General features: G+C 43.0%; 3 protein-coding genes across 13 annotated transcripts; 2 read left to right on the top strand and 1 right to left on the bottom strand.

The window, feature by feature from the left end:
• Positions 1–25632: 25632 nt before the first annotated feature.
• C13H12orf76 (chromosome 13 C12orf76 homolog) lies at positions 25633–30927 on the top strand. Its single transcript, XM_060310808.1, has 2 exons — positions 25633–25816; positions 29666–30927. Exons 1-2 carry the CDS (start codon positions 25684–25686, stop codon positions 29749–29751), a joined length of 219 nt encoding a protein of 72 aa, XP_060166791.1. The 5' UTR covers positions 25633–25683; the 3' UTR covers positions 29752–30927.
• A 1964-nt stretch (positions 30928–32891) lies between these two features.
• ANKRD13A (ankyrin repeat domain 13A) lies at positions 32892–73058 on the bottom strand. The gene is made up of 15 exons (XM_030860575.3): positions 72688–73058; positions 54135–54267; positions 53200–53324; positions 51000–51045; positions 49353–49496; positions 48477–48666; positions 44641–44707; positions 43217–43298; positions 41499–41560; positions 40619–40749; positions 39804–39961; positions 38997–39110; positions 37813–37973; positions 36195–36262; positions 32892–35346 (listed from the first exon to the last, which is right to left on the bottom strand). The coding sequence occupies exons 1-15, from the start codon at positions 72781–72783 to the stop codon at positions 35151–35153; spliced, it is 1773 nt and encodes a 590-aa protein (XP_030716435.1). The 5' UTR covers positions 72784–73058; the 3' UTR covers positions 32892–35150.
• A 3819-nt stretch (positions 73059–76877) lies between these two features.
• GIT2 (GIT ArfGAP 2) lies at positions 76878–123839 on the top strand. 11 transcript variants are annotated; one of them, XM_030860578.2, is made up of 20 exons: positions 76878–77060; positions 81206–81339; positions 82767–82879; positions 83512–83617; positions 85121–85207; positions 85325–85455; positions 87463–87557; positions 94444–94489; positions 95611–95659; positions 98969–99041; positions 99288–99385; positions 100563–100674; positions 103684–103826; positions 105876–106025; positions 109732–109980; positions 111619–111708; positions 115684–115766; positions 116382–116570; positions 120022–120085; positions 120622–123839. In XM_030860578.2, the coding sequence occupies exons 1-20, from the start codon at positions 77009–77011 to the stop codon at positions 120832–120834; spliced, it is 2277 nt and encodes a 758-aa protein (XP_030716438.1). In that variant the 5' UTR covers positions 76878–77008; the 3' UTR covers positions 120835–123839. The 11 variants fall into 11 exon arrangements, with proteins under 11 accessions (XP_030716438.1, XP_030716440.1, XP_030716437.1 ...); XM_030860580.2 differs by having other exon boundaries at positions 95608–95659; positions 105876–105980; XM_030860577.2 differs by having other exon boundaries at positions 95608–95659.
• The last annotated feature ends 341 nt before the right edge of the window (positions 123840–124180 follow it).

The raw sequence follows: 124180 nt of genomic DNA, 5'->3' as shown, positions 1-124180 counted from the left end.
GAAAAGAGGGCACAGAAACCTGGTGGAAATTCAGGCAGAAGAGTTTCTTTGGGGTCACCTGTGGTGTCAGCAAACACCTGCTTGAGATGACTCTTAAAAGACTGGGAATGTGGCCAGGAGACAAAGGGCACAAGACAGGATAAGGCTGAGAAGTGTGAATGTGCCAGGTATGTGCCAGGACTCGGCTGTCAGGTCCACGTTGGCTTGGAGGGCAGGGAGGGGAGAGGTGAGAGCTGTGCCTGGACAGGTGGGCAGGGATTGAAACTCGGAATGCCATTCATTCATTCATTCAACAAACATTTGTTGAGTGCCTGCTATGTGCCACGCAGGTGTCCTGGGGATACAGCAGTGAATAGGCAAAATTCTCGGACTGCAGAGGGCTTACATTCTAATGGTGGAGACAGATAATAAACAGGATAAATAAGTAACATTATAATAATTAAGACGGTGATAAGTCCTAATCAGGAAAATAAAGCAGGGAAAGAGGTTAAAAGGTACTGACTACGTGTGGGGGATGAGAAGTGGCAACGTTTAGGGGTTCAGTCTCAAAAAAGGTGGTTAGGGAAGGTCTGAAAAGGAGACATTTGAGCAAAGACATGAAGACGGCGAAGAGTGAGCTGTATGTATGTCAGAGGGAAGAATGAGAGAAGGTAGGACTTCCCTGGTGGTCCAGTGGGTGAGACTCCACTCTCCCAATGCAGGGGGCCCAGGTTCGATCCCTGATCGGGGAACTAGATCCCACATGCATGCCACAACTAAGAGTCTGTATGCGGCAACTAAGAAGTTCACACACCCCAATGAAAGATCCCGTGTGCCGCAACTAAGACCTGGCTCAGTCAAAAATAAAAAAAATTTTAAAAAATTTAAAAAATAAAAATAAATTAAAAAGGAATGGGAGAAGGAACAGCAAGTGCAAAGGCCCTGTGGCAGCAGTATGCCTGGTGGGATTGAGGAATAGCAGTGTGACTGGAATGGAATGATCAAGGCAGGAGAGTGGGAGGGGATGAGGTTTGAGTACAAGGATAGGGGGTAAATTGTGTAGGATCTTGAAGACCACTAAGACTTTGGCTTTTACTCTGATTGAAATGGGGAGCCACTGGGGAGTTCCAAGCAGAAGAGGGACATGGATGGACTTTCATTTTAAGAGTATCACACTGGCTGTTCGTGGGAAGATTGGATTAAAAGCAGAGGGTGGGGAGTGGAGGTGAGAGCAGAAGCAGGAATTCAGTTAAGAAGCTACTACAACAGTCCAGGCAAGAGATGTGGCGCCTTGGATCAGAATGGTAGCAGTGAAAGGTAGGGAGAAGTGGTATGATTCAATTTTCTTATTATGGAAAATTTCAAACATGAACAAAAGTAGAATAATACAATGAACCTCCACGTACCATCCCCCATCTTCAACAATTATCAACCTGTAGACAGTTTTTTAAATGTTTATTCAGGTCTTCTGCCCATTTTTATTTTTATTGGCCGCCCGGCACGCGGGATCTTAGTTCCCCAACCAGGGATTGAACCCATGCCCCCTGCAGTAGAAGCACAGAGTCCTAACCACTGGACCACCAGGGAAGTCCCAACCTACAGACAATCTTGTTTCAATGATATCTCCATCCACATCTCCCCTCCTGTATTATTTGGAAGTGAATCCCAGACATCATATCATTTCACTGGCTATATTTTGAGTATAAACAGGTCTTGCTAATGGATAGAGTGTGATGTGAGAGAAAAGTTAGAGTCAAGGACCACTCTAAGGCTTTTGGCCTTAGCAACTGGAAGGATGGAATTGTCCTTAACTGAGAAGGAAAGACCGGGCCAGGGCACAGTGTAGCATGAAGGTCGGGAGCTCAGCTTTGGAAGCAAACTTGAGTGTCTAGTGAGATCCAAGTTGGCTAGGGAGTTGCATATTTGAGTCTGGATTTCAGGGACGAAGTCTGGGGTTGAGATACAAATTACCAGCATAGACATATTTAAAGCCATGAGGCTGGATGAGATCACCAAGGGAGTGAGTATAGAGCAAGACAAGAAAAGGACCAACGACTGGGTCCTGAAACACTTAATAGTATTAAGTGATTGGGGAGAGGCAAGCATCCGGCAAACAAGACTGAGAAGGAGTAGCCAGGGAGGTGGAAGAAAAATCAGGAGTGTGTTTTGATAGCCAAGTGGAAACATTGTTCTAGGAAAGAGAAAGTGATCCACTAGGTCACATATCAGGTGAATCTGCGCTGACTTTGTCCTGAGGGCAGGTGGCAAATCAGAGGAGCGACCAGAGGTGAAATGACCATTCTGGAAAGACCGGTCTGGCTACTTCTGTGGGGAGGATGGATTGCAGGGGGCAGGGGTAGATATGTAGGGAGAGGTGTCAGGACACTGTACAGTGATCCAGGTGAGAGGGAAGGTGACCCGGACTGAGCTGGAGAAGGGATGGGATTCTAGGTCTACCTTGGGGGAAGGGTGAACAGGAGTTGGTGACTATAGGTATGAGGTGAGGGAAAAGACAGGATGACTATCAGCTCTCCGGCTTGGGTACCTGGGCAATGGATGGAGGGTACTATTAACAAAGGGAGGAAGACACAAGGAGGAGTGGGAAGTGGGGAGGTCTAGAAGGGTAGCCGCTTAAGCCAGAGAGCTTAAAAAAGTTGTCCACATTGCCTAATGCTTCCGATAAGTTCAGGAATATAGGTCTGAGAGGCACTCAAGAGGCTACTGGTGATCATTGCGGGTGAAATGTAAGGGACAGCTGGGAGCAGAAGCCAGATCTTAGGTGCGGGGTTGAAGAGTAAGTTGGGTGAGGAGGATGGAGACCAGGAGTGTAGATAACACTTTCAAGAACTTTGTCGTGAAAGGGAGGAGAGAGACCAGGTGTTAGCTGAGGAAGTGGTGGGGTGGAGGGTGTTTGTTGTCTTAAATACCATTTGGGGGAAAAAAAAAAAAACCCTCAATCATGACACGTTTCAACTTAAACTTTCCAACTGGCTAACCCCAAACGGAAAGAATCGTATTTTTAATTACATAAATTCTAAAAGTCTCCATATTTTCAAAGTTTGGTAGTGCCTGGTCCTTAAACAGTCCTATATTATAACAGTTTAAAGAGCAGTGGCAATTTCGCAAACCAAAGTCAACAATAAAGTGAGATTCCAAACATTTGTCCTATGTTTATAATGACAGATAATGAGCTGCAAGGCAATATAAAAGTTATTCAGGGCTTCCCTGGTGGCGCAGTGGTTGAGAGTCCGCCTGCCGATGCAGGGGACACGAGTTCGTGCCCCGGTCTGGGAAGATCCCACATGCCGCGGAGCGGCTAGGCCCGCGAGCCATGGCCGCTGAGCCTGCGCGTCTGGAGCCTGTGCTCCGCAACGGGAGAGGCCACAACAGTGAGAGGTCCGCATACCACAAAAAAAAATTAAATAAATAAATAAACTACTGAAAGAAAAGAACTATCAACTCAGAATACTGATGTAGCCAAGATATCCTTAAAGATTGAAGGCAAAACAAAAATGAAAATAAAACAAAGGCTGATGAAGATGAAAGAAGACAAAAGAGTTAATTATCAGGTAGCTAGATAAAAAATGATGGGAAAAGAACTTCTTCAGGCTGAAGTGAAATGACACAAGAGTTCCTAAAGTTGGAACATCTTCATGAAGAAAGAAAGAGCCACAGAAGGGGTAGCATCTGGATAAATGAGATAGCTTAGTTTTCTCCTCTTAAATTCTTTTACTATAAGTATGAATTTTGAAGGAAAAAATTATACCACAATCTCAGAAGGTGAAGTTCAATTCATGCTGAGGTATTAATATGACAACTATAACATAAAGAACAAAGGGTAAGGAAATCTATATTGCTGTAAGACTTCTGTAATACATTTTACATTCGTCAAAGCAAAAACTGCACCCAAGGACTTCCCTGGTGGCTCAGTGGTTAAGAATCTGCCTGCTAGTGCAGGGGACACGGGTTCAAGCCCTGGTCCGGGAAGATCCCACATGCCGCAGAGCAACTAAGCCCGTGCGCCACAACTATAGAGCCCGCATCTCCCAACTGCTGAAGCCCACGTCCCTAGAAGCCTGTGCTCTGCAAGGATAGAAGCCACTGTGGTGAGAAGCCCGCGTACTGCAAGGAAGAGTAGCCCCTGCTCTCCACAACTAGAAAAAGCCCAGGCACAGCAATGAAGAATCAGTGCAGCCAAAAATAAATAAGTTAATTAATTAATCTAAAAAATTGCACCCAAAAAAGTTAAATAGGGAAGGAAGATGATATTGAAGACTACAGTAATAAGGGAGAAAGGTCAGGACTCAGTCTGGGCTCAGCTTCACTGAAACAAAAGGCAGGAGAGTTTCTCAGTGCTGAGGTGGGGTTGATCTATGGGGTGCTTCCAGAGCATTGAGTTATTCCTGAGTTTGCAATTGTTTTTCTCTGTGATTAGGACATCTCTGTGTGCTATTTTGTACCCATCAAAGTTAGGCTCCTACTCTCCAACAGAGACTGGGAAATATATATGGTAGAATGAACGTAAAAGTCAAATGTAACCACTGTTTCTCAATGTTGGCATTTTATGTGTTTTGTACTTGCTTTCATTTGAAGTTTGGAAATGTTTGAAGATACACAAGAATAATGATAAGTGTGGTCTTTACTTCTCAGGAAATCACAAATAATTCATATATAATCTTAATATTTCCCCTTCTCATTGTTGTACCACAACTCATATCAGTTTCCTTCATTTTATTCTTTGTATGATGTACAGTCAAGTTTGCTTGCTACAGTTTCATGATTTTTTAAAACTCTGCACTTGTTTATTATTGCAGTTTTTAAAAGTCCATCCCACGGTAAAATCTCTAGGTACAAAGAAACCCCACATGTGTTTTAAAGATAAACTCATCTTTAGCAAAAAATAATCAGATTTTTAAAAATGAGGATCAGAGGAGACAATAAATAGAAACTAATTGGCCAAAATGGGTACTTTCTAAATCAGAAAACCTTGGCATTTATATATTCTGAAAGTGCTGACTTGAAACAAATAGACTACCCCCAAGCGGCAAGGGAAGGAGAATGCTTTTATAGAGGGGACAAAGAAGTTGGGAGGGCTCTAGTCAAGAGTTCACAGCTTTTCACTGGCTGAGTCTTGCCAGGAAAGAAGAGGAGTCTTTCTTCTTCCTGTTGGGCTCTGCGATGGTCACAGGGCAAGACAGCTCCCCCTCTGGTCTCCCAGCTCTATGTAATTGAGGTTTCCCTTTATTAATTTTTTACACCATGGTCAAGCTTTGAAAACAAGCCTTGTCTTCTCTAGGCGTCTTTGATGAATTAAACAATGGACAAAGTAACGCACAGTACGTCTGTCTGGGTTATAAAATAAATATGAGTAGATAAATACCACCCATTTAATGAATGAATAAAATTACATTATTAATTCACAAATTTTTTTTCAGCTTAAAACAATAGCCAATTTTTATAGATTATTTATTTATCTTTTATACAGCAGGTTCCTATTAGTTATCTATTTTATACATATTAGTGTATATATGCCAATCCCAGTCTCCCAGTTCATCCCAGCAGCACCACCACCATCCCCCCACCCCCCCTCCCGCTTCCCCCTTGGTGTCCATACGTTTGTTCTCTACATCTGTATCTCTATTTCTGCCCTGCAAACCGGTTCATCAGAGCCATTTTTCTAGATTCCACATATATGCGTTAATATACGATATTTGTTTTTCTCTTTCACAATAGCCATTTATTATCACACAGTTCTGTAAGTCAGAAGTCTGTTCTGGCTAACCTGGGTTCCTTACTCAGGGTCTGGCGGTATGAGGCCAGCTGAGTTCTTTTATTGCTTTAGATGACACCTAGAGGGCCAGGAGAGTGTGGGGAGGATGAAAATCAGGAGAAAATATAAAGGAAGTCAGATTGATTTCAAATTATTACATACAATTGTCTGTCAATCCAACGGTAATTGTTTGTTGTCTACTTTTTGCTGGATATCTTCGTATTTCATATCCAACATCAAGGCCACAGACTCAGCTTTCTACTAAGTTTGTCTCATTAAAGAATTTTTAAGACCATACCAATCCAAATAAAAATGGTAACATATTCTATTAGAAATGTTTATAAATTATCGTGGGAGAGCAATATAAAGCAATATTTTGTCTTGGGACAAAAGGAACGGTTCCTAGAAGAAGGAACAGCTGATCCAGGCATTGGGTGCGGCGGAGTTCTGCCATGTCACTCAGGGTGAAAGGAAAGGTCTCCAGGAAGAAGGAAGGCTGAACATTTACCTATGAATTTAAACTGCTGTAATTTTTTTTTTTTTTTTTGCGGTACGTGGCCCTCCCACTGCTGTGGCCTCTCCCGCCGCGGAGCACAGGCTCCGGACGCGCAGGCTCAGCGGCCATGGCTCACGGGCCTAGCCGCATGCGGGATCTTCCCGGACCAGGGCACGAACCCGTGTCCCCTGCATCGGCAGGCGGACTCCCAACCACTGTGCCACCAGGGAGGCCCTAAACTGCTGTAATTTTTAATAATCTTGCGAGGAGCAGATTGTCAGGATATCCTATTTATCAAGAGACAGAAATGTCTACAAAACTGAGTCGTCACAGGTTCAGATGGGTCCTTGCTTTCTGGTGAGCATTTCAGAAAGTAGAATCTAGGAGGCAGGAAACCTGGATCAGAGCAGGGAAGAGCCAAATCCTTTCATAGACTTCGACATAGCGGAACCTAGCGGGTAGCTGGGAGATGGCTGGAGTCTTTTATGATTACCTCATTAATCAAATGTTAAGTATATCTGCAACTGTCACTCAAGAACTAAAGCCTCTCCAGGCTTTTTATATTTGAAGGGAAAAAGCCAAAATATGTGGGAAAAAAATTTTCATACTTATTCATTTTTGCTGCACCGGGTCTTAGCTGCGGCACGTGGGATCTTCAGTTGAGGCACAAAGGCGTCTTAGTTGCGGCATGCACGCGGGATCTAGTTCCCCCACCAGGGATCAAACCTGGGCCCCCTGAATTGGGAGCATGGTGTCTTAACCATTGGACCACCAGGGAAGTCCCTGTGGGAAAATGTTTAAAAACAACAACAAAGTCTCAGATTTCGTTGAGGGTTCGGTAGCAAGGATATTTTTTAAACGTACAATTTAGGACCTTTCCATATTTTGAATCTCAAAAACATCTAAAATGAGTCATGATTTTTGATCCACCTACATTTTGAAATTTCACTGTGCGGTAAAACACGATAACAGTAATAACAGATTTCTTCTTTCTAGTTATTCATTGGCAATAAAATGAAAGTGGCTAGTCTATCTCACAGGATGGGAATTAAGCACGGCCAAATCCCATCTCACCTTCCCTTCTTACTACATGATTCCTTAGTAAATAGGTTGTGTGTCCATCAACCTGGACCCACATATTCTAAATAGTTGAGGTAAAGCCAGTGAGAGTTTAATCAGGTATTAGTGAGGGGTGAATATTAATCAGTAAAGCTGAGGGTTTTAGGTCTTAAGAAAATATTAGTGAAATTAAAATGAGTTTTACCTACCATTGAGTAGAGATTAAGCATGAATTTTTTACTAATATACATACATATGCACATATATACATGGAGTAATATTAATGAAATTAAATGTAAAGGTCTGATTTTATCTAAAAGCCAAGAAAAAATTATAACTGTTGGCCATAGGCAATGTTCTTGAGATCTATAAATACTCAAATACAAAATTTCTGAAAATGCAATTCATTTTGAAATTTTGGTTCAATGTTGAATAAAAACATTTGTGGTGACCTCTTAGTCATTAGTAAATCATATTTCTGCCAGAATTAAATCAAAATATGATCAGATTAAAGAGGTGAGGCCTGTTGTGAATAGGGTGGGAAGAGGATGCTTCAATATAAAAAAGCCCCTTGTAGGTGACTCTCACTCCAGAACTGAGTCACTTTAAGGAGAATCTAGTAGAGGAGAGGTGAGTCTAATCTTACGTAATTTCTTTTTTACCTCTCAGTTTTCTACAAAAGGCAAATATGACAGCCAAATTTTGGGGAATGGAGTAATTTTTTTTTTTTTTTCGGCTGCACTGCATGGCACGTGGATCTTAGTTCCCCAAACAGGGATTGAACCTGTGCCCTTGGCAGTGAAAGTGCGGAGTCCTAACCACTGGACAGCCAGGGGAGTCCCTGGAGTAATTTATTAATACAGTAAGTGTTGCCGAGGCCAGCTCAATCCCAGACCTAGTGTGTACACTTAGGGACCCTTGGGCCCTCTGCTCCAGGAGCTGTAGGCAGGACTAGGTTTCAACACCCAGGCTGGAGAGATGATTCTCTTTTTCCTTAATCAGATCCTGGATGGAGTCCTCTACCACATGGTGAATCGAGTTTCCCCCATTGACTGATGCAACCTCTCACCTGCTGCTGGGGACCTGAGCCACAGCCGAGTCGGACCAGCTGGCGGGAGTTGGAGGATCTCTGAGTCTAGACCAGGATGTCCAGTAGAATGTAACCCACATATCTAATTATAAATTTTCTAGTAGCCACATTAAATAAAATAAAAGGAAACAAGTCAAAATAATTTTAGTCAGCAAAATGTTATCACTTCAACAGGTATTTACACTGACGACACATTGTTTAAAAGATTTCAATGAGATAGTTGAAATTTGCTTTTTCTTATTCCGTCTTCAGAATCCATTGTGCATTTTTACACTCAGAGCACATCTCAGTTCAAATAAGCCAAATTTCAACCTGTGGTTGGCGACTACAGTACTGGACAACCCATGTCTAGTCCATTCACTAACTCAAGTCAAAGCTAAATGATGGATTGAGTCTTTCTTTCCTTTCCTTTTTTTTTCTTTAATGTAATGCATCTCTCCATCAATGCACTTAACTTTTTTTAAAAAATAAATTCATTTATTTATTTTTGGCTGCGTTGGGTCTTCGTTGCTGCACGTGGGCTTTCTTTCTTGCGGAGAGCGGGGGCTACTCTTGGTTGTAGTGCGCGGGCCTCTCACTGCCATGGCTTCTCTCATTGCGGAGCACGGGCTCTAGGCGCGCAGGCTTCTATAGTTGTGGCATGCTGGCTCAGTAGAGGTGGCTCACAGGATCTAGAGCGCAGGCTCAGTAGTTGTGGCGCATGGGCTTAGTTGCTCCGGGGCATGTGGGACCTTCCCTGACCAGGGCTCCAACCCGCGTCCCCTTCATTGGCAGGTGAATTCTTCACTACTGTGCCACCAGGGAAGTCCCTGGATTGAGTCTTTCATTCTAACTAGCACTCCAAATACCAGAAGTTCTGGGGCAAAGGTCAGTTATATTTATATTTATACTTATATTTACATTTTATGTCATTACCTAGCACAATGGATGGCACATATTAGGAACCTGATGTATCTATACAAGTAAAAAGGATAGAGCCCCAAGCACTAATGGTCATTCAACTCATGGAAACTCTAACAACTTGCTCATTTTTCCACAGAAAGTGACTATGGCTAAACATTTTAAAGAAGCAAGTAGATGTCTCATCTGCCTAGGTTATCTTGAAAAACCTACGTACCTAAAACACAGATATGTCTGCTGCCTCTGGTGCATCAATTCAACAGAGGAAGCCCCATTGAAAGTGTTCATTGTGCCCGTTCTGCTCTGTGCTCACTGAGAAGAATGAGACCAAGACAAATGGTCAGTTGAGGAACCTGGCGAGAGCCCCACCTGAGTAATGTTCCACAGTTTAACCCAAGGATGCTAAAGCTCCAAGGTGAGGCATCTGTCCTAACTACTCCTCCCCATGGAGGACCCAGGAAAAAGCAACTCTGCTAAGGTCTCCATTAAATATGGGCATTATTTGAATTCTGGCGCCTAAATTTTTATCCCCTAAACAATGGTGTTTCTCACTGCGTATGAATTAGAACCACCTGGAGATTTTTAAGAGGATATAGTATTTAGGTCATGCCTTGATCTGTGTTGTTCAATAGGGTAGGCACTGGTGGCCACTGAGCACTCAAAACAGGGGTAGTGCCATAGAGAAATGATAATATTTTGGAATATACTGAGTTTAACACATATTTTATTGAAGTCGTTTTTGTATAAGTTTACAAGAATCTTTAAAATTACACGTGACTCATGTTCTATTTCTATTGAGAAGCACTGCTTTAACTATGGCTTCTCAAACTTGAATGTGCATTTAATTACCTGGGGTCTTCTTAAAATGCAGATTCTGTTTCTATAGGGCTGGACTAGCCTGAGAATCTGCATGCTGACATGAGCCCAGGATGATACCTCTGGTTCCTGACCACACGTGAAGAGTAGCAAAACCGCCACTGTCTGAATCTGCAATGTTTCTCAGTCCCCAGGTGATTCTAACCCACGCTGGGTGTGGGCAACCACTGTGATGGATGAATGTATGTTTGGTAAATACCCCAGTCCACAATATCAGTTGTGAGAAAAATGAATTGTTGATTTTCTAAGTGAGTTTACTCTTTGCTCCATGCAAACTTGTATTGGGGATAGCAAAACCGGTCCCAGACATTTTGTCCTTGACAACCCACAGTCTATTAGACATGTCCCAGCATCTTCCACTGAGCCAATCATCAGAGAGCCTAACAAAGTGAGTGGCACTGTTCCAGACAACAGGGGCACTTCTGAAGCTTCCTGTGCCTCCACCCACAGTCTTGTTAGAATAAGCAGTTCTGCTCCAGACTCTGATAATTAGGGCTAGCTGGAGATGCTGGCAGTCCAGAAAGCCATTCTTCTCCAGTTTCCCTTCTCCTCTGAGCAAGTTCTAGTTCTAATTTGCCATCGAGGTCCAAAGGCATCCCTACTCATGCCCAAGGAAATCTCTGACTGGCTGGGAAAGATGCCTCTTGCTCTGTCTTGACGTTGGCCAAGATAACCCACTGTCTCAGGACTCCTAACATTACCCATTCATTGGTTGTAACACTAGGAAAATGAAAACCTGGAATTTAGTCAGCAAGATGAAATGAGAAAGGGAATTGTAAAGAAAAAAAAGTTTATAATTTCAATATTATTCTGCAATAAATAAAATTACTTTTCCTTGATACAGAATAGATGCGATGTCTATCTTTTGTTATGATCTAGACTAACATATATTAAAGAGCAAACACAGCTATGGTGTCTGCTTTCATGAATCTAACACATTAAAGAGAGGACACATCTTTAATCAGTGGACCACAGAACAATATAAAAACTCCTACTATCAATATTAGGCCCATGTTTCTAGACACATAGGATAATTAGACCAACTCAGGTAAGCAAAGGAAATTCCCCCCAAGAAAAGTTCTGATTAGGGAATAAAAGCTGATTTTTTTTTTTTTTTTTTTTTTTTTTTGCGGTACGCGGGCCTCTCACTGTTGTGGCCTCTCCCGTTGCGGAGCACAGGCTCCGGACGCGCAGGCTCAGCGGCCATGGCTCACGGGCCCAGCCGCTCCGCGGCATGTGGGATCTTCCCGGACCGGGGCACGAACCCGTGTCCCCTGCATCAGCAGGCGGACTGTCAACCACTGCACCACCAGGGAAGCCCTCTATAGCTTTTTTCAAAAACTTTTTTTTAACTTTTTATTTTATAGTGGAGTATAGCCGATTAACAATGTTGTGATAGTTTCAGGTGCACAGCAAAGTGACTCAACCATACATATACATGTATCCATTTTCCCCCAGACGCCCCTTCCATCCAGCCTGCCACGTAACATTGAGCAGATTTCCCTGTGCTATATGGCAGGTCCTTGCTGGTTATCCGTTTTAAATATAGCAGCGTGTGCATGTTGATCCCAAATTCCCTAACCATCCCTCCATCCCACCCTTCCCTCCATAACGGTAAGCTCATTCTCTAAGTCTTCGAGTCTGTTTCTGTTTTGTAAATAAGTTCATTTGTGTGAACATAGGGCTCTTGGGCACTTGAAACGTGTCTAGTGTGATGAAGGAACAAATGCTTAATTTGATTTAATTTAATTAATTTAAATATGAACAGGTACATCTGGCTGGTGGCTACCAGACTGGGCAGTGCAGCTCTAGAATCCAAAGAGGGGGAAGATGTGACCACCTGTCCCCTGCTTGCTCCTTGCAGAGTAGTTTACTAGCCTTTCCACCGCTGATCTGACCAGTGACATCTTTCAGTCTAGCAGTTTCATCTTTTTGTTTTGTAGGGAAAAATACTGATGCCTACAGGACTATCAAATTCTATTAAAATACAATCTATTCCACACAAGATTCATGATCCAAAAGGAAACCCAAACCCTACTTTGTCTCATTTTATATTGACTTGAAACAACTCCCTTGACTTGTTAAGGCTTCGGAAGAAACCCAGACCCTATTTCCTCTGGCAGGTTGGACAGGGACGTGAGTGGCGAAGTTCCTATCCCACTGCTGAGTTCCTCTTTCCCCACCTCGCAACGCATAACCTCCCCTTCATCCTCCCAGGAAGGGAGCTCCTGACGCTCGGTCCCTGAAGGAGATCTCTGTCCAGTGTTTCATGCCCAGAACACAGAAACTAGGCCTGGCATTAGCGACGGTTCTGACTTTCCACACGACAATGGCACTTGCTACTCTTGGCAACATTTTCTGAAGCAAAATATGAGATCTCAGTTGGTGAAAGTTGGGCTGAATCTCTTCCTGGAGGCTCCCTTCTCAGATTCCTTCAGAACCGGGAGTGACATGTGGGTTCCCCCCGGGGCTCCAGCAAAAGGAAGGAACCCTGCCCCAGCACCATAGCCGAGATGGGGGAGGTTTAATGCTGAGACCGCCTGTAATCTAAAGGTTTGGGGGAAGAAGGGAAGAAGCAGGAATGAAGCATCATTGGGGGAAATATCCATTTAATACTAAAGTATCTGAGGGATCAAGGGCTGGGGTTACTGCATCTCAGGTCCAGCGAGCATCCCACACAAAGAGGCTTAGGAACAAGGATTAAAATCATAATTGATGCCAAACTCAAAGGAGAATTTCAGTCTCTCCCAGGCAGCAGACGTGTGGGAGAAAGTGCAGAGGCTCTGGATCAAAGGCTCCAGACTGCCTCACCCAGTTGCCCACCCATGGGCTGTGCGACCCCCCATAATTCACCCACCTTCTCCAGCCTCTGTTTTCTCTTCTGTGAAATAAGGACAATGATGGCTGCTTTTCATTCACCACCAATCAAACTGCCTGAAGACACTATAAAGGGCTCGACGGAGGTGAGAATTATTAATAGAAGTTGTTATTGACTCAATCACAGTGATTCTGAAACACACTTTTGTCCACTTGGAACCCTATGAACATTTGCCTCGCTGGTGATGGGATTTTTCCCCTGAGCTTATTGAGGTATTCCTGCCATACAAGAACTGCACACATTTTAAGTGTACAATTTGATACATTTTGAAACAGATATAATCACATGAAACAGTAGCGATGGGATTTTTCATTTAGAAGCTGACACTGGCAGTTGCCTTGCTGGAGGCAATCTAGGGAAACACACACACAGACACACACATGTGCACATGCACACTCAGAATCACACCACCCAGATCACACAGACAACAGCCCACTGCTATGCACACAACCTGTCACCACTTAAAGGCAATGAAACTGCTTCTTGAAAAACGGCCACGGTTCTTTGCCTGGGAAATCAGCTTCTTTCATCACATCCTCAGCCCTTGTTCCCAGCAGGAATTCAGAATCAGGGTGGCTCTCCAGATGAAAGCCAGCAAACAAAGCCCACCTTCCTTATCATCAGCATTTTTTCCCCAAGCAAATGATTGATTCCAGAGTACGTACCATTTTCAGTTACCCCTGAGGCCATCTGCAATTACAGAAAAGAAAACACTATGAGTATCAGATCACGCTGTGTGTTGTTGACATGGATCTTTTATCCAATCAGTGACTTTAGAAAAACAGATGGGAAACTGTCCAGTCAAATGTCCCAAAAGATACTATAGGAGACACTGGTGAAAATGGCACAAGCTTTTCCTGCACCATGAATCTTTCAAGTGCATATTGGTTGCCCCTTGCAAAATTCTTAATCCACTGAGGAAACATCTTTTTTTTTCTTTTTTTTTGGCTGTGTCCGGTCTTCGTTGCTGCACCCTGTATCTTTGCTGAGGCATGAGGGATTTTTCACTGTGGCACGCAGGCTCTTCTAGTTGAGGCGTGCAAGCTCAGTAGTTGTGGCACACAGGCTTAGTTGCCCCACGGCATGGGGGATCCTAGCTCCCTGACCAGGGGACCAGGGATCGAACCTGTGTCCCCTGCTTTGGAAGGCAGATTCTTTACCACTGGACCACCAGGGAAGTCCCCTGAGGAAACATTTCTGATGAAGAAAGGTCCCTGCGTGACCTATAAGCTGATGCGGCATTTCTGAATGGCTTCTTAAATCAGGGGTCACTGGGGAGAGACTCAACGCTCCCCGACAAGGCAACTATAAATCCCACCTTTAATGCACATGGTCAGATTTTCATATGTGAATTCAACCGAATTAAAAAAGAAAGAAAGAAACCAAGAAAGCAGCACTTCTATCTCAGACGAAGAAGGGTGAGCTTACCTTGGCATTAAATGGACTCTCTTCCTCTGCCCTGTCCCTGGGCAGCTCCTCCACCAGGCCCTCGGGGAGAGCTGGAAGGACGCAGAGTGACTGTCAGTCATTGGTGATGCTGTTCAGGAATCACTCAGGGAGGTTTGCTTGATGTGGACCCAGGGCCAGAGTGTACGGCAGCGACTGGTTAACAAGCAAGGACTGGGCATTAAGGGCCACCCTCCTTGGTGGATGAAGGAAGGCAAAGGAGAGGAGCAGGAAAGAAATGAGAAGCAGGGTCCAGGCTAATAACAAAGCCATATACTGAGTTCTTATTTGTCGCTGTTCCAGGGTATGAAGCTCACACCATCTGACACCTGCAGAACTTGCGGTGATAATATTATTGAATACACTAAAATACCCCTGATTCTTATATGCTTGGGGCCAGAGGCTGGGGAGTGACCCCAGCACTGACAGATGCCGACCTGCATCGTCTACATGGAGCCTCACACCTCTCAGAAGCTGTGGACTGACCAGGAGCGCCAGGCTCCTGATGTGCGTTCACACTCAGGACTCCGCCCAAGCCGGCTGTTAAATGCATCTAGAGTGCCCTGGGCTCCGTGCCCACTGAGAACACCTCCTGATGGTGGGCAGTGTTTGGGACCCCGTAGATGTACACGGATGCTGCGAAGCTCCTGCCCTGAGACGAACGACCCCGTGGCTGAGTGACAAGTGCAGGTCAGCGGTGTAGAGCACCAGCCACATGCCCGGGCTCCCACGTTGGCTCTTCCATGTAGGAGCTCCTGAGCTTGGGTCAATCGTCTCTGCACCTCAGTTTCTCTCCCAGGGGAGTGGAGATAGTAAGCCAATGCCCAGGCACAGCTGTGGGGAGGGTTGAACGAGACAATGTACATAAAGTGCGCAGTGGTGTTAGGACTTTCTTTGAGAAAGGTGACGCTTGTGATTGTGATGTGTTAAGTGGGACATATCTACTGGGGAAACACATATTTTTAACGGTACGTATTGCCTACACAATCACAATCACATCACACAGACCCACACACAGACAACCCTAAAGCCCCATGGGCACTGACCCACACCACCTCAAGGGAACAGAGCTGCTCCCAGGGGCTGCAGACCATGGCCATAGTTCTCTACCTGGAAACTCGGTCCTTACCCCACACCCATAATCCTCATCCCAGCAGGAAGCTGGAAATAGGGTGACTTTCTAGACTAAAACCAGCAAGAAAGCCCCACCTCCCTTTTCTTCTAGATTTTTCCTCAGCAAGTGAGTGATTCTAAAATATGTACCCTTGGGCTTCCCTGGTGGCGCAGTGATTAAGAATCCACCTGCCAATGCAGGGGACACGGGTTCGAGCCCTGGTCCGGGAAGATCCCACATGCCACAGAGCAACTAAACCCATGTGCCACAACTACTGAGCCTGCGCTCTAGAGCCCGTGAGCCACAATTACTGAGCCCACGTGCCACAACTACTGAAGCCCATTGGCCTAGAGCCTGTGCTCCGCAACAAGAGAAGCCACCGCAATGAGAAGCCCGCACACCGCAACAAAGAGTAGCCCCTGCTCGCTCCAACTAAAGAAAGCCCACGCGCAGCAACAAAGACCCAACACAGCCAAAAGTTAATTAATTAATTAATTAATTAAAAAACAACAACAACAAAAAAATGTACCCTTTTTACTGGTTCTTGAGGCCAACTGCAAATACAGAAAAGACGACGCTATGAGGGTCAGATCATGCTGTATACTGCCTGCATAGTTCTTTTGTTCTCTTGGTGAGTCTAGAAAACCAAATGGGAAACAGCAGTTGACTCAAGGGAAACCAAAGCAAAACAGACCAAACCTCCTCACGCCAAAAGGCACCGGCTTTTCCTGGAGAACATGTCACTAAAGTCCATTTTAGTTGGCAATTACGTAATTCTTGTCCAAGGGGGAGAAATTGCTGCTGGTGGAAATGCTTGCTACCACAGAGTTCTGTAATTGACGCTACCATCTTTGAATGCCCTCCTGAATCACATGTCAGTTGGTGAAAGACTCCTAAGTGACACTCTCCCCAGCATGGAAACTGTATATACCATCTATAATCTTCATTGTCAGATTTTAATACATGAATTCAATGGAACGTGAAATAAATGAACAAAGCAACGTAATGATCTCAGACAAAATCAAGCAACCCTACCTTCGTGTTAGATAGGGTTTCTTCCTCTGCTCTGTCATGAGGGAGCTCCTCCAATAGGCCCTCAGGGAGGTTTGGCTGACTTGGGCAAGGAGACAGGCTGCATGGATGTGGTTGGTAAACAAGCATGGACAGAGCTGCCGCAGGGCCACCTGCCTGGTGGACAAAGGAAGGCAAAGGAGAGGAGCAGAGAAGATGGGAAAGACACAGCCCTTGGCTTTTCAGCAGAAGGAAACCTGTATCACTGTGAAATATTCAATTTACAAAACTATATGCTATCATTCATGACAGAGTCCCATCACTCATCCTGCCCGTTTTGAAGTCCAGTTAAATTACTGCTACATTTTTAACATCTTCCAAAAACCATTTCAGCCTCCATGGATCACATATGCTATTACCACATTTATCATCTGTTGTATAGAATTTTGCAAGTGATGAAAAGCAAACATTTATTGGGGGACTGGATTTAATTCCAGACAAAATATTCTATTATATTCATTCACTAACATTTTGTCATAAATACAATCAGTTATAGAAGTTTTGAAAATACTGACATCCTACTATTTAAAAATGGCCACAAATAATAGATGATATTTTTGCTTCCAGTCTTCCTGTTCTGTACCATTTGTGTATTCATTGGTTAGTGGCTGTCCATACTCATACTAGTCAGACAATTGTGAGAGAGTTTACTAATGAGTTCATCCTCCAACATGACCCCACGGCAGGCAGCAATACCAGCATTCCTAGATCAGCTTGTGGGAGCTACAATGGGCAATAAGAACCTTGCGCTCTAAATGCTGAGGATCTGTGTTCTGATTGTGGATTACTGCTTTCTGTAATGGAGGTGCAGACATAAAGGCAGGCCACTATTGTTTCAAACCCCACCAGTTGAGTGGCTTCCAGGGTATTTAAGAGAAAGCATCTTTTTTTTTTTCCTCTCTTTCATTTTTTCCTTTCCCTTTTTGTGGGAGCCAGATATTTAAAGATTAGGATATTCAAAAGTAATCGTATGTATGGGAGAATTTAGAAAGTGACTGCACATCCCCAGAGAAAGACACAGCCTCAGAAAAGACCTGAGAAAACCTTAAGCTTATACCACAGAGTGATTCCAGCACAGAAACACCCTATAACAATTAAAACACACACACACACACAAAACAGCCAACACTGAGGAAGAGAAAGAATCAGATTTCCATAGATACCACATTATAAGATTCAAATATCCAGTATTCAACAAAGAAAGTACAAGGCATAAGAAGAAACAAGAAAGTTTTTTTCTTGTTTTTGCGGTACGCGGGCCTCTCACTGTTGCGGCCACTCCCGTTGCGGAGCACAGGCTCCGGACGCGCAGGCTCAGTGGCCATGGCTCACGGGCCTAGCCTCTCCGTGGCATGTGGGATCTTCCCGGACCGGGGCACGAACCTGTGTCCCCTGCATCGGCAGGCGGACTCTCAACCACTGCGCCACTAGGGAATCCCAACAAGAAAGTATTTGTCTAAAAAAAAACCCGACAAAAAACATCCTCAAGGAATACAATATGGCAGATTTACTACAAACTATCTTGAGATATTAAAAAAGCTGAACGGAGACATGGGCAAAGTCAGGAAATTGATTATGCAATTAAACTAGATATCACAGCAAAAAATATAGTAGGAAAATCCCGAAATACTTGTAGATTGAACAATACACTTCTAAATAAAACATGGGTCATAAAAAGTCTCAAGGGGCTTCCCTGGTGGTGCAGTGGTTGAGAAACTGCCTGCCAATGCAAGGGACACGGGTTCGAGCCCTGGTCTGGGAGGATCCCACATGCCGCGGAGCAACTGGGCCCGTGAGCCACAAACTACTGAGCCTGCTTGTCTGGAGCCTGCGCTCCGCAACAGGAGAGGCCGCGACAGTGAGAGGCCCGCGCACCGCGATGAAGAGTGGCCCTTGCTCGCCGCAACTAGAGAAAGCCCTCGCACAGAAACGAAGACCTGACACACACCCCCCCCCAAAAAAACAAAAAGTCTCAAGAGAAAATTGTAAAATATTTTGAACCAAATTAAATGCAAATACAGTTTGTCAAAATGTATGGAAACACTGCCCTAAGAGGGAAATTTATAGAATTAAATGCAACATAATGGAAAATAAGATATAAAATTAATCATTAAGCTTCCATCTTAGAAAGCTAAACAAAGACATATAAAGTGAGCAAAGAAATAATAAAAATTATTGCAAAAATCACTGAAATTGAAAACAAAAAATCAAAAGAGAATATCAATGAAACCAAAGCTGGCTCTTTGCAAAGAACAATAAAATTCATGAACCTCTAGCTGGGCTGTCCATAAAATTTTTAAAAAAAGAAAAAAGAAGACACAAATTACTAATATGAGAAATGAAAGAGGGAGTGATCATTACTGAGCCTACGGACATTTAAAGGTTAACAAAGGAATATTTTGAACAACTCTATGCCCACAAATTTGGCAGCTTAAATGAACTGAACTAATTCCTTGAAAGACATAAACTACCAAAACCCACACAAGGAGAAATAGATAATCTGAATAGACCTATTTCTACCAAAGAAATTAAATCAATAATGAGTTATCTCCCCAAAATAAGAAAACACCAGGCCCTGATGATTTCACTGGTGAATTCTACCAAATTCTTACAAAGCAAACCATGCTTTTACTATATATTCCAGAAATCACGCTCTTAGGTATTAATCCAGTTAAGCTGAAAAATTATGTGCACACAAAAACCTGCACGGGACATTTTATGGCAGCTTTATTCATGACTGCTAAATCAAGATACCTTCAATGGGCGGATAGGTTTTTTATTTTAAATAATTTTGATACAACCATGCAATGAGTTATTATCCAATAATTTTAAAGAGAGAAGAAGAGCTATCAAGCCGTGGAAAAACATGGAAGAAACTTAATTGTATATTACAAAGTGAAAGAAGTCAGTCTGAAAAATCTACATGCTCTGTGATTCCGACTATTCTGGAAAAGGCAAAAATATAGAGACAGTATTGGAAAGGGAAGAGGGATTAATAGCTGAAACACAGGGGCAGTGAGACTATTCTGTATGACACTGTAGTGGTGAATAAAGACATTATGCATTTGTCAAAAACTATAGAAACATATAACACAAAGAGTAAACCTTAATGTAAACTATGGACTTTAGTTAATAATAATATATCAATACTGGTTCATTAATAGTAACAGATATACCACACTAATGTAAGATGTTGATAATAGGAGAAACTGGGGTGGGGGATGGGAGTATATGAGAATTTTCTCTATCATCTGCTCATTTTCTATGTTAATCTAAAACTGTCCTAAATACTAAAATCTATTAATTAAAAAAATCTGAAAAAAAAATCTGGCTGCACTGTTCCTTGGAAAGACCTACTTCTGCTAATGTTCAGCAATCAGCTAATACCCAAACATTAGCTAAGACCTTGTTTACTATTAAATGTAAACCAAACCTGAGTTGTAAATGCATCTTTACTTCTCTGGTCATAGCACAAATTACTGACTTAGTATATCTAAATTTTCACACATGGGAAAAAAGAAAAGAATATGGCTTAGCATTTCTATACTTTTCTCTTACATATAGTACACTGAATAAACTTCAATCATTATTCTTCAATCTACTTAATGACTTAATTTCCAAAGTACCTTCAATTGACTCATTTGTAGGGTGCACTTTGGGGTATGGCAGGATGCCCATTTTTCTGACCCACTTCTGGGGGTGAGGTGCATATCTTCTTGAATGAGGATCAAATTTTCTTTTTGTATCCATCAGGCCAGATTCTGGGAAATGCATTCACAACAAAGAGAGCAGCTGACACCTTGCTAGCAGAAGAGCACAGGAAAATTAGTGATAACTTATTCACAGTTCAAATTTTGATCCCATTATTCACCAGCTGCCTAGCAGAGCCTCCTGAATCAAAGTTGGGCTTTAGGAAGATCTTGCAGTTTGGCGTGCACTTAAAACACCCAAGAGACAGACTGCATGGGCAAATACCTTTATTTAGATGGGGCAATATAGGAAGGCAGCACAGTATAGACTGAGAGCATGGGTGCTGGTGCCTGATCATCTGTGTTCAAATCCCACTAGAAGCTGCATGAACCTAGGAAGATTATGTACCCTTCTGTGTCTGAGTTCTCTGCACTGTCCTTAAATAGAACCTATAGCATCATAGTATGAGGCGTGAAATGATTAAATACAAGGAAAGATTAAGAAAGAGTACTTCAGAAATCCTCTTTAAGTGTTTGATCATTAAATGTCTGGAAGAATAAGTTAGAATCTAGGTAGGGCTGCCTCCAGAGAGAGGACTTGGATGGCTATAGGACAGGGAAGGGTGGATGTTTACTTTTCATCCTTTACGTGGGAAGGGCACTTTACAGCTCATGGAGAATATCTGTTATCATCTCCTGTGATCCCCAGGTCAGCCCTGTGGAATGGGCAGTGCAGGAGCTGTAAAACCCACATTCTGTAGTTCACAGTACTGAAATTTAGAGATTTTAAGTGCCTCGTCCAGTCACATGATGTACAATGGAATTGGGACAGGAATGTAGTTGGTTCCTTGAGAACAGAGATCCCTGAACCCCTAAGACTTCTAGATTTCGCCCTATATACAAATCAAGGGCTCCTCTCCCTTTTTCCAAAATACCCTGCTCCAGGGTTTCTGTGGGAGAGAGTTGATGCCCTGGAAGAGATCCTGAGCTACAAGAAGGGCTTAAACCCTGATCCAGCCTCCTGCCTCTAAGTTTCAACTCCTGACCCCAAACATGGCAGATTCCTCCAAACAGAGCCCCTCAGAAGGACAAGGGGAAGTATTACAACCATGTGTCCATCCTCCCCCAGCATCTTCCCACTGTCAGCTGTCTCACATTGAGCCTTCCTGATGACCAGTGTGGACTACCCTGAATGACCAGTGGTCTGTTTGGCCCCCAAGCTGGCTCGGAACTCAGGACATTCCAAACCAACTGTCACATGACAGCTCTGCCAAGAATTAACTTCCTTTCAACGGACCAATCCTGGATGAGCAGTTCATGTGACTTAACTGGGAAAGTGGGCATCTAGGCTGGTGCATTGGTAATTTAATGAATTGAGTCTGTGACCCTCAGTGTTTCACTGACTATTGATGTGAGCAACTCTCTGAGCAGCCTGGCTGGGGAGGGGCCCCGGCTGCACTGGCTCTGAGTGCACACCTTTTCTGCTCATCCTTCCTCACCAGAATCCAGGCCCTACAAGCTTCTCATCGTCCCTAGATCCTGCAGTAGCAGAGGACAGGCTCCCATCTCCTCCTAAAGGGACCCCTCCATAGCCCCATCCTAGAGATCCTACCCCAGGACTTTCTCTGAGGATGACCCAGGCCCTCCTAACCTCGGTCACCAAATGTTCATTCCACTAACCTGATGGCGTGATTGTCTCTTCTCTCCACTCTCCCAGGAAGCATCCAAACACCCAGTGATCCTTATGGAAATCCTGCCATGAAATCCCAGTTTTCTTTCCTTTCTAAAAATCTCTGAATCTAGGCTGCTAATAATTGGTATTGGATTTTGGCATCACCATTCAGAAGAGTTTGGCCTGTAATTCCCCTTTCCTGCAATGTCTATTGCTAAGATGGTATCAAAATTCTCCTGATCTGATAAAAACAGTATGGGTGTGGTTCCTCTAAATCTCTTCTCTGGAAGATTGTGTTCAAGACTGGCATTATTCCTATCTTAAATATTCGGAAGAATTCAAAGGAAGACACCAGGGCCAGAAGTTTGCTTTGTGAGAAAAATATTCTCGGTATTTTTTTTATTTGATGGCTGCTTTACATATTATATAGTGCACAGATATTAAGTATACAACTTGATGACTTCTTAGAAACATAAATGTGTGTACTGCCAACATCCAAATCAATATAAAGAATTTCTGAAACACCTAGACAGCATTGTTTTTGCTATTTCCCAGTCAGCAACCCCCCAAAGGAACCCAATGTTCTGACTATGACCACTATACTTTATATTTCTCTGCTTTCAACATCAAATAAATGGAAACACAAGTATGAACACCTTTGTATCTGGCTGAATATTATGTCTGAATAGTACTGGAATTCATCGATGTTGTTATGAGAAGCAAGAATTTATTCTGAATTGCTGTCTCAGTATATAACATTGTACGTATAAGCACAATAAGTTTACTTCCTCTACGTCTTACATACCCTGTGTCGTTTCTCATGGTGGTTACTCAGAATGATGCAGGATGAATGATTCTGTACAGGCCTCCAGGTGGACATAAGCGTGTCTCCTTCATGTGTCTGAGGGAGAGAAGCCAGTCAAAAAACATATATAACATATCATATGATTCCATTTATATGAAATGTCCAGATTGGGCAAATCCATAGACACAGAACATAGAATAATGGTTGCCTGGAGCTAGGGGGAGAGGAGAATGTTTCCTGTTGATTGAAAGTGTTTAGTGACATGGGCTTCCCTGGTGGCACAGTGGTTAAGAATCCACCTGCCAATGCAGGGGACACGGGTTCAAGGCCTGGTCTGGGAAGATCCTACATGCCGCATAGCAACTAAGCCCGCGCCCCGCAACTACTGAAGCCCGCAACTCCTGAAGCCCTCAACTACTGAAGCCCGCGTGCCTAGAGCCCATGCTCTGCAACAAGAGAAGCCACCACAACGAGAAGCCCGGCAGCACAACAAAGAGCAGCCCCTGCTCTCTGCAACTAGAGAAAGCTCACGCACAGCAACGAAGACCCAACGCAGCCAAAAAAAAAAATTAAAATAAATTTATTTTTTAAAAAAGTGTTTAGTCCCAGATTCCAAATGGTTTACTAGTTTTAGGAGTTAGTTCCTGAGTCTTAACACTAACTTTGGAAGGTCATTTATGTTCCTTTACACAGAAATCCCCCTGGCCAGGGACATAGTTCTCTGGAATAGAATTGTGACTCAGTGTCATCAAACAAACAAAAATAGATGCAACTTTCAAAGTGCTTGAAGTAGATGTACTCAAAATGACGGAGGGCAAAAGTTGCCAAGTCGATGGTTTTAAAATTAGAATGTTGATGAAGCTAAATTTCACCTTGTCTCAGGACACAGGAGGATAAACATGATTCTGTTTGAGGAAAATGAAAAAGGCAACCTTGATTAACAATAAAAAGGAAAAATGGTACAGGAGAGGACAGCTGCTTCCCTGCTCTAAATGTAGGTGAAAATATACATTTTGCAGCTGTATTTTAAACATATAAGTTTCTTGGAAGCCAGTCTCTTGTCCTTATTTGACACTCTACTTCTCCTGGGGTTTTAACATTTTGAAAATGCAATCTCAAGTGCCCAAGTAAGAAAAATGGTCTAAAAGGACATGAAGGTCATATGTGGAATTCCTGTTTCATGTCAACATGCACTGAAATGAATTAAGGACATGAGAGGGAGGGGGTGAGAGCAAAGATGGCTGGGTCCTACTTTAGCTGAAAGGACAGGTCAACAATTGAGACAGTCACTCTCTTTGCTAAAATAGTTGGGATACTTCTTGTTCAACTCAGGTTTCTGCAGGTCTACCAGGTCAGGATCCTTTGGGGTGAAAATCACAGCCACCTGACTCAACAAAGAAACTAAAGCAAAAAAAGAAAGGAAGGAGGGAAGGAAGGAAGGAAGGGAAGAAGGAAGAAAGAAGAAAGAAACTTACTGGGTCAAGTGACTGCAAAGTCTAGCCCAGGTGTCTGGGGCTAGATGCTCAGTGTCATCAGACTTCATTTCCATCTCTGCAATCATCTCAGAGCTCCTTTCTTGTGTGTTGGTTTCATCGTCTCAGCGAATGGTAAAATACGCAGAACAATACCTAGGTCAACAATACCTTGACCCAGGTATTATTCTGTGCAGCATTGGGCCAAACACTTAACTAAGCTGTTTCCTCATTTATTCAGCCAACATTCATGGAACATAATATGCTACTCTTCCAGGCTATGAAACAACAGTGCACAAGAACAAATCTCTGCCCTCATGGACCTTACATTCTAGGATGATAGCAGGTACCCAGTGCCAACTAAAAATTGTCTCTCGCCATCTGCCTCTACGAGGATGACGTCACTAGCCACTGCAGTCACTGACCTTCAACACACCCTGAAAGGAGTTCAGGGAAGAGATCAGGAATGTGGCACTCTGTGCTCTGGGAAAAACTGGCAGAACAGGCCTTCAGGTAGTTAGATCTTTTTCAGGAGAAGGCTTTATGAGCCCAATTTCTTGCATCTTAAATCTAGGAAAGCACTAAAATCATTGACAGAGACATCTGTTCCTCGTGACTGGCAGCAACCTTCTGCCAAAACGTGTGCTTGATTGCACCTATCCCCCTTCACTAAAATCATATATATAGCAAACTGCCCCCCCACCTCTTCAGAGCAGGTCCTCATTTTGCCACAAATAAAACTTAACTCACAACTCTCACCTTGTGATTTCTTTTTTCTCCAGTCAACATCACAAAATAACAAAATGTAGGTTAAATGTATAGGGTAAATGGGGAGAAGTTAAGAGGGGATGAAAGAGGCAAAAGAGTAGGGAGTGTATATATCGAGGGAGTGGAAGGGCTGCAATTTCAGCAAAAGATGTCCAGGTAAACACTCCCTGAGAAGGTGGCATTTGTAAGATAGGAATACAGTGTCTATTTCTCAGGCCTGTGGTGGAGATTTAGTAAGAAAATACACGGATTTGTAAAATACCTTCGATAGGTCCAAAATGGACGTAAGAAACCTCTCTGGAAAGAGGCCCGCCTAGAACTCTATGAAAGAGGGAAACTTTGGTCGGGGCGGAACTGGGATCGAGGGGACGTTGCCGCGACGGAACGGTGATCCCCCTGAAAATTGGCCCGGGCGGAAACGTTGGTCCTGGAGGAACGTGGATCCGGGAGGAAGCTTGGTGAGGGCCGAACTCTGGCCGGGACGTACAGTTACCCTGGCAACGACGCGCGCCCGGTGCGACGGAAGGCGGTGCGCGAGAGGTAACCGGGGCGGGGCTTCCGGCGGAAGTGGGTAGCTCTCCACTGCTCGGTAGGCAAGATGTTGCATCCAGGTTGGCGGTGGCTTTGCCTCGGACTGTGCAGCCTCCTGCTGGGACAGGCGGAGGCCCCGAGCCCCGTGGAGCCGCCGGAGCGGAGCCGGCCGTATGCGGTGCTGCGTGGGCAGAACCTGGGTGAGCGGCCGTGGGCGGGCGGGCGGCGGGGTCGGGTCTGCGCTTTTGCAGTTCCAGGCAGCCGGAGCTTCGCACGCGCGGGTGGACGGCGGGGGCCGTGTGGGGGCAGGCGGTGCAGGTGCGACCCTCTCTCTCCGAAGGCCTGGGACAGAGGCCTGAGCTGCGGTTCAGCGGAAGGCCTGGTCCTCGGTGGGCTTGATACATGCTGGTTGCATGAATGACCCGGGTCACAATCTGGGTCCCCTCCTCTGTGGCTGTGTGGGCCCAAGCTAGGCAATACGGCGCATGATATGTACCCCATCCCTTCTTCTTTTCTAATGGAACTAATAGTCATAGTCATGATGATAACTGGCATTTGTTGAGCATTTCCTATATACCGTGTTGTACTAAGCACTTTGCGTACGTGAGTTTATTTCAGCCTCACAGTAAGTTAATCAGAAAGGTACGGTTTTCAGCCCTGTTTACAGGTAAGGGAAGTGAAACTCAGAGGTGAAGTTCTTTGTCCAAGGTTACACAGCTAGGAAGTGGTGGAGGCCAGTAGGAGAACCTAAGTTTTGTGGGGCTTGAAACATACCTTTTGGGAGGATGTTATCAGCATGCACATATATATACACACATACATACGTACATATGGGCGTACATGGCTTTGGAAGGGGCCCTGGAGCTTAAAGCTTGGCAAACTTCACAATAACTCTGAATCTTGTTCTGCCCAAATCCTTTCTTTGCGCTGAACGTCATTGGTATGTCTGTATATCTGCAAAGCTGCTACATAGTATTGTTTCTGGATTACCTTGACTCTCCATGAACTCATTGTCATGTATTGACCACTTAACTGTGTCCGTAGCACTCTGCTAAGTGGTTTCCATACATTATCCTACTTAATCCTTCAGAACAGGATTTCTCAACCTAGGTACTACTGACATATTGGACCAGATGATTCTTTGTTAGGGGGTGGGGAACATACTATTGTGAGCACACACTGTTCTGAGCACTGTAAGATGTTTAGCAGCGTCCCCAGCCTTTACCCACTAGATGCCAGTAGCACACCCCACTCCCGGTCCAGATAATCAAAATGTCTCTCGACATTTGCCAAATGGATTTTGCCACTGGGGCAAAATCCCGCTGGTTGAGAACAGTACTATTCAAAGTGTGGTGGCAGAGCAGTGAAGTCTGCAAACTATTTGTTATCTGCAAAGAGATGTCTTACAGCATTTGAGATTGTTTAGAAATTTAACGGTTTGACATTGTTGCAACATCCAAGCAACTTGAAACCACTTCTAGGTCCCTAACCCGGAATGCTTTCTAGGTAGAGGGAGCTGCTGATTAGTCATACACAGTAGGGCTAGGTAGTGGCCTGGGACAGACTAAAAGTTACAAAAACTAGTCCTTTACCACAGCTTTGTTTGAGAAACACTGCCCTAGACCATTCTGTGCAGTGGGTATTTTTATCTCCATTTTTAAAGAAGAGGAAACAGACACAGAGAGACTGTAACTTCTGTAAGGTCACGTAGCCTGTAAGTGTAGACAGGAACCCAGACAGTCTAACCCCAAACCCTGCGTTCTTGACCACTGTGCTGCACTGCCTGTCTTGGTGGTAATAATGGCTTTCATTTATCATGTGCTTATTATCTGTCCGGCACTGGGTTGAGCGCTTTTCATAAAAAATATGAAAAAATTTTTGAGCTCTAAAATGAGATTTATTTGAATAAGATACAGTTGACAGATAAAACAGTAATGATGTGGATATGCTTTTCTAATTTTCCAATATTTTGGTTGGTTGACAAACAAATGTCACAGAAGTATTCCAAATAAGAGTTGGAACTGCCAGGAATATTGTAGAAAAAATGTTCACATCCAGTGAAAAGCTGGATCAAGTGTCTTTTGGGACCCTTCCAAGGCTAAGATTTTCGGATTCTTTTAGAATATGCTGGCCACTTTAATTATTATACTTAAAACAATAGATTCCATGTGACAGTGTTAACTCAATCTTTAAAAAAAATGCAGTATTAGAGTAGTTCCAAAACGCTACAAAAACATTTCACTTGAAATTCATTATTTTAATGACATTGATATTTAGGCCTTGTGAGATGGGTTTCATTTGCCCCATGTTATAGGGTAGAGAATGAGGCTCGAAAAGGGGAAGTGACCATAAGGAAGGACCTAAGTAGTCTTAACGGTTCTGCGAGGGCCTGCCATTCAGGCAACTAAAGGGAGGGAGAAAAGATAATGATGAAGAGTGGGAGATCAAGGCCCAAAAGTATAGCTATTCCAGTGGATATCGTGTACCTAACAACTCTTGGTTTTAAGCTCATTTTTTGTATTTTTTAAGAAGACTTCCATTCTCCAATTCTAGTCCCCTGCATTCCTGCTTTGGAGGTTTTTGTTTTTGTTTTGTTTTTTTAGAGCCTTTCCAAAACGCAAAAAAATTGGTTTAAATGGAATAAGACAGCTTTAGGTCCAATTGTAGTCAGAGCCTTAGAAACTCATGGAATTCTGAACTTTAAAAATTAGGGCAGGGGCTTCCCTCGTGGCACAGTGGTTGAGAGTCCGCCTGCCGATGCAGGGGACACGGGTTCGTGCCCTGGTCCAGGAAGATCCCACATGCCGCGGAGTGGCTGGGCCCATGGGCCATGGTCACTGAGCCTGTGCGTCCGGGGCCTGTGCTCCGCAACAGGAGAGGCCACAACAGTGAGAGGCCCTCGTACTGAAAAAAAAAATTAGGGCAGGGACTTCCCTGGTGGCACAGTGGGTGAGAATCCACATGCCAGTGCAGGGGACACGGGTTCAATCCCTGGTCTGGGAAGATCCCACATGCCATGGAGCAACTAATTAAAATAAATAAGTTTGTTTAAAAAAAAAATTAGGGCAGGTATTTAGGTAAAAAGGGCTATTTTGAGATATGACATCTAACTCATGTAAGTCATAGATTTTGTTTAACAGAGACCTTTTTTTAAAATTTATTTTTTGCTCCATCGGGTCTTCGTTGCTGCGTGCAGGTTTTCTCTAGTTGTGGCGGGCAGGGGCTACTCTTCATTTCGGTGTGTGGGCTTCTTATCGTGGTGGCTTCTCTTGTTGAGGAGCACAGGCTCTAGGCACGTGTGCTTCAGTAGTTGCAGCACATAGGCTCAGTAGTTGTGGCATGCAGGCCCTAGAGTGCACTGGCTTAGTTGCCTTGTGGCACATGAGATCTTAGTTCCCTGACCGGGGATCGAACTCGCGTCCCCTGCATTGGAAGGCGGATTCTTAACCACTGGACCACCAGGGAAGTCCCAGAGGGATCTTATTTCCCGACTAAATCAGATCATGTCATTCTTTGCCTACAACCCTGTCTTTAAACTTAGAATAAAATCCATGTTTCCTTCATGGTCTACAAGGCTCTGCATGAACTGGCTCCAGCCTTCCTCTCTGGCTTCATTCCCCGCCTTTCTTCCTTCACTCCTTCCTCACAGCCACACTCGCCTCCTTCCTGTTCATTGACTTTCTGGCTTGTTCTGGCCTCAGGTGCTTTCATTAGCTGATCCTTGGGCATGCAGATCGCCACATGGCCGGCTCCTTCCTCCCATTAAGGCCCCAGTTTGTCTGTCCCCTCCTCACTTGCTTCCTCCATCACCACTCCCAGCACTCTCACATTACTGTCTTCCTCACGGCACTTAAAAGCTGTGTGAAATGCTGTCATTTACGTTCTCTCCTCACGTGCATGGCGACACCCCCAGAGAGGGTCTGTCATGGCTGCTTCCCCCACACCTGGCACAGTGCCTGGCACCAAGTGGCATTTGGCAAATCGTTGTAAGTGGACAACTTACAGAACCTGAAGCTGCCGTTAGGAGGTAACCTGTTTTCCTTTTGCAGTGTTGATGGGAACTATTTTCAGCATCCTGCTGGTGACCGTGATCCTTATGGCATTTTGCGTCTACAAGCCGATTCGGCGCCGGTGATGGCCAAGCCAGCCCTCCCACGAGCCTTTGGGAGCAGAATAAGTCGTGTTGCACATGGGTCAGTGGAGAAGGTGGAATCAGAACTTAACTGCTTGGAAACGATCATCGGTCTGGACAGTTGGTAAATGCTGAATGATTTAGAAAAAACATCTAGCCATTACCTTATCCTAACACTGTAATGCAAGTATTTGGCCACTTGAGCCTGCTTCTCAGTGTTTCTTTTTATATCTGGCTGTACCTGTTGAAAGTAAGACCTGAAGCTCCAAGGTTCAGTGTAAAGTTGGAGTGTTCACGAGAAAGAAAACATGACTTTGTGAGTGATGTAAAATCCACACTGGAAAGGAATAATCATTAATGCTTGAAAATATTAAGAAGAGTAAGACTTAACATGTAGACATTCCCTGCTTAAGAACCATTTGGTCACAATGGGTTAAGAATCCCAAATGTTTTTAATTATCCCGAGTTGGCCTAGATGCCCCGTTTGCAAAGCAGTGTCAGCTGTGGGGAACACAGGCCGCCACTCCTCACTCTGCACGGAGCTCTGCACTCAGACGCCCCCACTGAAGTTGGGGTCACACCAGCTAGGCCTGTGACCACGGGCACCCTTGGGCTGGGAGGCACTGGGGGGGGCTGGAAGTGTTAGCACTTGGCCTATCTGAAAAAGAATTGGTCCCATTCAAACACGTTGATCTCCTTGTCCTGCACTTAAAGTCTTCCCAGCCCTTGGCCTAGAAGTCAGGGCAGCTTTTCTGATTCGGAATCTAAAAGAGACTCAGCAGGACCTCTTTTCCGCCCTGGGTGGGGAGGGGCTACAGAAGTATGTGTTCACTGTGGCGGGTGGGTGTGTGTTTACACAGTTTAATTTCAACTTTGAAAATGCTGCTATTCACTTGCACTGTTGGTGAACTGGAATTTTCCCCCATGGAAATACTTTCGTACATACAGTATTTATTTTATTTTAAGGGTGCTGGGTTTAACTTTGTTGTTAAATTAAAATGCTTGTTTGTGCTCCATTCAAGCACAGCACTGATTTTGTTTTTAACAACCAGCACTTAATGTGAAATAACTGATGTGGGATACAGTAACTGACTTAAGGATTTTGTTTGTAACCCTAACACTGAGTCACTGAAACGTGCTTTTGAGCAAAATGTCCATTAAAACTAAAGTAAAATCTTATGTGCTGTTTTATTCCTAGTAATTATTTTCCAAGCATTTAAAATGCAGGTAGGGGTGTGTGTGCGCGTGTGCACACACTTGAATCTGATTTAATCTCTTGAGGCACTGTGAAGTGGAATTTTAAATTAATATGTGAAATAACACTACTGCCCCAAGGCAAGCTATTGATTATTTCAGAAAACTGACTGTAAGTAATCTCTCAGGCTGGGCCAGGGGCCAGAAGACCTGGATTCTTGTCCCAGCTCCAGTTATAAACAGGCTTAACTTCTCTAGAGCTTCAGTTTTCTCATCTGTGAAACAGTGATATACACACTCTATCTTTATTATAGTGAGGATCAAATGATGTGAAAAGTAACACAGATGGAGGTGGGGTCACCACAGTTGGCCTGTGCCTTGGAAGCCCGTGGTTATTAACCGGAGGGAGGAGTGACTGGGATTCTGAGACTCTGGCATGGACAGAGTTAAGTCCCAGGAGCCCACATCCCCGCCTCATCTGGGATGCCATGTTTTGATATCATCTGCCTAAAAACTTACTGCCATTTTTAGAATTTTAAAAAGAAACGGTAAAAACTTGTCAGGCCCATAAACCTTGTGACCTGCCGTTTGCCCAGTAATCACCAGCCAGGTAACTGGATCATGTTCAGTTTTCTGAAACAATAGTTATTCCACATACAGATCCAAAACCCAGCCTGCATCATCATCCCAGTGTTACTGTCTGTTAAGTATGAGATTTCAGTCAAAAGTAGGACAAAGAATAACCTTTGTAGAAAAAAGCTTATTTCAGAGAAATGAGTAAAGATGACAACATCAATTCCAGGAGCGAGAGAGCAATAAACTGAAAACTTTTATGCACCAGAGGTTGACCAATTGCTATTTTCAAGTGGAATTATTCTCCTGATCTTCATCTTCAGGAGTGCAGAGGGGCAGTGGCTGAACCCTAGTTTTCCTAAACTGAACTGTAACAAGTCCCCTAACACATTCGACTAATTTACACCAATCATAAAAACAAGTTATTTTAGCAAACACTATCTTAACTTTCTTTAAAGTTGAGATTAAGAAGTCTGCAGGTGCTGCTTGAGAGTAGGGGCTTGGAGTCTTATTAGTGGATTACAGTTTTTCCCACAGGATCTCAATCTTATAGCCACACTCATTTCTAGACATGGGCCTAGCTTGGACTTTGAAATCCATCATTCACGGCACTGCAGCCATTTGAAGTTGCTGTAGTCCAACTCATCATCTTTGATGTCATCTGCGTTCAGGAGGAAACTGGGACCAAGCTGGTGGTTATGGTCTCTTTCCTGTCATTATTTAGAGCAGACTTTGCCCTGACACCTCTCATCCAGCGTGGTGTGATGAGCTTGTTTGTGTATCTTAGGAACTTTGTTACCCAGTCAGCCCACCACATCCGTGGATTCACCCAACCACAGATTAAAAATATTTGGGGAAAAAAACATTCCAGAAGGTTCTGAAAAGCAAAACTTGAATTTGCCTCACACCAGCAACTATTTACATTAGCATTTACATTGTATTTATATCTATTTATATAATTTACATTGTATCACGTATGTGATCTAGAGATGATTTGAAATGTTCAGGAGGATACAGTAAGTTATATGCAAATACCATGACACTTTATAAGGGACTTGAACATCCACAGGGTTTTGGTATCCATGGGGCATCCCAGAAACACGCCCCTGCAGACAGTGAGGGAGGACTGTACTTAATTCCCAGCACTGTCTTATGTGTGGAAGTTGCTCCATGAAAGTTTACTGCTGGTAATGGTCCACCCAAGCTTTAATAAACCCTGAAGATAAAGTTAGAAACTATTAGTTTAATGAAATAAGCCATAAGTATGGCTTGTTTTGACCTAAGAAGAGTAACAGTTTTCACAATGCTCAAAATATTGCTTATTTCCCGCCCACCCCACCCCACCCCAAAAAGCAAAGCAGATCCTTCACAACTTCTGGAAATACCAAGGCCTCATTTCCGGAACCCAAACATTTTTTACTGGTCACTGCCTTTTTTGTTTTATTACCAACATATTCAGGTGTACGGCAAGTCCAGGAGGCTGAATCATCACCTGAACTTCCAAGAAAGGAGACAGCAGATTTACTGAGATTAGAGAGATCTAATGTTGGCTTGGCTTCCAGCACTCCACAAGAGACAGTCCCTCTCCAGGGCTGCAGAGGTACTCAGAGCGGCCCAATGCTGGCTTTGGAGTTTCCATTTGAAAGGACTAGCGTGCGGGCCGTGTGGACCGTGTGACTTGGGCAGGACGCTGAGAGGACTGTGCCACCTTTGTCACGCACGAGCGAGGACTGGGAGGAATTCTAATGTTCCAGTAACATACATAACAGGAAGGGACTAGAAAAATGTGAAGAGAAAAAAAGACTCAAAGGCTGTCTAGAATATTGTACGAGCACCCTCTAAGGAAGCAGTCTTTATTTGTATTTTAAGAGTGAACACATATCGAAAACTGCTGTGACAGTGACACAAAGTTCAGTCCCTTGTTAACTGACCTCCTGGGGAGAAAGTCAAAGACATGGGGAAGCAGAACAATGGAATGCAAACAGAGATTACCTCTGTTCACCTTAGTGAGTAAACGATGGGGCCTAACTGCAGCCATTCCCAAGACGTATCTTGGCTCAAGGTAAACGCCAAGTAAACAAAATGCTAACTGTGTATCTGAAACAAACATGATGCTGCATATACTGGCCTCGTGTGCAGAGAAGGAATTTTGGTCAGACCATGAAAAGAAAGGCAGATGGTCATATGGAATCAAAAGCACAATTCTTTGGGAACGTTTCATTGGCAACGCTAACTGTATATACAGCCGTTAAATGGAACGGTAGTTCCTGTTTCCCTTCCCGTCCCCAAAGCAGCGCAACAGACAGGAAATGGACGCAAAACAGAGGAGGAGGATATTGTTACTAGGTGATTTCAGTGCAGCCTGTAGGAATGAATCCATGGGCCGGGCTGGAGTGAGGGTGCCCTCGGCCGTATTCCCCAGGTTCTCTATGTTGTGCGGTGGTTATTTACAGAAGGGTTAGACAAAATAGTTAACTACTAAGGGTATCCAAAAAAGGCCTGAGAAAATCTGGTTAAAATGTATAACCTTGTATTGCTACTGATGGGAGTAGTCGTTTTTATATCTTTTAAAAATAATAAAAAGATTCTGTTAAAAAATATATTCATCCAGAAAGATGTTGATTTGAACTCTAAAAAGTAACGTAGAATCATCATTTTCCCTTTTGAACACAGAGCCACTGAGTTCCGTTTGTAGCTCCCTTTCTAGTTTCAAGCCCACCCCTTCCTCTCAGGTGCGCCCAGGGCACGTAGTGAGGTCTTCCTAGGCCTCTGCATGGAGACCCTTCACCAGAGGCGGCCTGGAACACACCCCTGGTTTGGTGATCCTTTGGTCAGCCTGCCCACTTCAGTAACAAGCCTCGGGCTCTACTAGCGGCTCCTCCAGGGCCAGGATTAGCTGCCTTGGATTTAGCCTGGAGGATCCTGCTCTCAAAGGAACTGCCTTTACAAATTCAAATCAGATCCCTCAAAGTGGAGTGAGGTGGTTTGAAACCATTAGTAATTTTTAAGGCTAAGGCAACATCTGTTGGCATCTGTATATCTTAATTTGATGCAAATAGTTAACCCTAAAGTAAAATAGATCCTGTACTTATCTCCTCTCTAGCTGGGTATGGAAGGAGTGGAATAAGGTGGGGACGGAGTAGAACAGTGACAGAGCCCTAGAAACCCTGTAGAAAGGTAAAATAGAAAAGCAGAAGGGCACAAATGATCCATTTCTTTGGTGAACTGTACAGAAGTGTCTCCCAAGTTCTCATACACCACACTCTGCAAAGGCTGCTGCTCTCGTATATAAAAGCACCCTGACTCCGCAAGAACTTGTTTTGTTATCACTCCTTGATAAAAATTAATGTACAAACCTGCGGGGTGGGATTGGGGATTGGGTTTTTATCTAAAGCTGGTAGTAAAAACGTGACCTGCAAGCCAGTACAGCTATGGAAAGTGAGGACGCACTCCTCCCCTCAAGCCTGGAGATGGGGCCGCTGGCCGCCAGTCCGTTCACCAGGGAGCGTCGCGGGTGGCCCCGGGGGGCCCTGGCCCCGCACCTCTGTGGAAAGCAGGGTCCGATGCTGCATCGTGTGAGGCGCAGTCCCTGGGCCCGCGTGCGGACAGAGCCTCTGAGTGGGAGGCAGGAAGGACTACTTCTCGGTGAGCGACAGCTGTAAGACCTGCTGCAGCTCCGCCTCCTCCTCCCGCAGCCGCAGCTCGTGCTCCTCCAGCTCTTTGGCGGAGAGCTCCATGGCCAGCTGCAGGTCGCTGTCAAAACGGCTGGTCTCACGGGAGGCGCCGGGGCACAGGCCTTCAGAGTCGGAGGGGAGGCTCTCCTGGACAGCCCTGCGTGAGAACGACATGGGGCAGAGAAACTGTTTTAACATCGTCATCGTGGCAGCAGCAGCAGCAGCAGCAGCCATATTTCTTAACTGCGGACCCAGTGTGCGCCGAGCCCGGCGCTTCCTGTCCCCTCTTGTACATGATGCCATCGATCCCATGTAACTCTGGGGGTGCAGGTGCTGGATGCAGGTACATACCTGCCCGAGATCACCCAGCCACTAAGTGATGGGGCTAGGAATTGAACCTGGATCAATTTTAAAGCAAAACCCAACTTCAACAGGTTTTCATATGTGCCCAGACTACAGGAAAATGCTTTGTAAAATGAATCTTTCCAGCTTAACCCCTTTTAAAACGGATAATCTGGGAATTCCCTGGCGGTCCAGTGGTTAGGACTCCAAGCTTTCATTGCTGAGGGCACAAGTTCGATCCTTGGTCTGGGAAGTAAGATCCCACAAGCCACATGGTGCAGCCAAAAAAAAAAATAATAATAATCTAATCATCTCTGTAGCCCTTCCCCAAAGTGGCACCATCCTTAACACTGTATAAACTTCCCACTGACGGCAGCTAGACCCTCTGTGATCATACGTTCTTCGCAGAAGATCAGACCGATCAGAAAACATTTACTGGGTGCCTTTCTGCCCACGGCAATGGTTAGTGAACTGGTCAGCAATTCTATCACCAGTTCCTGGAAGCTCAGCCCCCGAGAGTTCAGAGCTCCTTTTATGAGGAATTGCCCCAAGAGGAAGCAAGAGAGCTGACATGGTATCAAGTCTCTCTTGCCAGGCCCACTGCCGAGTGTCCTAAGCGCCTGTGCCAACCTCGGGTCAATCATCAAGAGTCACATCAGTCACCTCTCATCCTGGGCGTCACAGGTATGTGCCTGGCCAGTCCCTCCACTAGAAGCTGGTCCTGAAAGCTCCTAGGAAAGACATGTGACAGACACGAATACCCCTTAGAAGGAATAAACTGTTGTACTGATAACAAAAGGAAAGCAGCAAGAACAAGATTAAGAATATTTACAAGTCCATTATCCACAAAGCTGTGTGAAAAATTAATAGAGACTGGGGTTATCTCTAAAATGACACCCAAATGTCAGATAGTATATGGTCCACTACCTTGCTTGATTTGATATCAAGTATGAGAAGGTGGTAGCTGTCAATCTATTAAAAACAACTCAACCTCAGGCCAAGTTTCAATGAACAAAGCAGCTAATTCTTCTAGAGCAAGACTGGAATACATAACTCATTATTTGTCGTCTTTGGCTACTCCTCTTCTCAAAACTTATGGCTGACAAGGTTTAAGTAGCTATTGGGGGAAAAAATAAGCTCACTTATAACAGGAAAAGGAAACGCATACTGGATTGACAGTGATGGCTAGGACAGGGAAGCCTCTCTCAAGGGGAACATGCCAGCCCTGGGGTCTGGCCCTTGGCCCAGCAGCCTCAGAAAACAGAACGGCTCTAAGAACGGGTCCATGGGAGGCGGGGCTCATGTTACCCAAGCTGAGACTGCAGAAAAAACCAGGATGCCAAAAACCGCAGCTGGGGGGACACTGGAGTGTGGGTACCATTCTCAAAGCTTAGCGGCCCCATGACGGCAGGCGCTGGGGCTGCTTCATCAAAGAACTCCCAGCATCTGGCACAGAGTCTGGCACAAAGCAGGCACTGTGCAAACATCTGCCGAATGAACGATGGAAGGACAGAAGAAACCAATGAACAAACAAATGGACAACAGGAGCCCAGGACCACACCAAAGGGCAGTGGAGGGAGAAGCAGATCCCACTCTAGTAGAGCAGGAAGCCACAGAGGGAGGGGACGGAGGAGTTACTATCCTCAAGCCCTGGACGGTCCCAGGAAGGTGAGGCCTTGAGGAAGAACCACATAGGAAGACAAGAGGCAACTGTTCTCAGGCTGGTCTGTTCTCTCCTTAGTGCTCAAGCGTCTGGGATTATGCCCCTTACCACAGAATGAAACATCTGAGTGAAAAACAATTTTAACAATGAATCAACCATCCTTTTCATAACACTCTTATTGAGCAACCACAACGCAATGACTGGTCTTCATTGGGGAGGAAGTTGGGATTAAAATCCACATACCTTTGTATGAGACTACTGACACACAGATAACATTCTAGGGAAAATATGATGGCGTAAACTAGCAAGAATTTACTGTTTCACCACTGAGAAGTTATATAGCACGCTCCGAAAGATAGAAGATTATTAGCTACATCAGTGAGTGTAAGGAAAAGACAAGTCTGTCAGGCTCTATCCTGTGAATGATGCTGACTGGGGCTATGCAGATGGTCTCATAAGCTTTTATAAAAGACCAGGTACATAAAATATAAAATAACCCATGTAAATACCATGAATATGCCAAACTTGTCATTTAGAGTAAGTCTGTCAGGTTAGCCAAAGACTGAGGCCAAACTGAGGCCAAGCTTCCAAGCCCACCATTTATTCTGATAAATGCACCTGGCTTCTTCTGGACTCCAGTAAGCTCTGCTGGATGGCAAACTGCATTATCTCGTAATCTTCATCCTGCAAATACACATTTCTGCCGTTGTCTTGAACGTGGTAAGATTCAGGAATTTCAAACACAGATTGATCAACCTCAAAGTTTGTGAGAGTGGAAGCTGAAACACAAAAGGTGACAGTACAGTGCCTGAGTTAGTAAAATAAATTTCCACTTCAACTTTTTATAAAACTTTTTTTTAATTAAAAAAATGAAAAATTAAAATGATTAAAATCAAGGTTGGCTACTATGTAAGAGAGATTTCAAGGAAGAATAATCTTGACAGAGAAAAGTACTGGAATACTGTTTTTTTCTTTTTGCCTTCACTTTTTTTTAGTAATAAAATGCATAGTCACACAAAAAATATACAGAAGACTGTAAAATGAAAAGTGAAGATCTCTCTCCCTACACCCTGTCTCCTATTTCCAAATTCCAGAGGTAACCAGTGTTTACTTGTGGGTCCTTTGAGGAATGTGATGTGTATATATCACACAATCACACCAATGTGGTTTTTTTTCCTTTTTCATTATGAAATATAGTAAATATATGAAAGAAGATGTAAGATATCTGTAACTTAAAATAAAAATGATAATAATAAAACAAAGGCCTGTATATCCCTCAACTGGCCTAAGACACAGAACACTATTTTACCACAATAAAAATTAAAAAAAAAAATTCAATTACATTTCGATATACTAGCAATGAGTAACTGGAAAATAAAATTAAGAAATAAGTCCATTTACAATAGCATCCAAAATCTGAATTGGACTGATGGCAGAGGAGCCTGAGGAAATTTTGGGGGGTGATGGAAATGTTCTGTATCTTGCTGTGGTAGGGGTTACGTGGGTGTATACATTTGCCAAAAGGCATTGAACCGTTACATTTAAAATGGGAGTATTTTATTACATACACGTTACACCTCAATAAAGTTGTTTTTTAAGAACAGGCTGTCTTTTTAATTCGAGTGGGGTCATACATATTCTGCAAACTTTTTTTCACTTAATTGAAACTAAATCTAAAATTTTCTTTCATTCAAGACAGAGATCTACTCATAAGATACTCTAATTTCAAACTGAATAATTACTATAATGACTAAATGTATGAGTTTTTTTTTAATCACATAATCCAACTTTTTTTTTTTTACCTGAATCAGATGGGGTCCCTTCCACATTTTGAGATACAGTTTCTTCAGCAGTGCTACAGCCATTAACATTTCCAAATGTAATCCGTGCATTTAAGACATGAAACAAGGGAATTTCTAATAAAATAAAAGCTTTTATAAATAAACTTTACTGAGAAGAATAACAGCCAGCATTTACTGAGCGCTTACTATGCTGGTACCATGCCAAGTACTTTTTATAAGTATGATTTCATTTAATCATCATAACAACCCTTCCCAATATACAGATGGGAAAACTGAGATTCAGAGAGGTTAAGCGACTTCTCCTAGATCACAGTAAGTTATCGAGCCAGGATTCAAGTGGATACAGGAGCCAGGATACAACTATCCAAAATGTAAATTCCTCACAAGTAATATGTATTATATGTGGTATCATGCAGACTAATTCAAGCCCAGAAACATATTAACGTATCAAAGGATCTTAGTGTCAATTGTCTTCCTCAAATAATAAGTTTAATTTGAAGTTTCACTTAAGTAAGGTTTCATATTAAAACAATGAATGTGTCACGTTTTTATGCCTTTTTCATGTCAGCACCATCTGTAAATAGAACTGATGGCTGGGGAGGGATCTCCTAATGTTAATATGCAAAATGAACTAAGAATCATGACACTTCTTTAAACCAAATTAAACTAGAGGATAACTCTGCCCTCCTCCGTTAAGTCTACTGTCTGCTTCTTTTGCCTCAGATGCTCCAATTCCCTGAAGCACACTCTGTCTCCCGCAAAAACGGGCAGAACCTATGGGCGCTCCTGTGGTTTATTGAACGGTACCTATTTTGACAGGAAATCCAGGTGGGAATTCCAGTTTGATGAAGTCTCTCAGTCGGGCAAAATGTGCGCTAGTTCGGGCCATCAGGTCAATGATGGGGATGACCTGCTCCACGAGAGACAGAGGAAACTCCTCACACATCCACAGCATTGCTTTAAACCTGCCGGATTGGATGAGAAAAGACTGAGGCCATCTCCCTCAGACAGGGAGACTGCATTACTTCTACGCAGTGGGCTAGACAACGTCAGCTTCCTTATGCCCCACGCCCCAGCCTTCCCAGTCATCTTACCTCCCCTACGTCTGAGCTGGGAAGGGATTAGAGCCACAAAGGACTCGCATCACCCTGTCATTGGGCAAGCAGGGGAAATGACCTGCGCTACAGCCTTAATCGATAGCAAGCAGGAAGAATTGGTAGCTGGTGGAAACCATTTCATTTGATCAGCTGAAGCTTGTTGACAGTTAAAAAAAATAAATAAGGAATTCTTATATCCAATCTATATTCTATTTGGAGAAGGTCGAATAATAAGATGGGCAATCGACTGTTACCTTTCATCAGATAAAGTAATTTTTGTTATTTTGGGCTTTTTTTTGTTTTTTTTTTTGCAGGATGTAGGACCTTATTTCCCAGACCAGGGATCAAACCTGTGCCCCCTGCAGTGGAAGGGTCTTAACCACAGGACCGCCAGGGAAGTTCCAGTAATGTGAAATTATTTTTAAAGGAAGGGAACAGAGGAAGGACCGAACATGACACTAGAAAACAGCACGACTTCTGAAACAATCAAGAATCCGTTGACAACGGCTGCTGAGTCTCTCTTACTTTTGTGTTCTAATCGTCAGCTCTTTCGGCCTTCCGATGTCTCTGTCCTTCAGATCAAACTCTTCGTTGAAGTACTCATCAGGCGTGATGGCTGTGGGGTTGTTGGCGGTGGCACACTCTGTGGTGAGGTCCTGCCGAGCCAGAACTCAGGGGAGTCAGAAATGCCAAATGATGCTGACAAGTGGAGGCCTAGGGCACCTAGCCTTTGAGGTGGACATGTTAACCAGCTACAGAGCAGGAAGTTCTAGTCATTAACTTTTTTTTATTAAGTTAACTGCACAGAACAAAAAAATTGACAAACAGATTACCAAACTACATGACCAAGTCTAATGGATTTCTCCATTTCAAATCATTTCTCCACTCTCCTTTTATCTCCTGATTATAGAAAGGAAAAAGAGAGACAGACAGACATATCTGAAAGCACATGGGATCTGGAAGATTTGGAGTTCAGGTTCCAGCTCTGTCCTTCTTTAGCCTGGGACGCTGGAAAGGTAATTTCATTTTTCTGACCCGCAGTGACCTCCACGGCAGCAATTTCATATGGTTATTGTGAGGACTGAGAAAGGAAGTGTTCGTTCAGGTGCTCTATTAAAATATAAAGTCCTGAATCCTTTTTTCAGTTCCATTTTACAGAGAGGGCCTAGTTTAAAACAGGAGAGAAAGCACCTGATTTCTATAATCACTACCTGCCTCTAAAATCTTTATTTTCAAAGACTCACTCATCTTATTCTCTTCCAAAAGAATATCTCAGATTCCAGATGGGGAGTACTTTTTAGCCTGTTCAAATCAAGTGGTCTGCTCAGGATTCAGTAAATGCCACCACAAGCAGAGAAAAGTCATCTCCTGTTAAACCGTGCTGGAAGCTCACACTTCGACTTACCCCTTGAGCACCAAATTGGTGTTCCACAGTCCCCAGCAAAGACTCCAGTGGGTTCCTGTCCGCTACAGAGGAGGGAAAAGTTGAATGTCGAATATTATACCTTAATTATGATTATAGAAGAAGATTCTCATCCTACCTTCATGTTTCTCCATCATGCATTAGGAAATCCATCTATGGACAGGCCAATAAAATCATCCCCAATAGCTATCAGCTAATTTATCCTTTTTTGTTTTTGTTTTTTAAAAAAACACTTATTTATTTATTTATGGCTGCACTGAGTCTTTGTTGCTGCGTGCAGGCTTTCTCTAGTTGTGGTGAGCGGGGGCTCCTCTTCATTGCAGTGCACGGGCTTCTCATTGGGGTGGCTTCTCTTGTGGTGGAGCTCGGGCTCTAGGCACATAGGCTTCAGTAGTTGTGGCATCCTGGCTCAGTAGTTGTGGCTCGCAGGCTTTAGAGCACAGGCTCAGTAGTTGTAGCACACAGGCTTAGTTCCTCCGCGGCATGTGGGATCTTCCCAGACCAGGGATCAAACCCGTGTCCCCTGCATTGGCAGGCAGATTCTTAATCACTGCGCCACCAGGGAAGCCCCTAACTTACTTTTTCTAGGACACTTTTTATTAGGATCTCTAAGCTAGATGAACAATAGTTATAAGAATTCAATCAGAATAGTAGAGAAAGTTTGGATTTAGGAACGAGCCAGATCTGGATTCTAACTGCACCTTGGCTGGTCGGAGGCCTCAGCTTCCTTACCTGTCAAACTGGACTAATGGGAACGGTAGGGGAGGTGTGAGTTAACAATGGCCACACGCTCACCGCACGCTGCAAGCCCCAGTCTCAAGGTTTACGTGTAATAGCTCATCTGATCCTCCCGATGACTCTAAGGCAGGTCTGGTAGCACTCATTTCACTGCTGAGGAGACCAAGGCACAGCAGGTAGGTACTTCACACGGCCCTGAACCGGCCTCGCGCCAGCTGGGATATGGCAGCCATGTATTGGCTATGTTTTGGCTCAGAGCCCAAGTTCTGTCCAAATCTTTCATCGTGATAGTTTGGACTAAATCACTCATTCCAGTGATAAATATTCTCCAATATACTTATCTACTTTTTCAACCGAATCCAACAATTGTCCTGCATAACACATAAACAAGCCCTGTGAATGGCTTTAATTACAGCTGGAGCCAACCACAGGCGAGGACCTCCAAGAATGAGTCAGACTAAGGAAAATTTTATAAAAAGGAAATTTGGATTTGCATGACCTAATCACATTAACCCCCAAATTTAACAGAGGCAACAAAGACTTCCTCTAGGCTAAAAAAAAAAAAGGGGGGGGAGAAGGGGGACTTCCTTGGTGGCGCAGTGGTTAAGAATCCACCTGCCAATGCAGGGGACACGGGTTTGAGCCCTGGTCCGGGAAGATCCCACATGCCGCGGAGCAACTAAGCCCGTGCGCCACAACTACTGAGCCTGCACTCTAGAGCCCGCGAGCCACAGCTACTGAGCCCATGTGCCACAACTACTGAAGCCCGTGCGCCTAGAGCCCGTGCTCTGCAACAAGAGAAGCCACTGCAATGAGAAGCCCGCGCGCAGCAATGAAGAGTAGCCCCTGCTCACTGCAACTAGAGAAAGCCCGCACACAGCGACAAAGACCCAACGCAGCCAAATAAATAAGTAAAATAAATAAATTTATTTTTAAAAGAAAGAGAGAAGGGAAGAGATTACCTTTATATCTCTTTTTTTCTTCCTCAGTCAGATGTTCTGTCCGTATTTTGGTTATCACACTCACATTGTTCACTGTATAGACCTTGAGAGATGTGTGTGAAAGGAAACAGTGACACGGGGAATCAAAACTCAACAAATAAGCATAGCAAGAGCAAGAATGCTGAAGCCAAAACAAAACAAAACCCAGCAAAATAAAAATGAGAAATGGTTAACATTCATCAGAACCCTTCAGAGAAAATACACAGCTACCAACTTAGAAATGCATCAGCAGTTACTTTGCATCTCTGACATTTTTAATTACCCCTGAGTAGTTAAGAGTGACAGGCTGCACTTTCCAACTTGCCCTTCTTGTTGCTAAACACTCTCAAAGAAGGTCCTGCAATTTAGGCCTCCCAGCTGGATTTCTACTAAGGGGCCCAAACCTGCATTGTGTACTTGGACTGATTTGCGGTTATCTTATACTCAGACCGACTTAGACAGCCATCGGACAGAAGGAAAAAGGAAGGAACACAAGGTTCTCTACACTGGTAAGATTGAGAGAAAACCAGCAAGCCACTATTTAAAAGGTATCCCGTATATTGACCTCAAATTATTTTAACTGCCAGGGTCAATGCTCTGTTTTCAAGGTTGATTGAAGAATACTGGGGTCTGGAAAATCAAACATCACAGTTCACAAAGAATTAACTGTATGCCAAAACGTGGATTCCCAACGTCTAAAGATTCAGGAAACACACCCAGCACTGGAAGGACTATTTCTAAGTGCATCTCACTGAGCATGATGTAAGCTTTCTTTGCTCACTCAGAGGTCACCGGAGGACCCTGCAGCTGCTGGCAGCACCGTCGTGAGCCATCAATCCCCGCTGCACTGCAGGGCTAACGAGAGGCCAGGAAACAGCTTTCCAGCTGACACAGTGCCAGATGACTCGAGCAACTGTCATCTCCACTATGACAACTATCTTCTAAATTCACTGACATCAGGTAAGTGGGCTGGAAGCCTACTGGTTACAATTAGGCTGACTAAAAATATTGGCAGAGTCATAAAAGCTACTTTACAATATATATTTTTTAAACCCACTCAGGTGATTAAAATAAGATGAACAAGCAGGTTAAATCTAGTCCTTTCTTTTTCTTTTCTTTTTTTTTAAAGAATTAAAGGAATTGTCACTCCCACCAGGACAACTGGTACCTGGACTCATTTCTCTACAACATAGTTTCTCTTTGCCATAACTAGAGACCTCCTTGGGACATGCTATTCCATTTTCTGAAAGTCAAATAAGATAAATCCAAGGAAGAGACACATTAGACAGAACTTATTCCCCAGAGCACCTCCATGGCACAGATGCATGACAAAATCTGAACAGACTCCTCATTTGCATAGAAGCTAAATAGCTATGTTAAATCTTATTTTAAGAGTTTCCTTTTACCTTTGCTTCGTAACCATTAACAACTTCTGCTTTATCTGTCCTCCAGCCCCAGAATCCGGATTTAGTTCTGATAAAAAGTGAACACCACAAATTTCCACATGTACAATATGCCATTCAGATTTATCCCTGCAGCCTTTATAGGTTTCTTCCCCCAGCTTAAGTTAGTGAAGGACACTTGGAAATTAGGGTCCTACTGTCCACAGAAGGATGTTATTAACAACAGATGGCTCAAGCATCTCCCACCCCCTCCCACAGTTATTAATCAATTTGCCTCACCCCCGGCAAGAGAAAGCCTCCATTCTTGGCTTCTTTACGAAAGCTGCCAGCAGAGGCAACAAAGGTGGTGACATTTATTGGACAGCTGTCCCCAAGAAGTGAGTGCAGATGACCAGCGTCCAAGGGCTCGCCACTCTGGGCCAGAGCATTCATCTGAGTCATCCCAGCCGTGGGCACCGATAGAGTCAGTGGCTCTATCCCCATAAGCAGCAGTATCTCAATCCAGGAATTCTTAGAACAGTGAGGCACAGACCATCCTGCTCCTGGAGAACATGGGTGAGGCAGGAACTCATCACTGTGGAGAGCTGCTTGCAGAAGCCATTAGTGCCTGTGGAAAGGCTTGGGAGTTCGCGCGCGATATCAGGTTTGGTGCAGCGGGGGAAAAGAATATCAAAAGCAGTTTTTCAGCCCAGCCGTTGAGTCCAGCTCTGTGGAACTGCTTTTAAAGCAGCCCAGCACTTCAGCAGCAGCTGTAGCATTGGTAAAGTGCCCAAACACCCAGTTACTCAACTCAATATACTCCTGGAAAAAAAATGCATTTAGGAGCCAAATGCGGCCAAGAGGCTCTGATTCTTTTTCAAAGCAGCTCACCCTGGGAAATGCTCCCACTCCCGGGGGAGCCCTGCCCAGACTGCCCCTTTGTCTAGGACGTCACATCCCAGCTCCGCTGTGAATGCTGCACTTGGGCCTGTGTCGGGCAACTGCCTGCCTCCTGCTCCGACCCCAGGGTGAAGCAGGACACTGCGCAGGAAGCTCCAGAACGGTGGCCGGGAGGCGGTTATCTAAATGTTGTGTTTCCAAACAGTTTGCTTTTCTTCTAATGAGATTTGGTAAATGCAATTAGTCCAGACAGGGTATGCGGAGTTTTATGTGTGCATTACAGTCCATCAGAGAAAGGAGGGACCAGAGCTTACTTTACTATTCGTTACCCACAGTTAGCACAACATGACCGATGGAGGGAAAGAGAGGACGCCTAAAAGGATGATACCACATGCTAGCTATCTCCAATTTACATTCCAGAAACAAATTTAGGGACCGCACCTGCCTCATTAATGAAACTTAGTCCCCTTTTAGTCGGCGATCAATGAAAATCAAGATATTCCTTTGGGTGAACAGTTCAATCCTCAGTTCCTATCTTTCACTAAGCACTTGGTATCTTGGCACAGGAAATCATCGCTGTCTGGCACTCGGACTGAAGGATGACTAGGTCTGCTCCACTTCGTCCTTCGTGGATGCTGAGAAATCAGAGCCGCACTTTCTCCCTGGGAGCTGCCACACTCCTCACTCAGCCACACCTGCTCTACCTGCAATCCTGGCTGCTCCATTTCCTTCCCCACATCCACTCTCTGACAGCTTAGTTATTAAACTCAACATCTACATCCTATTTTAAAACCAAGATTCTAATAAATCCTTGGCTCCTTGATTAACTGTACATGCAGAGGCATCTGATAATGATAGGAGAAAACCCAGCTTCCTCTTTTGCCATTTTCACCTCTGCCCGTCTCCACTGAGACCACCATGCCAAAGGCCACTCAGCACATGCTGGGACTCGGAGGCTGCCACACAATGTGGAGAAAGGCTCTGAGGGTGGCAGGGAATGCTCTGTTTAAGGTGGGCAGAGCAGAACCTTTCAGAGGAGAGACAAATCCAAACTGCAACCAGAGGGTATATATCCGCAGGCCCAAAATTCACTCGGGCAAAAGTATTACTTTGCAAACATCAAGCTCAGAGTAAGATTAGGAGAAAGAAAGGGGTGAAGAAGACTGTCATAACAGGCCCACATCTTCCAAATTTAATCAGCTGAACACTAGCTCACACCTCGGGTAAGAACCAGGCAAGCACACTTTTTCTAGCAGCAAACCTCAGCCTCAAGAGGGGCCCAAGCCCTTGCTTGAACCACGAGAAGCTCACTAAGCACCTATTCCATTCCAAGCACCACCGAAACCAGCAGGTGCCTTCTAGAAATTCTCCCTCAGCAACTCTCTGATGCTTGCAAAATGAGGGTTAGCCGGAACCATCTGAAAACCCCGGGACCACAGGAATACAAAATGTAACTCAGTACAAATGGAAGGGGGGCTGTCTACCCTCCGCTGGGTAACAGCCAGTAACCATCACATTCTCTGTAAATTACACTTCAGAGCAAACAATGACGCTACAACTCTGCTGCTAAACTAGGGGGAACAGTGGCTCCTCTCATGACATCTGAGATTTCATCTCGAGATTCACTCCTTTTTTCTTTTCGGCTGAGGAAAACAGGAACCTGAAGATGAAGCCGCTTGCTCAGAGCTGCACAGTTAGCAGCCCTGCCGATGGTGCCAGGTTCCTCCAGCCCTCGGCTCCCCCGTCTTCCAGCTTTATGAGCAGAGCCCTAGGCTGGCGTGCCCTCCCGGCCTGCAGAGGCAAATGCTGAAGCCTGGAGATGTTTTCCCAAGACCCTTCCAGGTAAAGCCACGGTCAGTCCCTAAACCTTGCTGTCCCTGGAAGACAGCGGCTGTCACCTGGTGAGGCCGGTGCGAGGAGGCTGGCGACAGGGGACTGACCCTGCCTCAGGGGGTGTCACTCCCAAAGCAGCAGCATACCTGGCATTTTCTCTTCTGCTACCAACAAATACCCTAATTCCACAGCTTGATCTAAATTAGGGGAAAGGGGCACTTAAACCTTATGTTTGATTAAACCGAAGACTCTCAGTTTTATTAATAAATTTTATACTGGAAACAAAGAAGAAAAGGAAAAGAGAGAACGGTCAGTATATTCATTAAGAGAAAAGAAAGCCTAAATCCAGAAGAATAGTGTCCATGTCAGCTCAGGCTACGTCCGCTGCTTTGGTTTACAGAGAGCTGGATGTGACATCCTAGGCAAACACTCAGGGCTCTCACAGAATCCCTCAGTTCGGTGTGTTCTACGGTAGAAGCACTCAGGCCAACAGCTATGACAGCCTCCACCCCCTTACAAAGGCCCCCCCGCCTCGGCTCTGCCCACAGGCAGAGGCCCAGAAATGGTGTTCCCACCCGGGTTAACCGAGGCACAGACCTCCCCAGAGGTTTCTCCACATAAAGTCTGGAATAAAACTGAAACCCCTCCAGACTCTTGCTCTGAACTATTAGGCCTCATGGGGAAGCAGGAGGTTGATGAGGGGGAGAACCACATTGAATTGTATGATAAGTGTGTATTTGACTGACTAATATCAGTATAACCACACTCAGTACTGGACCCATTCTACCTCGGAAACTCAAAGCTCCATGATTTGGGACTAGGGAGTCTTGTGGATTGCCAAACACAGAAATAAAATTCAAGTAAAATCCATCAGAAAAAGGGCCCGTAAAAGAACATGAAGACATTTCTCCAAGACTTAACCAATGTGCCATAAAAATGATACATGGTGGAGGATGTCAGCTGTGGTTTGTTTGGTTAGAGCAGAGATCAACTTTAAAACCCACTAGTGTTTCTTACACCATATTAGAAAAATCCCAATCCACCCATACTTTCCAATTAATATATACGTGGCACTAAAGATAGCAGTAAAGGGATTAGATGTGAAAATGCAGAACCTAAATCCATACCTTTCAAAAGCAATGTTTTTAGTATCAAGGCTGGTGTTAATGACTGGGCTTGTGAGCCGCCTCTCAACCTCCCTGCCTTTTGGCTTCATCAAGTCCAGAGTGAGGCGCTCCATTTCCTGGGAAAGGTCAAAGTGTTCGGTGGTGACCACTTTGTCATCGTGGTTGACTTCCATTAACTCTGCCCAGTTGTCTGCTCATGGAAAGAAGGGCGTAACTAAGCACAGCGCAAGTAAGATGCAAAACCCAAGAAGCTTTGTATGTTAAACTGCATCATCTTTCACACACACCCCATCCCCCCCCACCCCCTGGTGCTATCTGATAAAACCTAAAGACTATTGATTATCGATTACCTACTTGCCCAGGAATGATCTGGCCAACTTTCCATAACTCAGAGGAGGCTCTGGGCCATCTTCCCCAAAGATGCAGACTTTTTAAATAACTTGTATTTTTTGTTAGCAACACATTTCATCTGTGTACTACTTCTTTAAGTATATGATTACCTAATTAATATAAATTATTTATGCACAACACTGGGTTAGCCACACCATTTCTCACCCTCATTAGGGGACCATGCCTGATTATGGAGGCAATATAAAGAGATACAAGACAGAGTCTTGCACTCAGAGGTTTAGGAACATCATATGTCAAGAGGGTAACAGTGTTGGGTGGTAAATGATATGTGCAAGAGAACTATCCAGATAAGAAATAAGATACAGGAATTGAGAGTTGAATAACTAATAAGAATAACGGCAACAACGACAAAACATGCCCCAGAGACAGGCACGGAAAAGGCACATAAATGTGAATACATTTTGATGGTTAAAAAATCACTCAGAACTTAGGAAGAGCAGTGATTACTAAAACAGAACCACTCACCTTCTCCCTTAAAGATAAAACTCCGCCTCCCTCTTATCCAGCTCATGTTCTCAAATCCCAGCAACGTGATATCCACACGCAGTTTGGCACCACTTTTCCAAATGCGACAGACATCATTCGGGCATATTCTGGAAACCAAGGGCACTGGAGAAGAGAAGTGTACTACTGAGAAAAGCCCGAGGGCCAAGCAGAACAGCCAGGCCCCAGAAATCAAGATTCTGACTTCAATGAAAGGACAGGAGTGGCAAGATGGCGTCGGTCATACAGAACTGGGCTCGACTCCCACACTTACAATACAAGGAGTCATTCTTAAAAAATAAAAATGGACTTTCTGTTCTACAGCTGTTTATAAAACTGCAGATCTATGTCTTGTCCAGAGAAAACGCTAAATCAATTTCCCAAGAGTATTCTCAATCCCGAATGAACCCCTCTCACTGACTACCATCAGGGCTAGAGTGCATCCATCTGGCTGTCCTTATCCACATATGCTCCTCTCGCCATCTGGCTGAGGCCCCCCTATACTGTCAGGCCCACCATTCAAGATATCAAATGTCTAAAAGATGCTGCTTTTTTAACAAAAACTGAGATCAGAGTGGTTATTTGCATTAAAAAGAACTCAGTTTCATAGAAGAAGCTGAAGTTCTGTTCTTTCATATACTTTTTACTTCATTTAAATGTTTTATTACAAATATGACTTCTTGCCTGAAAGGGAAGTCTGGAAGTGAAAACAGCTGAAAATCTGGGAGTTAGAAACTGTCATTAACTGATCTACAAGAAACAGAAGTAGAACATCTAGGAAAATTACTGTCAGTCAATTTGCCTTACATAAGATTTTGGAGAAATACATCCATTTCGTTAAAAACAAGCTATTCCAATATTCATCTCATCTTCTTCCTTAGAAAAACAAGTTTAGGACTTCCCTGGTGGCGCATTGGTTAAGGATCCGCCTGCCAATGCAGGGGACACGGGTTCGAGCCCTGGTCCGGGAAGATCCCACATGCTGCAGAGCAACTAAGCCTGTGCACCACAACTACTGAGCCTGTGCTCTAGAGCCCACGAGCCACAACTACTGAAGCCCGCGTGCCTAGAGTCCATGCTCCACAACAAGAAAAGCCACCACAATGAGAAGCCCGCGCACCACAACGAAGAGTAGCCCCCGCTCGCCGCAACTAGAGAAAGCCCGTGCGCAGCAACGAAGACCCAACGCAGCCAAAAATAAATAAATAATTAATTTTTTTAAAAAAGAAAAGAGAAACAAGTTTAAAAGGATCGCGTTGAACTCCACAAGGAAATGAGTAACTGATTTATGATAAACCTTACTAAAATTTTAGCCATTTAAAGTGAGATATTAAAAAACGAATAATATAGATAAATGTCAGCGATAACTGATAAAAGGAAGAGACAAAATTGTCTATATATTGTACTGATGAATGCTTGGGAGAAAAAGTCTTATGCACGTGGTAAAAGTGTGGAAGGAACACACCTAAAGCATCAACAACAGTTGTGTTTATGTGGGACTGTGGGTGACTGTCTTCCCTCACTCTCATCTATTCATTTTCTAGATTAAAAAAAATACATGTAACTTTTATAAAAAGTTATATAAGCCTATATTCAAGCTAAATAAATTTCAAGCCCACAGCCACTCACCCCAGCTGGTGAATTCCCACTTCATCTGCACATAGAAATCCGGAGCCTGAAGGACAAAGGTTTAAAATAAATTACCCCTTACAGCGGAAACTAACACAACACTGTAAATCAACTATACTCCAATTAAAATTAATTTTTAAAAAATAAAATAAAAAATAAAATAAATTACCCTTGGTACTATTAACTAAACACAAACACAGTAAGGTTTACTAGGGGTGTTTAAAAGGGAGAGCGAGAAAGAACAGAGAAGAAGAAACATAAATCGCAAACCCATCACACTAAATCCTTATTTTATGTTCAGGCTGTTATTTTATCTCAATATAAAATATGTCTAGACAGTTAATAAAGTTAACTGCAAGTGACAAGGTTGGAGGGAGATAAAGTCAAAGTTGATTTAGGGGCTCAACCGTGTTCCTAACAGTAATGGCCCATGAGCCAGGAGGATGGGCTCAAGCACCACCACACGATATGGGTCACAGGCTGGTCTAAGCAGAGAAGAGGGAGCATGGACCCCATCTGTTCTACGGGGAACTTGACTGTGAAAGGCTTTGTGTGCTGGGAAGTGCTTGGTGTTTATCGGACCACTCTGAAACCAAGAGGCTGCAAGACATCACTGCCCCCAGAAAGTTGAGTTTTCCCTCCAGTTAACAGAAGAGTTTCACCCCACTTTCCTCTTAAAGTTTTAGGATTTGGCTTTTTGAGGTTTCACACCGCCACAGCGGGCCTGCTTAGGATGATTTTCTGACCCACCATGAATTCCTACAGAAGGTTCTTGGAGAGCTACTTAAGAAATCCAACAGTTAGCATGAAGGAAGAAAAATGCCAGAAATTCCAGGTGTTTTTCTGCTCAAGAAAAACCAGATTCCAATGATGGGTGAAGACACTCCGAGGGGCAATGGATAAGAAATGTGGACACGTAACAAGGAGACACTGTTGAAAGACAAGCCGTCATGCACGGCCTCTGGTGCCACCAAGCACCATGTTATTTGTGGGCTGTCTATAACCTCCAGCAGAGAATACCACTCAGTGCAGTTCACTGCTGTGGATCAATATAGGTAAAAAACAGAAAGTCTTTTATACTGAATTTTTTAAGTGTGGGTGACTCCATGTTAAATAAGTCATTTTCTGCTTTGTCAAATGGACAAATGATGTTTTTAGTTCCTCCTACAGTGAGTTAGATAAGAAAACAAATCTATGTGATCTTTATGCACTCAAACACACATCTATTTTACAAACAATGGATACAACAATTTCATACTTCATGGACAGTTTTCTTGTAGTATGTGTAAAACGAATGTCTTAGGCAGGATTTAGCTTGTGTCACAGAAATTTTTTTTAAGAAGAGTGCTCAGATAACAAGCAGTGATTGTCTCACAGCAAAGTTATTCCTTTTCTCAACAGAATTGTTAATTTTTCTCAAGAAATGTGGAAAGTCGATTTATCTAGCAATATCTTTGGAAATACTTGGGGAGCTCACTTCTGTGTTTAAACTGAGAATAAACAACATGAAAATTGAACCGCTGGTACTTTCTCGTCTCCTGCTGCCTCGGGAATATTGCATATGGTTGACCAATAAGACAGTTATTGCAAGTGACAAAGGTTATCTGAAGAATGGTAACCACCATCCAAAACAATCCAAGAGCCTAGAAGTAAAGTCTTTTAAGAAAATTCTCTGTCACAGAGCCCATACATCACTCACAAGAGAGAGAAACTGCCCCAAAGCCAGTAACTATAAATAAATTAAGGGAATGGATTAGAAGTCACAAAATACAAATGGCTAGAAGTGACAGGGGTGTCAAGAAGAGCTGCACACAGACTTCTGAGCCTCAACAGGCCCTGAAAATCCCCATATAGTCACAATGTTCATTACAATTTCCCCAAGATGACCTGAGCTCGGGATGCTACTTGTAAGAAAACAGGCAGCTAGACAAATTAATTGCTTGATGTCCATTTGTCTTTAGTTCTAATTTTTAAATAACACTTAAAAGAGTAAGTCTTAATGACCCGGAAACGTAATTTGTGAAAGACTTCATACGTTTAACAAGTTGGAAAAGCAAGGAATAATGCATTTGGTATTCAATACATCGTATTCACGACTCATAAAACTCTTTAGGAAGACACACAAGGATGTCAAACTGTGTCCGCAGCTGCTGTGTCAGCATTTAACTCCAATGATGGCACTGTCAATTTTTATGGCTACCTCGAGAATTTTCTGGAGCAGCTCGGGAACTCCCTCGAGGGCCATGGATGTGTTGTGGAAGTCCCGATGCTGAAGGACTGTGTACACCATCTCGGGATCACCAGTGCTCACAGCCTCGTGCAAAACTGGAAGGCAAAAAAGTGAAATTTGACCCCCCTGAATTCTCACACTTTCTGACAAATTCCAAAGCCACTATGAAAAATATCTATCTGGATCAAAGGCCAACATTCTCTTCAAAGTGGGACCCAGGCTGCAGCCCCCCCTGATCTTTATGACCATGACTACTTACTTCTAGCCCTTACCTGACTGAGAAGAGAAGAGAACATAGCACTCTTAGCCTCTTGAGCAAACCCTACCATCGTTCCCTTTCCCCCCTTTCTTACCACTGGCTCTGAAATACTGACAGTGTCTTCAGAGCTGGCTTTCACTGTGTGATCACATAACTGTGGAGATGGGCAGGTAGGGTTTGTGTTGTGTATATCCTTGCTCAGTCAACTCAAAATTACTCTGAGAGTAATTTTGAGAGTATGAGAGTGTGCAAAACAAGTGAAGTGCCAGGATTTCACTGGAAAATACTACTACTTTCAGCTATAATTTTTTTGATTTTGTCTATCCTCATGGACTCGCTAGAGTTACCACCACATTCCTCAGGGGAAATCCGGCCTCCACACTCATGTCTGATGCACATAGAGCTGCTTTCTGGATAAGGAGTCACCCTCTACCCAGGGCTCTTGGCCCAGGACATAATTCGGACCACTGTGCTGCAGACGAGCCAGCAGCATCCGAGGCTCTCATCTTCTTGCCCAGCCCCAAGTTCCAAGAGAGAAAGAGTCTTAAGATAAAGATGACTTGGGACAATAAGGACTGAAACTGGCCTTTATTCAGAAAGAGAAAACAAAATGAAAGGCTTTAAATTATTTTACAAGTATACTTGCCTGTCCATCCCTCGCGATTTTCTTTTGTAACGTCTGCTTTATGTCGGAGCAAGACTCTAGCAGATTCCAAATGTCCCAAAGAAACAGCAAGATGCAATAAGGTTCGACCTCGCGGATCCAGAGCCTCCACATTCTGTAAAGTAAACACTGGCATTTATATAATTGGATATATTACATAAAAACGTGGAAAGAAGTTTGAGAGATAATATTCAGTATAAAAATTTAAAATAGGAGGGTCGGGGCTTCCCTGGTGGCGCAGTTGTTGAGAGTCCGCCTGCCGATGCAGGGGATATGGGTTCGTGCGCCGGTCCGGGAAGATCCCACGTGCCGCAGAGCGGCTGGGCCCGTAAGCCATGGCCGCTGGGCCTGCGCGTCCGGAGCCTGTCCGCAACGGGAGAGGCCACAACAGGGAGAGGCCCGCGTACCGCAAAAAAATAAATAAATAAAAATAAATAAATAAATAAAATAGGAGGGTCTGGGAGAACCCTGTTGACATAGCATCACACAGAAGGGATTTGGTGTGTTCACAGTGGTGGCAGAAGAATCTCTCTGACACATCTGGGCCAAAAAGCAACCTCAGGCTACTGAAACAGGACTCCCCATTCTCCTGCAAAAGTAAGCCCAGGAGGCTTGAGACAGTAGCCTCAATGTGCTGTGGATGGTAAATGTCATTTAATCCTAAGACAGTTCGGAATTAAATATGAGAAAGATGAAATACACCAAATCCACAGTATTCATCTTTGTGTTAACTTTAGTAGTATTCTGTGTAATATGGCATTTTCAATGTTTGTAAGATTTAGATAATGTATTAGAGAATCTGACAAATTAGCCTGTGATTCTAATGTAAGATATACCATTGAATAATTGATTTTGGACTCGTATTAGAGATTTTTACTAGTGTGCAAATAATATTAAAAAAGAGGAGGACTGGTTCAAGATAGCGGAGTAGAAGGACGTGCGCTCACTCCCTCTTGCGAGAGCACCGGAATCACAACTAACTGCTGAACAATCATCGACAGGAAGACACTGGAACTCACCAAAATAGATACCCCACATCCAAAGACAAAGGAGAAGCCACAATGAGATGGTAAGAGGGGCACAATCACAATAAAATCAAATCCCATAACTGCTGGGGGGGGTGACTCACAAACTGGAGAACACTTATACCACAGAAGTCCACCCACTGGAGTGAAGGTTCTGAGCCCCATGTCAGGCTTCCCAATCTGGGGGTCTGGCAACGGGAGGAGGAATTCCTAGAGAATCAGACTTTGAAGGCTAGTGGGATTTGACTGCAGGACTTCAACAGGACTGGAGGAAACAGAGACTCCACTCTTGGAGGGCACATACAAAGTAGTGTGAGCAGTGGGACCTAGAGGAAGGAGCACTGACCCCATAGGAGACTAAATCAGACCTACCTGCTAGTGTTGGAGGGTCTCCTGCAGAGGCGGGACAGAGGTGGCTGTGGCTCACCATGGGGACAAGGACACTGGCAGCAAAAGTTCTGGGAAGTACTCCTTGGCGTGAGCCCTCCCAGAGTCCACCATTAGCCCCAGCAAAGAGCCCAGTAGGCTCCAGTGCTGGGTTGCCTCAGGCCAAACAACCAACAGGAGGGAACTCAGCCCCACCCATCAGCAGACAAGCAGATTAAAGTTTTACTGAGCTCTGCCCACAAGGGCAACAACCAGCTCCACCCACCACCAGTCCCTCTGATCTGGAAGCTTGTACAAGCCTCTTAGATAGCCTCATCCACCAGAGGGCAGACAGCAGAAGCAAGAAGAACTACAATTCTGCAGCCTGTGGAAGGAAAACCACATTCACAGAAAGACAGACAAAATGAAAAGGCAGAGGACTTTGTACCATATGAAGGAACAAGATAAAACCCCAGAAAAACAACTAAATGAAGTGGAGATAGGCAACCTTCCAGAGAAAGAACTCAGAATAATGATAGTGAAGATGATCCAGGACCTTGGAAAAAGAATGGAGGCAAAGATCGAGAAGATGCAAGAAATGTTTAACAAAGACCTAGAAGAATTAAAGAACAAACACTAAAGAACAAACAAACAGAGATGAACAATCCAATAACTGAAATGAAAAATACGCCAGAAGGAATCAATAGCAGAATAAATGAGGCAGAAGAACGGATAAGTGACCTGGAAGACAGAATGGTGGAATTCACTGCCGCAGAACAGAATGAAGAAAAAAGATTGAAAAGAAATGAAGACAGCCTAAGAGACCTCTGGGACAACATTAAATGCAACAACATTCACATTATAGGGGTCCCAGGAGGAGAAGTGAGAGAGAAAGGACCCGAGAAAATATTTGAAGAGATTATAGTCGAAAACTTCCCTAACATGGGAGAGGAAATAGCCACCCAAGTCCAGGAAGCGCGGAGAGTCCCATAAAGGATAAACCCAAGGAGAGACACGCTGAGACACATAGTAATCAAATTGACAAAAATTAAAGACAAAGAAAATTATTGAAAGCAACAAGGGAAAAATGACAAATAACAAACAAGGGAACTCCCATAAGGTTAACAGCTGATTTCTCAGCAGAAACGCTACAAGCCAGAAGGGAGTGGCATGATATATTTAAAGTGATGAAAGGGAAGAACCTACAACCAAGATTACTCTAGCCGGCAAGGATCTCATTCAGATTCAACAGAGAAATCAAAAGCCTTACAGACAAGCAAAAGCTAAGAGAATTCAGCACCACCAAACCAGCTCTACAGCAAATGCTAAAGGAACTTCTCTAAGTGGGAAACATAAGAAAGGAAAAGGACCTACAAAAACAAACCAAAACAATTCAGAAAATGGTAACAGGAATATACAAATTGATAATTACCTTAAACGTGAATGGATTAAATGCTCCAACCAAAAGACACAGGCTTACTGAATGGATACAAAAACAAGACCCACATATATGCTGTCTACAAGAGACCCACTTCAGACCTAGGGACACATACAGACTGAAAGTGAGAGGATGGAAAAACATATTCCATGCAAATGGAAATCAAAAGAAAGCTGGAGTAGCAATACTCGTATCAGATAAAATAAGACTTTAAAATAAAGAATGTTACAAGAGACAAGGAAGGACACTACATAATGATCAGGGATCAATCCAAGAAGATATAACAATTATAAATATATATGCACCCAACACAGGAGCACCTCAATACATCAGGCAACTAACAGCTATAAAAGAGGAAACTGACAGTAACACAATAATAGTGGGGAACTTTAACACCTCACTTACACCAATGGACAGATCATACAGACAGAAAATTAATAAAGAAACACAAGCTTTAAATGACACAACAGACCAGATAGATTTAATTGATATTTATAGGAAATTCCACCCCAAAACAACAAATTACACTTTCTTCTCAAGTGCGCACAGAACATTCTCCAGGATCACATTTCGGGTCACAAATCAAGCCTCGGTAAATTTAAGAAAATTGAAAGCATATCAAGCATCTTTTCCGACCACAATGCTATGAGATTAAAATCCATCACAGGGAAAAAAATGTAAAAAACACAAACACATGGAGGCTAAACAATACATTACTAAATAACCAAGAGATCACTGAAGAAATCAAAGAGGAAATAAAAAAATACCTAGAGACAAATTACAACAAAAACACCATGATCCAAAACCTGTGGGATGCAACAAAAGCAGTTCTAAGAGGGAAGTTTATAGCAATACAAGCCTACCTGAAGAAACAAGAAAAATCTCAAATAACAATCTAAACTTACACCTAAAGGAACTAGAGAAAGAAGAACAAACAAAACCCAAAGTTAGCAGAAGGAAAGAAATCATAAAGATCACAGCAGAAATAAATGAAATACAAAGAAAACAACAGCAAATATCAATAAAACTAAAAGCTGGTTCTTTGAGAAGATAAACAAAATTGATAAACCTTTAGCCAGGTTCATCAAGAAAAAGAGGGAGAGAACTCATATCAATAAAGTAAGAAATGAAAAAGGAGAAGTTACAACAGACACTGCAGAAATACAAAAGATCATGAGAGATTACTACAAGCAACTCTATGCCAATAAAATGGACAACCTGGAAGAAATGGACAAATTCTTAGAAAGGTATAACCTTCCAAGACTGAACCAGGAAGAAACAGAAAATATGAACAGACCAATCACAAGGAATGAAATTGAAACTGTGATCAAAAATCTTCCAACAAACAAAAGTCCAGGACCAGATGGCTTCACAGGTGAATTCTGTCAAACATTTAGAGACTAGTTAACACCCATCCTTCTCAAACTCTTCCAAAAAACTGCAGAGGAAGGAACACTCCCAAACCCATTCTATGAGGCCACCATCACCCTGATACCAAAACCAAAGATACTACAAAAAAAGAAAATTACAGACCAATATCACTGATGAACATAGATGCAAAAATCCTCAACAAAATACTAGCAAACAAAATCCAACAACACATTAAAAGGATCATACACAATGATCAAGTGGGATTTATCCCAGGGATACAAGGATTCTTCAATATATGCAAATCAATCAATGTGACACACCATATTAACAAAGTGAAGAAGAAAAACCATATGATCATCTCTCTAGATGCAGAAAAAGCTTTCCCCAAAATTCAGTACCCATTTATGATAAAAACTCTCCAGAAAGTGGGCATAGAGGGAACCTACCTCAACATAATAAAGGCCATATACGACAAACCCACAGTAAACATCATTCTCAATGGTGAAAAACTGAAAGCATTTCCTCTAAGATCAGGAACAAGACAAGGATGTCCACTCTCACCACTATTATTCAACATAGTTTGGGAAATCCTAGCCATGGCAATCAGAGAAGAAAAAGAAACAAAAGGAATACAAATTGGAAAAGAAGAAGTAAAACTGTCACTGTTTGCAGATGACATGATACTATACATAGAGAATCATAAAGATGCAACCAGAAAACTACTAGGCTAATCAATGAATTTGGTAAAGTTGCAGGATACAAAATTAATGCACAGAAATCTCTTTCATTCCTATATACTAACAATGAAAGGTCAGAAAGAGAAATTAAGGAAACAATCCCATTCACCATTGCAACAAAAAGACTAAAATACCTAGGAATAGGGCTTCCCTGGTGGTGCAGTGGTTGAGAGTCCACCTGCCGATGCAGGGGACACGGGTTTGTGCCCCGGTCCGGGAAGACCCCACATGCCGCGGAGCGGCTGGGCCCATGAGCCATGGCCGCTGAGCCTGCGCGTCCGGAGCCTGTGCTCCATAACAGGAGATGCCACAACAGTGAGAGGCCCGCGTACTGCAAAAAAAAAAAAAAAAACCTAGGAATAAACCTACCTAAGGAGGTAAAAGACCTGTACTCAGGGCTTCCCTGGTGGCACAGTGATTAAGAATCCACCTCCCAATGCAGGGGACACAGGTTGAAACCCTGGTCCGGGAAGATCCCACATGCTGCAGAGCAACTAAGCCCGTACGCCACAGCTACTAAGCCTGCACTCTAGAGCCTGCGTGCCACAACTACTGAGCCCGCATGCCACAACTACTGAAGCCCACACGCCTAGAGCCCATGCTCCGCAACAAGAGAAGCCGCCACAATGAGAAGCCTGCACACCACAATGAAGAGTAGCCCCTGCTCGATGCAACTAAAGAAAGCCCACGCGCAGCAATGAAGACCCAACGCAGCCATAAATAAATAAATAAGAAAATCTTTACTCAGAAAACTATAAAACACTGATGAAAGAAATCACAGATGACACAAACAGATGGAGAGATATACCACGTTCTTGGATTGCAAGAATCAATATTGTGAAAATGACTAAACTACCCAAAGCAATCTACAGATTCAATGCAATCCCTATCAAATTACCAGTGGCATTTTTTACAGAGCTAGAACAAAAAATCTTAAAATTTGTATAGAGACACAAAAGACCCCGAATAGCCAAAGCAGTCTTGATGGAAAAAAATGGAGCTGGAGGAATCAGACTCCCTGACCTCAGACTATACTACAAAGCTACAGTAATCAAGACAATATGGTACTGGCACAAAAACAGAAATACAGATCAATGGAACAGGATAGAAAGCCGAGATAAACCCACGCACCTATGGTCAACTAATCTATGACAAAGGAGACAAGGATATACAATGGAGAAAAGACAGTCTCTTCAGTAAGTGGTGCTGGGAAAACTAGACAGCTACATGTAAAAGAATGAAATTAGAACACTCCCTAACACCATACACAAAAATAAACACAAAATCCATACACAAAATGGATTAGAGACCTAAATGTAAGACCAGACACTATAAAACTCTTAGAGGAAAACATAGGAAGAACACTCTTTGACATAAATCACAGCAAGGTTTTTTTTGATTCACCTCCTAGAGTAATGGAAATAAAAACAAAAATAAACAAATGGGACCTAACGAAATTTAAAAGCTTTTGCAAAGCAAAGGAAACTACAAACAAGACAAAAAGACAACTCTCAAAATGGGAGAAAATATTTGCCAATGAATCAACAAAGGATTAATTTCCAAAATATATAAACAGCTCATGCAGCTCAATATTAAAAAAAATAAACAACCCAATCAAAAATGGGCAAGGGAAGCTTCCTTGGTGGCCCAGTGGTTAAGAATGTGCCTGCCAATGCAGGGGACACAGGTTCAAGCCCTGGTCCAGGAAGATCCCATATGCCATGGCGTAACTAAGCCCACGCACCACAACTACTGAGCCTGTGCTCCAGAGCCAGTGAGCCACGACTCCTGAAGCCTGGGCACCCGGAGCCCGTGCTCTGCAACAAGAGAAGCCACCGTAATGAGAAGCCTGTACACTGCAACGAAGAGTAGCCCCCGCTCACTGCAACTAGAGAAAGACTGCACACAGCAACAAAGACCCAACGCAGCCAAAAATAAATAAATAAAGTAAATAATAATTAGGGAAAAAAATGGGCAGAAGAGCAAAATAGACATCTCTCCAAAGAAGACATACAGATGGTCAAGAAGCACGTGAAAAGCTGCTCAACATCACTAATTATTAGAGAAATGCAAATCAAAACTACAATGAGGTATCACCTCACACCAGTTAGAATGGGCATCATCAGAAAATCTAAAAACAACAAATGCTGGGGTGGGTGTGGAGAAAAGGGATCCCTCTTGCACTGTTGGTGGAAATGTAAATTGATACAGCCACTATGGAGAACAGTACGGAGGTTCCTTAAAAAACTAAAAATAGAATTACCATATGACCCAGCAATCCCACTACTGGGCATATACCCAGAGAAAACCATAATTCAAAAAGACACATGCACGCCAATGTTCACTGCAGCACTATTTACAATAACCAGGTCATGGCAGCAACCTAAATGCCCATCAACAAAGGAATGAATAAAGAAGATGTGGTACATATATACAATAGAATATTACTCAGCCATAAAAAGGAACGAAACTGGGTCATTTGTAGAGACATGGATGGATCTAGAGACTGTCATACAGAGTGAAGTAAGTCAGAAAGAGAAAAACAAATATCGTATATTAACGCATATATGTGGAACCTAGAAGAATGGTACAGATGAACCAGTTTGCAGGGCAGAAATAGTGACACAGATGTAGAGAACAAACGTATGGACACCAAGGAGAGAAAATGGCAGGGGGATGGTGGTGGTGGTGGGATGAGTTGGGAGATTGGGACTGCCATATATACACTAATATGTATAAAATAGATAATAATAACCTGCTATATGAAAAAATAAATAAACTTCAAAAAAATTTAAAAATAGTATTTGCACATCATGACAGCACTATATGGGAAAATGAATGCTTGCAAGTGCAAGACTGAAACATGACTCTGGGAGCTATACATAAAGATGACAGTTACTAAGTTCCTTTTTCTATAAAGTTAAGTGCCTCATAAACGCTGGCTATAGGCCTCAGATCACTGAACACAACCTTAAGCACGAATGGCACTGAACACAACAGCACTCAAATTAAGTCTAAATAAGGCTAAGGGCTTTCATGGAAATGCAACCACCCTATGATGCGGAACATGGGGGATTTCTCCAGCACATCTCAGCATTCAAGTCAAGAACAGGAAGTGCAGGATTTTAATCAAAACCGAAAGTACAGGGCTTCCCTGGTGGTGCAGTGGTTGAGAGTCCGCCTGCCGATGCAGGGGACACGGGTTCGTGCCCTGGTCCGGGAAGATCCCACATGCCGCGGCGTGGCTGGGCCCGTGAGCCATGGCCGCTGAGTCTGCGCGTCCGGAGCCTGTGCTCCGCAACGGGAGAGGCCACAACAGTGAGAGGCCCGCGTACCGCAAAAAAAAAAAAAAAAAAAAAAAAAAAAACCGAAAGTACAAAAGATAATTTGAGTTAGAATAAAATTACATTCTCTAGCTGGATTCCCACCAAAACACCACTCTCACTATTGCGTGTTGAGTGCCCTGAAGTAGCAGCACCCACGGGTTCCACAGACAACCAGCATGATCCACCAGGCATGTGTGTGGACATATTTGCAGATAAATGTCCATTTGGCTTTGACTCTTCATTCCTATTTTGGCCCTCCTCCCGGCACCTGCGCTGGGTCTCCAGAGCTCAGTCTGAACAACTGGGTGCTGCCTTCCAAAGACGGCTCTGGATGTTCTTCCAAGGACACAAGAAACTGCCATGGGGCTTTTGGAATATAAAAAGTTTTACGTGCCATGATACTGCTGAGAAAATGTGCTTTATGTTGATTTGAGATGCTAGTTGTTGTGCAGCCTCCAGAGATATCCAGAACAAGCCACTATCAGCCACAGGAAAGGAAGGTAAGCCGGACTGTGGGTAAGCAGCTACTATCCAACAGCTACTGAGCTTCCCTGTTTTGCTAATTGTATCGTGGCTATTGTGGAGTGAAGACAGGAACTGCTACTGAGGAAAAATAGAAGTGGTCGAAGACATTCTGCTAAGTGAACATGCGTCCTCCTGGACCAACCCCAGGCCTCAGCGTTCTCTCAGGTGCTGAAATGCCAACAAGTATCCTGGAACGGGGCCCACACCACCTCCTGGGAGTCCCTGACTTTTCCCAAGGGGATGGCCTGTCTATCTCACCAAAGCGTCCAAAGGGCAGGATCCGAGTCTCCTATTTCTTAGCTTCTGCCACCGTAGACTCTAATTTGCATTAAATCATCGTTCTTTAAAAAAAGTAATATGGCTTTAAACTATTAACTAAGCTGAAGTTTATTAGGAAAGAAATAATTAGCAAATTCATTATTTTCTGTCATGTCTCTTACAGATACTGTTTTCTTTTTCTTTTTTTTTTTTTTTTTTTTGCGGTACGCGGGCCTCTCACTGTTGTGGCCTCTCCCGCTGCGGAGCACAGGCTCCGGACGCGCAGGCTCAGCAGCCATGGCTCACGGGCCCAGCCGCTCCGCGGCATGTGGGATCTTCCCGGACCGGGGCATGAACCTGTGTCCCTGGCATCGTTAGGCGGACTCTCAACCACTGCGCCACCAGGGAAGCCCCAGATACTGTTTTCTTACTCAACAAGTTCAATGTACTACATGAAAGGTGCTAGGGTTAGCATACTGCCCGACACAGGAGATGCTTAACAATATTTACCACACAAAAGGGGAAACTCTACTTACTTTAATTCATACCCCAGAACAAAACTAACATCTCAGACTAAGCTCCTGGGCAACCATTAAGATACCATGTATAAAATGAAAGCCAAATATATTTTGTTGACATTTTTCTGTTTTGGACCACAGGGAAAACTGTATGTCGGAGCCACATAGCTGCACACTTTGCATGGCTAACTGTTCAGAGCCTCCTGTGCCTCTCCTCATTTGAAAGGAGAGAAGGAAGGAAGAATAATATAATATATTACGGTGACAGTGTGATTTAAAACAATGGATGAATAACAATTAGAGTGGAAAAAAAGGATAGAAAATCAATAGAGAAAAATCAACAAAACCAAAAGTTGGCTCTTGGAAAATATCAACAAAATTGACAAAATTTCAGCTAGACTGACGAAGGAAAAAAAAGAGAGAGAAGACTAAAGTTACCAAAATCAGGAATGTAAAAGAGGATATTACTAACATCTCTACAGAAATTAGAAGTATTGTAAATGAATGCTATGAACAACCGTATGCCAACAAATTAGAATTTAGATGAAATGCACGTACTCCTAGACAGCCACAAACTAGCAAAACTGACTTAGGAAAAAATAGAAAACCTGAAAAAAATTTATAACAAGAAAAGAGATTGAATCAGTAATTTTAAAACTTCCCAGGATAAAAACCTCAGGCCTAGATGGCTTCACTGGTGAATTCTACCAAACGTTCAATAAATTAATACCAATTCTTCACAAACCCAAAAAAACAGAAGAGGAAGGAAAACTTCCCAATTCATTTTATAAGCCCAGTATTACCCTGATGATGAACACGTCACCAAAAAGAAAACCACAGACCAGTATCTCTTGTGAATACAGGTACAAAAATCCTCAACAATATTCTAGCAAAGTAAATTCAGCAACATATAAAAAGGGCTATTGTACACCATGACCAAGTGAGTTTACCCCACAAATGCCAAGGGTGGCTTAACATCTGACAATCAATTAATGTAACACAGCATATCAATAGAATAAAATAAAATAAAAAACACATGACCATCTCGATAAATGCATGCTGTGGTCTGAAGGCGAAGTGTCCACCCAAACTTTGTATGTTGAAATCTTAACCTCTAAAGATGATGGTATTAGGAAGTGGGGCCTTTGGGAAGTGCTTAGATCATGAGAGTGAAGCCCTCATGAACGGAATTAGTGCCTTTATAAAAGAGGCTCCAGAGAGCTTCCTAACCACCTTCTACCATGTTAGGACACAGTGAGAATGCACCTGCTATGAACCAGGAGGAGAGCCCTCAGCAGCCACCACACCAAACCTGCTGGCACCATGATCTTGGACTTCAAGGCTCCAGAACTATAAGAAATAAATTTCTATTGTTTATAAACTATCCACTCTATGATATTTGTTACCGCAGCTCAAATGGACTAAGACAATGCAGAAAAAGCATTTCACAAAATCCCACACCCCTTCATGATAAAAAAACACTCAACAAACTAGGAATGGAAGGGAACTTCCTCAAACAGCATCCGCCTGTGAAAACCCCACAGCTAATATCATATTTAATGGTGAAGGACTGGATGCTTTCCTCCTAAGATAGGAACAAGACAAGAATGTTCTCTTTCATCACTTCTATTCAGCATTGTACTAGAGGTTCTAACCAAGGCAATAAGGCAAGAAAAATAAATAAAAGGCATCCAGGTTGGAAAGGAAGACATAAAACTATCTCTACTCACAGACAACATGATCTCATATATAGAAAATCCTAAGAAATCTACTTAAAAACTATTAGAACTAATGATTTCTGCAAGGCTGCAGGATACGAGAGCAATACAGAAAAATCAATTGTATATCTATACACTCGTAGCAACTCAAAAATGAAACTTTAAAAATTCCTTTTACAGGGCTTTCCTGGTGGTGCAGTGGTTAAGAATCCGCCTGCCAATGCAGGAGACACGGGTTCGAGCCTTCATCCGGGAAGATCCCACATGCCGCAGAGCAACTAACCCAGTGGGCCACAACTACTGAGCCTGCGCGCTTAGAGCCCATGCTCTGCAACAAGAGAAGCCACTGCAAAAAAAAAAAAAAAAAAAAAAAAAGAGAAGCCACTGCAATGAGAAGCCTGCACACTGCAACAAAGAGTAGCCCCCGCTCGCTGCAACTAGAGAAAGACTGCATGCAGCAACGAAGACCAAATGCAGCCAAAAATGAATGAATGAATTAATTACTTTTTTTAAAATTCCTTTTACAACAGCATTGAAAAGAATAAAACATTTGGGAATAAGCAAAAAAAGAAGTATAAACCTTATACTCTGAAAACCATAAAGCATTGTTGAAAGAAATTAAGATCTAAATAAATGGAAAAGCATCCCATGTTCATGGTTCAGAAGACTTAATATTTTAACATGTCAAAACTCCCTAAACTGAGCTACAGAGTCAATGCAATCTCTATCAAAATTCCAGCTGACTTTCTGCAGAAACGAACAAGCTTATACTAAGATTCATAGGAAATGCAAGGAACCCAGAATAGCCAAAACCATCTTGAAACAAAGAGTAAAATTTGAGGATTCACACTTCCCAATTTCAAAACTTACTACACAAAGCTACAGCAATCAAGACAGTGTGGTACTGGCAAAAGGACAGACATATAAATCAATGGAATACAATCTAGAGTCCAGAAATAAACTTATACATTTATGGTCAATTGATTTTCAACAAGCGCACCAAAATAACTCAATGGGGAAAGAATAATCTTTTCAACAAATGGTACTTGAACAACTAGATATCCACATGCAAAAGAATGAAGTACTGTATATACCATATGCAAAAATTAGCTCAAAGTTGATCAAAAACCTAAATGTAAGAGCTAAAACACTAAAACTCTTAGGAGAAAACATAGGATTATATCTTTGTGAACTTGCGTTAACCAAAACCTTCTCAGATACAACACCAAATGCATAAGAGACAAAAGAAAATGCAGATAAACTACACTCCATCTAAACTGAAAACTGCTGTACTTCAAATGACATAAAGAAAGTAAAAAGACAACCTAAAGAATGGAAGAAAATATTTGCAAGTCATATGCTTAATAAGAGGCTAGTATCCGGAAAATATGAAGAACTCTAACTACTCAAGACTAAAAAGACAAATAATCCAGTTTTAAAATGGGCAAAGGATTTAAATAGACATTTCTTCAAAGAAGATATGCCAATGCCCAATAAGCACATGAAAGATGCTCAACATAACTAATCATTAGGGTAATGCAACACAAGACCACAAAGTGATAATACCTCACCCCCATTAGGATAGCTACAATCAAAAAGACAGACAATAACAAGTGTTGACAAGGATGTGGAGAAACTAGAAGCCTCATACACTGCTGGTGGGAATGTAAAATGGTGCAGTCAATTTGAAAAAGAGTTGGCAGTTCCTCCAAAAGTTAAACATAGAATTACTATAAGACCCAGCAATTCCACTTGCAGGTGTTTACCCAAAAAAAATAAAAACATACAACCACAGAAAAACTTGCACACAGATATGCATAGCAGCATTATTCATAATGGCCGAAAGGTGGGAAAAAACAAATGTCCATCAACTGGCAAATGAATAAACAAAATGTACTCTATACATACAATGGAATATTATTCAGCCATTAAAAGGAATGAAGTACTAATACCTCCACAACATGGATGAACCTTGAAAACATCATGTTAGGTTAAAGAAGCCAAACACAAAAGGCCACATATTGTATGACTGCATTTACATGAAATGTCCAGAATAAGCAAATCTGTACAGATAGCAAGCAGCTTAATGGTTGTCTGGGGCTGAAGGTGTTGGCGGGAAATAGGAAATGACAGCTAATGGGTGTGGGGTTTCCTTTTGGGGTGATGAAAATGTTCTGGAATGTGATAGTGGTGACAGTCACACAACTCTGAATATACTAAAAAACAGTGAATAATATACTTTAATGAGTGAATTGCATAAGTGAATTATATCTCAATAAAGATGTTTGAAAACCAACATATGTGTTTTATGTAACATAAAACTAATCTATCTACTCTCTATCTATATGCTGTTTGACGAGTTGCTTAATTTCTCTTGAGCTTCAGTTTGCTCCCTTGTAAAACAGGATTAAAAAAAAAACAATAAAACCCCACCTACCTTACAAAGTTCTTACAAGGGCAAAGGCACAAGCCTAACCCACACAGAAAGCACTTCGAAGAGCCAGCACTTATTATCATACACCTACATTACATAGTTTCATACAAGCCGTCACTTTCTCCCTAAAAGGGATTTGTTCAAATTTCCTTACAGTTAATAGTGGAGCTTAGGGTCTTCAACTAATGACGTTAGTTTAGTGAGCAAGAGCTTTCAGAATTTAACTGGAATTCACTGTCGAAGTTGACCATGCAAGTTTTTCCTTTAAGTTTCTTCAGTCATGAGCCGTACCAAATTAAAAATCCCCTCCCTCTTAACTATCATCGTGCCCCAAAAGAAGAAAAGGAATGAGATTTCTACACGTCTCCTTATGTGATAATGTAAGCCCACTGACTTTTCTTGTCCAAGCCCTCTTTGCCTGCCCGCTGTTCTCCAGCCGCAGTCAAGGCGCAGCTGAGTGCGGGCTGCAGAGCCAGACAACTGGGCCCACTTCCGGACCCCTCACTAGCCTTGGGTGGATTACTCAACCCCTCTGAGCCTTGGTCCCTAGCGCACAGCCAGAGCTTCAGAAACTCTCACAGGGGCCTCCTGGGGAGGCCTCAGGTAAGAGGCTGCTAAGCAGCCCTCCATTCGCTTGAGAGAGTCAACCACCCTCATTCCTGTGCACTCTCAGACCGCCTTGGTCCTCTGCAGCTATGGCCTGAGCTGGTTCTCCCACTCCGAGTCAGGGGTCGGGGTCAGGAAGCCATACAAGCCTGGTTCCTAAGGTGAGCCTGAGCCTCTGAGGGCTGAGGAGGAGCAGCTGAGAGGAGGCTCCAGGCTCTTCCCCTTGGATGCAAGGCTCTGGCTCACAGGGGGCCTCTAGCCAACAGGCACTGGCTAGAACGTGTGCCCAGTGGCCTCACCCAGCCTAGCCCCTGGCTGGGATGAGAACCCCGGGGTGGTTCCCTGGTCAGGCTCCGGGCACTGCAGCTGCGTAGAACATCCTCTTCCTCTTGCCCAGATTTTGTGCTTTCACTGCTGGCTCCCTAACAGGGGGCTGGCCCTGGAGTCAGGCATCATCTGCCACCCTCCACTCCACTCGATCCCAGGGCTTTCTCTCCCCTGCTAAGGTGCACTGACTGACCTTTGCATTTGTCCCTGTAAATTTTCCTTCATTCTTCCAGCATCAGCAGGAAGGCCAAAAGATGTTTAACAGACCTCTCTGGCTAAGTGACAAATGACATAACCATAACACAAATCATTTCAACTGCACCAATCAACTTCAAGGCCCCGCTGAATATTAAAGGCAGTAGAGCTGATGGGTTAAGAGGCACTTAATAAAGTGCCTCTGCTGAGTAAACGTTGAAAGCGTGAAACAATCTCATCACTGGCAAAGTTACACAAGCAGTGAACTCCAGCTATTAGCAAGACGGTGGCACTGGGGCTGACTCACTCACACTCAGAAACACGTGCTTATCCTCTTCATCTGGATAAACTTGATTCTTTCTGTGCCACTGTTCCTAGAACAAAATAAAATTCTTATAGCTACCAGTGTGCCTGCTTCATGTCTCACTCGTGGGATGGAAGGAATGAAGGAACGGACAGCAGAAAATTACGGGCAAACAAAGCCTCAAGTGAAACAGCTGGTTTTATTGCTGGGGTGATAAGAATTTTTTTGTTTTTAATTATGCAACCAATACGTGTTCTTTGTAGAAAAACTGGAACATACATAAAAGAAGCCACATTCCCAGGATGATTATAATGATAGCAGCAGCAAGTATGGTAAATGTACTGCTCCCATTTACTAAGTGCCTTTGCTTTCTGATCTGTTCTCTGCTTCATTCTCCAGAATCCTGAAATGGAGGCACTTTCAATGAAAGAAGTAAAGCGGAAGGGTTAAGAATACAGGACTAAGCAGACTGTGACTTTCTGGGTTGACATCCTAGTTCAACTACTGGGTAAGCAGGTGACTGGACCTCTCCACCTCCGTTTCCTCATCTGTGAAATAGGAATCACAATAGCACTCACCCCAGGGGACTGATGTGAGAATTAAATCTAAAACTTCACATAAAACATTCCAGCACGGTGCCTGGCAAAACAGCAAAATACCGTGTTTTGACAGGTGATGAACCGATTCGGCAAGGGTAAATTAGGCACCCAAGCTCACAACCTAACCTGCGATAGCACTGGCCATTAACCTAACTGCCTCCAAGGCACAGGTGTAGGCAACTGTTTTGTAATTAACAGAGGATCTTGATAAATATGAAAGCAGCAAAATATTCCCTGCCTTGTACTTTAATGACATCAATTATCAACTTCTTGACCCTGAAGCAGTTACATAATTTGCAGGACCCAGAGAAAAATCAAAATGCAAGGCCCCTTAATCAAAAAAAAAAATTTAGAACTTCAAGACGATAACTGCAGAGCATTAAACCAAGCACGAGGGACTTCCCTGCCTGGTCCAGTGGTTAAGTGGTCCAGTGGTTAAGACTCCACGCTTCCACTGCAGGGGGCACGGGTTCGATCCCTGGTCGGAGAACTAAGATCCCGCATGCCGCACAGCACAGCCAAAAAAAAAAAAAAAAACCACCAAGCACCAGCCACTTCTGAGCACAAGGCCCTGTGCAACTGCCAGGTCGCACACCCTTGAAGCCAGCCCCGTGTCCACCCCTTCAACGGCCAAGTTTCAGGATCGAAACTGGATTGCGTGCTCACGACAATCAAGCTTCCACGGTCAAGATGTTCTTTCTGAATACACTTCAACTATCCCTTCCCCAGAGAAAACAGGATCCTGTGGAATGATCTACAGTGATAACCAATAACAAAGCCAAAACCAAATAATTAGCAAAGATGAATATTCTCTCCTGACCTCCTTGCCAGTCAAAGGCATTAAGGATCAATTTACTCCGGGACAACCTGCTGCAAACTTATAATTCTCTAATCGCGAATGTCCTTAACGTTTTTCAAGGTAAGAGGCACAGCGAACTTTCGATGAACATGTCTATCACAGCTTGCAGGAAAAAGAAATAATTCAACCATGCCACACTGTAGATTATAAACCAAGACTTGGTCTTATCGAACAAGTTTTTCTATAAAGAAAGACTGCACTTCATTTAAACTCTTTTCCTCACTCCAATGAACAGAAAGCCTGCTGCTTTCAGAAATCAGTATTGAACGTGTGTGTGGTTTAAGGACAATGATGACCCTCTCTATCGAATAGGATTTTAGTTTTGTGACTTTCCTTGTACTTTATCTCAATATTTCGTAAGAAGCTGGGCGGCCCCGATACCGAGGAAGTGCAGAAGCAAAACGCAGCAGAACTAAAAACAAGACTGTCCGGTCATTTTTAAAGTGTCCAAGGTGAGACTGAAATCTGAGAGCAAAATCATGGAGGATTCTCTCTGAGCCACGTTTACTAAGAGAAAGGGAATTAAATCTTCAGGTATACCGCAATGCCTAATGGTGAATCATCTACTCTGGGGGCATGATCTAATTAACAGCAATGACGCTTACAACGAAAGTTTATTCTGTCGGGATAGAGAATTTAAATGAAAAAAGAGCAACTTTTGACTTCCAGTGGGTGCTCAACAGACTTAAAAAGGAGACGTCAAGGTACAAGAACACACTTAGCAGTAACCATTCATCACATGGGGGGATGCTGACCTTGCTCAATTTTTGCCAACCATAAGAAAACCAATGCCCCTTTTCCTCTAAAATTTCTTGACAATTACAGCATCAAATTGGAGCCATTCAAACACCAGAACTTTAGCACACTGGATAAAATGAAGTCAACCAGAACAATTATACCAAATAATTACAAATCCTCATCCTAACTGCTAAGTCTGTTAGTTTGTAACTTGAGGATACCAATACCTCCCAGAATTGCTGGGATGCCTTTAAGGCAGGGTTTCTCAAGCAAAATGCTACTGACATTTTGGGACAGATAAATCTTAGTTGGGGAGGGGGGTGTCTTACGCATTTGTGCATTATAGGATATTGAGCAGCTTCCCTGGCCTCTACCCATTAGATTCCAGTAACACCCACTCCCCACTTGTAACAACCAAAAATGTCCCCATTAATTACTTGATGTGTGGGATGAGGGATGAAATCACTTCCAACTGAGAACCACTGCTTATACAGATGGGAATAAATAAAAGGTAAGGAATCAAAGCACTTTAAAACAGAAAGTGATTTTAAGGATGCTGTGCACCAGTGATTCTCAAACTTGACCTATTGATAATAGTCAAGTACAAGATTTGCCCACAGGGGTATCAACACCCTCATTCTACAAATAAGTGGACGTGGGCCAGAAAAGGAAAATGCCTTGCCCAAGGTCACAGGGCAAGTTAGAACCTGGACTCCAAACCCAACCAAGCCCTTCCTTACAAAACGTATGGGTGGGGTGAGAGGTGTGTGTTGCTCATACATTTTGGGGAGAGGCAGGCCTAATTGGTTAAGACGGTGCGCTCTGGAGCCAGCTGGCCAGAGTTAAAAATCCTGATTTGGTATTTATTAGGTGAGGGACCTTGTGTAAGGCACATAACCTCTGAGAGCCTCAGTTTCCTTCTCTGTCAAATTTAACGATAGTACCTACCTCCTAGGGTTGCTGGAAAGGCTGAGAAAGATAACATATATAAAACCTCGACACAGGGCCTGGAACACATTAAACACTCAATACATGTTGTTGTTATTATTATTATTATTGTCCCACGACTGCAGAGTGGAAGGGGTCTGCGGGGCCCCGAGGGCAGAGGACTGGAGATGGGCTCAGGGAGGCGATGCGACCCCCGACTCCCCCCTCCTCTCGCCGGGGGCGGACCCCCGCCTCGCCCCTCACCTGGCCCTGCAGCTCCTTCTCCAGCTGCCGGTAGTCGTTGTTCCAGACCAGGACGTGTAAAGGGAAGTGGCCGCTAGCGTCGCAGGCAGAGGACATGGCGAGGAGGCCGCAGCCGGGCCCTCACCGCCCGCTTGCCAAATCTCAGCACCGGCAGGGTCTCCGGCGCCCGCCCGCCCGCCCGCCCGGCGGCCGGCGAGCGAGAGAACCAGGGGAGCGAGCAAGGGGCGCGGTACGAGGCAAGGGGGACTAGCTAGCCAGGTGAGGGGCACGCGCGAGAGGTCGGCGGTCGCGGGCCGGGTCGGGGACGGGGTCGGCCGCGCCCACCCCGCGCCCCGCCGCGCTCCCGCCTGCGCTGACAGCTCCCGAACCGACTTCTGCGGGCAGAACTGCCCCAAACAGGGAAGTGCGGGGAGCGAACCACCGCGCGCCGTGGCGGGGGGAAGAAGAGGACAACCACCTGGTCCGGGGTCCGCCTAACCCCACCCACCTGAAGTCCACATCTGGAAACACAGTAATGTCCAAAACAGAGTTAAAACTCTCTTCTTTAGCCCAGAATCTCTACATGGAAAACTCGGTCTACCCTTAATCACCCCTTTTCCCCCTGCTCCAGCTTTCTCATATGGTTCGGTCCACAACTGGGCCTATTCCACCGGCTCTGTGGTCACGGGGTTGACAACAGGCGCCTGGACCAAACCATTCTAGTTACTGACTCCCTAGCCTTTTTGGACCTGGGCATATGCTTCCACGATTGGTCAGGAGCCATTTTGGAAGTGGGCAGCACCAAACAATTTTCAAGGGGGAATTATAAACTCTGGAGAAGTGGCATTAAATAGTTGCACAATAAGAGGATGGTTCTATCTCAGGATTTCTCAACTTCGGCACATTTTGAACCACGTAATTTTTTTTTTTTTTTTTGCTATTCTGGTAGCTCTGATTCTTTTTAATTTATTTATTTTTTACTTTTATTTATTTTGATTTTTTATACAATTTTAAAAAGTTGCTTTCCGGGGCTTCCCTGGTGGCACAGTGGTTAAGAATCCACCTGCCAATGCAGAGGACACGAGTTCAATACCTGGTCTGGGAAGATCCCACATGCCGCGGAGCAACTAAGCCCGTGTGCCACAACTACTGAGCCTGTGCTCTAGAGCCCGCGAGCCACAACTACTGAGCCCTCGTGCCACAACTACTGAAGCCCGCACGCCTAGAGCCCGTGCTCCACAATGAGAAGCCACTGCAATGAGAAGCCTGCGCACTGCAACGAAGAATAGCCCCCACTCGCCACAACTAGAGAAAGCCTGCATGCAGCAGCGAAGACCTAACACAGCCAAAAATAAATAAATATATATATTTTTAAAGTTGCTTTCCATTTACAGTTTTTACTAAATATTGGCTATATTCCCAGTGTTGTACAATACATCCTTGAGTCTATCTTACCCCCAATAGTTTGTGCCTCCTCCCCTACCCTTATATTACCCCTCTCCCGCTCTCCCCAGTAGTAACCACTAGTTTGCTCTCTATATCTGTGAATCTGCTTCTTTTTTGTTATATTTACAACTTTGTTGTATTTTTTAGATTCCACATATAAGTGATATCATACAGTATTTATCTTTCTCTGTCTGACTTATTTCACTTAGCATAATGACCTCCAAGTCCATCCATGTTGCTGCAAATGGCAAAATTTCATTCTTTTTTTTAATGCCTGAGTGGTATTCCATTGTTGAATACTACATAAAGGGAACATACCTCAACATAATAAAGGCCATATATGACAAACCTACAGCTAACATCATACTCAATGGTGAAAAGCTGAAAGCATTTCCTCTGAAATCAGGAACAAGACAAGGATGCCCACTCTCACCACTTTTATTCAACATAGTTTTGGAAGTCCTAGCCACAGCAATCAGAGAAGAAAAAGAAATAAAAGGAACTCAAATTGGAAAGGAAGATGTGAACCACATAATTCTTTACGTGGGACTTGTCCTGTGCTTTGTAGGATGTTGAGCAGCATCCCTGGCCATTCTATCCACTGGATGCCAGTAACACTACCCCCAAAATGTCTCCAGACATTGCCAAATGTCCCCTGGAGGACAAAAATCCATCCCCCACCCCCCACTGAGAAGCACTGTTCTACCTGAACCCCAAACTGGGTTATGATTCAAAGTTACCTAAGGTGGTGGTTTATTCCACATATGAATGTCATCTATTTTTGAAGCTAGCCGTTTGAATTTGGGGTTATGGCCAAAAGGACTAATAGATAATACTTAGACTTGACCACAATCAGCCACTATTAAGTTCATTCTTTGGGTTTCAATCTAAGACACTATAACTCCTTGATTCAATGAAGAACCAAGTCAACTTACAGCTACTCACCAGCCTGAGCTTTCTGCACAGCTGTCTACAACTAGACCACATAACTGGGCAAAGTTATTTAATGCTTCTTGAAAGCATACCCTCTGCCTTCCCTGCTTGTGCACATCCAGCTTTTCAGATGCCTGCAACAACAGCTGTTCAAGAATCCTGGCCTAATCCATTCTCCACATGTGTTGAGTCCAGAAGATTTGTTAGTCTGCAAACCAAAACAGGATGCAGGAGCATCAGGATGGAACCCAGGGGCTGTAACTGTGGAATGTGTGGGAATTATGTGGTTATGCCCATACCACACATTTATAAAAATGGAGAGATGAACCAAAGACCAGTGCTTCTGAGACCTCTTCCAGGACTTCTCTCCTTTCAGAAGCCTTGTGCAATTTAATTTTCTTTCTCTTCATTATCCTATGTTTATTGAACATTTCTCTTAATCCATTAGTCGGAAAACTCCACGATAACTGCTCACCAGAGTACCTAAAGTTAAAACAGTACCTGGCCCACAATAGGCATGGAATATTTGCTGAAGGGAGATCATGGTTGTGTTTACATATAATGCATACAATATTCATTAGCATTAGGGTCACATCTCTGCTCTTCTTCCACTGCTTAAACTCATCTCATTGTGTTTATCTCACACCATCCTGTGAGTTAGATTATCTATTCTTATCCTCAAGACAAAAAAAAAAAAAAGTTGTGATTAGAAAATAATAGTAATATCAAATTCCAGGGCTTCCCTGGTGGCGCCTTGGTTAAGAATCCGCCTGCCAATGCAGGGGACACGGGTTCGAGCCCTGGTCTGGGAAGATCCCGCATGCCGCGGAGCAACTAAGCCCATGCACCAACACTGCTTAGCCTGTGCTCTGGAGCCCGCGAGCCACAACTACTGAGCCTGTAAACCACAACTACTGAAGCCCGCATGCCTAGAGCCCATGTTCCACAATAAGAGAAGCCACCGTAATGAAAAGCCCGTGCACCGCAAGGAAGAGTAGCCCCTGCTCACCGCAACTGGACAAAGCCCGTGCGCAGCAACGAAGACCCAACTCAGCCAAAAAAATTTTTTTTCCCAATAATAATAGGAGCTACTATTATTGAGGGCTTACTATGGGGCAGGCACACCACACTCTTCTGTAAATTATCGCATTTGTCCTTAGCCAGACAGTAAATATTTAGCTTTGCACGTCATATATGTTTTGTTGAATATTCTTCATCCTATCCCTTCTCTCCTTTTTCTTCTTTACAACCCTTTAAAAATGTAAAAATCATTTTTAAGTAACAGGCTATACAAAAGCATATCATGGGCTACGGGTAGATACACATTATCTCCATTTTGCAGATGAGATTAAAACTGCAGCGTAAGGAAACATCTAACATATTCCTATTTTACTTATTGTAGATCTAGTGCAGCTGAAAGTAAGCTCCATAAAGACAGGAAATTTCGTCTTCTTGGCTCACTGCTCCTTTTCCAGTGCCTGGAGCAGTGTGTGGAACATAGTAGATGCTCAATAAATATTTGCTGAATAAAGGAATGCATAAATAAGTGAACTTGGCCAAAGTTATGCTAGATGACTTGACTCCTGATTGCCTCAGGAAGGTTGTGGCTGCATACCTCTAGTCACTAGATTTTGCTGCCTCCCCTGATATTAATCAGCGCTGGGAAGAAGCGAATCTCTTCCAGAGACGGAGACACCAAATCAAGGAAATTTGGAAGGACAGAAGACACCTGCCCTCACTCAAGATGGCGACAAGGCAGCGTGCCCTTTCCGGTCACATGACCTGCCCGTCGCCGAAGGGCGCCTCCTCGCGCGTGCGTGCTGCGCCGCGGCTGTGAGGCGCTGAGGGGAGAGGCGCCGCAGCCAGCACCACCGTGGGGACCCGTTAGAGCGGAAGCGCCGCCGCCGCCGCCGCCTTCGCTGTCCCCGGCCACTAGGTTCCCGGCAGGTGGGAGGCGGGAGCCATGTCGAAGCGGCTCCGGAGCAGCGAGGTGTGCGCTGACTGCAGCGGGCCGGGTGAGTCGCACCAGCCGGGCCCGCTCCCTTCAGCTCTCCTGGCCGGGACCCCTGTCCCGGGGCCGCCCCCTCGGGCCGGGCGGGTCCCGGCTGTCGAGCTCTGCACCCTATGTCTGGGGTCGGGACGAGGAGGAATCTCGGCGGCCTTGGGGCGGGACCGTCCCGGGCCTGTCTGAGCCGGAGCGGGCAGGGGGTCGCCGCCCTCCCGTCCCTTCCTTCCCTCTCGTTCCTTCTGTCCCAGGCCGGGCGGTGAAACGGCGGGGTCGGGCCCGCTTTCCCAACAGGAAGGGGCTTGGGCAATCTACAGGAAGGCCAGTTACAGAAGTGAAATCCGAGCGTCCTCCCGGCTGCGGCCCCCAGAGGCTGCAGGTGTCAGCCCCCTCCCCACAGCTACCCAGACTCCCGCCCCAGGAGGGGGCCCTGGGGCCCTGCCCGGAGTGGGTGACACTCGCCGCTTCCCTCCACTGAGACTCGCCAGAGGACCCCCATGGATGAGTTCCCCGCTCCTGACATCCCTACTCCCACTCCACCGCGGAGAATCTCCAGGATGTCGGGGTCTTGCAAATGCGACCAGCACTTAGGAGGCAATGCCGGTTTCAAGTTCTGAGATCTGAACGAGCTGAGTTCAAACTAGATTTTGCCTCTCGGTGACCTTGGGCTAGTGACTTCATTTGGCCGAGTCTTGATTTCCTCATTTTTCCGATGAGGATAATTGGGAGTACAGTGCTCAGGGGTAGGGAAGATTCAATGAATATTCTTAGACTCATCTCATTTAAGGCGGTTTTTTTCCTTTTTTTCTTTTTTGTACTGTGTGCAGAACCTTTACAGCCCCTTAAAGCTATCGTTGAATTTCTAAATCATACATTAATTACACCTTACAAAACAACCACACACCAAATCACGGGCAAGTATACCCATTTGTGCATTCAGGCAGTATAGGCATATGGGAGCATTGAAAGGCCAAAACCATTCCTCCCATGCATAGTTTTCAGATTTAGAGTTCAGATCCATCTTAGCGGTTGGAACTGGGTTGACAGGTCTCTATGCTGTTTTCAGTGTTTGGATTTATCTGCTTTGAATTTGAAGTTGTAAGATGGCTTCTTTGGCACAATAGCATCCAATAAACGATCTTAACGAAATGAGCACCAGTGTTTTTGCAACTGTTCGGAACTTCATCTTGTCACATGGAAGTGGAGACTGATTTTAAATAGTATTGTGATAACTCAAACCTTATGTGGTTATTTCACGGCCTGTATACTGTAAGTGGGGTTACCAGTTTCCTTTGAAGATAGGGAGATGGGTGGAGGAGTTTAAAAAGAAGTGTTTCAGAAACCAAGTTAGTGTGTTATACGAGCTCCATTGTATTCTCTAAAAATGTTATTTGTTCCACTTCCTTATTTTCTTGCCTGTTTTCAGTTGAACTTTCTGTGATGTTTGATTCACATGAATTTAGATTCAAACTTCCTGTTGAAATGCATTTTCTTTGCTTCTCAGTGGATGGTATGGGGCAAAGGAAAACTGCATCTCCATTGCCACACTAAATACTCAACTAAATAATAAATACAGTCTTGCACTTCTCCGGCGTTTTGTGCATTTCAGAACATTTTCTCTTCCATTGTTATCTTTTTAGTTGTTGTCTCATGCCTCATCTACAGAGACTTGAGTCACTTCCTTCCTGTTTTGAATATAATTAGGCTACCTTGAAATGTTCTGAACTTGAGCAGCTGGGAATTTGTGCTGCCTTTTCTGCAAAGCCCTAGTAAAAGAGTTACCTTTAGGGTTGGGGATCCCTTTGAGATTCTTTTTTCTTTTTTTAATTAATTAATTTATTTTTGGCTGTATTGGGTCTTCGTTACTGCATGCGCTCCTCTAGTTGCAGTGAGCAGGCTACTCTTCATTGCGGTGCTCAGGCTTCTCATTGCGGTGGCTTCTCTTGTACGGAGCATGGGCCCTAGGGGCGTGGGCTTCAGTAGTTGCGGCACGTGGGCTCAGTAGTTGTGGTTCGTGGGCTCTAGAGCGCAGGCTCAGTAGTAGTGGCGCACAGGCTTAGTTGCTCCGTGGCATGTGGGATCTTCCCAGACCAGGGATCGAACCTGTGTCCCCTGCATTGACAGGTGGATTCTTAACCACTGTGCCACCAGGGAAGTGACCCTTTTGAGATTCTGATGAATGCTCAGGCCTTCTTCCCAGAAAATGCACACGTGCTTAACTCTTTCATACAGAATTTATGTTAAGAGTCCTCAGAGGAGTTATAGACATTTCTGAAGCCCATTGGTTGTGTTCCTAGAACCCAGGTTAAGCAGCCCTGGAATAAAACGTTCAGATAAACTGGAAGGGGTTCACCCACTCTCAGTCGTACAAACTCGATTTGGATTTTACTGTGTTGTTAACATTCTGATGTTCTCTCCATGGGATTCTGATTCACGATGTTAAGGTGATTAATATAGAGCCTTGCTTAGTGTGTGTTAAATCCTTGTTGTCTTGTTCCTGTTTAATTTCCTCCAAGAAGATTGTGAATCCTCTGAATGATAAGTGAAAAGCAAAGGTAATCTTCAAAACGAACAGTCTTTTTGTGTGTGTGTCATTAGTCGTAGTACCATACTGCAAAAAGCAAAGTTGTTATGTATCTTTGCAGAGATCCTTCATCTTGGTGTTTCCAAACTTTATTTTTTAGAATGGCTTAGTAGTACTGACATAGTTGTACTTCATTGAATAATTTTGTTTCTGTTTTATTTCATGGCAAACATTTGACTAACAATGATCAAATCTTAGTATTCAATAAATAGTTTACCTTTTTTTTTTAAAGTGAATCTAGTTCATATCCTACTCTGAGTTCAACTACCTGAAAACTCCACTGAGATTTTTCACTGTAGTAAGACAGTGTTCATGTGAAACATTCAATGTTTCATGTATTAGCCAACAAAAACTTTCTCTAGTGGCCATGAATTTCAGTGGGCTCTTGAAAATATTTGAATGGTACTTAAAATAATTTGGAAATATTACTATATGCAAGGAACTTCACTTACTTTTTATATCCTCACCACCCTGAGATGTGTTGTTCTTCCCATTTGATCCATGATGAGGACCCTCAGAGAAATAACTTGCCTGAGATCATTATGCAAGAAGTGGCAGAGTTGAGGTTCAAACCCTGGACTGCTTATCTCCAGAGCCAACCCTCTTAACCACTACACTCTTTGACTCCCAGTTTGTCTTTGATTGAAATCCCATAACTTTTCATTATATGGTTGGAAGGGGTTTGAATAAACTGTTAGAAATGGTAAAGATGGTGGTGTACATGCATTTTAGAGATTTTTGTGGGCATTGAAGAATTTTTAAATATACCCCTTAAGCCAGGCAGCTTGAGCGGCACCTATTGTCACCCCATTGTGAGTCTGATGAAATGTAGAAGGTCTGTCTTTATTTTGAGTTTCTAAATATTCAGTTTACTTTCCCAGTGTGAGTTATTCTTACTGCTTACCAAGTGTGAATTATTCCTTGTTTCAAAGGATGTCTAATGAAGCTCTGTGGGACTTCACAGGAAAAAAAGTATTGTGCACACACCAAAAGCATTACTCCCTTGTATTTTACATCTTTGCTTCTGTGAAGCCGCTGTTTTTACAGCTTCTGTCCTTTCAGATCAGTGGCGAGATCGGACTCAACAGTTTATTTAAAATACCTAATGGGTATGATAGCACAGGAGGTCAGGTTTCCCAGTCTGTGTTCAGAACCATAGCAGCTGAGCAGTTGTATAGTTGTGTCACTTGCAGCTTTCTGCTAAGCCCAGTGGCATGTAGATGTGTAGCAGTTGTAGGGTAGCTGTCTTTTCACCACTCACTTCACATAATGCTGTGTGGATTGTTCACTGACACAGTTACGTTATCTTGCTACTTGTGGAGATGGATTCGAAATGATTCAGGTGAATCCTCTCAGTTTGCTTCTCTTACGTTGATTGAAAGAGCACACATCTGAGTTGGTAGATCTCATTAGGGTATCAGACAAACTCGCCAGCTTGATATGTTGACTAGCATACTAAAACAACAGAAATGTCTTGTTTTTCTGAAAAACCAAACCGCAGTCATCTTTTGCCATCTGGCGGAATAGCAACCACCTGGTATCCTTGCCACTGATTTCATTCTCCTTTCCAGATCCTTCCTGGGCATCAGTAAATAGGGGAACTTTTATATGTGACGAGTGCTGCAGTGTCCATCGGAGTCTAGGGCGCCATATCTCTCAAGTAAGGCATCTTAAACACACACCATGGCCTCCAACATTGCTTCAGGTAAAGAATAAGAATTCTGCTCATGGTTTGTAATTTAAGTTTTTAGGGCTCACTGTTTTAGCATTAAAATTATACTTCTTAAATCTTACAGAAATGTTTGACTCATAATTGAGCAGAGGTGCCATGCTTATTGATGCTATATATAATTATTGAATTCATCATTTAAGATTTTTTTCCCTCCTAATGTAAATCTTGTCCCAAAATCTGAACTATAGGTGGACAGTCGTTAGAATTTCCTGCTCATGTTTCACTGCTGACTTTCTAGATGTCACCAGAAATTGTTTTTAAACCGTCTGTCTTTCCCACATACCGTGATGAATGTTTCTGAAAGTGACTGCCTTAGAAACTTTTCATGAAGTTGTCCGCTTTGATAGAAGCATGGACTGGGATTCCTCAGAAATTTCTGAAACATCTGATTTAAGTTCTCTTAAAGTTCTTGTAACCTGTTAGAGACAATTAAGTTCTGTTTTGATTGAATGCCTAACACCCTGCTAAGTGTTCAGGGGGCCCTTTGTTTTATTTGGGGGTCCATTGTCATGTCACCGGTACTTCTATTTCAGGGTACACATTCTTCGAGTTCTGCTGGAACTCAGACTTACGCATGTGTTTCGCCTTCATTTGTTTTGAGTACATATTTTACTAAATCTGTGCCAGCTGCACAACATGTCCTTAAAACTTGCCTATGAGTACCAAAGGATCAGAACAAGTGAGTGTGGATCTTTGATGTGACAATATCTTCACTGACGTAAAAAACAGATGGGGCCATGTCAGGAGTCATGCTTTGAAATGAAATTGGGAGACATGGTTTATTAATAACTTTTGCTCAGAAGTTTCTAACAGCTCATTCTCATGTGAACATGGATGTTTACTGCTGTCAGATTATACAGAGTACTCATTATATTATAGGATCTGAATAAAGTTCAGAGATGAGTAGTTTAAAATGCCAGATTTGACCCTAAAACAATTCCCAGAGTATGGCACGTGAACCACCAGTGGTACTCAAGGTAGATGTAGGTAATACTCAAATATTTATTTAAATGGTTGCCTAAAACTGTAACTAGCACATCAAATTATAATTGCTAGTGAAAGTTTTAGAAAGTAAGTGGATTTAAAGAAAAATATTAAGAACCTTGAAAACAGAATTTGGATGCTCAGGCTTGGGAAATACTGTCCTAAAGTGTCAAAGTACTCTTTCTTCATCATCTATGAGAAAATGTAATCAAACCCATTTAAGTACCTGCTGGTCAAACCTGAATCCTGCGTACAGGTTCATCTTTCTCATTCTAAAACAGAAGATAATGATGTGTGTGATATCCCAGTCATGCTAGTGTTTGTAATAGGGCTTTGTTTTCCCAGTTCAGTCACTGATTCCCACTGGATGTTTGCAGAAAGAAATTTAAATATGATTTTATGCTGCTTGGTTTTAGATGGTTGAAACCTTGTATAATAATGGTGCTAATTCTATATGGGAGCATTCTTTGCTGGACCCTGCCTCTCTTATCAGTGGAAAACGCAAGGCTAATCCACAGGATAAAGTACAGTGAGTGAAATGTTTATAAATACTCTTATTTCTTCGTAACCCCTGGGGCCCGCTGAAAGGAGTGCAGCTGTTTTTGACCAGCCCCTACAGGGGCAGTATGTGAGGTGGTCACCCAGTTTTGCATTGACCTCTTTGCTATTAGGAATGCAGAACAAAGCCAGGCATGGGACCATCTCTTTTGCATGGTTACCCAGCACAATTCAGTGGTTTCTCCGGTTTAAGACTAAGGCTTGGTGGCTTTTGATGTAATCACATTTGAGCTTTGGCACTCAAACAGTAGGCAGTCAGACCAGAAATCTTGGTTCTGGGCTCCAGTCTGCCTGATGCCTCACTTATAAGATGGGATGAAGAGCTGCTTCCTCGCAAGGTTGCTAGGTCAATTAAGAAAATTACACAGAGCAGAAAAATGCTATAAAAAGCAGGTATTCTGCAGTCCTGGCCATTATAATGACTAATGTATGTTTTCAGACTTCAGGCCTGACAACACACTGCTGAAACTTACTTCAGTATTGTTCATTCTGTTCTTGAGTGGGGGATGTGGGTCACTTCCTCTTCTTTTTACAGTCTGAAGAATGGGGAATGTCATATCTGAACTGCAAGTGAACTGTTTTCTTTTTTTTTTTTTGAACCAGTCCTAATAAAGCAGAATTCATCAGAGCAAAGTATCAGATGTTAGCATTTGTCCACCGCTTGCCCTGCCGGGATGACGATAGTGTGACTGCCAAAGATCTTAGTAAGGTGGGTCACACCTTTTAAAATCCCTGAAATTGCTGGATGAAGCAGCATATCGGCTGATTTGAAAAAAACTTAGAAAGAAAAGAAAAACAAAAACTCCTTTCTGTACACTAAATAATTAGTAACAGCTTTTTTTGCAGTTGGTTTCTTCTTTCATCTTACTTCAAATGGCAAGCATTCATGTTAGTGGAGGTATAAGGAGCAGAGGAACAAATAAGTATCCAGAAAACTATTTGTGTTTTTCAGATATGGTTCTAAAATTGTATTTCTGTAAGTTTTCGTTTAGCTTTGAAATAAGAGCCATCTCAGAGTTTGTTTCTAGGAGGGACTAGAAGGTTTGTGGGACTTCTGCAGGCTTCTAGGTTGCATGCTGAGTGGGATCTTCAGGAAGCAGGGTGTGACTCGAAGCTGTAGTACACAGGATGGTTTATTAAACTTGCGAAATGAGTAGATGGTTTTCTTTATGTGGGCCTTTACATGTTTTTGAGAGATGCCACGAAAATACATATCCTTATTTTCAAAGCACTGCTTTCGGCAAATGCTCACACAGATCGTAGGCACTCGTAATTCAGAATTTTAAACTTTGCATGGAAATGTATATGATTGTTACTTCCATTTATTAATAAGACTTGGTATGTGTTTTTTACCACAATTTTTAAAAATATAATTAAAAAATAAGACTTGGATACAGATGTTAGTGTAGATTTCTCCATTGCTATGATAAGAGTTATTGCATTTTGGACAATTCTAGGTTAGACTTGAAGGAAGGCAGCTCTTCTGAATGTATAAAGGCATTTCTGTAGTGGTACAGAATTTGGTATAGCACAGGCCTATTTCCCACCCTGAAAGACTTCATTAAATCATTGTATACAAGGCCAAGAATAGTGTTGAGGAGAGGGTGTGATATAAGGCAGAATCCTGTGACTTGCACGGTATAGGATATGAAGCTCTAAAGCCCTAGGTTCAATAATAACAACAAATAACAACATCAACAATAATAATAGCAGCTGTATTCTTTGAGCATTTCCTGTGTACCAGGCTCCATGCTTTGTTATATCATTGAGTCCTTATAGTAACCCTGTGAATAGGTGGCATTATTATCACCATTTTAGAGATAAGGAAACTGAGGTTCAGATTGCTAAAGAACTTCCTCAAGTTCACACAGCTTGAGGGGTGTATGGTTTGAAATTCAGACTTCAGAGCCATGCTCAGCCACCTCTTCACACTCCCTCTCACTCAAGGTCTGGTTGTGCCACTTAGATCATGCATTTGGGCAGGTCAGCCTTCCCAGCCCTAGTTTCCTGTCAGGAAAATGGGCCTGACCCTGCCTTAGAGCCCGGGGATGGTGGTGACCAGCAAGGGAGAGACTGCTTCATCCACCTTACTGGGCTAAATAAAGATGATGTAGTACTACTATAATGTGTATTAAAATAGTCTGCCAGCTGCTCTGCTACGTCATTCTTTACATTTTTAACAAATATTCTTTCTTGTGTGTGTATTTTTCAGCAACTCCATTCAAGCGTGAGAACAGGGAATCTTGAAACCTGTTTGAGGCTATTATCATTAGGAGCACAAGCCAACTTTTTTCACCCTGTAAGAAAGCATGAATTGATTCAGATATTAAATTGAAACTAAATGGGTTGCATTCGTGTAGCCTTTCGTTTATTTAATTTTGCTTCTTTTTGTATACTTTTTATTAATGATTCTTAGGAGAAAGGAAACACCCCACTCCATGTTGCCTCTAAAGCAGGGCAGATTTTACAGGCGGAATTACTGGCAGTATATGGAGCAGACCCAGGCACACAAGATGCGAGTGGGAAAACTCCTGTTGATTATGCAAGGTAAGAGACTAGATTCTTGTCACCTCTCTCTGTTTGGGATTATTTCTGTTGTGTATGATTCATTGTTAAGTGGCTAAATTGTGTATGATTAACATTTAACCCCTTCAGAGGTTTGCATGCTATTATTTTGCAGATGAAGGTATTTCAAACGCATATGATCTTAGAGCCAGCTAAAGTCAGGGAGGGTAGAACCATTAACCATTGTGCTTAGCTTCCAGTCTTTCATTTCTTTTTATCCTTTAAACGCAGTGGTATTTGAGCCATAGTTGGAGTACAGATCAAGTATGAAGAATTGCAGAACCCACTTCTCAGTTTTTTAATAGTTTTATTCATTGCTTGAACTTAGAAACAAATCTATATAGATAGATATGTGGTTAAACAAGTATAGTAAAATGTTAATTGCAGGATTTAGGTAGTGGACATCTGGGTGCTTGCTATAAAATTCTTTAACTTTTTGTTTCAAAATTTTGGCTGTGAAGTGCTGGAAAATAAATAAATACATCCATAGATTAGGCTTGAATATCATTTAAATGACAGAAGATGGATCATCTTTCCTTCTTTTTCCAAATTAACTTTTTCCAAATTAACTGCAAAGAATTATAGTCTGCAGAGGATAAAATGACAAGTGACAACTTGAAAATGGCAAGTGAAATGAACTCTGCCCTCCTAGAATTCACTCTCTCAGGGAGGAGGAGGTTCATAAATGCATGTAAGAGTTAAATGAGGCAAGATAATGTAGAACTCATTACCAAAATTGATACATATATAGGATTTCTTCACTGTGGCCCAGATCATTAAGAAATGTCTTTAGTTGGTCTTTGAAGAGTAGATTGGATTTGGGTGTGTGAAGATGCGCTAAGGTGTTCCAGGTGAGAAGAAGGGTGTGGGTCAAGTTCAGGAAGGAGGGATGGACAGGGATGTTCGGCACAGCAGGAGACATAATTGGATAGAGCAGAGTGTGTCTGGGAATAAGAGCTAAGGTATTGAGGAATACAGTATTTCATCAGGTCTAACACTCTACTGTTTATATGGGTCATCATTATTTCATATACCATTAAAAAGGAAAAGACTCAACCAATTAAATGATGATGTACTATCAACTGTACTATCAACTTCCTGATTTCACAGATGTTAAAAAATGAGAAAAAAAGATGTGCATCACAGAAATCAAAGATGTGTGGGTAGGTTGGAGAATATTTTTGTAGTACGTTGTATGTGGGAAGAGAAACTGGCAGAAACTAGACTTCATCTTTTAAGGGGAACAGAGCCCTCAGTAAATGATACTTATCACTTATCTTGGAATTTCCTCTTGTACCTTGCACATAATAGTCTCTCAGGGTAATGATTTATTTATATGCCTTGTTACTTAAAGGATTTCAAGCAGCTTAAATATTTGTTTCAAAGGCAAAATTAATATTTTCTGTGATGGAAATTAAAGACAAGGAGGTGTGAGCTGTGCATTAGGTTGGTCTGTCTCTCCCTGAATCAAAGACCTTGAAGTGATTACTGAACTCTAATCCAGAAGTCAGGCTGGCTGCATGAGAAGCATCTAGGGGAAGAACCTTTTTCAAAATATTAATGTCCACACTGCTCCTGTTTTTATTGATTCAGAATTTCCAAGGGTGGGTCCTGGACATCTGTATATTTTTTTAAGCATGCTAGTTAATTTTTGAGAACCTCTACCCTTGACCATTTATTAATTTTATTTTCTACCTCATTAGATGAAGTTATTCTTTGTCCCTCTCATAAGTCCTTGAATTCCTTATTAAGTACTCTGTCTTATAAATTAATAAAGGAAAGGCGATAGTTGAGATTGTGAAAACAGTTTTTATAAAGGTGGGAATCGAAGTAGACCTTGACAGTTTACCTCACACAAAAAGGTTGATTATTCTAAAACGTCACGTTTGATAAATGACTCAGGTATCTCAGGGGACGTCTCTGTACTTTTCTATTCTAGCTCCAGTGGCCAGCGAACAATATAAATGGTACTTTGTTTTCTCTTGGTAGGCAAGGAGGGCACCATGAGCTGGCAGAACGCCTCGTAGAAATACAGTATGAGCTGACTGACAGACTAGCCTTCTATCTGTGTGGCAGGAAACCAGGTGAGTTGAAAGGACAGCAGCCTCTCCACACCTCCAGCCAGTCAGTCTCTGGAAAAACAAATTGGGACACTATCATGTATGATCTCTGCTTTAACGTATCCTTGAGAAAATTGCAAATAAGGATTTCTATTTGCAATGATAGCTACAGCATTTTTTGTTATATGTGAAATATGTAACATCGGTCAAATCTTGAATTTTAGTTTTTAAAATTTTAGCTCTACAATAGTGACTGTTTCAGGAATCAAAGAGCATAATTGAACTCAAACTGAACGTGCGCAACGGTTCTTGTGATTAATGGGAGTAGGAATGGAAGAGCAAAGGATTAACTTTTGTAGTTATTTGCAGAATTCTGCTATCTAAGGAATGGGAAAAAGTAAAAAAGTGAACTTTACCATTAACCAGCTTTGCTCATGAGGTAGAACTGGGGTCAGCAAACTGTGGTCCATGGGCCAGATAAGCCTATCACCTGTTTTTTTTCAAATAAAGTTTTATTGCAAGATACCCATGCCCATTCATTTACATATTATCTACGGCTGCTTTCACACTACAGCAGCAGAGTTAAGTAGGTTGAGTAGTTGCAACAGAGACCATACGGCCACAAAGCCCAGAATATTTACAATCAGGCCCTTTGCAGAAAAAGTTTGCCAACCCTTGATATAGAATATCCACATACATGTATACAGTGGTTCTCCACCCTGGTTGTACAACAGAGTTAAGAGCCCTTGGTGTGGTTCCAGTTCCCAGTGAGATGGAATAAGCACACCCCCACCCTGTCTCTTCTGCTGAACACAATTATAAACTATGGACCAAATACGTGGAGTAGCTATCTGAGGACTGTAGCAGGTAGATTAGGGAACTCAAAGTACCATCAAGCTGGTGGTGAGTGTCCCCTTTATTTTGCTTCTGATATGGCATCCAGGACAGCCTAAAACCTGGAACTGCATAGCAGGTGCAAAGAAGCCTTCTCTGTGTGGTCTGAGGAGCAGGAAATGGGATTCCTACAGGACAAAGAATAGGGGAATTCCCCTGGGTTTTTTTTCTCTTCCTTTTTTCCCCAGCCTAGTCCCTAGGCAATCCTATGGCTTCAGTAGTGGCAACAGCAGTGGCAGCACAGGTGCCTAAATCTCTGACCAAGAGCCTGAAGGGAATCCTGATTGCTTTTGTTTTTCTCTTTATTCTCTCACCACTTGGCCCTGGAGACAGAACCTCACCTGGTCAGGTACCTGCTAGAACAAAATATTAACATTCTCCATAGAGTTTAAGGAATATTCAGAGTCTCCACAACATAATATGCAAAATGTCAGGGATACCACCCTAATTACTCCACATGTGAAGAACCAGGAAAATCCCAAAGACTTGCATGGAAAAAGGTAGTTAACAGATGCCAACCCTAGATGACTCAGATGTTGGAATTATCAGATAAAGATTTTAAAACAGATAGTAACATCATGCTCTAAGAAGTAAGTGTGAACGTTCTTGAAACAAATCTAATATAGACAGTCTCCGCAGAGAAATAGAAGATATAGAAAAGAACAGAACAGAAATGTTAGAATTAAAAAATCCAATAACTAAAATTTTAAAACTCACTGGTTGGCCTTAATAGCAGATGGAGATGGCAAAGAAAAGAGTGCATTGAAAATAGATCCCTAGAAATAATCCAGTTTGAGCAACAGAGAGAAAAAAGAGTAGGAGGAAAAGAAACCGAGCAGAGCCTTAGGGACCTATGGGACAAAATCAAAACATTTGTATCATCGCACTCCCAGAAAGAGATCATAAAGAATGTGATGCAGGGGCTTCCCTGGTGGCGCAGTGGTTGAGAGTCCGCCTGCCGATGCAGGGGACATGGGTTCGTGCCCTGGTCCGGGAAGATCCCACATGCCGTGGAGCGGCTGCACCCGTGAGCCATGGCCGCTGAGCCTGCGCGTCCGGAGCCTGTGCTCCGCAACGGGAGAGGCCACGACAGTGAGAGGCCCGCGTAACACACACACACACAAAAAAAGCAAGCTAGAGTGGCTATATTAATATCAATCAAAGTAGACTTCAGAGCAAAGGAAATTAGCAGGGATAGAGAGGGACACAACATGATAAAAGGGTCAACTCACTAAAAAAAATAACAATTCTAAATGGGTACACACCCAGCAATAGAGCTGCAAAATATAGGATGCAAACTTTGATAGAACTGAAAGGAGAAAAGGTCAAATCCACAATGATTGTTGGAGACTCAACAGTCTTCATTTAGTTAATAGATAGAACTAGAGGTAGAAAATCAGCAAGGATATTGAACTGAAACCATCAACCAACTGCATCCGGTTGACATTTATAGCATCCTCTCCCTAACAACATCAGAACATATGTTCCTTTCGAGTACACAGTCAAACATTCCAAGATAGACCATATTCTGGGTCATAAAACAAACCTTAGCAACTCTAAAATAATTAAAATCCTAGAAAGTATATTCTCTGACCGTAATGGAATTAAGCTAGAAATAAATAATCAAAATATAAGTGGAAAATACCCAAATGCTTGGAAATTAAACAGCATACTTCTAAATAATCCATGGGTCTAAGAGGAAGTCTTAAGGGAAATTAGAAAATATTTTCAGATGAACAAAAATGAAAAGACAGCAAATCAAAATTTGTGGGATGGAGCTAAAGCAAGGCTTACAGGAAATTTTATAGCATTAAATTATTATGTTAGAAAAGAAGAAAGGTCTCAAATCCTAATTTAAGCTTCCCAACCCTCAAGAAACTAGAAAAAGATGAGCAAAATAAACCCAAAGCAAGCAGAAATTAAGAAATAATAAAGAGTAGAAATCAATGAAATTGAGAAAGGAGAACAGTAGAGAGAAATCAATGAAACCAAAAGCTGATTCTTTGTAGAGATTAATGAAATTGGTAAATGTCTAGACATACTGACAAAGAAAAAAGGAAAGAATACACATAGGAAGATGTCACTAAAAAACCCACAGACATTAAAGGGTAATGCAAAATATAAATAACTGTACATATAAATTGGACAACTTAGATAAAATGAACCAATTCTTTGAAAGCCACAAACTACCAACACCTATCCAAGAAGAAAGAGATAATGTAAATATATAATCCTACATTTTAAAGAACTTGAATTTGTACTTAAAAACATTCCATTAAAGAAAACCCTAGCCCAGATGATGGCACTAGTAAATACTGTGAACCAGCTGAAGTGGTATTGCCATACAGCAATACAATCAGTGTGGCTTATGACTCACATGGCTTGCTAGCTTTGCAGTTATAATTCTTTACAGATATTTTTAAGTATTCGGAATTCACATTTCAATTTTTGCACATAAAATGAGACTATCCTACCAAACATTCGAAGAAGAAATAACATCCGTTTTATGTGATATTTTTTAGAAAATAGAAAGGTAGGGGGGACTTGAGCACATGGGGAGGGGGAAGGGTAAGCTGGGACGAAGTGAGAGAGAGGCAAATGTAAAATAGATAGCTAGTGGGAAGCAGCCATATAGCACAGGGAGATCAGCTCGGTGCTTTGTGACCACCTAGAGGGGTGAGATAGGGAGGGTGGGAGGAAACGCAAGAGGGAGGAGATACGGGGATATATGTATATGTATAACTGATTCACTTTGTTATAAAGCAGAAACTAGCGCACCATGTAAAGCAATTATACTCCAGTAAAGATGTTTAAAAAAAAAACAGTAAAAAAAAAAAAAAAGGTGGGGGGAAATGCTTCTCAAGTAATTTTATGAGGCCAGCATTACCCCAATACCAAACCCAGCAAAGATGGCACCAAAAAATATCCCTCACTAACAGGGACACCAAAATTCTCAACAAATTATAAGCAGATTGAATCCAACAATATGTAAAAAGGAAAATGTAATATACCAAGTGGGGTTTCCAGATATATGACTGATATTTGAAAATCAGTTAATGTGATTCATCACATTAACAGACTAAAAAGAAAGCTGTACAATCTTACCTGTTGATGCAGAAAAAGCATTTATAAAATTCAGCATCCCTTTGTGATTAAAGAAAAAAGAAAAACCTTAGCAAACTAGGAATAGAAGGGACTTCCTTAATCCGATAAAGAGTATCTATTGAAAAGCCACAGTTAACATCATCCTTAATGATGAGAGATTGAATGCTTTTGCCTGAAAGTCAGAAACAAGGCTAGAATATCCACTGTCATCACTTCTATTCAACATTGCACTGGAAATCCTAATCAGTGCCATAAGGCAAGAAAACCAAATAAAAGGCACACTGATGAAAAAGGAAGAAATACAACTGCCTGTATTCATAATGAAATGATTTCCATGTAGAAAATCCCAAGGAATCTATAATAAAGTTTCTAGAACTAATGAATGAGTTTAGCAAGGTTGCAGAATGCAAGATGAACAACCCCAAATCAATCATATTTCTGTAGACTAACAGTGGACAATTAGAACCTGAAACTAGAAAAATAATAACATTTATAATAGCTCCAAAGTAAATACTTAGGTATAAATCTAACAAAATATATGTGGAATCTATATGCCAAAAATTACAAAATGCTGATGAAGGAAATCAAGGAAAGCCTGAAAAAGGGTTTCTACTATGTTTATGGATTGAAATACTCAATATAGTTAACATGACAATTCTCCACAAATTAATTTGTAAATTTAATGCAATTAAAGGATTTGCTTATTGACATGGACATCCTGGTTCTAAATTTTGCATGGAAAAACAAAGGAACTAGAATAGCCAAGACAGTTTTGCAAAAGAACAGTAGTAACATAGGAGGAATCACACCACCCAATTTTAAGACTTGCTGTAAAGCTCTGCTGTACTCAAGACAGTGGTTATGGTGAAGAGGTGGACATACAGATCAATGAAACTGTATAGAGAATCCAGAAATAGACGCACACAAATACATTCAATTGACTTTTTTTTTTTTTTTTTTGCGCTACACGGGCCTCTCACTGCTGTGGCCTCTCCCGTTGCAGAGCACAGGCTCTGGATGCACAGCCTTAGCGGCCATGGCTTATGGGCCCAGCCACTCCGCGGCATGTGAGATCTTCCCGAACCGGGGCACGAACCCGTGTTCCCTGCATCAGCAGGCGGACTCTCAACCGCTGCGCCACCAGGGAAGCCCCATTCAATTGACTTTTGACAAAAGTCGCAAAGGCAGTTCAATGAAGAAAGGACAGTATAATATATGGTGTTGGAACAACTGAATATCCATGTGCAGAAAAATGAGCTTCAACCTAAACCTCACACCTTGTATAAAAACTGAGGGGACTTTCCTGATAGTCCAGTGGTAAAGAATCCGCCTTCCAGTGCAGGGGACATGGGTTCGATCCCTGGTCAGGGAACTAGGTTCCTACATGCCAGGGCAGCTAAGCCCGCATGGCACAACTACTGAGCTCGCACGCCTCAACTAGAGAGCTCGTGTGCCACAAACTACAGAGCCCACACGCTCTGGAACCCCCCGCCACAACTACAGAGCCCATGTGCCCTGGAGCCTGTGCGCCACAACTAGAGAAGAGAAAACCCGCACGCCGCAACTAGAGAGAAGCCCACGTGCTGCAACAAAAGATCCCGCATGCCTGAACAAAGATCCTGCGTGCCGCAACTAAGACTCGATGCAGCCAATAAATAAACAAACAAACAAATAAGTAAAATATTTTTTAAAAAACTAACTGAAAATGGATCATACATGTAAATGTAAAACCTAAAACTTTAAAACTTCTAGAAGAAAACATAGGAGAAAATCTTAGTGGTCTTGGATTATATAAAATACTTAAATGTAACACAAAAAGCACAATCCTTAGAAGAAAATATTGATAAGCTGGCCTTCGTCAAAATTTTAAGCTTTTGCTCTGCAAAAACTATAGTTAAGGGCTTTCCTGGTGGCGCAGTGGTTGAGAGTCCGCCTGCCGATGCAGGGGACACGGGTTCGTGCCCCGGTCCGGGGAGATCCCACATGCTGCGGAGCGGCTGGGCCCGTGAGCCATGGCCGCTGAGCCTGCGCATCCGGAACCTGTGTTCCGCAATGGGAGAGGCCACAACAGTGAGAGGCCCACATATCGCAAAAAAAAAAAAAAAAGCCCAGTGTGATACCACTAAGTACCTATTAGAATGACCAAAATAAAACTCAAAAAACCAACACAAGTGCTGGGGAAGGTGTGGAACAATGGTAACTCTCATACGTTGCAGTTAGAAAAGTGATAGAGCTACCCTGGAAAAAAGTCTAGCAGTTTCTTACCAAGTTAAACATGCATTTACCTATAACCCAGAAGTCCTAGGTATTTACGCAAGAGAAGCAAAGACTTACGTTTACACAAAAACCTGTATGTGAATGCTCATAGTGGCTTTACTCATTGACACATGATCAGTGTCCTCCACAAGCTTGATTAGGACTCAGTCAGCATTATAGGAGACAGAGCCCGTGCCTGGACCTGCCCAGACCACCTGGGCCAGCCCTGACTGTTTTATGCTCATTGATTAATTTGAAGGTAAGCCACTAAAGCTCAAGGAAGCCCCACCATCCCACATGGGAGAGCAGATGGAAGCCTGCTCCAAGCTACTTCAGCTCCCTAAATGTCCTTTCCATGGCTGAAGATCATTAGTTATACTGGGGACAAACAGCGTAAGGATTAGGGTGAGCATAGGCTTTCCACTTAATGACGTTGGGACCTTTGTACCAGAAGAAAATAAGGAAATGATCCTTGCTACTGGCCAGATTTTGAGAAGTTGTAGTCAATCTGGCAACTTCTGTTTCTCCCATTATAGATCATAATTATGGGAAGATACTAATTGCAAAACATAAATTGAGAAAATAATGATGGTATTCCTTTACAGATCTTATCAATATTTATGTGAACAAAACTTTGACTTGGTTTCTGTTTCAGATCACAAAAATGGACAGCACTTTATAATACCTCAAATGGCAGACAGGTAAGGCCATTGAAATACCAATCAATATTATCTGTCACTAGTATTTCCTTGGTTGTATAGTGTTTAAGTGTATTATATTTTGTGTTTAACAAAGCCCATACATTTTTCTCTTTTATGGCTATGCAATTTGGAAATAAGATGGCTGTAAGTAAACCACCATATAAAACTTAAGTTTGAAAAAGCACAAGTAAGAAATTTGCTAATCCAATTGGAGTTAGAGATACTGTCACAGTTTTAGCTAGTTGTGACAGTATATTGTGTCTCTGGATATATCACAGAATATTTCTGTGTTATAAGAGTGTAGCCTTTGTCTATGACAGGGATCAGCAAATTTTGTTGTTGTTAAGGGCTAGATAGTAAATATTTTAGGCTTTTTGGGCCATACAGCCTCTGCCACAACTACTCAAGTCTACCAGTTGTGAATGAAAGCATCCATGGACACTATGTAAATGAAGGGCGTGTCTGTTCCAATAAAATTTTATTTCTGGATACTAAAATTTGAATTTCATATAATTTTCACATATTATGAAGTATCATTTGTTGGGGTTTTTTTTCCAACCACTTAAAAATGTAAAAACTATGCTTAGCTCATAGGCCGAACAAAAAGTGGGTAATAATCTGTTGCCCCTGGTCTATAAGGTCAGATGAGTTCACGGCTGCAGAAATGAACTTTAAACCCTGATTTAGCCAATAAACTTTGCATAAGTACTGTCAAGAGTTTATGAAATGGTTAATTGCTATTCCATATGTAATCTTGCCATTCTGTTTTTTAACATTCTGCCCTTTTTGTATTTTCCTCTGCATGCTTTTTTTAATACTTTAAAAATTACAACTTCTCACATAAAGGGCCTGGGGACTAACCTGGCAATAATTTTGCCTTTTGGTTAGTAGGTGATTATTTTTCAGTTTACCACTTTGCATGATTATGGTATTTCTGGGAGATACTTTCACTAAGTTCTGTTCAGTTTCCTCACTGACGATTGGGCTGTAGAATTTTGGCCTCTGACCTTGTCCATGAACTGTAATTAATATCTTAATCCCTTGGCTATCTTAATCTTCTACAGAGCTCATGAAAATGGTTTTATTTATTTGCTTATTAGTTTTGTACACTTTCTTAGCAGCCTGGATTTGTCTGAATTGGCAAAAGCTGCTAAGAAGAAACTTCAGTCTGTGAGTATCTCTCTTTCCTAGTGAACTCCAGTATGGAAAACCATGTGTCCTGCTAATACCTGTTCTTAGCCCATTACCTAGTACATCAAATGACTTTGTTTCATGCTCTCAGATGTTAAATCAGAAGCAGACCATCGAGTATGTAGCAAAGAAGAATGAAAGTACTAGTAAGTTTAGTATATCCAGTTTATTGGCTTGGCTTCAAATAATGGCATTTTTCTCTGTCATTTTAAAAGCGAAGACTGTGCCTTTGACATTAGGAAGTTGTTTCTCCCCGTAAGAGTTCCCTAGTTTCTCTCAATGTACATGAATAAGTGGGACACACTTCTTGGGATTACTTCCTGTAGGCTCATAGGATGCTAGAGAATGATAAGAGCTGAAGCTGGAATGGTGAGTACTGCAGATTGACTAGCTGCTATTTGGGATCCAGCCACCGCTAACTGTCGTGCGTGTCCCACGCCATTCATCAGAGTTTTGTAAATGTAGGCTTTTAACTGCTGGTTCTGCCTCAGCTATGTGCTCAGAGTTTGCCCAGTTCTGCAGGTCACAAGCTCACTTTAGTCTCTGTGTTTCTCTTCAGCCTGCCCATTTCAGCCTTAGTCAGGACCCCGAGAAATCTACTCCTCTGGGAACAGTTTCTCTGTTTAGTCCCCACAAATGAAGCCTTGCCCGGTGCTTCCCCAGCCGTTCTAACCACCCGATTATCCGCCTCAGCTGTTCTCATTGCTCTCAAGATCAGAACCAAGATTCTTAACTTCTTTTCGTAGCCCTTATGGGCGTCATCCCACTCTCACCCTTCAGTTCTTGCCCTGCTTCCCATCTGGTTCCCACGGTGTGGGTGTGGGTGTGGGTGTGGGTGGGTGCGTGCGTTTAAATATTTCTTTAAGGGTTAGCACCCTCGGAGGCCACCTTCAAGTCCTCTTTCAGGAATCCTCTTTTGCCTGCTGTGCTTTCCCAGCTACCCTCCCTTTCATCATTCAAGTAGCTGAAATCTGACCCCCTTCACAGTGTAGGTAGGAGTTTTCCCAAAGCCTAACTCTGAACTTGCAACTCCCCTAATTTATGTCTTACTCTTCATTCCCCTTTTCATAGAAGACTCTTTACTAGAATTTCATATAATATTAAGTACTAAATATTATATTAAATGAATTTCTCATTACTAGCATTTAACTGTAATATGAAATAAATGTATTTTATGCAATTTGGTGTCTCTGTGTTCTCTATCTGCAGTTTTGTGTGTATGTGTTTTTATTGCCTTTCTTAAATTAAGGAGGTCATATAGTAAGATGATTAGGATGATAAGCTTTGGAGTCAGCAGTGAATATTCTGTGATTTCCTTTTAATTACTTAACAGTATGTAAGCCAATTTTTATTTTAAATAATTCAAACATGGATAAAATCCAAGCTCCCCTTGACTATCCTAGTCTACATTTGCTAGGCTGAAAGCTGGGATTATGTCTGTAATATCTCTAGCGTGTGGCAGGCACTAGATAAACATCTGGGACAAAGTTGAGCATAGTTCTCAAGAACTTGGGCTCTGGGTCAGACTGGTCAGGTGTGGATCTCGGCTCTGACGAGCTCCTTCACCTCTCTGTACCTCGGTGTCCTCTCCTAGAAAGGGAGATGGTGATCCAGCAGAGGCAGCAAGTCAGAGCTGCCCAGTGAGTGTGAGCTGCCCCCACGCTGTGGTCTCCGCCTCCTATCAGTGCTAATTCAGTGTTTATCCCACAATATCTCCCTCTCTCCCTCCCTCCCTCCCTCTCTCCCTCTTTCCTTCCTCCCTCCCTAGTGAAAAGCTGGGAGAAATATAAGACCACTAATGTATTCCTTGAATTAGTAAATATTAACATTTTAAGAGAAACTTGCATCCCAGGTCCATCACTTCTTGGCTTTGTGACTTTAGGTAAGCTAACTTCTGTGCCTTGGTATCCTTCTCTGTAAAGTGGTATAATAGTAGTTCCTGTCTTCAGAGAGGTGTTGTATTTACAATGATGATGGTATTAGCAAGGCTCCTGGGATGTAAGCCCGCAACAGTGTTGCTGCTGTAGTTATTGTTAGTAATAATAACATTAGCTTGTAGCCCCTTAGAGGAAACAGATTGGGTGTTTATGGTACAAGTTCAGTTTCCCAATCCTTCATCACCTTATCCAGCAAAAGGCTCTCAGAGTTTATTTTTAAATATAAATGTAATGTAACCACACTAGATAAAATTTGGAAAATAGAGAAGGGGAATCATCCTCATTTACTATATTCTTAATGGGTTCACGCTCAATATTTTGGTATATTTTTTCTAATTCTTGTTTCCGATGCCTACCTTTTTTTTTTTTAACTGAAGCGTAATTATAGAATTTTATATCATGCTTTTGTCACCTAACAATGCATTGTACCCATTTTAACGAGTTTAATGAGGTGTGTGCAGCCAGCTTTAAATTCTGCATGAAGTACCTTCTGGTCAGTGTATGAATGGATATTTACTGGGTCCCATCTTGGTGCCGGGTACTGTGTGGGGATGTAGGGAACAGTAGAGGATGGAACAAATTCAGCATCTTCCCTCACAGAGTGGGGATGCAGTCAACTCAGAAGTAACAGCCACTGAGCGGCAGGGTTTCATGAGGCAAAAAGTACAGAAAGAGCTGGAGCCAGCCTGGTAGGGGCTTAGCCTCCTCTGGGTTGAGGAAGACCCAGTTGCTGCCAGGAGGGCACCCCAGTCTGTGGGGATTGTTTTGTTGGGACACTGCACAATGTACTGATTAGACGGGCTGTCCTTGGTAGGGGACGCTCAGGTAGTTTTGTAGGGGTTTGGGGGACCCCTACTGAGGAAGACAGCAGAGAGACTTAACCGAGGTCTGGGTGCTATTTTCCTTCAGTGGCACGTTTTATCCTCTCAAAATGGTGTGTTTTGGCTTCTTTATCCTACCAAGGGTTTCAGATCCCATATACTGGGGGCAGAGCGGGTACTGGCAAACATTCTCAAAAGAGCAGAAGAGACTTTAAAGAGGTGATGTCACACGAAGAGCGGAGAACTGGACCCTGCCTTTGAGATGGGCACTTTAGATGCCTCTTGCTTCCCTTATGGCACAGCCCTATCTGCATATCAGGAGGGAGGCTGCTGTGGGTGGCAGGTATTTCTAGAGGATCTGTACTATTTTGGAAATGTTACTGTCTGTTTAATAATGGCGGGCATTTACTAAGTAAGCACTGGCTTTGGATAAGACGTTGGAGGTAGAAGGGTGAATAAGTCGCAGTTCCCACTCATTTTCCTAGTGTTAATCCTTGTCCCTTGTGTTCCTGATATTTTTTTACTTTCAGCTAAGTAATCATTTGTTTGAAGAACTTGCCATGGATGTGTACGATGAAGTTGACAGGCGAGAGACTGATGCAGGTGACTTAACATGTGGCTTTATCTACTAAGCTTCTGTTATCAGTAGGCAGCAACAAGCTGCCAGCCTCAGTGTTTTGCCCAATTTTTACTGTCCTGATAACACGTGTGTCAACATTGACTCTTGTGTATGCTGGCTTCGGAGTGTGCTGCCCCTAGTCTACCTAGTAATGCGAGAGCCACGGCTCTTAGAAGAGCAGTGGCGCCCGTGGTGATGAGATTCTATCTCTGGCTCTTTCCTCTGGCTAGTCTGGCTTGCCACGCAAAATCACAGCACCCTGGTGACCGAGACAACCGTCGTCCCCTTCCTTCCAGTCAATCCCGAGTATTCATCGACACGGAACCAGGCAAGTGGCCAAGTCCAAAAACTCACTAGTAGTGATATTTGGGGAATGGCTGATATCATGGTATTTTATTTTCCCAGGACAGGTATGTAAGATTTTTTGATTGATTAAAATGTTAATATCCTTTACACACACACACACACACACCCTCACAAGTTGATAAGAAAAGCAATAGAAGTTAATAGATGACTGGGAAAGAATATAAAACAATTCACAAAAGAAATATAAATGGCTGGAATTCCCTCACGGTCCAGTGGTTAGGACTCCGCACTTTCACTGCTGATGGCACGGGTTCAATCCCTGGTTGGGGAACTAAGATTCCACAAGTGCAAGGGCAAAAAAAGAAAGAAAAAAAGAAAGAATAAATGGCTTTCAAATGTGAAGAAATGTTTAATCTCATTAGTAATCAAAGAAAGCAACCTGAAGGCATTAATGAAAGTTTTATCAATCAACTTAATAAAGTATCAATACATACTAAAGGATACTCCAGACTGGTAAGGATGTGGCAAGATGGGCTTTCTCATGCTACAGATAAGAGTTTAAATTGCTGCAGACCTCAGAAAAGCAATCTGTTAACTGGTTTCAGAGGCCTCAAAATTAACTGCATCCTTCCACATAGGAATTCCTCATCTGGGAATATGTTCTAATCAACTAAAAATACAAAGCTTTATGCACATTTTCATCGAAGCACTGTGTGTAATAACAGAGCACTGAAAAAAGCCTAACCATCCACCAAGAGCAGTGAAGCTGAGTAAATTATAAAGCTCTTTTCATTTTCATTGATTACTGGTTATATATAATGATAGAGTCCCAGCATCTAGACTATAACTTTATGTTGAAATTTTAAAATTTGTCCCTTCAAATTAATTTTTGATTAGTAGGCCTACTTCAGAACTGAATTGATATTAGAAAGAAAGCATTAAGAGAGCCATTTTGTTTTGGTTCACAAAAATAGATATGCATTGTGAGAACTTAAATGTTATATTGTTCTATTATGTAAATGGTTTTAAACTGTTCACAAGAAAAATGTTAAATTTGATTCAGTTATGGCTGTGGTTGATGATACTTTGAGCATGCTGGAAGGTCTTTGCCGAAGTTTAACAGTAGTCTGACTAGTTTTATGTGAATATGTGTGTATTTTTACATCTGGGAATATTTCCAATTATTTTCTCACCCTCAGGGCAGACAGAAACTAGCTCGGTTTAACGCCCATGAGTTTGCCACTCTGGTTATCGACATTCTCAGTGATGCCAAGAGGAGACAGCAAGGTAGTCCTCTCTCTAGTTCAAAAGGTAACTGTTTCAGACCTCTAAATGTTTGCTTCTTTGGCCTTAAAACTTCACACGAGTGTTAAAGTTATAAAAAATAATTAAAGCAGTCATTGACACCACAGCTTAGTTAAAGCCCTGTAAGTTTTACTGGTGCTATGTTGTGACGACAAGTTTCTCTCTTTGAGTCCTGGTGAATTATAAATATTTCAGCGTTATTAACTGTGATTCAAATTTATTTTATATATGATTTTTTACCTCTTGGGTCACCTGTCTTCCCTAAAAAATTGCATTCTGAAATTAACTCAAAAGTCTGACTTAGATCTTGTTAAAGGACATAAGAAACTAAACCCTCTTGACTGAAATTCCAGCTCACCTGCTGTTGTTTACCTACAAGACTGAGTTCTCCATAATTAGAATTTGTCACTATAAACTTTAGATGTCTACAGCAAGAGTTATTGGGGTTTAAAATTGTGAAGAGAGCACCAAGCACCTATTTCCGAGGTGCCCTTTGAGTCTTGTTCAGTAGCTCAGGGTCCTGTCTCCATGCTTGGGAACATACTTCCTCCCCAGCACTGATGCTGTATCTTTTTTGTTTTTTTCTAATTGTAGAAATAATACATTTTTAAATTGAAAAACATGTAAACAGGAAAAATACATACCGTAAAGATTCAGTTTTCAGTCAGCATCACATTCCCCAGAGATAGTAATCGTTAACTGACAGCGATTTGTTCTTCTTGATTTTACTTATTCAACCAGACATAAACAAGTTCTAAGAAACTTTATTAAATTTTGGTGAAGGTGCAGTGATAAGGGTCCTTTAAAGTCTCAAAATGTACAAATTCTTTGATTTGGTGTTTCCATTTCTAGGTGTTAATTGAGAGGCAATAGAGATGTTACATGTATGTTGTATGTAGCACTGGAAACATTAGAAACAAATAAGCAATAATAGAGCAATTATTAGTTACATATTTGAATAGTGCACACTTTTTTTCAGAGACTGTGTAATGACATAATATAAAGTAATAAATTAATTTTTTTAAAAGCTTTAGTATAATCCAAATTTTGTAAGGAAAACATTTATATATATACATATGTACAAGTGAATATATCACATGTAAATATAAATATACCACTAATCCCCATTACTCACGGATCTCGTATTTGCCAATTCACCTATTCATTAAAATTTGTTGCCTCAAAATCATACTGACAGCACATTGATGGTAATTTGTGGCTGTATGCAACATGCTGAGAAATTTGAGTCACCCAAAATGCACGTTCCCAGCTGAGATTGAACAAGGCCATGCTCTGCCTTATTGCAACTCTTATACTGTAAACAGGTGTCCTTTTGGAGATTTATTTAGTGCCACAGTTTTCACATTTTTATCCTTTTTGTTGGTGATTTCCCTATTTGAAGTGGTCCCCAAGTAGAGTGCTGAAGAGCTGTGTAGGATTCCTAGATGCAAGAAGGTCGTGTTGTGCCTTGTGGAGAAAATACATGTGTTAGACTAGGTTCGTTCAGGCGTGAGTTATAGTGCTGTTGGCCATGAGTTCAATGTTAATGGATCAACAACATATATTAAAGATGTCTTTAAAGAGAATCACATGTAAAACGAGGTTATATATTTATCAGTTGACAAAAATGTGATCAGAGGTTTGCAGGAAACTAACCCTGTGTTTCCAGTCAGAACAATGGTTTAGTATTTGCTAATTCGTTCTTCACAGCAACTTTATAGAACGTAACTGCTACAAATAATGAAATTGACTGTATGTATGTGTATATGCTTAGGAAAAAGACTGGAAGGAAATAGAACCACATGTATCAATAGCTATGAATGATTATCAGTTTCAATTTTTCTATATTGAATCTTTATCACTTCTATAATCTGATGGCACGTATATATATATATATATATTTTAATTAATTTATTTTGTTTAATTATTTTTGGCTGTGTTGGGTCTTCGTTGCCGTGCACAGTCTTTCTCTGGTTGCAGCGAGCAGGGGCTGCTCTTCGTTGGGGTGCGCGGGCTTCTTATTGCAGTGGCTTCTCTTGTTGTGGAGCACGGGCTCTAGGTGCACGGGCTCAGTAGTTGTGGCATGTGGGCTTCAGTAGTTGTGGCTCGCGGGATCTAGAGCACAGGCTCAGTAGTTGTGGTGCACAGGCTTAGTTGCTCCGAGGCTTGTGGGATCTTCCTGGAGCAGGGCTCAAACCCGTGTCCCCTGCATTGGCAGGCGGATTCTTAACCACTGCACCACCAGGGAAGCCCCGGCATGTATATTTTAAATATTAATTTTAAAAATTAAAATTCTTTTTAAGTAAACATAATTTATCACCAAGATATTATCCATCGAAATATCCAGAAACAATATTGGAAATTAGAGGTTTGCTTGAGTTGCCTGAAAGAAAGTGGAGAGACTTGGATAATTTGTGAAATCTTTCATTCAAAATGTCTTGGAGCCAATGGAGTCATCCCTGCTTCCCTATAGACCATACCTTCCTGGTGTGCCCATGTGTGTCCAATGGATCATTCTCCTCTTTCTCTCTCTCTCACTGGCATTCAGCTAACGAAAGGCCGATGTGCCTACTCTTTGATCACCTAGTTTCTAGGCTCCACTTTAACAATTTCCTTTCTGTTTTGACTTGACATTACCTTGTAAACAAGGTACAATTATAACTGAATTGCAGTTAATCTTACATTAGTTACAGCTTTATTTTCATGATTTCGAGCTACACCCTGTTTCCTTGAATGATTACAAATTTGGGAACCTATCCCCTTATCTGAGCAGCTTTTTCCTAAACCATCTAATTAATTTGCCCACATTTGGCAGGTCGCTCAGAGGAATGCTTAAATCTGTCTCTGCAGTTTTTAGTAGACTCTCTGTCCAGTTGATAACTTGCTGTTATCCCTTTTTGGTGTGCATATAACCTTGCTATTTCTGTCATTTTCTTCCAGTCTTTTAAATGGCTAGTTTTTTAGGAAAAAAGTTTTTTGCAAGCCTGAAGTAAAGTTTTTTGCTTCTATTGATAGACAATGTGGAGCTCATACTGAAAACAATTAGTAACCAGCACAGTGGTGAGAGTCAGGACAATGACCAGCCGGACTATGACAGTGTGGCATCAGATGAAGACACGGATCTGGACGCCACTGCGAGCAAGGCACACAGGCAGAAGGTGAGGTGGCACACCGCACACAGAAAGAGACTGTGTTTTCTTTTCAGATCTTTCCCCCTGAAAATTTGCCTGCTTTGTAAATCACTTGAGGGCTAGGCTTGTGAAAAGTGCTCTGGAAGTAGAGTTAGGTTTTCTACTAGCTTGGGCCAAGCAAAGGTCAATGAGGTAAATAGTTTTAAAATAGGGGGTCTGTTGTCCCTGAGTCAGTTGTTGACTCACAGCCCTTCTGCAGTTTTGACTTTATAAAACCTGTGAGGAAGGACTGGTGGGTTTTATTCTTTCAACGAATGTTTACTTTCGTTGGGTAGTTATCCACACTTCCCTGGATAATATTATCCTGAGTGAGGCCTAGTCCCTCTCCTCTACGAGGCCGTCACCGCCTGCCCAGGAGGAGAGAGAACTGCAGTACAAGGGTCATAAACACACACACAAGAGGGGGGTGGGGCGGTCAACAGAGACACAACTTGTCACTGAGGAGGAGTATCAGGGGAGGCTTTAACGTGTGCCTTGAAGAATGCCTGGGGAAAAAAAAAAGAATGCCTGGGATGTGGGCGTGTGGAGAGGCTGGGGAGGGTGGGCTAGACAGAGAGGAAGTGAGACAGCGGCGTCGGGGGGTAAGGGAATCTGGTCATGTGTGGAGTCAGCCTGAAAGGAGTGGGAGTCAGAGCTGCAGCAGAGGGCAGGGGTCACACCATATGCAGGAGCGTGATGCCAGACCGAAGAGCCTGGACCTTGGCCAACAGTGCAGAGCCCAGGAAGCTTTTAGGCAGGGCAGGAGGGCGATGTCAGCCATGTTGGGTCCTCTGTTTTGGGAGGACTGTTCCGGTGGACCAGGGAGTGGAGGAAGGGAACCCAAGTAGGAGGTGCTGATGAGGTCCAAACAAGAGGTGACACAGGTTTACCTCAGGGCCTTGGCTGGGAGGGTCTGGATGGAAGAACAGTTACTGTAGCAAAGTGTGAGCCCGAGGACAGGGCAGCAGGGGCCTGGCTGGTCTACCCACTGCTGAGTGTCCCAGACCTGGCCCACAGAGGAGCCCAGCGAACATTGGAGAATGGATGAACAGGAGGAAGATAAAAAAGGCAGGGCTTGGCAATAAGTTGGATATTTGAAGTGGGAAGGTAGACTTACTGGAGTTCTGTCCAGAGTTTTCCAGCTTACACAGCTGTGAGAACCAGTGGCGCCACTGGCAGATGCAGGGAATGTGGAGGGGATAGCAGGAGTCACCTGTTCCATCTGAAACATCTCTGCCCGCTCTCCACAGAAGCGCTGGGTTCACTCGAGTGAAAGCTGGGCCATGACAGGACCCTACACGACGGGGTCCCTAGACTGGCCGGCCTCCGCCTCCTCTCCGCCTTGCACACCCATTCCTTCCAGCTGAGCCCTGCCACTGGCTGTAACACCCTTCCTCCAGACAGCCATCTGACTAATGACCTCCCCTCCTGCAGGCTGTTGCTCATGTCCCACCTACCCACGTCTCAGGTTAAAATGCACCCGCCTTCACCCCAGCTTCAGCTCCCCAGCCCCTCACTCTGATCCGTTCTATTTATTTTCCATCTCACTTATCACCTTTCACCGTACTATATAGTTTTTTATTTTTTCCCTTTCTCACTCTGTTGGGATGTAAACACCATGGAAGCAGGAATCTTTGTCTATTTTCTTTTCTTATGTATCCCAAGCTCCTAGAACACTGCCTGATGCTTAGTAAAAAAGCATCAGAAAAGTTGGAATGAGTGAATTAATGAAATAATGAATAAAAAAAAATGAATGAGCAAGAGAAAGGCAGACAAGACAGATGTGCATAGTCATTGTCAGAAAGGATTTGTAGCCCCACTGTCTGATCTATTAGAAAATATTGACTTGAAAATTTTTCAAATACTTTCGTAGCCCTACCTTTATGTTTTATTTTTGCATTACGCTTAGAAGCTTTGATTTGGTTTGATTAACTTTGCGATCCAGCTGGCATGGTCAGAATTTGAAATTCTTTAGCAGTTAGTCTTGAATGTTATCATTGTCTCAGATTGTGAACATTTTCCCCAATTTATTTTTAGAGCCTAGATTCAGATTTATCAGATGGACCAGTCACTGTGCAGGAATTTATGGAGGTCAAAAACGCTCTAGTGGCTTCTGAGGCCAAGATACAACAGCTAATGAAGGTGAATAACAACTTGAGTGACGAGCTGAGAATTATGCAGAAAAAGGTAACATGTCAATAAATGCCAGGACGGTTGCTCTTTAACCCCATAGTATAAGGAAGAATCCCAGGCATGATGCTTGTGGTCAGAGGGAAGAAGCACAGATCTAAAAATCTTTGGGCCAAGCTGTCTTTTTGGAAGCAGTATGTATTTTGGATATTTTAAATGAAGTAGCTTTGATTAGAAATAAATCCAGTGTAAGTTTCCCAGGTAGGAAAACATTACAGCCTATTAAGTGTTTGTGTCAGTTGTAGAAACCCTTGCACTATCCTGTGCTTCCTGGGAAGCTAGACACCACTCCATGGATGTGATTCTTCCAATTTATTGCTTGTTCTAAAGAATAAGCACGCCATGGAGACAGGGCAGACGAAAGCCCAGGACAGGTGTATGTGTTTATCCGCATTCCAAACCCCATGCCACACAAGGGGTACTGTCCCTGTTCACTGTAGTCTAAGATATTACCCACCCCTGCCCTGGCAGCCCAGTCCCACAGCCCTGCTTTTTTTTCACCAGTAATTACCACTAATTTATGATGTCCTCAGAGCCACAAAATAGGTACTCAGTAAATGTAAGAAAACATTGTGTTTGCACCAGCGAGAACCGTACGCTGGTAAGAAACAATCCCATTTGCTCGGCATTTCCTTGTTTGCCGCCTTTTGAGAGAGTTAGAAATATATAAATATATTAATCTCTATCTGTAAAAAAAGTATGGCTAATAGTAGCAAGGAATATGCTTCAGAGGGGATTACGTATATAACTCTTTATAAGAATGCTAAGAAAAAGAAGTGGAAAGATTCTAAATTCTGCCCGAGACTTTGTAGGTACTGCTCCCATCATTCAGTGCTCTACAAAATGAGATTCTGTACACTTCCTTAAACAGAAACAAAACAAAGTATATATCTGTGTCTTCCTACTATCATTTGAAGAGTGATGCTTCAGAATCATTATCAGGAACAGAGGACGTGGTGCACCTCATTTGTGGCTGGGCCCTTTTCAGTGGTGCTTCCTAAAGGAAGGCTGAAGATCTAAGAAGAGGTCTGTGCCCCTCTGCTTGTCAGGGAAGAACACTGCAGTGCACCCTTGCCTGCGGCTTGGTCCAGGATTCTTTTGAGTTCTAGATCATTTTTGGAGACGTTTTGAGATAGATGGCCTCAATACCTATAATAGAAGGGGACAAGAATGCCTGAAGATCGATCAGATTTTAATCAAACACTTGTCCTGTGCCACCCTGGCCCTGTCACCGGCTGGTGTGCAGCCATGAACAAGACAGACAAAGTGCCTTTTTGCCATAGCATACAGGGCTTGCACTTTTTCTCTTTTCTGAAATATCTTTTGTTTAATGAATTACAGTTTGTCTCATTAATTGAACTAATGCATTTTTTTGAGGTGACTTTTTCTGAAACATGCTGACTTTGCCACTGCAAATCAGTCTGTTAAGCATCACCATTTTTATTCTTATTATTCTCCTTTTAGTATTTGTAGAAATCGCCAGAGATAACCTCAAATCTCTGAAAGCAAATGTCTCAAGCTTCTTTAAGAAATGCAGAGTGGAATTATTTGCCATTGTTCATAGATTATCTCCTCAATTCTTAGAAATGCTTTTGATTTATGAACCTATTATCTATAACTTTTCATGTCCTGTTATACTCCTTCCAGACAAAATAAGTGTAGTCTGGTTCTTATTAAGATAAGCACCATTCAGATTTATCTGAGGATATCTCGCTAAGTACAGAGTACTAAAATTTAAAAAAATTGAGACCAGGAACTAGTGGTCATCAAAGCACATTAAAGCAAAATCCAGGCTGGATGTTTTAGAGTGAAAAGTGTGAAGATAAAGTTTAAGATTTCAAGACCTTGTCTAAAATACTCTAAGAGGTTTTCACATAGACACACGAGCATGTGACCAGATCCCCCAGTCCTACACTGAGGACCATGTGTCAGTTATGCTCCTCACTGGTTGGACCTTGACCATTTCATTGTAGAACACGGGTTCCCTAATAAGTAGTTTTGACAGGCACTTTATGCCTGTCTGTTTCCTAGAATGTAGGAATTTTCAGTAGCTGCTTGTCACTTTGCAGCTGTTCTTTCTTTGGAAAGGGAGTTGCAGATATAAGTTATGCCCTGAAAGCCTTTCTGGTGTAGAAGCAATCTATCCTTTCTTAAGGATCACGCTTTGAGAAAACTGAGAATGAGAGTATTTCTGTTGCAAAGACAGTAAATCAGACTTTCACAAAAGTTTGGCACTACTAGTATAAAGTATGTGGAATTTGTTTATTTAGCGAAGATGCATTGATTTTATTTCAAAGTTAGGTAAAGTTTTTTAATATATATATAGTTGACGAAGTAGCATGATTTGTGTCTGATCTTTCACATTTAACAGTTGCTTGGAAAAGATGCTAATTAATGAAGAGGAGCAGCCACTATTGGTATATTTTTCACAGATCGGTGCTTTCTTAAATAGAAATTGAAAGTAACTCCTAACACTGAATGGGCTTGCTATTGAAAAAGTAATGATCTCCTGGTGCAAACACAGTTGCTTTTGGACTTAAGCCTTGGCCCTGGTGGGGAATTTGGTCCCATTTTACAATCTCTGTCAAAGAGTAGACAGCTGAACTCACACCACACCCAGCTTATAAAATGTCCTGGAAGATGGAGGAGCACCAGAGGGGAAGGACGTTGTGCAGCCTGGACTCAGTTAATTGTGTTTAAAATGCCAGATGCTAAAGAGTAACTCGGTTCCTTGCTGATCCCTTAACTCTAATTCATCCAGCGCCATGAAGCAGCCTGCATGTAAGGAATGGAAGGAGCGTTCAGGGTCTCCAAGTGACAGCCTCTAACTAAAACGGGGTGGTGCCAGGCAGATTAGAGTGTCTAAAGCTGACACCACGACGGTCGCATTTTTGGGCGGCAGAGCCAAAGGAGAGAGAGGCCAGGTATTCCGGCCCTGGCTGAAAGATGACCGATCACCAGAGGGCAGCGCGCGCTACGTGGAGCGTTCAGATGAAGATGTTGATAGTTCAATAGGTCTCCGGTTTTCTTCGTGATATGTTAATATAGCAAACTTAACCAAGATCTGGTTCCCTCTCTTTTTAAAAAAGTGCTAAATTGTTTGGAATTTTAAAGAGTATTATGTAATAAAAACTTGTTGATCTTATTTTTTCTTGTTGGCTTTTTGGGAAGCAGTAGCTCATCTGATTTTTCGTAAGCTGAATTTCACTGTCTTTCTTGCTTTGCAAAGCAACTCTAGTTATCTTTGTGCTGCTTCCATGGTGTCTGCTGACATTTTTGGCATTTGCAAATTGCTCAGGGCTCATTTGAAAAGCAAGTTACCTAAGTGATGTCTTAATGATCTCAAGCTCTTGCTTGAAACAGCTTTAGAATAATCCAGAGTGCAGCTTGCCTGCAAACGTTTCCCAGGCCCACCGTGACCAATTTTTACGTGGTTAGACAGTTCGCTTTTAAAAAGTCCAAACTGCAACCTTTTCACATTCAGAAATTAGCTATTTAATTTGCTTAAGTGACAAAGTGAGTTGATTGCGTTTCACTTATTCTAGAAGAAAGAGTTTTGGTTTGTAGTTGCCTTTGACTTTCAACCCAGCGAGCTGTTAACTGTTCTTGTTGTTAAAGCTGGTAGTTGTATGCGTTTACTTGGTGTTTGCTTTTTCTGCTTGCTATAGAAAAACACAGTCCCACTGCCAAACATGTCTTTCAGCTTCAAACACTCCAGAGTGAAAATTCGAACCTCAGGAAACAGGCCACAACCAATATATATCAGGTGCAAACTGATTCTGAGTACACAGACACTTCCAACCACTCTTCTTTAAAGAGACGTCCATCTGCCCGGGGCAGTAGGCCCATGTCCATGTACGAGACGGGATCAGGTCAGAAACCCTATCTCCCAATGGGAGAAGTGAACCACCCCGAAGAGAGCAGGACGAGACTCCAGCCTTTCCCCGCGCACGTAAGTAACACCACTGGCGCTTCTGCTTTTCACTCTCTGTCCAGCCTGACTCCTGCCTTCCCTCTTCTGAACCTGCAGATCCCCAGTCTCTGCTTTGCCAAATTGGGCTACAAGAGTCGTCCTTGTGTTTGCTGTATTAACATGTCGACAGGTGCTTGCAGTGTTCCCACAAGCACTCAGGGCCACTGGCCGAAAGTTTTCCAACGACCCTGGGGATTCTGGCTCTTGCTCAGCCCCCCTCCCCTTTTTCTCCCCCGTATCCATAATAACTTTCCCCGCCAGCCACTATTGGAACTTTTTTGGTAACAAGCTTCCTTCCCTATTTCCAAAAACAAAAGCAAATTATAAAGGTTACTGGCAGCAGTAAGTACCGTCTTCTTTGAGGTAAACGGGCATGTGCCCCCTTACGCACAGGAGCCCTGAGAATTCAAGGCGCCTCCTCTGCTCCTCCCAGTGGAGCGGGTGGCGTCTGTGGCCTGGGCATGCAGGCCAGGTCTGGAAGCCTCTGGACCTCCGCAGCCCCTGCACCTGTGGTCAGTGTGCCTGCTTAGCTGCATCCTCCTCCCTGCGTGGAGAAAGTGTTGCTTTTTCACTTCATAAGAATGAGATGTAAGAATTCTATATCGACCTTACAAGCGTTACATTCCAAAGATTGTATTCTGTAACAGGCTACTAATGCTCCTATTCTACAGTGGAATAACTATTGTGTTGTGAGGGTTTCAAATATTATATTTCTTGGGGATTAATTTGTTTTAAAAAACCTATGTTTTGACAAAATGTTGCAGGCATTTTGAACCTGTGTGATGTTTTCTCAAAGAGTAATATTTATCTTTTTGAATGTCAGAGTTATTCTTCAGTCCACTCTTATAGGAATTTCCAAAAAATTCTCAGAGTAAATAGAAAGTAAAGGATAGTAAAGGATATGGTCTAGGAAATTAAGCCCTAGTTTAATTTTGTCAAGCTTTAATGTGATAAAATTACAGTGTTGTTATATTGTAATTGGGAGTCTACTACTTCAACTTTTTAAGTTGTTTGGGCTGAACATTCTAAAGCAATTGATTTGATACATTGGGTGTAATGGGAATGCCATTGAACTAAGTTAAGAATCTTATTTTTGTATAACTGAAAACAAAATTTAGGAAAAGCCACTTTGTTAGTTTTCACAGTATACTTTTTAATTTTAGAAACATTTAAAATGTAAGAACGTCTTATTATTGTAAAAGTTCTATATCTGTACTAAGGAGCAGATTGATAGCGTATACCAACTTTAAATCATTTGTATAGTTTTTCATTTCATATCATCTGTCCTGGTTAAAAAACAAATATTTGTTTAAGGCTGTCTATTAAAAAAAAAGAAACATTGGCAAATTTGACAAATTATGCTAGGTATTGTCTTTCCCTCATAGAAAAGTAGCCTTATAAATTCCAAGTAATTTCCGAGAGGCATTTCACTAAGGGATTAAACATCTCTAGGGATCTGTCATTGGCTAGCGTGGAAGTTTCAGCACTGATCTCATGTGTGTAGTGAGTTGCTTTTTAGGATTCTTTTCTGGGAAACCTGGGCCGAAGCCAGGGTAGGAGGTGGGGTTTTTTGTTTGTTTTGTGTTTTCCCGAGTGTGTTTCTTTTTCCCCTTCCAGATTGGGAGGAGTGCGCTTGTGACCTCCTCTTCGTCTCTGCCTTCCTTCCCCTCCACACTTTCCTGGTCGAGGGACGAGAGCGCCCGAAGGGTTAAGTACACTCTGAATGCTCTGCTCTCTGGAGGAGGGGCAGTGCTCCTGGCGCTCTGTGCTTCTCCCAGCCCTCCCTCCCTCCGCTAACTGCTCTCTGTCCTGCATGAGGCAGCGCTTCCCTCCTGGTGTCTCAGCTCTCAGCACTCACACACGCATGCATGTCTGCAGGAGGCGGCCTCCGTCTCCTCGAACTCCACATTGCTCAGTCTCACGTGACATTTAACACAGTCTGCAGTTCACCCTGTAACACTGATTCTGAGCATTCTGTCTTTTTAAACAATCAGAAAATTAGCTGGCTGCTGGCTAAATATTATAATAGGGCAAATCTGTCCAAATTTGTTCAGAGAACTAGCGTATTTGGACTAACGGAAACACTAAGACATCGTGCTCTTTATTTTTTATTGTTTTTTACCTCTTGACATATTTTACCTCAGCACCTTACTTGACAAACCAAGGTTTTGCAGTCCCTGCATTCTGCATCCAGATTGCAACACATGGCAGCACTGGAGGTGTAGGCACCTGTTAGTATGAAGCTGTTCACTTTGTTCTTTGGTCAAGTCCAGCTTGCCGACGTATAATTTACATTCCCAGTAACAGCACATGATACAGGTAAGCTCCTTTTAGAGCCAGGCAGCAAGTATTTATCAAGCACCTTGTCCACACCCAGCCTTTTGGAAAGTCAGTTAAAGGGTCCTGGGGACTTAGGTGACCTCCCTGCTCCCAAAGGCACTGTCAGTTTAAAAAACAGTTTCATGCATGAAGAGTATATGGCAGCAAGCTGGGAAAGTCATGACAGAGCACAGGCTTTGCAGACCTGCGTTCAGGTCCTGGCTCCTTTGTTTTTTACTGGAAGGGCAGTGTGGCTAAAGTGAGAGGAGGGAGGGTGGGTGTGGGTGAGGGACCACCTTTACAGACCAGGGGGATTTGCACTGCCCTTTGTCCGTTCCCTCCACATCGGCAGGAACGATGGAGAATCTTGCCCACTGCCAGTGCCTTATGGCACGTGGAGGCCCTTTGGGGGTTCTTTTCTGCACTTTTGAGGTAATCTTTAAAAAAAAAACCTCTTGACATATGCTACTATCTTCTGAGCAGTTCTGAAATTGAACTGCACTGTTTATATTACAGTATTTCAGTTAAAGTAAGGGGCAGTTAAATAGAAATGAATATCTTATTTGAAATGTTGTTGCTAAGAGTCAAGTAAACCTCTTTTTGTCCACTGTGAAAGTTTTAAAAAATTTTTTGGTAGTTTTGAGAATTATTGCAAGGACTGCTTACTGAGACAGTGTTTTATACTGGCCATTTAAACGGGTAATCCTCATTGCTCCTGACAGCTTCATCGTGAGGTTAGGCTTTTATGGCATGTCTGTACGCAGAGAAAACTACCAATCTATTAAATAAACTGAACCAGCACCAGCTATAAGGTAACTTTTCTATTAACAGCTTTGAGAGAGCAGCACTTTTAACTAGTAGACCTTAGTTCTGCATGTTTACAATAATTTTCATAAAATTAATGCTGACTAATTTGAAATCCTGAAATATGCTTTTGTTGGTAACGATGAAGGATTTAATGTAAGTAACGGATTTCCTGGGTGGTTATTGTTGTACGTTGTTTTCTGTATTTGAGAAACATTTCCTGAGTACTTTTATTAGATATATGAGTCATTACTCTTCTAAAATGTTTCAATGAAACTTGGTACTTTTGATCATTGTGGAGGTAATGCATTTGATTTGTAATTGTCAAATTTACATCAAGGAAGGCAAAAAGATCCATTATAAAAAGGTGGGGTTTTTCTGGGTTTAATTCTGTTTTCTAGCTTTTTCCACCGGAGCAGCTCTGGACAAATGTCCCAGAATAATTATTTAAATACACATTTTTTACATTCCATTTTATGCTGTGTATGTGCATGTACACACACAAATACACACTCATCTCTGTGTGTGTATGTATATATAAAAACTAAAGGAAAAGAAATGTATTAGTCAGACATTCACTGTGAAAGGTAAGAAGAGATTTTTTTTTGTTTTGTTTTGTCTTTTGTTTTTTGTTTTGTTTTGTGTTTTGAGATCATCTCTGCAAGAGCCTGGTTTCACTGTTCCCTGCCTGCCTTTGCTCTTCCATGTAGATAGCCAGTAGCCAGTAACTCACTGATTGATCCATAAAGCCAAACCAAAAGCAGCTAGTGAAGCAGAACTGCTTGCTGGTAGGAGATGTAAACAAAGGGATCTTAAATGTTATAGTAGTTTTTACAGAACTTAGCTTTACAGACTCTCTTTATAGCTGCAGGCCAACATTTTCAGTCATTTGCCAGTTGTATTTGAGTGGTTTCAGTACGAACTCGTATTGAACTTTAGGAGCCCAGTGCAAGTGTCTTACGTTAAGTGGCTGGGACCAAATAGAGCATTTGGGGGAAACATGAAAGACCTCAGCAGACAGAGAAAGAGTGTTCTCCCTGGGAGAGGACAGAGAGGGGTCATGGGGATAGTAAGCAACACGTGGTATGAATAAGGAGCCTTTCCCCATCTCAGGGCTGGCTGCCTCCCTGCCTACCCGCCCGCATAGGGCCTTCAGAGGGCCAAGCAGCATTATCAGGAACAAATAATTAAACTTTATGGAGACTTACTTAACTGACTCACTCTAAGGGAGCCATTCATTTGAGTGGAGCTACAGGGTCTCCGTGTGTTTAAACAGGGCTCTGAATTTACAGGCGCTTTAACTTTAGCCACATTTCATTGCAGCAACCATAAAATTCCTTAGGCACATGTTTTGATTAACTTGGATTAAATTCAAGTTACAGAGCTAGAAATAGCTCATATTTCTCTTTTGCTATTGCTAATCAATTTAGGTTTTAAATCAGCTTCCACTGATTCCTGTTCAAATGAAGAAATTCCCAAGCACTGTGGGTAAAATAAATACTGAGGGGAAATCCTTTGTATTAAATGCTCCAGAACTAACATACTCCCCTTCAAAGGAATGTGGTCCCCCCAGAAGGCCCTGTACTTAGCAGTGCTGCCATTTGCTCAAAACAGTTGTAGGCTTCCTGTGTCCCATTTTTGTTGCACCATATCTTTATGCACCATTTTTGTTGCACCATATCTTTATGTTTTAAGGGATAGATGTTTGGGGAGACAGATGAAAGGGGTTGGAAACCAAATGTCACACCAGGTTACTCCATTTTGGTTCACAAACAACGTGTGGCAATGAATGAATGGTTTCTGGTTTCCTTGTGTGGCTCACACGAGCCGTCTCTGAGGATAGTTCTTGGAGAGCTGTGTTGTGAGCAGTGGTGGTCCTCAGGGCCCCAGGTGTGTGGGGTATTGGAGGTAGCAGGAGACAGGAAGCCCAGGTTCTTAGTCCAGGTTTTCTGCTGACTCTTTGGCCTTGGGGGTGACCGCCAGCTCTTTTGGCCCTTCCTTTTCTCATCTGGTATTAGACTAGCTGATCTGCAGGCGACTCCCAGTGCTCACATCTGTGGATATATGTGCGGACCCATTTGCTTCTTAAATGGGCCCCATTATATTATAGTTAAACTCCATACTCCTCAGAGAGCTAAACATGAGCGTTGCCTTGTGCGTCTGTTAGTTTGTACCGGGGGTCTGTGTATGGAGCAGCTAAGAAGCAAAGAAGAAAATGGGGCAGAGAAGGAAAGAAACCGTTTCTGGATCCACTATTCATCTGTTACTAAATTTAAAAAAAAATTTTTTTTTAATTTTCTGGCCACGCCACGCGGCTTGCAGGATCATAGTTCCCTGACCAGAGATCAAACCCGGGCCCCGGACAGTGAAAGCACCATCTCCTAACCACTGGACCACCAGGGAATTCCCTGTTCCTAAATTTTTAATAAAGCATCGGCCCCCGTCCCAGATGAGATCTGGGGCATGATGGCCACGTAGCCTGACAGGTAACAATTCCTGAGAAGGCACCCAAGAAGTGTCTGGTGCTCTCAACTAATGGGGTCGCCTTTTCTCTTGTAGGCATCCAGGCTGGAGAAGCAGAACAGCACACCTGAAAGTGACTATGACAACACTCCCAATGACAGGGACCTGGATGACTTGGGGTACATGTGCAGGAAGAATGCCCTGGGGCTGGGCTCTTCAACCAGAGACCGAGCAGCGTGGTCAGGAGGCACACTTCACCACCTGCACCCGCTTCTCTGTTTTCAGACCCATAACGTCCTCAGATATTAAGGCATAAGTTCATAGTTCACACCTCTTCCCATCTCCCATTATTGCCACAGGGGCCTTTTGTTCTTTTACCAGCAGGTTAGACTCATCTCTGAGTCTGTAATGCGCTTAAAGTCAGTACTCCATTTCATTTTCGAGTCAACGTTAGGTTACATCCTGCATTTACATCCCGAGGAATTGGCTCGATTAGGGTGGCTTCATAACCACACACCCTCCCTGCTCCGGTTGTTCCCTCCCTTTCCCCATCTTTAGCCTTCCTACTAGGGTCATCATGTCCACCCCCATGGTAGAGTGAAACAGCCTCTCTATGAGCTGTGGCTGCCTGCTGATGAACCAGCCTTACCCTGAGTCTCCTGTCAGACAGGATAAAGGAAACCACAAAAGCAGCCCACTCGCACCTTTGGCACATGCACATGCTGTGGCTCCTAGAAGCAGAGAGGCAGCTGATAACTACCTGTCACATTTAACCACTTCTTCAATGCTCACAGGTCAAGCAGGAAGGGAAGGCAAAGAAGTACAGTGTGGCAAGGTGATGGCTCAGGCCCAGATGTGGCAGAGCCCCACAAGGCCCCGAGCCCCGTCTTCCCCAGCACCGAAGACGTCATCCGGAAGACTGAACAGATCACTAAAAACATACAGGAGCTCTTAAGAGCAGCCCAAGAAAATAAACACGACAGGTAAGGAGGCTTGAATATCCGGCCTGGCAGGACGTGTGCACATGCTCTGGAAGAGATGCTGCTGCTCCCTTACAGATGGGGATTTTTTTTTTAATATGCTCACTTCAAAAGTTGTTGAAGGGCTTCCCTGGTGGCGCAGTGGTTGAGAGTCCGCTTACTGATGCAGGGGACGCGGGTTCGTGCCCCAGTCCGGGAAGATCCCGCATGCCGCGGAGCAGCTGGGCCCGTGAGCCATGGCCGCTGAGCCTGCACGTCCGGAGCCTGTGCTCTGCAACGGGAGAGGCCAAAACAGTGAGAGGCCCGCGTACGGCAAAAAAAAAAAAAAGTTGTTGAAAATTTCAGGTTTATGTAACAGGCTTAAAAACAAATTTGTTTTTTTTTTATGTAGTATTTTTAATCTTTCATCTTCTTATGAAGTGCTCTGAATTAGCTGCCTCTAGAGATAGAACTGCAGCATATTTGGGGTAGTGACATTCCCAGTTCTTGAGGTGAAAGAAGCTACCTCAAAACTAGCAACACATTCTCCCGGCCACACTGCTGTCTGTGGTCTCCTTAGCTGGGGAGAAATCTACTGCCATAGAAGGTATCCTGAAATGAACCTGATTTCTTACCTTTTTCCCTCATGCATGTGCACGTCTAAGAAGCAAGTGGTTTTTAGAAAAGTTGATCTAATTGTCACGCAAATCATTCTCTGCTCCTGAATGAAGAGTCTGCTCACTCTGGGCAGAACCATATCTTGCAGAGTTATTTCTTACTGCAGAGAAGGGTCCAGCTCTCGTTCTAACTCACCCCTCTGTCCTCTGGTAAGTTGTTAGCTGTTGCAGGTGGTATCCTAGTCTCACGCGGCCGGCCTGCTCCAGACACAATCATGACACGTTTAACATCATCCCACTGAGTTTATGAAAGCGGCAAAATTTGATCAAAACCCAAGAACAATCTCATTGTTTTCATTAAGTCAGCAAAGTTTAGGGCTTCGGTGAAGAACTTCTCTCCACGCCTTTGCACGAACAAAAGTTGTTCAAGGAACACAGTACTGCTTCTTCTTTTTCCTGTTCTCTTCCATGAAAAGATGCACCAGTGTCTTTTGCATTCTCCGTGTCCCTCGCACTGCCATGCTCACCTCCCCATTTTCTACCCTCTTCCGTTTTGCTGTACAGTTCAGACTTCTCCCAGTGTCATTATTTCCCACTCAGTAGGAGAGGAATGGTCAGTGTTTATTGAAGGAGCAGAGCTAGTCTTCATGGATGGACTGCTGGAGGCTCCTCAGAGAAAAAGAGGAACCTGCATAATTTCTCAGCCTCCTTCCACGAAAATTATATAGCTGTTTATCGCTCCCCTCCCCCGGACATCCTCTTTATCACATGCCCTTCCTGCCTCACACGCTACAGGTGTGGAGTTCCTCTGCTCCTCACCCAGCCTTGGCAACAGGCAACTTCATTACCACATTACATAAAGCAAAACGTTTCACACCTCAAACGTATCAAGGCACCGTGAAAACAGGGTGAACTCTTTCCCTGGGGCTCTCCCACCATTGAACAGCATGCTTCACTTCTCATTTCCCCCAGCTCAGAAGTGCCTTGCTCATATTTCAAACAGCAGCCAAAAACTATGCTTACATTAAGTTTCTCTCTTTGATGGTTATCAAAAATATAAATATCTGCCCTGGAGCTGTTTCTGGCTTCAAATATCACAATATGTGGTGCTTGGTACAGTTTGGGAAGTTTCTTTTTTTTTTTTTTTTTTTAAGATGTACAAATCCATTCAATATATGTCATGATCTGTTTTCTGTAAGAACCATGAGAGAATGATGCAGAGATTTTTAATCATCAACTCACTTTTTTGGTTTAAACTAGAATTGGTCTAGAGAATTTATATTTTATAAATTGTTCAGTGTTCTCTTAAAATCTCTGGTTCCTTGTGTATCTGAGACACTTTCTCTTTTTTTTGGCTGCATTGGGTCTTCGTTGCTGCGCGCGGGCTTTCTCTAGTTGCGGTGAGCGGGGGCTACTCTTTGTTGAGGTGCGCGGGCCTCTCATTGCAGTGGCTTCTCCTGTTGCGGAGCACGGGCCCTAGAGTGCACGGGCTTCAGTAGTTGTAGCACGTGGGCTCAGTAGTTGCGGCACGCAGGCCCTAGAGTGCACGGGCTTCAGTAGTTGTGGCGCACGGGCTCTAGAGCACAGGCTCAGTAGTTGTGGCACACAGGCTTAGTTGGTCCACAGCATGTGGGATCTTCCCGGACCAGGGCTCGAACCCGTGTCCCCCGCATTGGCAGATGGATTCTTAACCACTGCGCCACGAGGGAAGTCCCGACACTTTCATTTATAATCTTGCATTATATGAATTAAACCCATGCCTTTTTCTCTTGTTTTCTCCTCTCGATATCCATTGCTTATGCTCGTCCTAAGTGGACCAGTAGCCCATGCAGACACGGTCAGGCTTAGTCCTGGTCCCCTGGGCTGAGCAAGCTCCCCACAGCCCCTGACCTTCCCTCAGCCTGGTCCCATCCCCTCAGCCTCCAGCCTCACTCCCTGCCTGTCTCTGTTTCTGTCTCTCTCTCTTACACACAATTACACAGTCCAGGGATTACTGCATATTATGCACAAAAGCCTTTTCAAGGAAAGATAACAAGTTGTGAACATGGACTCCCTGTGGTAGAGAAGGAGGAGGACTTTGTCATTAATCTGCATGTGCTTTCTTTCGTGGCTTATTGAGGACTTCCTAAAATATGTCATAATGTGAGTTTTTGAGAGATGTCCTTAGGAAAAATGTCTCCTCTATGTAACAGGAGGAAAGGGTGAATTATATTTCTGGGTCAAAATGAAAACCATAACCAGCAAAACATAAAAAACTCTTAGGTGTGGATCTCAGTTAATGCTCAAGAAACATTTGTGGCTGATACAGTGGTTGCTGTGGACATTGCCTTTTTTTGAGGGTCTTTGTCACCAGATGGGTTGTTGCCCCTTCACATTTGCAAGTTAAGTAACTCCTATGCATTGGTGTTTTTGTTATTACATGGTGTATGGTTCTAACTGCTCATAAAGGTAAAAGTCGGGAATTCCCAGTTGGAAGGCATTTTGGTATAATTCAAACCAGTTTCTTGAGATGCAATGATTTAATTAAAATGTAGGCAGTATTAATTTAAATGAACACCTTGAGGAGGTGTAGATACCTTTACAGACTAACTGTTCTGTGGTTCCACCTGGCTGGTAGTGGACATTGCCTACATTCATACCTGGAGACTGTTTTTGTCTGATTGAATGAACTTTCAAGAAAGGATGGGGCCCCTGCTTTATCACAGAGCACCTCCTGTTGATGTGGGATCCACAGCAGGTTGGCCGTGGCCTCAACCCCTTTGTTACAGGAATGTAAATGGGACCTATTCTTAGCCGAGTATTCTCTGTCTCTGAATTATTTTCACTGTCTTTGAATAACCTTTTCAATATTCTTGCAGTTATATTCCCTGCTCAGAGAGGATACATGTAGCTGTTACAGAAATGGCAGCATTATTCCCCAAAGTAAGTCACTCCCTACTAACTTGGTTCAGATCCCTTTTAATGAACCGTAAGAAATTTCTTTATGACCTTTACATTATATTAATCTTTTTGTAGCACAGGAAGTTTTGAATATGCAAATAGCCATATAGAGCTTTGAAATACTTTTTGTGCTACATGAGTATTGATTTGGGTTTAATAAGACAAGAATGTACAAGCCAAATGCTGAAAGGTAAAGCATTAATAGAATGAAATTTTATCTGGAATATTTCACCCAAGTGGATTAATATTTTTCAAAAACCACTTCAGTATAGCACTACTAAATGCATACTATTAAATACACTGCACGCACTTTGACCTTTGAGACAGAGCCCTTCAGCATCCGCCACACTGTGGGTTGCCAAGCTTGCAATGTTCCGAGCACCCTCAGTGAAAAAGTGCTGGACAGAACTGCTGTTCACTGTGGAATAGTTTGAGTTGTTTTCTGAGGAATGCTTGTCCGTGCTCTCGGATACATCCACCCTGCAGTTCATGGCGAATGCCTATGTTTTTCTGTTTAGAAACCCAGGTCCGACACGGTGAGGACTTCCCTCCGTTTACTGACATCCAGTGCCTACCGACTCCAGTCGGAGTGCAAGAAGACCCTCCCAGGCGACCCGGGCCCACCCACGGACATCCAGCTGGTCACGCAGCAGGTCATCCAGTGTGCGTACGACATCGCCAAGGCCGCCAAACAGCTGGTCACCATCACCACCAAAGAGAACAACAACTGAATGGCAGGGCTGGCCCGGCCCTTCTGTTTTTGAGGCTTTTCTAAGTCCCGTTTCCAATTTAGACATGGAACTCTTCCAATTTTTACAGAAACAAACGTTTAATGAAAATTTAAAACTTTTTAAAAGAAAATTCAGTATTATTTTTGCATGTTTTCTAACAAATTTTCAACTATTAATTTAACCCACTTGCCTTACTTGTGCCTGTTTGCCAGTTTACCTTCTGACGTGCTGTTGTGCTGTCCGTGACCGTCGAGTTAATGATCATAGATATCCAAAAGCAGATCTTCATTGTTTAGAGTATTTTAGAACTTTTCCATCCCTTCAGACTCCTTGCCTATGGCTAAAACTATAAGAGAGAGTTTTACTGAAACATTCTCTGGAGAGAGTTGGGTTAAAAAAAAAAAAGTCAGCATTGTCTGTTCCCTCTCAAGTATTGTGCAATAAGCAGATTTTCCAGCTTCCACTGCAGAATCTCTTAAGTTTGGGGTATCTCCAAGCAGGCATGTTAGAGAAAGGACTTTGCCACTTTCTAAAAATAGTGTAACAATCTCTCTTGGAAGGAAACAATGAAGTGTTCAATTTCTTTTAACTGTTCTATCATATGAGGTGTTCTCTCATCTAATTTTTTGATCCTATCTTCTATTTCTATTTTACTATCATCCTCAAGTCTCCATGGCATCCGATAAGCACTCATGCTCCCTATCGTGTGTCCCTTGGCCGTGTTATCACGCACACTCTGTGGAGCCTCAGTCCCACGAGCCGTAACTAATTTTGTCCCTCCCCATTCAGATAGCACTGCCATAAACGGTGACAGGAGCAGTGATCTGCTCCCCTTACTCCTCTAGCCGCCTAAAGCCTTCCCACACGATCTGCTTCGCATATCTCGCCACCTTTAAGGACTTCTTATGAGGTAAGATGTGTACAATCACCTGAGTTCGCTTCTCTTCCATTATCTCACTGGTACTTCACAATTAGACATCACCTTTCAAGGGACTTCCAATGCAGGGGGTGTGGGTTCGATCTCTGGTTGGGGAGCAAGTTACTAAAAAGAGCTTTGTTGTTCTAAAAGCTAAAGCATATTCCTTCCTGCTTGTTCCCGCAGTTTTGTGTGGGTGTGGCTCAGACCCTGACCTAGACCAGAGGGGCCAGGTGGTACTGACATTGGTGAGTGAAGCGAGCCAGGTGCCCAGGGCAGGGGACAGTGGGGGAGCCCGTGGCACATCAGTGGTCACAGCATCTCCCTGGCTCCACTCAGGCTGCCACGTGGAAAAGTGGGCCTGGGGTTGCTGGAGCTTTGATTTGTCAGGAGACACCAGATATTTTTTGTGCCGTCTCTCCATTTGTAAATGTTCGCAACTCATCTAAAAGTGTTCACGGCACACGTGTGGGTGAGCTTAGGCCTCTAGGCTGCCAGCTCACAGCTCTGCTGTGTAGTGTGAGGGCCTGGCTTCCCTGGTCTCCCCCGGTTTAGCCTCTGGACCTTACCTGTAGCGTGGCCACTGTACCCTGTGATCAGTTGCTGTTAGTCCTTGTTTCACCCATCTTTTCTGTCCCATAGCGCTCGTTCACACACGTGAAAAAGTCAAAATAATCAAAGTTGGCTAAAAACATTCTCAATAAGCCTGTATTTTCACAGAACTGTTTGATTCACAAACACCTTTGTAGTGTGACCGAATGCTGTCGGAGAGGAGAACCGCAATGGTGTTTGGTTTACTAAGTCACTGTGAATGGGTGCTTTCGCCGGCTTTTGCTGCACTGAGTAGTGTGGGGAAAGGGTCCACATCTCCAAGACTTGTCTGCACAAACCTAAGTGCCGTGCTCTTATTGGATGCTGAGGGGACGCCTTCTCGAGGAATGTCTTCTACCTTAAGTTCAAGCACTGTCTGAGAACCTTTTCTGCATGCTGCATGTACCGGGCTGTCCCTCCTCTTCCTTGCAAACACGTGCCCTCCTGCCAGGCCTACATGGGCTCCTCGGGAAAGGCCCAGCAGCAGTTCAGAGTCAGTGCCCTTGGCCTCCCGGGGAGGACGGGCTTCTGCATAATGAGTCGCCTGCGGTGGGTGAAGTGGTGTCTTCACTCCAACACTCAGGACCTGCAGTGGAGGACGCTGTTTCGTGCCCCTGGAGAAAGTCAAGGAACGTGGGGACCACCAAAGCATTTCCCGTTGTGAGAACACCACAGGAGGTTGCTCTGTTAACCCACAGTGCCAAAACCCGGGAAGGAAGTTCCCAGGTGGAGTGACAGGAGGGCCACAGCTCGTCCTTCTCATCAAAGTGCCCTGCCCGTTTCCTCGGCCCTGAGAGGCCGGGGTTAGAGGTCCCCGGGGCCTGCGGACAACTCGCACCTTGTCTGAACAGTCGTTCACCGTCTTTTGCACATGGGTTCCACAGCCTTGCACTAGTGTCTGCGTTCTGTAATGTCATTCTCTTACCCTTGATTCTCAAATCCCCGCCCCCTCAAAAGCCCCTCGGAGCTGAGAGGTCAGAGGTAGGAAACCGGCATTTGCCACTTGCTGTGGGAGACGGCTCCACCCCTGAGCTCCTTCAACTGAAGTCATCTTCTGCCTCGGCATGCAAATAGTTCTTATTGCCAAAGAACAATGAATCGGGCCCAAAGACCAAATACAGCCTCTCATCAATTGGAACTATAAACGCACAACTCAGGAGCTGTCCTCCAATTCCTCCAGCGGTTTAAGCTGCGGAACCAGAGTGAGACCGGCATGAGTGTCCTCCGCAGCCACCCTGAGCTCCCAAAGCAGAGAGTTTTCCTTCTTTCCTTGTCCCGGTTGAAGGTCACCTTGATTTTACAAAAGAAAATGCTGCATAGGAAAAATGAAATGCCTTTTATTCCAATGTGTTTTATCCATGTCACCCATTATTCTGTACTTATTTTTCCTGTTTGTTGTACATTCTATTCCTGTAATTATTGTTCATCCCTTTAAGCGTTGTAAAATCGTTTTGGAATTTGTGCCTGCTAGTTATGCAATAAACAGGCTCTGTAAGTGTCCTTGTGGTAATTCTATGCTTCCCATCAATAAGTTGATGTTTCCAGATACTAGGTCAACGTTCCTAGAAAGTTCTTCCCACAGAACCTCATCTTTGATAAGAGATGGTATCAAATGTGCCTCCACCCTGGGGGGGCTCTGTCCGTTTTCAGAAAGGATGACCTTTTCCTCCTCTGTGCTCAGCAGATAGCTTTCTTACGAGAAGTCCTGCATCAGGGAATCAGTTCCATGTATCTTATCATGATGCATTTACTCCTCACGTTAAATTTTGTAAATTCAGCGAAAGCCAGCCAAGCACAGGTGCCCTCACTTCTCCTGGGCAGGTGATCGGGTGGCGAAGT

This window comes from Globicephala melas, chromosome 13 (assembly GCF_963455315.2).
Source record: "Globicephala melas chromosome 13, mGloMel1.2, whole genome shotgun sequence".
Lineage (NCBI taxonomy): Eukaryota > Metazoa > Chordata > Mammalia > Artiodactyla > Delphinidae > Globicephala > Globicephala melas.
This window is presented reverse-complemented; position numbering and strand designations above follow the sequence as displayed.

Bases quoted from the DNA above. Each gene is read 5' to 3' on its own strand.
- C13H12orf76 (XM_060310808.1), top strand. From the start codon at position 25,684: ATGTTGCATCCAGGTTGGCGGTGGCTTTGCCTCGGACTGTGCAGCCTC. The intron at 25,817-29,665 runs GTGAGCGGCCGT...TTCCTTTTGCAG, and splicing joins GCTGCGTGGGCAGAACCTGG to TGTTGATGGGAACTATTTTC.
- ANKRD13A (XM_030860575.3), bottom strand. From the start codon at position 72,783: ATGTCCTCTGCCTGCGACGCTAGCGGCCACTTCCCTTTACACGTCCTG. The intron at 41,561-43,216 runs GTAATCTCTTCC...CCTCCTCTGTAG, and splicing joins AGAAAAAAAGAGATATAAAG to CGGACAGGAACCCACTGGAG. The intron at 39,111-39,803 runs GTACCGTTCAAT...TTATTTTATTAG, and splicing joins TGGATTTCCTGTCAAAATAG to AAATTCCCTTGTTTCATGTC.
- GIT2 (XM_030860577.2), top strand. From the start codon at position 77,009: ATGTCGAAGCGGCTCCGGAGCAGCGAGGTGTGCGCTGACTGCAGCGGG. The intron at 85,456-87,462 runs GTAAGAGACTAG...TTCTCTTGGTAG, and splicing joins ACTCCTGTTGATTATGCAAG to GCAAGGAGGGCACCATGAGC. The intron at 100,675-103,683 runs GTAACTGTTTCA...TTCTATTGATAG, and splicing joins TCCTCTCTCTAGTTCAAAAG to ACAATGTGGAGCTCATACTG.